The 143748-nt window shown below is 36.0% G+C and overlaps 10 protein-coding genes and 4 long non-coding RNA genes across 33 annotated transcripts; 6 read left to right on the top strand and 8 right to left on the bottom strand.

The window, feature by feature from the left end:
- Nucleotides 1-3463: 3463 nt before the first annotated feature.
- On the top strand, nt 3464-6792 carry LOC113357840 (serine/threonine-protein kinase STY13-like). Its single transcript, XM_026601328.1, has 6 exons — nt 3464-3985; nt 4204-4336; nt 4428-4623; nt 5181-5305; nt 5551-5709; nt 6205-6792. The coding sequence occupies exons 1-6, from the start codon at nt 3792-3794 to the stop codon at nt 6493-6495; spliced, it is 1098 nt and encodes a 365-aa protein (XP_026457113.1). The 5' UTR covers nt 3464-3791; the 3' UTR covers nt 6496-6792.
- An 11341-nt stretch (nt 6793-18133) lies between these two features.
- LOC113361780 lies at nt 18134-18792 on the top strand. The gene is made up of 2 exons (XR_003365320.1): nt 18134-18274; nt 18383-18792. It is a non-coding gene; the product is annotated as an uncharacterized LOC113361780 (long non-coding RNA).
- Nucleotides 18793-25155: 6363 nt separating this feature from the next.
- On the top strand, nt 25156-26321 carry LOC113357839. Its single transcript, XR_003363946.1, has 3 exons — nt 25156-25682; nt 25793-26149; nt 26233-26321. It is a non-coding gene; the product is annotated as an uncharacterized LOC113357839 (long non-coding RNA).
- Nucleotides 26322-26350: 29 nt separating this feature from the next.
- LOC113357838 lies at nt 26351-30237 on the bottom strand. Its single transcript, XM_026601327.1, has 8 exons — nt 29982-30237; nt 29290-29361; nt 28300-29179; nt 28081-28227; nt 27377-27992; nt 26938-27239; nt 26761-26852; nt 26351-26675 (listed from the first exon to the last, which is right to left on the bottom strand). Exons 2-5 carry the CDS (start codon nt 29349-29351, stop codon nt 27450-27452), a joined length of 1632 nt encoding a protein of 543 aa, XP_026457112.1. The 5' UTR covers nt 29352-29361; nt 29982-30237; the 3' UTR covers nt 26351-26675; nt 26761-26852; nt 26938-27239; nt 27377-27449.
- A 19074-nt stretch (nt 30238-49311) lies between these two features.
- LOC113357835 lies at nt 49312-64505 on the bottom strand. 2 transcript variants are annotated; one of them, XM_026601325.1, is made up of 9 exons: nt 54565-54771; nt 54404-54466; nt 54250-54305; nt 51258-51351; nt 51060-51120; nt 50587-50668; nt 50102-50157; nt 49735-49798; nt 49312-49580 (listed from the first exon to the last, which is right to left on the bottom strand). In XM_026601325.1, exons 1-9 carry the CDS (start codon nt 54700-54702, stop codon nt 49517-49519), a joined length of 678 nt encoding a protein of 225 aa, XP_026457110.1. In that variant the 5' UTR covers nt 54703-54771; the 3' UTR covers nt 49312-49516. The 2 variants fall into 2 exon arrangements, with proteins under 2 accessions (XP_026457110.1, XP_026457111.1); XM_026601326.1 differs by lacking the exons at nt 54250-54305; nt 54404-54466; nt 54565-54771 and adding exons at nt 63824-63879; nt 63988-64505.
- LOC113357834 (sister chromatid cohesion 1 protein 1-like) lies at nt 55399-60287 on the bottom strand. 7 transcript variants are annotated; one of them, XM_026601318.1, is made up of 20 exons: nt 60206-60287; nt 59347-59922; nt 59156-59224; nt 59009-59067; nt 58788-58909; nt 58581-58657; nt 58256-58373; nt 57972-58041; nt 57800-57878; nt 57609-57706; nt 57490-57521; nt 57257-57403; nt 56906-57160; nt 56739-56819; nt 56575-56655; nt 56326-56491; nt 56147-56231; nt 55903-56033; nt 55732-55816; nt 55399-55648 (listed from the first exon to the last, which is right to left on the bottom strand). In XM_026601318.1, the coding sequence occupies exons 7-20, from the start codon at nt 58355-58357 to the stop codon at nt 55495-55497; spliced, it is 1566 nt and encodes a 521-aa protein (XP_026457103.1). In that variant the 5' UTR covers nt 58358-58373; nt 58581-58657; nt 58788-58909; nt 59009-59067; nt 59156-59224; nt 59347-59922; nt 60206-60287; the 3' UTR covers nt 55399-55494. The 7 variants fall into 7 exon arrangements, with proteins under 7 accessions (XP_026457103.1, XP_026457104.1, XP_026457109.1 ...); XM_026601319.1 differs by having other exon boundaries at nt 59347-59409; XM_026601324.1 differs by having other exon boundaries at nt 56906-56981; nt 57078-57160; nt 59347-60281.
- Nucleotides 60706-61109, bottom strand: LOC113357837. The gene is made up of 3 exons (XR_003363945.1): nt 60985-61109; nt 60840-60894; nt 60706-60728 (listed from the first exon to the last, which is right to left on the bottom strand). It is a non-coding gene; the product is annotated as an uncharacterized LOC113357837 (long non-coding RNA).
- Nucleotides 64506-65734: 1229 nt separating the features above from the next.
- On the bottom strand, nt 65735-69396 carry LOC113357833 (alpha-galactosidase 3-like). Its single transcript, XM_026601316.1, has 14 exons — nt 69133-69396; nt 68898-69013; nt 68788-68822; nt 68158-68261; nt 67943-68015; nt 67744-67802; nt 67592-67657; nt 67405-67488; nt 67254-67318; nt 67042-67124; nt 66709-66799; nt 66450-66508; nt 66169-66309; nt 65735-66064 (listed from the first exon to the last, which is right to left on the bottom strand). Exons 1-14 carry the CDS (start codon nt 69348-69350, stop codon nt 65954-65956), a joined length of 1305 nt encoding a protein of 434 aa, XP_026457101.1. The 5' UTR covers nt 69351-69396; the 3' UTR covers nt 65735-65953.
- A 14685-nt stretch (nt 69397-84081) lies between these two features.
- LOC113357831 lies at nt 84082-91536 on the bottom strand. 13 transcript variants are annotated; one of them, XR_003363933.1, is made up of 18 exons: nt 91197-91536; nt 90818-90939; nt 90612-90730; nt 90282-90429; nt 90009-90161; nt 88925-88981; nt 88538-88654; nt 88057-88206; nt 87747-87831; nt 87019-87518; nt 86860-86905; nt 86510-86764; nt 86320-86415; nt 85929-86018; nt 85541-85627; nt 85280-85433; nt 84707-84824; nt 84082-84435 (listed from the first exon to the last, which is right to left on the bottom strand). It is a non-coding gene; the product is annotated as an uncharacterized LOC113357831 (long non-coding RNA). The 13 variants fall into 13 exon arrangements; XR_003363943.1 differs by having other exon boundaries at nt 89076-90161; nt 90282-90730; XR_003363936.1 differs by having other exon boundaries at nt 86510-86700; nt 86833-86905; nt 90282-90730.
- A 2201-nt stretch (nt 91537-93737) lies between these two features.
- LOC113357830 (ribosomal protein S7, mitochondrial-like) lies at nt 93738-95971 on the top strand. The gene is made up of 3 exons (XM_026601315.1): nt 93738-93857; nt 93973-94114; nt 95113-95971. The coding sequence occupies exons 2-3, from the start codon at nt 93997-93999 to the stop codon at nt 95706-95708; spliced, it is 714 nt and encodes a 237-aa protein (XP_026457100.1). The 5' UTR covers nt 93738-93857; nt 93973-93996; the 3' UTR covers nt 95709-95971.
- A 4877-nt stretch (nt 95972-100848) lies between these two features.
- LOC113357829 (transcription repressor OFP2-like) lies at nt 100849-102287 on the bottom strand. Its single transcript, XM_026601314.1, has one exon. The coding sequence runs from the start codon at nt 102200-102202 to the stop codon at nt 100892-100894; it is 1311 nt and encodes a 436-aa protein (XP_026457099.1). The 5' UTR covers nt 102203-102287; the 3' UTR covers nt 100849-100891.
- A 16565-nt stretch (nt 102288-118852) lies between these two features.
- Nucleotides 118853-120581, top strand: LOC113360235. Its single transcript, XM_026603767.1, has 5 exons — nt 118853-118966; nt 119086-119172; nt 119786-119839; nt 119970-120116; nt 120198-120581. The coding sequence occupies exons 1-5, from the start codon at nt 118853-118855 to the stop codon at nt 120579-120581; spliced, it is 786 nt and encodes a 261-aa protein (XP_026459552.1).
- Nucleotides 120582-127007: 6426 nt separating this feature from the next.
- Nucleotides 127008-127815, top strand: LOC113360234 (putative F-box protein At4g21240). Its single transcript, XM_026603766.1, has 2 exons — nt 127008-127097; nt 127234-127815. Exons 1-2 carry the CDS (start codon nt 127008-127010, stop codon nt 127813-127815), a joined length of 672 nt encoding a protein of 223 aa, XP_026459551.1.
- A 10094-nt stretch (nt 127816-137909) lies between these two features.
- Nucleotides 137910-142367, bottom strand: LOC113357828 (ribosome biogenesis protein BMS1 homolog). The gene is made up of 10 exons (XM_026601313.1): nt 142240-142367; nt 141933-142140; nt 141761-141857; nt 141569-141687; nt 141293-141483; nt 140929-141145; nt 140035-140295; nt 139563-139793; nt 138450-138773; nt 137910-138357 (listed from the first exon to the last, which is right to left on the bottom strand). Exons 2-10 carry the CDS (start codon nt 142128-142130, stop codon nt 138118-138120), a joined length of 1878 nt encoding a protein of 625 aa, XP_026457098.1. The 5' UTR covers nt 142131-142140; nt 142240-142367; the 3' UTR covers nt 137910-138117.
- Between the last annotated feature and the right edge of the window lie 1381 nt (nt 142368-143748).

The following is a 143748-nucleotide window of genomic DNA, read 5'->3' as shown; positions in this document are numbered from 1 at the left end:
CCCTTTTCTTTCTTGCCAAACCACGGATTTCTTCCCTCTTTTATCACTTCTACGCGTCTTTTGGTTGTATTATTTCCCAAAAATCTATCCACTTTTGATAGAAGCAAATCAGCAGGGACGATATCTTCCCCTGAATAACATGTAACTTCCCGTAATACAAAAATTCCGAGAATATTGTACCTTCCTGTTTTACCGAGATTACGTGCAATCTTCCCGTTTACAAATCTCTTACCACGCCTGTGTTGTCCAAAAACACTTACAAAAACATAAAATAATCAAATTAATACAAAATCGAGTACTATCAATATATACAATCGAGATCAAAATAGACACATAAATGTGTCTATCAGTTAGATATATAGTGGTTGCCGCGACTTTGCACACATATGATCAAGTAGTGGGTTAATTGACAATCTTTCACCACCAAAGAACAAAAACAAACTCATTTTTGTGCTTCTTTTCTTAATATCAATTGCTCAAATTGCTTATCCATGGAATAAGTAGAAGTTGGGTACTAATGGTTGGTGACGCGGAATGCATAGAGCCGCATCCTCCATTCGGTGAGCAGTAAGCATCATTCATCACGATGCACCTTGAAACTTAACAAATAAGAACAAGAAACATGACGTTTATAAAGCATATTTATGGCATATGAAACTGCAACATCAACTCAGAGTAGTACCAGCTAATCAATCTGTCTACATCTTTGACTACTGACTACACTGGACTCAGTCATTCAACAAAGCAGAAGCAGAGCCGCAGAGGCAGCCATAGTAACTTTCTCTTTCGAACTAGTCCCCTCAAATCAATGAGGAGGTCGATGAGTAGTGAGTGAGTGAGAACTCCACCCACCTCCTTTTTCAATCTTAACATAAATGAATGGATATTACGTTGCTTCATCCTCCACTTTTGGTTCAAACAAAAGTTTTGTGGTGTATCTAAATGCAATATCCACGAGGCTAGGTCATTAGGCCAAGTATTATGGTTTGATGACTTCGCTTTCCTAATCTATAGCTTAATTATAGCGAAATGTGACTACCATAAAAAAGATGATTAGATTTGATCCACCCTTAGGCTTAGGGATGAGAATTCTTTTGAGCTATAACAAAATGAAATGCTCAACCATCATGCTTGGCCTTACAGATGGTAACTAGCGAATGGAACCAGTAGTTTATGATGCTAGATAGGTCATTGCAAAGGGTAACTAGCAAATGAAATCACCGGTGTATGCCTAGTATAAACCGGCGAGATTAGGGTATATCCCAATTAGGATACTCTGGGTATACCCAGTAAGATTAATAAGGTCATTTGGAAGTAAAAAATCCAAAACCCCTTAGCCTTATATTTTTGAAAAATAGCTGAATTATCTTTGTTTTATCACTACTGATCAACATTTTTAGTTTAATTAATTAGTTGAATTAAAAGTTATTAAATCTTGTTTTGGTTTGACTTTGATTGAACTATTTGGATTATGTTGGAAGTTTTTTGAGAAAAAAAGTAAATCTGTTTTAAGATTATATTTTTGTAACGGAAATAAAACCACACTAGTCAAACACTTCTAATGAAGGGGATTGTACAACTGTTTAACGGTTTCATTCTCCAAATTACAGAAAAAAATTAACACTTTATCAAAAGTCGGCATGCTCGACTTGAAAAAACCATGCCGACTAAGTACTTTCAGAATTCGGTCCATGAACAATCGGCATGCTCCACGAAACAAAGCATGCTAACCAAACTTAGTCGGCACCCTGGACTGAAATAAAGCATGCCGACCAAACATTATTTTTTCGAATTTATAGCCGTCATGAGAGAAAATCAGTACATTGACGACTGTTTATCACTCGTCATGTTATTTTTAGAAAATTATGACGACCAATAACAAAATTGAACACACGGAAACTTGTTTTTTGAGAGTTATTAATCGTCATGGTTAAGCTTTAAAAATCTTAATAAATATTCATACTACATCACTAGTCATCAAAGTTATGGATAAAAACCATGACGATCCTGTAAATGTTACTTTCAGAAATATAAGTTTTTGGAAGATTATTCATCTTACAACTTTAATGATTGACATTAAATATGAAAAGTCGTCATGCTCGACGAAGAGATACCATGCCTACCGTGTAAGTGCAATTCAACAATTTCAATTTATACGACCTAATATGTCATTCAAAGAACAATACAAAGTACTCGATGGAGTTTTAAAAAGTTAATTGGCGATAAAATATTTTTTAATCAATCAATTCTTTTTTTTTTGCATTTGAAAACGATGAAATATAGAGATGGAAAAAGTAATCAATCACCGGATTGACGACGAAGAAAGGAAAATAATAAGGTGATCTAAAACCAAAAAGGAAATATTTTTAGTTATTATTAGGTGAAGGGTAATTAGGTAATTTTATATCCATGAGACACCCCTCAATATCATGGTTGGGAACAAAATAGGTATACCCAAATTAATATAGGAATACCCGAATCGGACCGGTTAGGATAACTGCTCCGACCAAAATACATAATCACTCTGTTTCCTGAAAATTAATATTTTTATTTTTGTAATTTGTTTGTTTGGGTAAATATAAAAAGTAAAAATATGTTTTTCCTAAAATAAGAGTAACATATTTATATCACCTTTATATATCAAAAATGGCGAGTGAAATCAACTGATTTTAACTAGAAGTACGAGGACAATATTTATGATAACTAGATATTGCTCGGCCATGAAGATAGACAAACCAGAGTTTCCACGGTGGAAAATTAGAATCAAATCGGGACAATTACCTGCACCGTCTACCTAAACCGTATGAAGGGGGCATTTTACATTCAAAAACCACAAATGCTATCCCGCTCAAGCGGACTTCTTTACTGTTAGATCATTAAACCAATGATTGGATTTATATTCAGAAAAGGACCCAGCACATTCAGAAAGGACTAATTATTTTCTAGATTTTAACATGATGTAACGTCAAAGAAGCCGTTTGAACGGGATAGCTACCCGCTAAACATTGCGGGACATTAGTGCTCATCAAAAACTGTAATTGAGCTTTAGATTTGGTATGGCATGGGATATTCCTTTAATCGAGGGAAAGCGTGGGACCACCAAGGTTTGACCGGAAATGATTTGCTTGACTATCTTTTTAGACACGAGGAGTATTTGTGTAAATTTCAAGGAACCATTCCATTCCATTTGATTAATTTTAGCCTAAAAGTAAGTAACTCCATTTTCTTGATTCTTCTTTAATTAATTTGACGTGCACCTTTAGAATGTGAGGTTCCAGTCTTGTTTCGGTTGAAATCCGACAAAAGAAAACTTGCTCCGTCCAAACTTCTGGCGTCATCCCCCTCCGGTCAAACGTCCAAAATCTATGCTCTCCACGTGTCAGCACATTACTGATCAACAAATTCGTCTTCACAGGAACCTACTTTTTTCTTTCTTTCTCTTCCCACTACTAGAAGTTTGAACCACTCCCTACTCCTCCACACACACACACCAGAAGGCCTAGAAAGAAAGAATATCTTCACCAAAACGCTTCTTCCTTCTGATTGAGAAGAAGAAGAAGAAAGTGAAAGCACAAGCAGAAGTTTGGTAGGATCAGAAATCACTTATAGACTTTATTTACTAAAGAGATAGGGGGGATATAGATTGATTTTTCTTTCTAGATGTTTAGTTTAGAGTTACAAAGAAGAAAATTACTACTATTAAATCGAAAAATTCTTGTTTGGTTTGATGCTTGGAGAACATACAGGTGAAATTTATTGTTCAAAATTATTACTAGTTCTGCTAATACAGTATGAGTTGCTTTGAGGATGGAAGCCAAAAAGAATTGAAGAATCAAACAGCAACAACAAATTCAAATTCTTCTTCTTCTACTGTGTTTCCTGCTGACAAGTTTGATATTGATAAGAAATTGCTAATTGATCCCAAATTACTCTTTATTGGAGCTAAGATTGGTGAAGGTGCTCATGGCAAGGTTTATGAAGGAAGGTAAAAATATTTTCTCAATTTCTTACTCATTTTTATTTCAATTGATTGTGTGTAGTTTTAGTGTTTGTTGATATGTCTGTTTGTGTTTTGATTTGCTATTTAACAAATGTTGTTAATGTTTTCGAATTGATTTTGTTGTGGGGAAGATATGTCTATCTGTGTGTTTTGATTTTGTTATTTACAAACAGTTTGTTCTTCTTGTTGTTGTTGGTTTTCAGGTATGGTAACCAAATCATTGCAGTTAAAGTTCTTAGTTGTGGGAGTAATCAAGAAGAACGAGATGTATTGGAAGGACGGTTTGTTCGTGAAGTTAGTATGATGTCTAGAGTAAAACATGCCAATCTTGTTAAGGTAGTTGATTTAAATTGCTGCTAATTTTTGTGTTTCCATTGAATTGAGTTTCATTTGTGTGGGTTATGATATGGGGTTATTGCTATTGCAGTTTATTGGAGCTTGTAAGGATCCCATAATGGTGATAGCTACGGAACTGTTGCCTGGGATGTCACTGAGGAAGTACTTACTCAGCATCCGGCCAAAACGACTTGATATTCGCGTGGCTATAGGTTATGCACTTGATATTGCTCGCGCCATGGAGTGTTTACATGCCAATGGAGTTATACACAGAGATTTAAAACCTGGTACGTTGCGGAAAAGTTGAGTTGTGCAGCAATTACTTTGTATATATCCGTTCTGCGTAGTGTTCGTAATGTTAGGACTTTTGGATGTTGGTTATTCAAGGTGCTTAGTGAGGTCATGGTGGCTAATTGCTAATTTCTTTATTTGATTACTTTTCGGTTATATCATTCTTTTTTGTCTTTTTCGCATTATGTAGTGTAGAAATTCTTAAACATCTAGACTGGTGGCATGTAGGTTCCACCTACCTACAGGCACTGCTCATAGCTCATTGTGGATTGAGGTTATTACTCAGTTGTTGCGATGTGTTATGACCATGAGTTTGGAGGTACACCTTTTAGGTACATCAAATATCTATACCCGAACTCATATGGATGTTGATTCTTTTGCTTTGGTACACTAATTTGTCATTTCAATTTCTTAGTAATACTCATTTGGTGTTTCTCGAATTGAGTCTGAGGTGTGGAATGTGTATTACTGTATATCAGAACATGTAAGAGCAACTTTTTATTTTGTCATGCTTTCACGTGTTAAAGAATAAAAAATAAATGCTATGATGCAGATAATCTCTTACTTACTGCAAATCAGAAGTCTGTGAAGCTTGCTGATTTTGGTCTTGCTAGAGAAGAGTCAGTGACTGAGATGATGACTGCAGAAACTGGAACGTATCGGTGGATGGCTCCTGAGGTTGTTACTCATAGCTAATATTTTCCATGTAGATCATATAAGAAGAATCATAAAGAAAATTACGTGTAACGAAGACTTTTTTTAAACAAAACTAGCAAGAGTCACTTGGGAAAAGTTAATGAGGAAAATTAGGAAAGAAAAATAGAATAGAAATCAAAATTACACGCACATAGATTGTTTTCGTCTGTCTTTATTATTTTCTATTCATAAGCTTGTTTTACCAGCAATTAGCATGTGTTTTGCAGTTGTACAGCACTGTGACATTGCGGCAGGGGGAGAAGAAACATTACAATAACAAGGTTGATGTCTACAGCTTCGGTATCGTTCTATGGGAGTTATTGACTAATCGGATGCCATTTGAGGGCATGTCCAACTTGCAGGCTGCTTATGCTGCTGCATTTAAGGTGAGGCAGTGCCCTTCCCTGCATATGTCCTGCGTTTTCTTACATTCTCTAGTGCATATTTTGTGGAAGTAACTGGCTTTTATATTCCTCAACTTTTATTTCGCGTCAATGTGAATTCTAGAAACTTGTACTAGGTAGATATATAGATCACTTTACAAACTTTTCGCAAAGTACATAAAAGCTAGACAAACTCGTTGAACTTATGTGCTGTACTAACCCAATTTGTGATGCCATTACACAGACCCCAAAAATCTAACTGATTTGGTACCTGAGTGCAACCAGATATGATAGTACTCTAGCCATATTTGTAGTTCATAGAAAAGATTCGTACTTCCTAGAAGATAGGAGCTAGTTAACATATTACAACACCACAGTCGCGTCCTCAGTATTACAATTTTCAATGTTGCGTTTCTTTTTCTGTTTAACAGAAATTTTGAACGAGCTGTTTCTTACTTGTGATATGTTTATTGTGTATTTGTCCTTTTGGGAAACCAGCAAATGAGACCGAGTCTTTCTGAGGATATACCACCTGACCTCGCATTCATAGTTCAGTCGTGTTGGGTTGAAGATGCTAACGTTCGTCCTAGTTTCAGCCAGATCATCCGTATGCTCAATACATACCTCTTCACTCTTTTGCCTCCACCACCTCCTCCGCCAGAACCTGCAGCAACTGTCAAGGAGGCTGTCCCATGTAAGGCGATCATCACCGAATCATCTGCACGTGCGAAAGGGAAGTTTGCGTTCCTTCGCCAGTTTTTTACCATGAAGCGCACAAAGACCATATGATTAAAGGGCACACTGTCTAAGAGATTCTAGTTTCTCCTGCTACAGAAAAAAAAAGAACAAACCATCTGACCCATATAATATACACATCCTGCAAATACTAACCAAGGATGAACAACCCAGAAAGAAACAGAAGTAGGAAAAGTGAATCAAGATAATCTCTGACCTCTTTTTTTACTTATTGTACACAACTTGTGGTTATGTAGCTTCAATAATCGGCTGTTGATATTTTGTACAATCTGTTATCAAAAAACAAATTAGCTTCATTTTACGGTGAATAGTCGACTCTTTCGTGTGTTATTTTGCTTCTTTGCTTTCTTGATCTTTATAATTCCGATTACAAGTACAGTGCAATCACACAAGTGCAAGAGCTCAAATTGCATCGTAACCAGATAAGTCAGAGAAATAACCTCTCAAGCAGCTGGCATATAACAAATGAATGAGCAGGGCTACACATACACTGCACGCCTGGATTATATTTTGATGATACCTGCTCCCAAAGCATTGGGTAAATTGGGAGGCCGTCGAGGGTCAGCTGCTAATCAGTCATTGTTTAGTTATGATTCTGGTCAGAGCACATATCATCTCTCTTCAGATGAGCATCAAGTAGGACACAGTCGTAAACAAGGGCAGTAAGGCTTAGTCTTATGGTTTTCCAATCTAGATGCGCTGAAGTATTACGCGAAAAGTAGAATTTGGTAGTGCTAAATGGAACATCGCAACCATCTCAGCGGTCAGACAAAAAAATAAAAAGATCTCGCTGAACCATTATACGAAAAGTAGAATTTGGTTATGCTGAATGAAACAACAGAACTATCTGGCTACTAGTTAGCATTCGAGATAAGATATGTCTGGAGAGAGAAATAGAGAATTGGCAACACTTTTTGTCTGATTCAGTCAACAGTCCGGTCAGCGGTCCGTGATACGGCGATAGTTCGGGATGGTATACGCACATGTATAATTCAATTTATTGACGTGAGCTCCGCGCCGAAAATGCGTCACATACTAAATCATAAAAGAGATACATTATAGTACAAAGTTAGTGGGTTAACACATTGTAATACCATCTATACATGATATCTTCAAAATAATCAACAAAGATCATTTGGAACAGTGGTCTGGTGCCTATTAATGTGAGGTGGAACCGTGGAGGTCTGGGTACAATTCGTTCGATCCCCAACATGGGTGTGAAAACAACTTCGAGTTCGTTGTGGACATCTGGAAAATGGGCCTGGAAGTTGGCGAATCATTCCCTAACTAGGGTTGAGAGCGTTCAGCCAAAGTGTAAGACCTGAAACCAAAGCATGAAGATTCGAAGCAAAACGGCAAACTATCAGCCGTTGCTTGCCGTCTGGCGCATTCTCGTCTTATTAAAAAGAAGTCACTCTGGGCGGCAGGCAGTCAAAGAGACTATACGGCACATCACCCCTTTTAAAATTAAACGAATCTTAATTTCCCATAGTAAGTTCTTCACTCCATCACCTAACAAATCGTCTCACCAATTTTGAAAGGGAAAGAGTGTTTTAACACTCGTCCCATAACCCTTCCTCTCAGGAGGGAATCAGACTAAAATTTTATGTTCTGGATCCATTAAAACTAGAAACGGATTCGTTAACAAATCGAAACCGGCCGTATAGTATTTAATCAGTTCTAAACACGATGAGCGTTGACACTCCCCCAAGTCCTAATCACGACGAGGGCATATCTTTCTGAAGATTACATGACACTTAAGCTAGCATATGTTCGATCCCCCAAGATTTTGATTTTCTCTTACTTGCCGGCCCGTTGAGGGAGGAACGTCGTGATATGTTATAAGATATATCTTTTTACCTGATCAATCTATAGTTGGCAGATAAATAGAGGTTAGTTCTATTACTTGATCATCAATATCTATCATTAATCATATCATTCCAAAAGTAAAGAAGGATCATATATATATAATATAGCGTATGTATCAAACAAGAAGAAGAAATCATGGGCAAGAATATCAGTATGAACCTTATAAGCTTCTTCTTATTTGTGTTGATTTCCATGCCAACCTCTTCTTCCGGCAGTAAGTCTACTTTCCTCTGTACATATAGTTTAAGATCTTTCCATATGGTTATTGTTCATATATATATATATATATATATATATATATATATATATATATATGAACAATAACCATATGGAAAGATCTTAAACTATATGTACAGAGGAAAGTAGACTTACTGTAATTAATAACAATTATTATTTTTTGAAGTATACAATTTCGTAATTTCTGTTCCTACATGTAATTAATTATCAACTATTTGAATATCAATCAGGGATGATACTTGGTAAGTGTGTTCCTCCTAAACATTGCAGACTGATTTGCCCCAACGGATTCATCAAGGACAACGACGGGTGCAAAACATGTACATGCTCACCCGAGTGCCCTCGTATTCGATGTAGGATGTATTGCCCTGAATACCTCAAGGACGAGAACCTGTGCGAGACATGTGAATGTGTATAATGCTAAATTACCTATCGGACACTGATCGATTGTCCTACTTTCCATACAAATTATTGTTGCATATATGTAGGTACCGTTGTAATTGTTGTGTGTGTGGATGATATTGTGTGTTTCTCCTCTTAATTTGATGTATCACATTGTTTGCCCATGTTTTGTATACTTCTCCATAAATTTGAATTTGCTTGCGTAAGTGATTGTTTGATAAATGAGTTATACTAGGATCTGTTCCAGTTACTAATCCTCAACATCGAGGGAATTGTATTGATCAAAATTATATGATTAGAACCTCAGTACTTGTCGACTTGTACAAAAACCATATGGAAAGGGGGTTAGACTTTTGGGTGCTATATCAAAATTTCCCTGTTTCTTACTTGTGATGTGTTTATTGTGTATTTGTCCTTTCACAAAATTGGTTAAAAAGACCAAAATCAATAATTTCTGGGTGAAATGGATAATTAGATTTTGATACTGTTTAAATGGACAAAAATGTAAAAATAGGCAAGATGTAACCAATTTCATCGTGCCCATTTTCAAATATTTTTTCTTCTTTTTAATTTACAAAGGATGTATCCAGTTTCATCCTTGCTATTTTTTAAATTTAAGCTAGGATGAAACCAATTTCATCCTTATTATTTTTTTTTTGACAATTTCACCCAAACTATTTTTTACTCGTCCATTTAAACCGTGATTTAAAAATATTTGGACAAATGACTCATTTTTCGTTGTCCATTTGGGCAGGGACGGACCCAAGATTTTATCGAGGGTAGGGCTAACTTTCCATATTCGGCCGCAGAAAATTTTCAGACAATAAAAATTGAGGTTGTGATGCGTAGACTTCTTTATCTATTAACTGTGTATTCTCAAAATGAGATTAAGATACAGTAATACCATAATATTTTCAAACTTGTCATCGGATTACATTATAAGCTCCTGCGGCCATTTCAGGTGTAGGAATTGTACCTAACCAAATTTACATATATGGACGGTGCTCTAGGTAAAATATTTTATCCTATAAGGAGTCTTAGACAGGGAGACTCCTTATCTCCTTACTTATTTGTTATTTATATGGAGTGTTTATCTAGAAAACTTTGTGTTGCTGAGAATGATAGATTATTTCAAGGAATTAAAGCTAGTAAAACTTGTCTTCCTGTTAGCCATTTTTTTTTCGCGGACGATTGTCTCTTGTTTGCTAAAGCAACAATTAAGGGTGCTAATACCTTAGATGGCATTATAAAGAACTTTAGTTAATATTCAGGTCAGTCCATTGATCTAAGTAAATCTGGGATGGCTTTTAGCCCAAAAATGGATAGTAGAGTCAAAAATACTATTGTTGGGATACTAAATATTAAAACTCTAGCTTTAAAGGACAAGTATTTGGGTGTTCATTTGTTGATTCAACAAAATAAAATTGAAACTTTCAACCACTTACCAGGTGCTTTTCAAGATAGACTAACTTGCTGGAAAGGTAAGAATCTTAACCAACCTTGTAAAACTGTTATGGTGCAATCTTTTCTTGGTACTCTTGCTTCTCACCATCTTGTCGTGTTTCCTATGTAAAAGAAACTTACACATAGGTTGGATGGCATTCAAAGAAAATTTTGGTGGAGCAAAAAACAGGATGTGAAAGGTTTGTTCTTTAGGAAGTGGGATGTTGTAGCTAAACCTAAAGAACAGGGAGGTATGAACATTAGGAAAACGGTTGTTTTAAATGAGGATCTCCTTGCTAATTTAGCATGGAGAATGCTGACTGAGCTGGATTCTCCTTGGGTTCAGATCATGCATCATAAGTATTTTCTTGATCATAACCCTCTCCATTGTACTGGTGAAAGTGGATCTTGGGTATGGAGGGAATTTGTAGAGGTCTTGACTTAATTAGGGATAATTATTGTCGGGAAGTAGGAGATGGGTCTAAAATTTCAATTTGGAAAGAGAAGTGGGTCCCTTCTTAGGAAAATTTTGTACCAAACACTTTTTCCTCGTCAAGTCTGAAAACTGTTGATCAATTGATCATGCCTAATAATTCTGACTGGAATGTAGATCTATTAAATACGCTTTTTGATAGTGTAACAGTTAGGGAAATTAGGAAAATCAGAATTCCCATTAGAGGGGAAGACAGACTTATTTGTAAGCCTGCCAATAATGGGATTTCCACTGTTAAAGTGCTTACAGAGCTGCTGATAAAGAAGATAATGTTCAGGTGCCTAATGCTGGACTTACTACCGATGAATGGAAACATTTTTGGAAGTTAGACCTTCCACGTAAAATCTCACACTTTTTATGGAAATGTTTGCAAGAATGTCACTCTTTGAGGGATAAACTTTCTAGGCATGTTAGTAGCATAGACTCTAATTGTGTTCTTTGTGATTGTGTACCTAAAACTCAGGATCACCTTCTGCTAAGTTGCAATGTTGCTAAACAGGTTTGGTCTTCCATAAACCCTGTTTTCTTGTCACTTTTTAACATGTCTTCTTTGAATGAATGGATCATAAGTTCAATATCTAATGGAGCGCAAGGTAGTTATAACAATGGAAACATGGATGATATGATTCTAACTGCAGGTTATACTCTCTGGCACATATGGAAGATGAGATGTGCTGTTATTTTTGATAATTCTCAAATATAGGTAGATAATCTTGTGATAATAATAAAGAATGATACTGTGGATTGGAAGGAGAATAGAAGTAAATTAATATCCAACAGAAGTTTGAATAAAACATCTGTGAATGGATCTAATTGGACTATCCCTCAGTCTGGATACCATAAATTTAATTTTGATGCCTCATTTTATAAGTTGACAAAGAAAATGGGTTCTGGACTAGTAATAATTGATGATGCAGGTGGAATTCAAGGGGCATGAAGTATACCAGCAGTAGCTGACGATGAGGAGAAGGCTGAGGCTCTAGTTGCATACGAAGCAATAAAGTTGGCAAGGAAGAAAGGGGTTGTCAACCTTCACCTGGAGAGAGATTGTATTAATATAATCAGTGCTTTGAATGGTTCTCAAGGCTCTATACAATGGACAACAAATCCAATAATAAGAGATTGTCTAGAACTTTTAAAAAAAATAATAAGTGGTATGTTTCTCATGTACCAAGGGAAACAAATAGTGTAGAGCATGAACTGGCTAAACATGCTAGTTCTATTGTTGAGTCTATTGTCTGGGAGAATAATGTCCCAATTCTGTTAGAGTCCCTCGTTAGAGGAAAATTCTGTATTAATTAGTTTTTTGGTTGAATGAAATTTGTTTCCTATTAAAAATATATATATTTAATTCTGTGTATCGTTCCCTTATGTTAGAGTACCGACCCTAAACTCGTCATAAGCCCATGGGTAGAAATCAACTCAAAAACCGGTTGACTAGATGAGGAAATCCATTGACTTATAAACTACCAATTAAGCCCCATCTAACCAATATGGGACTAGGATCCCAACATCCCACCACGCTTCCAAACCCAACGTCCTCGTTGGCTCACTCTATCGATATTGACCCTAAGGTAGCCCTTTTTATTATGGCGGAATCATTCCCCTATCAGTATTTAATGCGGGTGACAACTACGCCCATACATAGGTGCCCCGAGATTTAATCTAGCCTATAGGTCACCCCTTCCGTGGAGCGGGCATGAGTCGTGGTGGTTGGATCTGATACCAAATGTTAGGGTACTAAGCCTAAACTCGTCATAAGCCCATGGGTAGAACTCAACTCGAAAAACGGTTGACTAGATGAGGGAACCCATTTACTTATAAACTACCCAATTAACCCCCATGTAACCAATGTGGGACTAGGGTCCCAACATCCCACCATGCTTCCAGACCCAACGTCCTCGTTGGTCCACTCTATCGACAGTGACCCGATGGTAGCCCTTTCCTTATGGCGGCTCCACTAGACTATCAGTATTCAGTGCGGAGAAATCAATGCCTTTTCATAGGTGTACCTACTCCTTAATCCAGCCTATAGGTCACCCCTTCCGTGGATCGGGCATGGGTCGTTCTGGTTGGATCTGATACCAAATGTTAGTGTACCGAACCTAAACTCGTCATAAGCCCATGAGTAGAACTCAACTAAAAAACGGTTTGACTAGATGAGAGAACCCATTGACTTGTAAACTACCAATTAATCTCCATCTAACCAATGTGGGTCTAGGATCCCAACACCTTATTTCACATGCCTTTCTTCCTTCATTCTTTTCGCTTACTCCTCTGTAAATTGAGTGTCACGGTTCTTTAAAAAAAATCATGCCTTCCTCTTATGTTTGTTTGCGGTTGCTGTTTAAGGCAGAGGCGAGGATTGATGTTCATTCGATGAAGAAAAGGCATCAGAATAGTTGGCCTCTTCATCTAAGTCGTCCATTGAGAAAAAAAGAAACGAACGAGGAAATTTTAGTTAGATAGAAAGTGGTACAGACGGAAATCACGTGTTTGCAAAATTTGAAAGAATTTCATCAAACTTACGCTAACATTTCTGAAGTGGGTTGGCAATGGTAGCCCAGGTTAAATTGGCTGAGTATATCAGTCTATTATGTATACAATTTTTTTTTTGGCCTATATTCAGGGACGGTCTATAGCCAGGGTTATCCCCTTCATAGGCCCGTCCCTGCTTTTGGGAAACCAACAAATGAGACCGAGTCTTTCTGAAAGTTCAGGTCGTGTTGGGTTGAAGATGATAACGTGCGTCCAAGTTTCAGCCAGATCATTCGCATGCTCAACACATACCTCTTCACTGTTTTGCCACCACCAACTCCTCCGCCAGAATCCGCACACTGTCATGTCTCATGTAAGCCAATCATCACCTGAGTCATCTGCGCTTGCGAAAGGGAAGTTTGCATTCCTTCGCCAGTCCTTTTCCAAGAAGAGGACAAAGATCATATGATTAAAGGGTACACTTTGTAAGAGCTTCTAGTTTCGCCAACTATAGAAAAATGATACATTTTTAGATGTTTGAGACAATCATTTTCTATAGAACAATTTGTGGAGATGTACGAGCATTTGTTTAGTGTTTCATGTACAGAGCTCCTAGCTCTCTAGTAGTGTTGGTGAAGCAACTAAAAATATCTGTTTATATTTGTTACACAAACATGATTCAAAACAAATGGATTTGGGTAGGTTACTAATTACCCGTGGAAAACCCAAAATCCCAAGGATCGATTGAATGCTGTTACGAGCCTCTTTGGAATCCTTCTTCGTTCTTCGATTATAGAGAAGCCTTGAATATAATCTACCAGAGACTATACTACTTGTTCACACAACTTACATATATGAAGAATCTACATACCCAGCAGTTGTGGATTGGTTTCTTGACTCAGGTGCTACCTCTCACATGACTAATGATATCACGGTTCTTCAAAACCCAACATCTTATACTGTTTCTGAGAGAGTACTTGTAGGAAGTGGAGAACAATTACCCATTAAAATTATTGGTACATCTACTTTACAAACTGATAAAACATTTATTATCCTTCCAAAAGTCTTATATGTATCAACTTTACATAGAAACTTGATATCAGTTGGGAAGTTTAAAAATAAAAACTGTTGTTCCATTGAATTTCTTCCTTGGGGCTACAAGATCTTGGATCTTCAAACACAAAACCTACTTGTTGAAGGGAATATGTACATGAACCTATATCCAATTGCTTATACTTCTGGTTTTACTATCCAAGCCCATGTATCTCTCAAGGAAACACCAACTACATGGCATAACAGACTTTGACATACTTCTAATACTATTCTACACAAGCTAGCATCATCTTCTCACTATTGCAGGAAGCGAAGATGATTCCTTACGTCATTCTTGTCAATTGGAAAGAGCAAGGGATTACCTTTTCAATCCTCAACCAGGACAACTACATCATCTTGAACTTATTCACCGATATGTATGGGGGCCAGCACCAACTATCTCTAACTTAATATACAAATACTACATACTCTTTGTGGATGATTTCATTAAATTTCACTGTATATGCCCTATTACTACAACAGATGAGAGTGTTATCTGCTTTAAACACTTTAAGAAGCTAAATGAGAATCTATATTCTACAAAAATCAAATATTTTCAGACTGATAATGCTTGTGAGTTAGTAAAAGGGAAGTTGAAAACCATTCTTGATGACTCAGGCATAGCACTTTGTTCCTCATGTCCTAACAGTCCTCAACAGAATGGGGTAGCTAAGATGAAACATGGGCATAAAGTGGAGATGGGAAACACAATGATATTTCAAGCCTGCATGCTAAAACAGTTCTGGTATGATTCTTTCCTTGCTGCAACCTTCATTATCAACAAAATCCCCTCAAATTTTCTTGAGCATAAAATACCTTATATGATCTTGTTTCATAAAGTCCCAGATTTCTCTATTCTCAAGGTGTTTGGGTGCACTTGCTATCCTTTTATTGGGCCAAATAGAAATGATAAGTTAGGTACAAAATCATCCAAGTGCACTTTTATTGGTTACAACCCTGTGCATATAGAGTATATATGTTATGAAAATGCTACTAAGAAGATATTCACCTCCAGACATGTGATTTTTTGAAGAAAATACCTTTCCCTTTTGTCATTGCACATCTACGTCAACTGCAGATGCTGAGGCAACTGACACTTTTCCAATGCCAGACTACCCAATGCCTCATTCTGACTCAACACCACCCTCAGACTCTGAACTCTTAGTGTCCGAGTCACCACAAGACCCAGCTTTACCTGTCTCAGTTTCACCCATTGCTACACCTGAACCTACACACCCACATGTACATCAAATGACTACCAGGTCTAAACTTGGCATTTTCAAACCTACATACCTACCTGACTATGTACGTAACTCATTACAACGTCTCTCATCCTCTACACGTTGCTTTCACCTCCGATATTATCAATACTTCTGAACCCCAAACTTTGAAGACAACTGCTACCAAACCTGAGTGGGTCACAACAATGGAGAATGAGTGTGGGGATTTGGTGCAGAACAACACTTGAGAACTTTTTCCCCATGACCTTTCAATGAATGTATTTGGTAATAAGTGGGTGTAAAAAGTAAAACTCAAGTCAGATGAGACTCTAGAAAGACATAAATCCAGGCGTGTGGAAAAAGGATATCATCAGGTGGATGTCATTGACTATCATGAAACTTTTAGTCCTGTCATCAAGTTTACAACTGTTAGAACCATTCTTACTCTTGCAACGACAAACGGGTGGTATATCAACCAACTTGATGTTTTAAATGCTTTTCTTCCTGGGAAATTAAATGAGGTTGTATATATGCAGCAGCCAAATCGATTTGTAGATGCAGAACATCCTGATTATGTGTGCAAGCTCAAGAAATCCCTATGTGGGTTGAAACAAGCACATATGGCTTGGTTTGAGAAGTTTAGTGGGTTTCTAATCTCATCTGGGTTCATCATGAGTGACTTCGATCATTCTTAATTTGTTCACTTACTTCTCTGGCAGTGATGTTCTACTTTCATCTCTTATATGTTGATAACATCCTTCTTATAGGAAATACAAAGACTTTGATAGCAAACTTCACGTCAAATAGAACCTCATCAGGTTTGATATACCCAAAAGGTAATTTAGGATCACTTTCTTCAACAGAAAATTGGTTAAAAAGACCAAAATCAAAAATTCCTGGGTGAAAAGGACAGTTAGATTTTGATACTGTTTAAATGGACAAAAATATAAAAATAGCTAGGATGTAACTATTTTCATCCTACCCATTTTCAAATATTTTTTTTATTTTTAATTTAAATGAGGATGCATCCAGTTTCATCTTTGCTATTTTTTTAAGTTTAAGTCAAGATGAATCTAGTTTCATCCTTGCTATTTTTTTTTTGTGTCCATTTCACTCAAACTATTTTTTACTCGTCCATTTGAGCCGTGTTTTAAAAATATTTGGACAAATGACCCATTTTCCGTTTCGTCAATCCTCTGAGTTAAAAGCCTCTCAGTATTAGTTCCCTTGATGTCGCTACCTGCCCATCCCCATTCTTGTGCTAGATTTAACATTTCTTTGACATACGCTGTGTCATGAAGGGGTCCAGTCCAAAGAGGGCCTAACACGACCAGTTAAGAGGAGACCTAAAAGTTTTACAGATGTTAAAATATTCTCAAAAAAGCAACAATCGTGTTATTTACAAATCAAACAGAAAAAACAAGAAAAATTGTGAAGTTTTGAGGACATCTTCTGACCTCTCCGTTGTTGCAAGGGCAGGATACCCTCCCAACAGAGGCGAATCTAAGGGGGAGCCAGTGGGGTCACTGGCCCCCTAAAATTTCTGAAACTTTACAGACACCCATATATATTTATATGTTTTTAGTCGTAAGATTATTTTTAGCCCTCATAAAATGTAGAAATTATAAAGATATTCCAATGGTTTTTGTGTATCTTTTGCGCAGTCTTGAAACCGACTCCTTGTATCTCATTATATTCGTGAAAATTGAAAATTTATCTAAAATTAAGGAGATCCAATATGCCACAAATTCTATTTTTATAGGAAAGGCGACAAAATTTCTTGTGTGTATGTGACTGTTTCGGGTTATGATATGGTAGGTATGATTTCTAATGATCATGAATGCTCCTATTGAATAGTCGTTCTGGATTCGCCACTGCCTCCCAAGGCCGTGCCATGAAATTTCTTGGTAGTTCCCACATTAAGTGCAGCAGCTAATGAAACCATAATTCCTGTATTTTTCTTGGTAGTTCCCACATTAGTCTAGACAACATTTTCACGGCTGAAATTTATCCGCATTCCTCACTTAGATAAATCTCTGGTTCCATCCTTGGCCAATCACCTTAAAAAGTCAAGGATCTTCCTCAAGATATGGTAACATGCAGGCTCAGCTGTCGCAGATCTCGATCCCTCGAGATTTTGTTTTCTCCAACGAAACCGTTGACATTCGAAAAGTGGCGGATCTTGGCTAAGATTGTTAATTACATGATACCTCAGCTGTGGTGGATCCAGATACGTACCCTGAAATTTTGTTTTCTCTTACCCGCCCGTTGAGGGAGGAAAGTCGTGATATTACGCGCATTAAAACATGCTATCATGCTCTTGATTTTCTTCTTATATAATATTCACTCGATTGCATCAACATGATTCTCTTCTTCAACACTAGTAGTGCCTATAAATAGATGTTAGTTTTAGTACTTGATCATCAATATCTTAATCAATCATTCTAAAAGTACTAAGGGTCATAGTCAACTAGTATCAAAAAGATCGTTCTACTAACAAAAATCATGGCCAAGATCAGCATGTTCCTCGGCTTCTTTTTATTTGTCCTGATTGCCATGCCAAACTCTTCTTCGAGCAGTAAGTCTACTTTCCTATATATATATTCCAAGCCTTTCAATAACTAGTAATACAATTTCAGAGTTTCTGTTCGTCTGCCTAATTATCAACTATTTGAATTTTAATCAGGGATGATGCTCGGGGTGAGTGTGGGACCTGTGGATGTGGAAGTAGGAACTACTAAGTCGTGCCCAGCAGAAGACTGCAGCCAAATTAGTGGTTGCCCACCAACTGGTGGTGATTGCCCACCGCTTGTATGCACAAATGGTGTCCGCCAAACGTGTTGTGACTGCGGAGAAGAATGCTGTCCTGTTTAAAATACCTATCTGAGACTGATCGTCCTGCGTTTCATACATTTTATTGTTATGTGACCGTCGTGTGTGGATGGTATTGTGTTTACTTTTATCCGAATAATTTGATCATCATATTTTTATGTACCCATGTTTCTCTTTCGACCATAAATTTGAAGTGGCTTGTTTGTTTTGTTGTGTCTGATTACAGTTAATATCATAGATCGTATCTTGTGTTTTGTTGCGTGATATTGTATTTTGTGTCGCTCAATAAGGTAATTCGATTACAGCTAGTTCAAAATGCATCTTAACTGGAAAAGATAGAGAAACCAAAGTACATAACCAACCTTGCATTTTTTTTTAGGGCCACTCAAAAGGAATTAGGGCCACTAATAAGATAAAATAAGGTCACCCAAACCTAAACTGAAGCTAGCCCTTATCTCGTATATTTTGTAATGGTAAAATTGTCCTTCCACAATAGGTAGTAAATTTTTTTACTTTAACCTCCGAATATATTCAATTTTCGAATTTTAGTACTACCATAATCGGTAATAAATTTAACTTCCGAATGTATATCGGCCCTAAAATGAGATTTTAAAAAAAAAAACCTTTAATTTTTCGAAATCTTGGTACTACCATAATCGGTAGTAAATTGTGTTGCTTTAACCTCCAAATATATTCAATTTTTGAATTTCAGTACTACCATAATCGGTAGTAAATTTAACTTCCGAATATATATTGGCCCCAAAATGGGTTTTTGAAAAAAAAACCATTAATTTTTCGAAATTTGGTACTACCATAATCGGTAGTAAATTGTGTTGCTTTAACCTCCGAATATATTCAATTTTTTAATTTTTGTACTACCATAGTCGGTAGTAAATTTAACTTCTGAATGTATCTTGGCTCGAAAATGAGTTTTTGGAAGAAAAAAAAACCTTTAATTTTTCGAAATTTGGTACTACCATAATCAGTATGCAATTTTATTACTTTAACCTCCGAATGTATTCAATTTTCAAATTGTGATACTACCATAATCGGTAGTAAATTTAACTTCCGAATGTATCTTGGCCCCAAAATGAGTTTTTGAAAAAAAAATTTTAATTTTTCGAAATTTGGTATTACTATAATCGGTAGCCAATTTTATTACTTTAACCTCCGAATGTATTCAATTTTCGAATTTGTGGTACTACCATAATCGGTAGTAAATTGTGTTAATTTAACTTCCGAATATATCTTGGCCCCAAAATGAGATTTTTCCTAAATTCTTTAATTTTCTTATTTTGGTACTACCATAATCGGTAGTAAATTCTCTATATAATAACAAAGTTTTTTAAAGCTTTCTCATTCACCGGAGCTTCATGTTGGTTCTGACTTATAGCTTTTGGTTGATTCTGGCCCCACCATTTACTTTTTTTGGTAATAAAATATTAAATTTAAACTAATAAAATATTATTTTTCTAAAAATTAAATAACTAAAATCTTGAAAAATCTTCTTACCTCAGATAACAAAGTCTTGTAAATCTCAAAACATTTCAAGAATATATGATTTCATCATGATAATCAACAAAATAAAAAACAACATCCACGATTAAATCGAATGATCATCATGTGATGATAAAATAACTTCAAGTGTCCATTGTCCGTTTACATTCTTAAAAAATGTAAGTTTCCTAATTACATCCCAAAATCAATTAAATCGGGAAAAAAAAGAATTTAAAAAAAAAACCTGATTAGCCCGGTCATGAATCTCTTTTCCGCAAAACCTGATTAACCCGATTCTCTTTTCCGCCAAATCTTTATTGGTGGTCCTGCACAACAATTGGATTTTTGTTAGTATTTTGTATGAATAATTTGTACAAAGATTATGATTTGAATGGAGCTAATACAAAACAAACAATGGAGCTAATACAAAACAAGCATTGAAAAATCTATGATTTGCAAAGATTATTTTTATTAATCTGTTTTTTTTCTAGAATTTAAAGTTAAAAAAAAAAGAAGGAGAAGATATCTTTAGATATCATTTTCCTTATTGGAAAAATATTATTTCATGGTTACTAACTAATTGCGATTATTTTGTATGAGATTTTATTACCTTAATCGGCAGTTTTTTACTATTTACTCATTCTATATAATTGCAAAATTTGATAATATGCTCTCTATATAAAGTGCTGCAACAAGGGTTGAATCTCATCGTTTCCCCCATAGTTTCTTTTTTTTCCATACACGATTAGGGTTTATTGTTTTTGAACATTAGGGTTATTATTTTTTCCATTATCATGCAGGCCTTTTTGATATTAAGTTTCACTTATTGATGGTGGTTTTGGATTTGCAGGTAATACAACCGAAAAAGTCAGGACTTTTTGGCTTTGCTGCAAACTAATACTGGGCTAATCAGAAATATTTTCAAGGTGATTTTTTTTTACACGATATTATTAAAAACTAATTGACATGTTTGTTTACGTTTTTAGAATCCTTTTTTTCGTTGGTATTTGGATTATTCGATTGATAAAACCCTGGGCAGAAGGATTAGTTGAGGAAACTTTATACATCATCCTATGAAACACACAAAAAAAAATAAAAAAATAAAATCAAAAGCATTAGAATAACAAAAACACACAATATCGTTTAGGGAAGAGCAAAATATTAGTGGAAAGAGAACACGAAAAAATTTAGTGTAGTATCTGATACAATTTTTCTTAACAATTAATATTATTCATTATTTAGGAAAAAAAATAAAAATAAAAATAGATAATTTCTATTATTAGACTGTACAAAAGAAGCTTAAAATTTTTTGGACGCAAATACGTCCGCTAATACCAAAATATATTGCCTATCCAAAATTATGTAAATTCTCTATATATATAAAGCACTCGAGATGAGGCAATTCATTGTTTGCATGTTACTTTGTTTTTTCGAAAAATGGGTCATTTGTCCAAATATTTTTAAAACATGGTTCAAATGGACGAGTAAAAATTAATATGGGTGAAATGGACAAAATAAAATAGCAAGGATGAAACTGGATTCAACCTGGCTTAAACTTAAAAAATAGCAAGGATGAAACTGGATGCATCCTATGTAAATTAAAAATAAGAAAAAGTATTTGAAAATTGACAGGATGAAATTGGTTACATCCTGGCTATTTTTAAATTTTGGCCATTTAAACAGTATCTTTTTAATTTTTGTCCATTTAAACAGTATCAAAATGTACAAGTCTTTTTCACCCAGGAATTGTTGATTTTGGTCTTTTTAACCAATTTTATGTTGTTTTTTCCTTGGGTTTTGTTTTTTCTTTGTTCTTTTGTGTATTCCCTTTTAGGGTTTTGTTCCCTAATCTTTTCATTATTTTGTTTTGCATAAACCTCTCTAATATTTTCATTGATTTGTTTTGCATAAACCTCGAAGGTGTGATTTTGCATAAACCTGGAAGTTGCGACCAATGGCTGAGGATTGTTTTGTTTTGCATAAACCCCAAAGGTGTGATTTTTCATAAACTTAGAAGGTGCGATCAATGGATGCAGTAATGAGAGCTCAGCAGTATTGATATCGGTTATTCTGGAACTTTGCGGCGGCAATAATAAACTCATGCAAGGTATAAAATGGTGAAACACTGTACTTTTTATTTTATTTATTTTTCAGATGTTGGTGATACCTCTGGTTTTATTATTTGGATGTGCGCTTGAAAATGTACTCGGTTGCGATTGGTGATAATGGTTGCGGCGGTAGGAGCTCATGAGTGTTGATACGAGGTAATATGTTTTCTTATTCTTTCCATGATCTATTTTTGTATATATGATTTGTTGAAATACAATTTATTTGAAGATCTTTGATTTAAGAAGATTTCAAGTTGTGTTGCAATTGGCAATGGAAAAAAATAGGTTTTCTGTTTGTTTTAATATCTTCTTTTTGAGTTTGTATCTGTACTGCACTGCTAGCATACGAAGCCAAAAACTTCTGTAGGAAGTTGTTTTGTCCATTTCTTATAACCCATTTTAATGTGTGTGTAATTTTGTCACCTTTCCATTAAATTTTTGGAAAATTATAATTTGTGGAACTGTCCATTGGTTATTTCTGATGCAGAATGATCAATATCAATATAATTCAAGCATCCAAATTTTATGATTTTTTTGATGTAGTATCAAAAACTCATGTAAAAATTCGAAAGAAATGATTAGTAATAATAGATCTTTCTGCTGAAGATTTATATCCAAGGTTATATTGTTTTCCGAGATGGGAGGCCAATTCACTCCTCGAATATTTATTCAACTCTGGTGCTAATGTCATAAATGTTGTACTTATCTATCTATTATCACTATATCGGGTTTGTTGTGTTGTGATACTTTCCATTGTCCCCTAATGAAATCCATGCAATTGCAATCATACAACTGAGAGTACCAATATATAGTAAACTCTAAATGTTGTGGTTCCTTGATCTTATGATTCTGCATATAACTTTGTAAAAAAAGCACAAATACCATATAAACCTACGGTGAAACAAAAGCAGGTAAAGTAGAACAAAATGGGTCTTCATAGAGCTTCCATGACGGCCTAATTTACAAAAATATGACGTTTTTGGGTGTATCTTTCAAAAATATCGGAAATAATACACGAATATGGTTTTGTGTACCATTTTTATCCCTAATAAATAACTTTATTATATTTTTGTCCTAAAAATTATTGGACCTTTCATGTTCTTTGTTATTATTTTCAAATATTATCATGCGTAAATAAATTGGTTAACGCGAATGCCTGCGTAAGTAAGGAAGGTAAAGCGAATGAGACCAAATCTACAATTAGAAATACAAAGCGAACGTTTAAACTAAATTTTATTTTGTGGAAAAGGTATTTATTCATTTATCTTTTTCATTTTTTGCTTGTTGTATAATTTTTGGTTTTTGTGTAGCTACATGTGTAAAAAGTGATTGTGTTGTATCAAACTTTATTTTATACTTTTAATCAAATCATAATTTTTTTAGTCAAAAAGATATAATTAAAATAAATAAGATATTTTATTTATTGTTAAGGTCCACAATTTAAAATCCGGACCTCTAACCGGATCTTATGAGATTATTCAAAAATATTATAATTGGAATTTGTTTTGAAAAAAAGTCAAAAGGGTCCGGACTTCTTTTTACTAGAGTCTGGACCTTTTAAAAATCCCAAATATGAATTGCCACATAGGAGCCACATATGTTCAGGAAGATCTGGACCATTAGGCTTGGTGTCCGGACCTTAGGTGCCAGATAAGCACCACGTGGGCTAAGGAAGGTCCTTATTTTTGAAACTAAGGTCCGGACCACACCATCTACGTCATCATCCCAATAGTGTTATTTAATTTTTTAACCTTACACATCTTTAAAGGTCCTTGCTATGGATGCTTTGATAGCTAGTAAAATAGTTGGAACTTGAAATCGATGGTCTGAATATATACATTACGCAATGTAAATAATGTAAGCCTTAGCCGGGATTGGGTCTTTATTTATCACTGTGATATGTAACAAAATGCAACCTTTATCTGCAATCGATTACTCCTCCGAGTACTAGTAAGATGTCCCCTTTTTGACTATTTGTTTGATTAGGTTAGAAAACGTAAAGATTAAAATTATAATTAATCTTCTCAGCTCCCAATTGTTTTGTTTCTTTCTTTTTTTGGGATTTGTATCTCTTCTTTCACGTTTTTAGACCTTCTCTTTTGATCAATTATGATTTTTCTGTTAAACGAAAAGAAAACATTATTGCTCATTTACTGTTTGATAAAATGCTTCAAGGAAGTATTTGTGTTTGCCGACTTCCACGGGTTTTTTTATTTAAGGTTTTAGTAATGGGTCTTCATAAGAGTTAAAAAAGATTGAGTATAATTATATGGAACTAACAATGAGATAATAATTTTTGGTCCTAAACTAATAATCCTCATTCTTCGATTGTGCTAACTAATTACAGTCATGGTCTATATTTGGTGTTTATAAAGTCTATATTAGACTATTGTGCTAATCAATTACAGTTATTGTCTCATCATTTCTATTCTCATTACTTATTTAGTCAAACTTATTTCTATATATTCTCATTATTTAGTTTGATCTCAAACTTCAGTACTCTTACGTTCCTGCCTTAATTATATTCTTTCATTTTTTCCTCTTATTATTATTTCTCATTTAGGCATTTTGTCAGAGATATGCAGAATTTTAGGTATAATAGAGAAATAAATGGAGATACGCGGAATTTTAGGTATAATAGAAAATAATAGAGAAGAACATGGAAATTGAATATAGGAGTAATTAGGATTGGGTTAGGAAGTTAACTAATATAAGTTGTATTATTAATTGAAAAAGATTTTAATTTAATTTTTGGAGAAAGATAAGAACATGTGTATATGTTAGGTTGAATCAGTATAAAAAGAAGTCATGAATTAGGCACAACATTTATTCTTTCTTCTGCTGTATCGATTTGCATTTAACTCTGCATTCAATATGCACAAACGCAAAGTAATAACGTAAGTATGATCTGATTTTTTTTATTGCTGGTGGTAATTTTTTGTGTTCTAAGTATTACAATTTAGATTTTGTTATTTATGTGGTGATCAAAGATTGTTTTACTGTTAGCAGGATTGTCCCTACACACAGTGGTGATGATGAGGCTGCATACGAAAGTGCTGAAAGAAGCCCATTTAGCAGTCCAAAATTACCTTGGGGAGCTGAACAATACCTGGATTATAATTACTACTCCTCTTAGTGAAGGTGCTGACTCTGATGATGATGATAGTAGGAGGGAACAATATAGGCAGTTCGCTGATTGGAATAAATGTGAAGATAACAATTATTTCAGCGAAGGATATACTAGTTCAGAAAACTCAGCTATACCTAATGACGCTGAAGAAGAAGAAGACATCCCAGGCCTACTGCGTAGAAGACAAATGTAGTTGCAGGTGAAAACGTCAACGCTGCGGGTAAGGATATGGTTGTTGCATGGGTTACTAGTATCGTATTGACTTACATGAAAGAACGACTTCACACTAAGCCCCCAACAATACGAAAGATGGTTTTAAAAAAGAAAAAGGTCCAGATATCATATTGGACTGCTCTTCGTGCAAGGCATATGTGCCTTGAGAAGATACATGGGTTGGGCTCATATGAAAGAAGTTTTAGGTAACTTTATTAACTTTTGTGTATTAGAAGTGTCGATTTCATTAATTATAGTTCTCGGGATATGTATGCCTTTAACATAATTGTTTTGATATGCATTTGTTTGATCTTAGGTTAGTACCTGAGCTGTGCCACCAGATTAAGGCTATCAACCCGAGCAACATAGCAGTTTGGTCCAAAGACAATACGACCAATGAGTGGACTGTGTATCGCTTATAAGGCGTCTTTGGAGGGATTTAAGAATGGATGTAGACCTTTGATAGATTTGGACGGATTTCCGTTCAAGAGCAAGTATAGGGGCGTAGTCTTGACTGCCTCTTCAGTTGATGGGAACAATGGCATGTTTCCCATTGCCATCTAGGTTTGTTTGACTGAAACCCAAGAAACATGGAGTCCGTTCCTTTGCATTCTCAAACCTTTTCTGATGGAATTGAACAGGACAATTACGTTTTTTTCGGATCATGAGAAAGGTGAAACATTGTTTTATTATATCATTACTATGGTGTAAGAGTGTTTTGTGTGTGTAATGATGTTTGAATGTTGTCCTTAACAGTCATCGATGTTGCGGTTACTGAAAATTTTGAGGGTATTCAACATAATCAAAGGTCATGCTTTAGACATATCGACCACAGAATGATCCAAAAGTTTCCAGCCTTGATGAAGTGGCATGGAAACTATCAGAAGCCTACAATCTGAACTCCTTCAATGCTGCTATGGAAGAGTTGGGAATTACTAATATGGAGGCTAAGCTTTGGATGGAAAAGCATGAAACTAGTACTTGGGCTAGACATGCTTTCGACCATTCTGTCAGATGTCCACTCAGTTTTAATATACAAAAAGCATGAAACTAGTACTTGGGCTAGACATACAAAAAGTAAGAAATACATCCGGCGGAGACTATTTCACAAAGCCATACAAGCATATACGTCTCGAAGTATGATTTGCCCCGGTGAAGTACTTTGACTTTCGCAACAGGTACAATGTTTTGTTAATAACCTGCAGGTGGACCCTAAAGAGATAAGTTCAACATACCTGAAAATTTTCTCCATATCTAAATGATGTAATTGACTTATCTCATCACCTAGCCACCCAGATGGATCCAGTAGTCTAGATAAGTCTCCACAGTTCACTAATGACATACCATTATCATTATAGAGTTCTCCATGTATTTTACTGTGGCATAGACACACCGAAACAAGGCATTAATGAATTCGTTTTGATATGCAAAAGAAGACACAAAAAAACTAGGGAGACTAACCTTTGGTCTAAGAAACAGATTAGATCATTTATATCTTCTTCGTTTTGCCAGTCAGTTATATGAGTTTTCATATTATTCCTGATAACAGACTCCTTGCTTTCCACCTTTTTTCGAGGCTTCTTTTGGTTCCGACCATCATATGTAAATGGAGGCCTTCTAAATTTGGAAGGGATTATTTCCCTCTTAACCTTGGCCACTTTCCTTGGTATTTGTACGTCATCATCATCATTGGAGTTGCTGGATACTTCCAGTTCGCGATGCGTTCTTTTTCTTCCTATTGGGCTATTTGAAATGTTAGTTTCCTACATATCCATCACAATGAAAATGATATTTATTAACCAATTAATAAAGAGTAGGACAGAATCACACTGAACACATCCTTTATGAACTTGTATAAAAAAATAAATAGAAAAACACTAGTTACAAGAGGTTTACTCACATCGTTGGAGGCAACATCAGCACCATGTTGTTTTGTTCCTTCTTCATCGTTTTCCGCTCCCATATTATTATCATCAAGTATGAAATTCCACATCTTCTTTACTAAATTCTGTCTCTACGCACAGGTTGCGACTCACACTACAGTGAGACATTTCCTCATCATGGTAATCACCCTCGAACGGAGGTTCCTCATCATTTCTTTGCTTTAAGCACGCAACATCATTCTCCAATAAGGTAATCTTCGCCATCACTGTCTTTTGCGATTCAATCAGGTCATCAACCTTATCCATCAGTTTTTTTGAGACATCAGCTGCCTCCCTCTGCGTCTGAAAGATGTCAGCCAAAAGTTTGACTACCTCCTGCAAACGATCATCATCAAATCGTGCCCCATAAGGTGCATTTTTGTTACTACTATCCTTGGGATTCGACTCTGGAACATGGTCATCCGGTTGCTTCTGTGGTGAAGAAGATTTCGTCTCCGAATCCTCGTTGTCCTGTTCTACAACAAACTTATCTTCCTCAAGATCCGATATCACATAATTGAGTGGACCTAAACATTCCCCGAGCATTTCTTCCAAAGAATCATATGTATGCCCCGTAATGCTTTCACGGATAACCTAGAATTCATTGCGTCAGTTGAGTAAGCACACAATTTTACAAAATATTAGTACTAATTTTCAAGCAGATATAGTTTCTGGGACTTACTGGTACCGAATTCAACGTTTTAACGATGCTTTGGTGGTGGACAAGCTCGTTGCATAACACAGTAAGGATATGTGGCTGCCACGTTATACTATCTTTTCTATCTCCAAACTTCTGAAGCAGTCCCGGGAAAATTTCAAGGGCCCAAACCTACAACGCACACAGCTTCGATTATTATATTAGACACATAATGCATTATTATATCAAGAAAATTCATCTTACCACCAGCACATGCGGCAATCCTTGAGACTTAAAAGTCGGTAGTCCTTCCTTCTTGTAATTGTTGGTTTGATAGAGCAACGCAGACCTACTCTTGGTAATGGTCCTGTCATACACTAATTCCCCCCAAGGGTACTTGTTAAACTCTGTAAGGTTGTCGACAAGGTGCCAGAACTCATCCTCGACATTAGCATGATTTCCATGCCCCAGAAGGAAGAAGTGAACAAAATACAATAAAGCCACTTTGACCCTTTCTTCACTAGAACAATCAACCCTTTTCTCGGTTATTATAACTCTGTTTTTACTTTCAAGTTTAACCTTTTTGTTTTTAGGTTCTTTGTTTTTTGAACTAGATTCAACCTCTTTGCCAAAAATAAAAGCTCTCAGATGAGAACCCTTTACGCTGTCAATGTTGGAAAAATACCTTGTCTTAAGGGTAGATGGTCCCTCTGGACAGATAAAGGCTTGATCTGGCTTCCTAAAACTAAGACCATAAATCAAAGTAAACTCGAGCTTCCCAAAGCAGATATCTTTCTCAAAAGGGTTGTCGCAAATCTCTATAGAACCTGAATTCTTGTCATAAACCTTCCCGAAGCCAAATTCCTCGTCACAAACCCTGAACCATGTTTCTACGACTTTTTCTTCAGCCTTTTCTCCGGGAACAACAGGGTAGGCAACCTCCCTAGACAATAAGTAATTAACTAACGCGCCAGACCACGATTGTTCTTCTGGCATGTCAAGAAGATGCCAAATTGCAGTTTTTCGGAAAATGACTTGCTCATCGTCTTCCAAATTTTCGCGTAGTTCTTTTAAAGACGAGAAGCTGGAGTAAGTCGTAATATTTCTGTAGCCATCCCTGTATTTCTGGGGGTGGATATACGTCCTACAAAACACAAGTCATTACACTCATTACTACACGAGGATAAAACAAGATAGTGTAGCCTTAATCAAACAAAACTTCCATAATAGTGTTTCCATTTGGCACCTACTAACCTTTTATTCACCACTGGCATTGAATCTTTATGTTTTGTTGGAACCTCTTCAGGAATACACATAACTTGGCACCTATGACAATAGTTTTGGGTTAGTAATGATCTGAAGAACTTAGCTAAATCCATTTCACACCCATGAATACTGAAATTATACTATCAGCTATTGAAGTATGCATCAAACATAAAAGTAATTTGTAATCAATTGAAATCAACCTAAGTAAAACCAAAAGATCAATCAGCAACAAAAATGGCCAAATCAATTGAAACAAATGAATACCCAACTTGGTACTATCACTTACCAACACATGCATCAAACAGAAAAGTAATTCTATAATCATTTAAAAACTGAAATCATCAAAAGCAAAACTAAAAGATCAATCAACAACAACAATGGCAAAATCAATTGAAACAAAAATAGAAAAACGGTAAAAATGAAATCAGTGGGACATTTTCTCAAACACTGGAGTTTCAAATACAGAGTTCACTGGGACATTTTCTCAAACAGCTAGCAGACCTAGGTTTCAAACACCTGATGGTAAATCCATCTTCGTAACTCAAAAACCCTAGATTTCGAACACCAAAAAATATTTTAAACCCTAGTTTCAAAATACAAAGAAATCAACAAACCCTAGTATAAAACCATACAAATCAGTAAACCCTAGTTTTGAAACAACAAGTATTAAAGAATCGTACCTTAAATTGGGTTAGAAGCACTGAGAGAAACTTGATAATTGTACACAAATTACTTGAGATTTTGATCTCCTTTTTCTTCCCTGAACCAAGCAATTAAAAGTTTGGAAACGGCTGGGGATTCTGGAATTTTTGATTTGGTGAAGGAGAAAGCAACGGAGATTTTGATCTCCTTTCTTCCCCTGGAAAAAAGCGACGGAGATTTTGATCTCCTTTTTCTTCCCTGAAAAAACTGAATAAAGCAATGGCTGGGCTTCTGTGTTGATTTGGTGAAGCAAACAAGGGAAAATTAGACTTGATTTGGTGAAGTAAACAAGGCAGCTGATTGTGATATTTTTTTATCCAACGTGGCAGCTGATCGTGATATTTTTTATCCAACGTCGCAGCTGACTGTAATATATACCCTAAACATGACTGGGCACCCCCAAACGTGACAATGCACAAAAAGTCTGGACATTAATGGTATAATGGTATAAGACTTAACGAGGAAGATCCGTAGTTTAAGTTCATTAGTTGATCTTAGTATTTTGACGAAATTAAGATATCATTAGTGGATCATAGTATTTCGACGAAATTCAGGTACAGATGGGTGAAAGCATGTTAATTCAAACTGAAATGAAATTTCAGTTTCATATATATATATATATATATATATATGCTAACTAAAAATGAAATTTCGAAAATCATTTGATTCATTTTCATTACTATGGTTTATGTACGGCAATAGAAATTTCTTAACGAAAATTTCCCAATTTCTTTAGGTATTTTTCTGACATGTTCCATCCTCCTCTAAAAAGCTCTTAGCCTTACATATTGTAATAGGGAGGTCTTGAGCATACGGGCACTATCCATATTTGTGCTGGTGCTGAAAAGTATGATGTATATAGGCAATTGGTAATGTTTATGGAAATGTGGGACGGGGATTTGTGCTCGACTTGGGGTACTGTCTATGAGTATGAGTCGAAATTTGTATCCAATTTATGTGAAGATACACAAAGGACTTAACATTGGAACTTTGCTAATAATTTTGCTTTTTTTCCTTTTATATTATTCTGCTAATGTGTCTTCTTTAACAGTGGAGTATCCTTGAGCAGTCCTTGATCAAAATACTTCACCTTTTTGGTCTTTCAGTTTTATGTGTTGGTTCTCAGTGGAAACTTACTGTTTAACCTAGAACTTCTATTCCAGAACCTCAAAGAAAGTAAGAATACTGAGAGCATGGGAGTCAAGACAAATAAACAAGGACGAGTATTTCCACTCTGACATGATTTTTCTTGATAAGTAACTGTGTTTTACACATCTTACTGGTTTTTGGAAACAACTAATTAGACAAACGACAGGGAATACAAATGCATCTCGCGTCATTTGAAGTGATCAATGCAAAAATCACAAACTTAGAGAGCATAATTTAACAATAATGCCACACTTTGTGATTTTAACATTCTTTGGTAGGTGGAGACCTGTTCGGGGAAATCGTAGCTTATAATTCACTGATCAAAGGGATGTTGTCGTAGAGACTGGAAGCAATGGAAAGATATATCCGATCTTTTTGCTGGAGATATTTTGACTGCTGCTGGCAATGACAATCTTAATCGTGCTTTTAAAATGATTTCCAAGATCTTTGATGCCCCTACTTTGGATGATCCATCTCTTTGCGGGGCTTGATCTTCGATAAGTCCAAATCTCCAGTTTACTCTTAGCTCTTTGGTGATATTTTCGACCTTTTCTTTTGTATTTCCTTTAGTTTTACTTTACTTCTAACTATAATATTTTCTTTCTTCTTCACAGGGCGCTCATTTGGCTTATGTAATCTCTCTATATTACCAAAGTAAAATCGCTAAACTTGATCGAGAAAGTGCCAAGCTTGAGGATGAAAACTCTGAACTTAAAGACGAGAATTCCAAGCTTAAGGATGAGAATTCCAGGCTTAAAGATGAAAACTCAATTAATCAAGAACTGGTTCGCAAAGCTCGAGAAAGGAATAATGAAATTATTGATATGTATTCCTTATCCTCATACTCGTATGTGATAATTTGCATTTCTTATTTTATTATATTCGCAGACCTTTACAATCTTTCTGATGAAGCTGTCGATCTCCCTGCTGATGAAATCCTCCTTGAACATCTTAATTCTTTTTTAAATAATTACCTTGATCAAGGATCGAAAGATCCGAGCTTGGAAGATTTAAGATCAAGATATAGTACTCTTGAAGAAATCATAGATTCACATTAAGTTCGTTTAATAACTTTAAACAACGCCTTCACAAAAGTCAAGAGGCAATTCAACTTTTAAAAGCGAAGAAGAATAAACTTATCTCTGAAAAAGATGACATAGTTCTTAAGGGTGCGAAAGCACTAGAAAAATTCCAAGAATCCATTCTTGAGGTTCAAAAAGAGCGCGATTTAGCCTTAAACGAGAAGAGTGCACTTGTCAAAGAAAGAAACTTAATTCGCTCTCAACTTCTCATAGAGAGCGAAGCTGAATTTAGCTGGGCTGCTAAGGTTTTGGATTATGAAGATGGCCTCCCCCTATCCAGTTCTGGTGTCCCCTTAGCAGCTGCCTGGAAATGGGTTACCCCTTATCCATAGTGAGAGTCCGAATAACACTTGCTCCTTGGGTGCCAATAGTAATTTTTCTGCGATATTTTCAACACTTTTTCAGGGTTCCTTCGGGGTGCCGTCAGCGTATTTCTGGGATGCTTATGGTACGTTATCTACAGAGGTTCAAATGCCACATCTTGAGTCAATTTCGCCGCAAAAGCTTATTTTCCAAAAAACACCTACAAATACATAAAATAACCAAATAAGTACAAAATCGAGCACCAATAATATATACAATTGATATTAAATAAGTGTCTATCACTTTATCACTACCTTCTCGTTTTTGGGACTGCTTCTCTCTACGTTCCTTTTCAAATTATGCTTGGTCTGCACTTCCCATTTCTACTTGCTTTTGTTCCATTTCTACATTGTTTCGTCCTTGATTTCCTTGCGAAACATTCACATCCGAATTTCGCATTCTTGGTAGTAAACTGGCATTTCCCCCTTTTGCATCTGCTGCCGCCATTGGATAAGACTCCATATCCCTTTGCTTTTCTTCAAGCGCTATGTATTTTTCTTGAAATTCGCGCAACTCCGTCATTGTTGTAGTATCCTTTATTCTTAATATTTGTGTGTACAATAAATCTGTAGGGAAAAGAGCATTAATAAATGCCAGAATCAAGTATCGTTCATCTACGCGTCTTGCTATTTCACTACACATTGTTCTCCAACGCGTTGTCAGATGCCGCAAACTTTTATTGACCCTTATGCAAAGTCCAAATACTTTTTCAATTCCTGGTCTTGACATATTATTGCTTATACATTGTCCTAAGAAGATGTTCTGCAGCTGATGAAATGAATCAATGGTGTCTACTGGTAATCCTTCAAACCATTTCAAAGCTTCTCCTGCCAAACTAGCAACAAAATATTTACACATCACTGCATCATACTTTTCCCACTGCAATAAGGATCGAGTGTAATCTTTCACATGTTGTATCGTACAGGCACTCCCATCGAATATGTTAGTAAACACGGGTAAATTACACTTTGGTGGTATGGATGTCATTTGAATTCTCCTTTTAAATGGAGTTTTTCCCTCTTCTTCCGCCTCTTCTTCTAATTGTTTCCTACCACCATTTTTTCTCGTAGTCATCATTTCCCTCAACTCCGCAGTTTCTTTAAGAAGTTCTGCATTCAAAGTTTGTTCTGGGTAACCTCGCATATACCTCTCTAATCTGGCTTGCCTCAACCTATTCGCATGATTATTCTGACGGATTGCCTCTTGTATTTCATATTCTTCAGCTTCTTTTCTTCTTCTCCTACCCTTTCAATGTTCGCACCTGTATGTGCATCATCATATTTTTCCAGAAGTAACAATTTCAGAGAAAGTGCTGGGAGTATAATTGCGCTCAGAGTGAGAGATGTTAAGAAATTAAAAGGGTGGCCAGTGAAACTTCAAACATTTTCTGGTGATCGAATGTGCCTTAGAGATGATTGGAGTGAATTTGTAGTTTCAAATCAATTGAAGTTGGGAGATGTATGCTTAATGGAGTTGGATCAAACCGCAAGAATGGAGCAAGAACGTATTATCCTAAACGTTCGAATTTCACGAAATGCCACCAGCAGTTGGTGAAATTCTCATCTTCAGTATTCAAATGAATGATCATCATCAGCATGTCACTAGTTGAGTTTATATTAGCAGATCACATTCATATTACACATGTTATTTCTATTTCATTAAAATGTCTTAATTTCTATGTTATGATTTTATGTTTTTAATGATAGAAATATATAAATTTTCTATTAAATTAAAGAGCTAATTATCTTAGCCTTATTTCATTGTTTTTTCATGTGTATTTAGTGTGGTTCATACAAACCACAATTGGATACTTGGGGTTTAGCGACTTCTATGTATAACATATTTTAATAAAAATTAACAATCTAAAACTTCCCTCTATATTGAATGCACAAATTGTGGAAGTGTGATGGTCTTAAAGTTGTTGGGAATACAGTGAACTGAAATTGTGGAAGTGTGATGGTCTTAAACTTCCCTCTATAATGACTGCTTTTAAGGTTAGTGTTGAGTAAGTTTAGACCCAATTTCAAGCGGCAATACAGTGAACTGAAAGATATTGCAGTTGGTTAGAGCATCCACATTGGTGCGACAAAAATCAAAGACTAAAGAGTAAAATCGGCGACTAAACTTTAGTTTAGTCTGTGGTGTGACGTAGTGGGCGACGACTATATTTAATCGGGCGGGGTTATAATCAACGTTTCGTCATGGAGCGGTGGTATAAAGTGCGCCCCATTCAGGCGTTGATAAAGATAACACTCGGTGTGGGGCGTTGGTAAAGTTTACGCACGCCCAATGTGGGGCGTAATTAAAGTTTACGCTCGACGAACGGGCGTTGGTATATATCAACGCACCATGGGGCGTGCATAAAGTCACCGCAAGAAGGCATGCGGATGTAAAATCAACGCCCCATGGGACGCACGTAAAGAATCCGCCCGAAGCCGGGAGGATGTATAATCAATGCCTAAATGATGGTTGGACTTGGGTTAACTGACTTAGAGCTCATTGATTTACTGTTATGGCTAAAGTCAACGCAAAAGGACTTGGACTTGATCGAATTATGAGGCAAATTATATGGATTTGAGATTTTCAGTGACAACTTCCAGGCAACTTACTTTTCTTGTGTGTGTGGTAGTAGTTGTTGGTGATTTATGTGTAAGGTACATTTTGTGTGTGAGGGTTGTTAGTTGGCTTTCCTAATATTTGCATGCCATTTTTGAAGCAATGGTCATGCTAAAATGTTTTGATTAACGAGCGGAAGCTTTAACCAACACCTGATTTGGGCGTACACTTTATCTCCGCTTGACGCCAGGCGTACACTTTATCTTCGTCTGTTGCGGGGCGTATACTATATCAACGCATGTTGTTGAGCGTAAACTTTACCTCCGTTTGAATGGGGCGGTTGGTATATCAACGCCTGATTCCAGGCGAACAACTCAGCAAACGCTCCATCGGGCGTACAGTTTATCAACGTTTCGTTGGGGTGTAGTTTATATGGCCGCCTAGTCGTGGGACGAACTCTATACAAGCGCCCGTTGAGAAACGGAGATTATATCAACGCCCGTTGAGAAACGGAGATTATATCAACGCCCGTTGAGAAACGGAGATTATATCAACACTCGATTATATTTGGGTTTGGTCTTGGTCCCGGAACAAATATACTCTGGGATTTAATCGATGGTCTGGATTTAGTCGATACTCCGTTCCACTGTGTCTGGATTTTTTACTTTAAATTTGGGTTTAGTCGTCCACTGCAGTTGCTCTTAGGGGACACTATTTCCAATTAATAGGAACTTTTAGTAACCTCAAGACCATTTTAAACTGCAGAAACATTGATGGGCCAAGGGAGTTGGCAAAAAAATATACATCCCTAGATCGTAGTCGGATTCAATTCTTTATTCCTATTCGGCGGGATATGGATTTATTTAAGGATTCTATTTTGGATATGTGTATGTAATTTTTATTTCCTTTTGCTAACGGTATAATATTTGGGTTGCGTAGGGGGTCAGAGTTAAAACATAATTAAAGATGGAAATTTTACTCTCAATGTAATTGAGTATGCTTTGCCCATTAGCCAAATTTACATCCTATGATAACAGTGTTTATGTCCTTCCTTTTTTATTGGCCAAATTTTATTATTTTATGTTCTATGCAATGGATAATTTAGTGTTTACAATCTACGCTCTCTGGATAAAAGGTGTTCGAAAAGTACCAATTTGATCTCGTGATAATTCCTGAATTAAACAAGAAATAGCAGAGGCTACCATGAAATTTGGGCTATCTGGAGGTAGTGATCATGTAGAGTGTGATAGACGCATTTATGTGTCTAATATAGCCCAATTGTATATTGTGTTAGTACCCATTTTTTGTACTTATTATGGCTTTTTATGTCCCTGTAGGTATTTCTGGAGAAATAAGCTTTTGCGGCGAAATTGGCTAAAAAAGTGGTTTTTGCGCTCGTGGGAGAAAATTACTATACGGACTCTCACTTTGGATAAGAGGTAACCTAAGGGGTGACCCATTTCCAGGCATCTGCTAAAGGGACACCAGAACTGGATAGGGGGAGATCACATTTCTTCACGTTTTCAAATTAATGTTTTGGCGGGAAACTTCATGCATGTTTGCTGGCAGAGTTAGATTCGATTAATGGACGGTTTCTAAAGAGATTCAACCCCCAAAATCAGTTGGGATGGATGTGAATGGACTAAACAGAGCTGGTACATGTGTTTTGATCGATCACATTGGGCTGGAATAGCCGGGAGAAGAAATCAGAGTCCAAATAGGAAACGTATGGTTCTGTTTACGTTTCAAAGATTTTTTGAGGAGATTCTGGGAGAGTTTTACGCTAAAGAAAACTCTACTTGGTCCTGTTCAAGTCTTGGGAGAGTTTTGGGGCAATATAATAGCTCATAAACGCGTATAGGGAGATCAGAGAGAGATATTCTCTCAACAGCGCAGAGAAGAAAAAGAAAAGAAAAAAAGTCGGATTCAGTAGAGATTTTTTGGGATTAAAAGACTATATAAGAGTTGGTTCAAGTCAGAGAAGGGTTAGAAACCCTTAGGAGAGAGTTTGGAGTCCAGGAGAGCCGAAACAAAGAAGTTACAGAGAATTGGTGCTGCTGCTGCCATTGAAGAACCTGAAGAACACGAAGAACAGACTCGCAGAGTCCGTCGTTCTTCAGCAGTCTTAATTTCAACACCCAACTGTCGTTGTTTTACAACAGCAGAGGCTTGTATCGTTTATTTTCAGCCTTTTCCACTTTGTAACAGTGACGCTGTAACATTTATACAACGTTGCAAACTTTTTTTTACACCATTTTCATCAATAAAAACACATTATTAAGCCATGGATACATCTTATGATTATGTTTTTGGGATGAGGAGCTAAACTCATTAGCCAAGGCGACGGAGGAAGCCATTGTTCCACATTAATTGGTATAATTCTAATTTTACTATTTATTTGCAATATTATTATTTGATTATTTGCATGGGATTGAATTGAAATATTAGTTCTTATTGAATAGTTGTGAATTAATTTGATGAAGCATGTTGGGTTTTAAATACTTTTGATGTTTTATACTCTTTGATTACAACTATTACTTCAAGAATATATTTGAGGCAAATATTAGAATTATTTTTAAAGATAGAATTGCATGAATATTATTTAGAGTTTACTATTTATTTGGTCAATGGTGGAATCCTAGTCTTGGTAGTTTTCTCCAAAACTTTGAATTATTTTATTTAGTTGCATGTTTAATTTAAATCTATAAAAATTGTTTTCTTCACAAGTCTGAAAAGACCCAGTTTTTACCACTACTACAATCACTATTTGAAAAACCATCAAATTTTTGGCGCCGCCGACGCGGACCTGTGTTTAGTTAGCATTTTTTTATTATTTTTTTTATTTTTGTTCTTCTTTACGTTTTTGGGTTTTTTTTGTTTCCTTGCAGATTTTTGAAGATTGGAGCGAAAGACAATTTTGCCAAAGCTTGTGGTTATTTACTTAAAGTTTGGGAGCGAAAAGCAAAGCTAAAGGAGCGAAAGAAGAAGATTTTCTTTATTTTGTAAAAGAGAGAAAAAAAAAAGAGAGACATTTTTATTTTTGTAATTTTTTTTTATGGACTTTGGACATTAATTTTTGGACATTTTTATTTTTATTTTTAAACCCTACGGAAGGGTATCCTTAAATATAAACGGTGTGCAGGGAAGGACGACGATTACGATATCGTCTCGGCCCCTCGGGTTCGCACACGGCATAGGAGTCGTGGTCCGAGTCGACTTCAGCGGTTCTTCGCCCGTCTGGTACGGGAGGTAAAATTCTAAACACCCGCGAATCTCCTGCAAGCGGGTTACTGGACTCCTTAAGGTGAATATATGATGAGGACTTGAATATGGACTGTTTTTAAATTCCTAGTAAAGGGCAAGGACTGGACCATATAAGATAAGGGTTCGGATTTCATCACCGCTCCCTTCTTGCCCGCCTTAGGAAAACGAAACCTAAAGCGAACCTAAGCCTAAAATTTGGACTAGAAAGAGACTTATAGGGTATCGAGCTTAACAGGACAATCATTCGAAAAATATTGGTTACTCTTTTAAGCACACCGCGAAGTTCTTGACGGTTTCTGCGAGTTGAATGCGTGACTGCGCCGCATTGGATCGGTGAGGTTTTGTGTATCAAAGCTCCACTGAGCTTCCCTCGCCTCGATTCAACTTGCTTTAACTCGGATTGATTCCAGAGGGGTTTGCTTAAATTGTAACGAATTCCCTTTCGAAGGATTAGAAGCTGGTCTAGAAACAATCTAAATGGAGCCATCATGCTTGTTGTTTGCTAGAAATCTTTAGGTTCGCTGTGGTAAAGTCGAGTCAGCCTGCTGTGTGATTGCTAGAACCTTCCTGTTAGGATTTTTTTATTTCTTTTTGAATTCTTTTTAGTGTATGCCCGATTTTGTTAGGGCTTGGAAAAGAGATACTCTAGGTCGATTGATTAGCGAAAAACCTAGTAGTTCTTCTGATTTAAGCAGGGAGCTCGAAGACTCTTCTTTTGAGAGCCCTGTTTTTGGAAACTTCAGTTTTGAGAATTTATCTCTGAGTGATAAAAATACCCCTAGTACTTCTGTTGTGCTAGCGATGGCAACTTTGAAAGATTACATGTTCCCAACTAGGACCAATCGAGCTTCATGCATTAAATTGCCAGCCACTACGGCTAATTTTGAGATAAAACCTAGTATTCTTCAGATGATCCCTATATTCTTAGGAAAAGATGATGAGAACCCTTATTTCCATATTAGGGACTTTGAGGAAATCTGTGGGACAATTAGAATAAAAGACCTTACTGATGAAGTCTTGAAACTTAAAATGTTTCCCTTTTCCTTGAGAGATAAAGCCAAGACCTGGCTTAACAACCTACCGTATGAATCCATAGAAACATGGCAGGAACTTATCGCTGCCTTCTATATGAAATTCTACCCTAAGCATAAAACTGTAGCTGTTAGGCAGAAAATTAGTGCTAGTGTGCAACAAGAGGGAGAGTCTCTTTATAGGTTTTTAGAGCGATTCAATGATCTCCTATCTCAGTGTCCTCACCATGGATTTGATAATATGAAACTTGTACAGATTATTTATGATGGCTTAGACTATTCGACCAAAGCTATGGGTTGAGTCTATGTGCGCTGGTGAATTCACTAGTAAAAATGCTGATGATGCTTTTACCTTCTTAGGAGCTATCGCTGAAAAATCCCAACAGTGGGAATCTTGTGTTGAACCCCCTAAAAGACTCTTGGTCAATAGAAGTAGCACCAATATGGTAGATACGAGTTTTGCGTCAGATGCTAAGTTTGCTGCTTTGTCCAGAAGGTTAGAAGCTTTAGAAATGGGTCAGTCTAAAAATAGGTCCCTTGTTGAACCTAATAGAGCTTCTCAAGTCTCTAGTTGTGGAATAGAGCCCGATAATTCATTTTGGGAAGGTCAAGTTAGTGAAGAACAAGCCCATGCTGTCTATAACAACTCTAGGTTTGAGAACCGTCAGAAGTTTGACCCATACTCAGAAACCTACAACCCTGGTTGGAGAAACCATCCTAATTTCTCTTGGTCTAAGGGCCAGAATCAAGGCCAGTCTAGTAATTCTCAGCCTCCCCCAGGTTTTGGTTATACTAAGAACTCTTCAGGTCAGACCCAGAACCCATCTGAGAATAGAATAGCTAGCTTAGAGGAAACCCTTAGTATATTAAGGAAGAGCCAGGAGATGCTATCACAAAGCCAGGAAATGTTAGTAAAAAGCCAGGGTAATTTTCAAGAGGAAACCAAACAGAATTTTAAGAATAGTGCCCAGTCTTTTGCTAAATTAGAGCTTCAAGTCGGCCAAATAGCTAAGTTTATCAATGAGAGAGAAGAAGGAAGGTTCCCTAGTCATACTGATCCTAACCCCAAAGGAGAGAAATCGTACAATCATGTGAATGCTGTCACAACCCTAAGGAGTGGAAAGAAAGTTGACAACAAGGTCGACATGCCTGATAATGAACATGCTGTAGTTCACCCTGCTGAGCCAGAAAATGAGGAGACTAATAGAGTCTCCAAAGAGACCAATGAGGGTCATGTTAAGCACGGATTTGTTCCCAGAGCCCCGTTTCCCCAGCTGCTAGTTCCGACTAAGAGGGAGTCCAACTTTAATGATATATTGGAGGTTTTTAAGCAGGTTAATATCAACCTTCCATTATTAGATGCAATTAGGCAGATTCCCTCTTATGCCAAGTTCCTTAAGGACTTGTGTACGCGAAAGCGTAAGCTCAGTGTCCAGAAGAAAGCCTTCATAGCTAGTCATGTGAATTCTATTATTCAGAATACCACTACTCCTAAGTATAAAGACCCAGGGTCCCCTACCATTGCTTGTACAATAGGTAAGTACCGTGTTGAGAAAGATTTGCTTGACTTAGGAGCCAGTGTGAATTTACTTCCATATCATGTGTACCTTAAGCTAGGACTTGGTGAGATGAAACCTACCCAGATGACACTTCAGTTAGATGATAGGTCCGTTAAAATTCCTCGTGGTGTGATCGAGGATGTTCTCATAGAGGTTGACAAGTTTATTTATCCAGTGGATTTTGTTATCCTAGATACCCAACCTGTCCCTGACCCAGAGAACCAAATACCAGTGATTTTAGGTCGCCCGTTTTTAGCTACATCCAATGCGATCATTAACTGTCGAAATGGTATTATGGATTTGTCTTTTGGTAATATGACTATTGAGCTGAACATTTTTAATATTAGTAAGCTACCCTCTGAACTAGAATATAGAAGAGGTGAACATGATAGGAACATTAGTCGAGGAGTCATTACCAAACACTTTGTTAGAAGATCCATTAGAAAAATGCCTAGCTCACTTTGGGATTGATTTTGATGATGATAATGTAATTAATGAGGTGAATGCTTTGTTAGACTCAACCCCTTTGTTAGATACTAGTAATGGATGGAAACCTAAGTTCGAACCACTACCAGTTTCTAAGTCTACCCTAGTTCCTTCTTCAGAAGAGCCTCCTAAGTTGGACCTAAAACAATTGCCAGATACCCTGAAGTATATGTTTTTAGGCCCTTCTGAGACTTTACCTGTGATTGTTTCTTCCGACTTGGATATAGATCAGGAAAGTAGGCTAGTAACTGTCCTTCAAAACAACAAGGAAGCTTTAGGGTGGACCATAGCAGACATTAAGGTTATAAGTCCTACTGTTTGTATGCATCAGATCTATTTAGAGGAAGACACCAAACCTTCTAGGGAGATGCAAAGTCGACTAAACCCTAATATGAAAGAAGTAGTTCGAACTGAGGTTCTTAAGCTATTAGATGCAGGCATCATCTACCCTATTTCAGACAGTAAGTGGGTCAGCCCCGTTCAGGTTGTTCCCAAGAAATCTGGTATTACTGTAGTCCAGAATAATAACAATGAGTTAATCCCGACCCGAATGACCACGGGTTGGCGTGTTTGTATTGACTATAGGAAATTGGACAAGGTCACTAGGAAGGACCACTTTCCCCTTCCCTTCATCGACTAGATGCTAGAGAGATTAGCTGGACATAGTCACTACTGCTTTTTAGATGGCTACTCTGGATATAATCAGATCGTTATTGCCCCAGAAGACCAGGAGAAAACCACTTTTACATGTCCCTTTGGTACCTTTGCGTATAGACGCATGCCTTTCAGGCTATGTAATGCCCCTGCGACTTTTCAGCGTTGCATGATGAGCATATTTTCTGACATGGTAGAACGGTTCTTAAAGGTATTTATGGATGATTTTTCAGTGTTTGGTTCGTCTTTCGATGAGTGCTTGCATCATTTGTCATTAGTTTTGACTAGGTGTAAGGAAAAGAATTTAGTGCTTAATTGGGAGAAATGTCACTTTATGGTTCGTTCAGGAATTGTTCTAGGGCATATTGTATCTTCAAAGGGTATAGAGGTGGATAGAGCAAAAGTTGACCTTATTAAAACTTTACCGGTCCCAAAAACCGTAAGTGATATTAGGTCATTCTTAGGACATGCTGGTTTTTATCGTCGTTTCATTAAGGATTTTAGCTTGATGTCTAGACCTATTTGCAATTTGCTTGCAAAAGATGTTAAGTTTGTTTTTGATGATGCTTGTTTAGAGGCTTTTGAGAAGCTTAAGTCATTACTCACTACCGCCCCCATAGTCCAGGCACCCAACTGGAACCTACCCTTTGAGATCATGTGTGATGCTTCAGATTATGCTATTGGTGTTGTGCTAGGTCAGCGAGAAAATAAGTTACTTCATGTGATTTACTATGCTAGCAAAACTCTGAATGATGCCCAGTTGAACTATACCATTACCGAGAAGGAACTATTAGCCATTGTGTTTGCCTTAGACAAGTTTAGATCCTATCTCTTAGGTTCTAAGATCATCATATATACTGATCATGTTGCTTTAAAATATCTTTTGTCTAAGAAGGATACTAAACCTAGATTGATTAGGTGGATTCTGTTGTTGCAAGAGTTTTCTCCAGACATTAGAGACAAAAAGGGTTCCGAAAATGTTGTAGCAGATCACTTGTCTAGGCTAGTTGTTAGTTCCCCAGATGATTCCCTTCCTATAAGGGATAGCTTTCTTGATGAACAATTGTTCTTTGTTACCCAATTACCTTGGTATGCGAATACAGTGAACTATCTTGTTACTGGTCGAATGCCCCAACATTGGGGTAAACAAGATCGTTCTAGATTTTTAGCTGAGGTTAAGCACTTCTTTTGGGATGATCCTTATTTGTTTAAGCATTGCCCAGACCAGATTATTAGGAGATGTATACCTGAGAGTGACCAGTCCAGTATTATTTCCTTTTGTCATGATCATGCTTGTGGGGGTCACTTTAGTGCTAAGAAAACTGCTGCTAAGATATTGCAGTGTGGATTCTATTGGCCTTCGTTGTTTAAAGACTCCCACAGTTACTGCGTTACTTGTGAACGATGCCAGAAATTAGGAACCATTTCCCGTAGGAACATGATGCCCTTGAACCCTATTTTAATTGTTGAGGTCTTTGATGTGTGGGGTATTGACTTTATGGGTCCGTTTCCTAATTCTTTTGGTAACCTATACATCCTTGTCGCCGTAGACTATGTCTCTAAGTGGATTGAGGCGGTTGCGTGTAAAACCAATGACCATAGAGTTGTGATTGAGTTCTTGAAAAATAATATACTTACACGTTTTGGTACACCGCGAGCTATAATTAGTGATGGAGGGTCGCACTTTTGTAATGGGACTTTTAGACTTCTGATGAAGAAATATGGTATTACACATAAGGTAGCTACCCCGTATCATCCACAGACTAGTGGTCAGGTAGAGGTTTCCAATAGGGAGATAAAACGTATATTAGAGAAAACAGTTAATCCTAATCGGAAAGACTGGTCGTCTAGGCTTACTGATGCCTTATGGGCTTACCGTACTGCGTTTAAGACACCCATTGGAATGTCGCCTTATCGGCTTGTTTATGGCAAGGCATGTCACTTACCTGTTGAGTTAGAACACAGAGCTTATTGGGCTGTTAAGCAGCTAAATTTTTCACTTGACAAGGCAGGAGCCCATAGGAAACTCCAGCTCAATGAGTTGGACGAGATTCGTATAGATGCTTACGATAGTGCGAAGGAGTATAAGAACAAAATGAAACTTGTGCATGATAGAAACATATTACGGAAGTCATTTTCTCCAGGTCAAAAAGTTCTTCTGTATGACACTCGTTTGCATCTATTCCCCCGGGAAACTGCGCTCTCGGTGGACCGGTCCTTTTGTGGTCCGTACTGTTTTTCCTCATGGAGCTGTTGAGATCGAGACACTGGATGGTAGTAGTTCTTCAAAGGTTAACGGTCAGCGATTGAAGCCCTTTTTAGAGCCTTTTCCTACAGGTGATGTTGAGGAGGTCCCTCTGGAGGACCCTGTTTACCCTTGATTGACCATCGAGGCGATTTGTATGTTGTATAATTTTTGTATTCAGTTTTTGGTTTCACTTCACTCAGGTACTATCTTTCCGAACTCTCTCTTTACTATTTCCTCATGTTACTTATATTCTTGGTACTGTTCTTTCATGAGAAACATTGAGGACAATGTTAGATTTAAGTTTGGGGGTGGGGAAGAAACTTTTTGTTAGCTTTTAGTTGCAATAAATAAACTCCAGAGCCTAGAAATTTATGCCTATTGAGGATTGCACTAACTAATCTAAGTGGATGGAAGCATTTTGATTGTAGGAGTTTGAGGAACCAATCTGATTAGATGGAAACATCTAAAGAGTCTATTCATAAAAGCACAGAGCTCAGGTGTTAGAAATAACATGATAGTTTCACCATATCTCGTTGAGTCCTTTTCACTTCTATTTTTATTTATTTTGTTTTTAAACTATGTTTCTCTAAGTGATAGGTGGGGCCCACGATTCAAGTTGTTACCAATGCTAGGGTGAATTAGAGTGATTGAGATACCATGAAAAAAAAAAAAAAAAAAGTTGAAAAAGAAAAAGAGATGAAAAAAAAATGGTAGTTACCAAAAAAAAAAAAAAAAAATTGAGACCAGACCATTTGACCAAAAGGAATAAATTCAATAAAGTCGACCACTGGTACCCTTGTATATGCCAGTTGTGTTGACCTAGAGGTAGGTTATCGACCACTGGTACCCTTGTATATGCCAGTGTGTTGATATTAGTCAGACTAGTATCTCAATCCATTAGGATAGGTTCATTTTGGCGGAGGCCTTCAGACAGATATGGGAAACGCCGTTCACTTAGTAAACATCAAAACCATACATGTTTTTCTATATCCATCTTCTTGATCTATCCATGTGATTAGTTTTGACTCCGAATATGATGTCCATAGTGCAACTATCTGAGTAGAGCTCTGTCACTTTATATGAATTTTAGTATGCTTGAGTGCAAACTCGTGTACAACAATTGGAATTTCGCATCAGGGTACTTCTTCCTGTAGTCAATAAGTATGCCAACCAAGGAGATTCTTTAGTGCCTTCCAAGGTTCTGCATAGATAACTAAGGTCTGGAGTACAGGTTTTGTGGGTATATCTCTGATAAGCCCTCCCGAGACTATAACTCGGCCACTAGGGCCACCAGTGTTCCTCGGATGTCGAGTTTCGCCGCTATAGAAAGCTAGAATTTCCTAACGAAGAAAATGACAAATGACATTACCCTTGCCATTGTTGTTTTATGGCTCAAACAGGGAATTTTTTTTCCAGTTACTACTAATCTTTTGTTTTATATTAACCATTTCGTCTTATTCGTTACAGTTGTTGAGATTATTAGACCCACATTGTCTGAGCAATCTAAGATCGGTTTATAATCCTTAGGGCTTCTCCACTCATTGCCAATTGGTTTTGAGTTGGATGCCTGTATTCTAACATGGTATCAGAGCAGGCTATTTGCGACGAGTCATTATACCGCGTTAGACCCAAAAGGACTACACGTGAGGGGACGTGTTGAGATTATTAGTCCCACAATGTCTAGGCAATCTAAGATCATGCGGTTTATAATTCTTAGAACCTCTCCACTCGTAGCCAGTTCGTTTTGAGTTGGATGTCTGTATTCTAACAGCAGTGACCTATATTGTAAAAGGCACTCAAGGTGCCAAAAGAAAGTGTATTATGACACCACGAACTCCAGAGGATTTTTTTTTGTGATTGTTACGAATGTTGCAGAGAGTTTGCATATTTTACGATAGATTAAAGATGGTATGAAATTGTGCAGAGAAGGTGTGATTTAAATAAATAAAAAATAAGTATTTGCACAAACTTCAAAGAGAGTTGTTGGATTCCGCCGTTCAGATATATATCCGTTAGCGGGCCAAAGATTCGTGCGGTTGGAAGTGCAGCGCCAGCGACCTAGCTAGACACGCGGTTAAGTTGAAGCCGCTGGCGATCAGTAAGGTATCGCGCGGCTTACAAAAGAGGCACGCGGATTTTGGCAATAATGTATCATATTTTTATGTACCCTATGTATTGTATCCTCTTCCAACTTCTAGACTTGATAGGAAACCCACAAATCATCTCAACTCTGCAAGATACAAGATCTTGGATTTCATCGTCTTCCGGAAAGTTCTCCACAAAATCATGCTACGACATACAAATTGCAGATCCAAGTATGGAAAGGTCAGATTTTACGAAACCTAAGCTTATCTGGAACAAAACAATCCCAACCAAGGTATCGTTTTTCATTTGGGCTGTCTTATGGGATGCTTGTCCAACCTTAGACAACTTGAGGAGGAGGCATCTAGTTCAAAACTCCGGCAATTTCCAATGTAGGTTTTGCAACCAACAGGAAGAGACCACAAACCATATTCTACTTCATTGCAGTTATGTGTATTCCATCTGGAACTATTTTCTACAGGTGTGGCCTCAAACTACAAAGGTGTGTCTTGATGGATGGAAAGGGATATTAAACAATGAGAGACAACAATTCATATTGGCTAGAAAGGAATAGAAGGGTGTTCCGCAACAAGGCACAAGATGAAGCTAAAACAATTTTAGCGGTAAAAGTTTTGCTATATCAATGGGGTTTGCCTAGTAATGAGTTTAGGGTCTATTTTTCGATGATTTAGCTTCCTGTTGTCCTCTCCTTTGTTTTCTGTGAGAGTATTCTAGCCTGCAACTTTGGAATTCTTTACTCTTTCGGTCTTTATTTATTGCAATTGTATCCTTTGTGCCTCCTCGGCACCTTATTAATCTATCTTAATCTTCATTAAAAAAGATAGATTTGTATTCTTTTCCATAAATTTGAAGGGGCTTGTGTGCTGTATTAATTTGGGTTCGACAACATCTAATTACATGGACGTAATGTCTGGGATCTTGTATTTTGTGTCGTTTTTTTTTTTAATTTGAAACAGAAAATTACATTAGGCTAATACTGAGTGTTTGCATGTGATAATAGTTGAGGGCGGACGAATTTTTCTTCATTTGGAACAAGTTGATTACAACTGGTCAACTACCATTGGATACTCGAAACCAAGAGTTCAAAATGCACCTTAACTGCGAAACAGGGGCACTAAATTAGGTGGGGTGTACCAAATCCAATATAAGACAAAACAAATTTTCATATAGGACAAAACAGGTTTTGCCCTGGCTTAGTACATTCCCACCAAACCTGATAACCCCATTAGCAGCCTTGTTGAACATTGCCGCGTCTTATCTAGAGGTTTCGGTTGACATACACAACCCTATCAAGTAAGTGTATAAAATCTTCCAGGCCGGACCTGACTGGACAGGCCCGGAGGGTATGGAAATAGGGTGGGCTAGATCATAAAGACTTAATTCCTCGTTTAATTCTCCTAGAGGCGAAATACTATCATGATTCAAACCCTTTTGAACCGACCAGAAATTATGAACTCTCATGGATATGGACTAGCATTCAAGAGGGCCTCAATATCATAAAAGGAAACTTTATTTGGCAAGTGAAAGATGGAGCTAATACGAAGATATGGGAAGATAGTTGGATCCCTAATACGGATACAGTGAATACTCCAAGTGATAGAGATGATCCTTTGCCCCAAAAAGTCCAAGAGCTATTTAAAGCCGATGGTTCCTAGGATATTGAAAAAATTGATGATTACTTTCGGCCGGAGATTAAGGAAATTTTTTTAGCTATTACACCGAATAAAAATAAGAAGGATCGGATTAGATGGAAACATCATATTTCGGGGGTTTTCTCGGCGAAAAATATTTACAACTATCTCATCAAGCAACATAATATCAATGAGGAGGATATAGTTTTTCCACGGAAATACCTTTGAAAGTTGCAAACAATCCCACGGATAAGACTATTTATATGGAAACTGGTTCAAAAGGCGCTTCCGACCAATTGTAGACTCACGGCTCACAACGTAGAAATGTCATCTGAGTGTCCTTTATGTGACACTCAATCACCAGAAACAGAAGACCACCTTTTTAGAAAATGTCATTTCGCTAGATCAATCTGGTTTGGCTGCGATCTGAATTCTGCTATTTTGCAACCAAACTCGAAGTCAATTGTTAAGTGGGTGAAAACTTGGTTGTCTGATCCTAATTTATCAAATTTTTGGGATCAAATCGCAACAATCATCCGGTTCATTTGGAAGTATAGATTTGAAGTGATTTTTAGGAAGACCAACCCAGATCATTTCTCCTTGATTCAACAGATTAAGAACTTCTTACAGGCACAGCCTCTCAAAAAGAAGACAACAAAAAAAGATATTTCGGAAAAGAAAGCTATTAAAGCTGCTTGGAATGATCTCAAAGTGGATTGGCTAATATTTAGAGATGCGTCTTTTAACAAGGAAAACTTGTCCATGGGTTACGCCTTCATTGTATATTCGGTAGACCAAAAAACCTTCATGCATCTTTCTGCAGGTTCGGATTGGGCGTCCTCGGCTCTACATGCATAAGCAAAATCTCTCTTAATTGCTTTAAAATGGCTTCAAGACAATATTTTTTCCAGCGTTTTTATTGCTACAGATGGTAAAATTCTGGCGGATACCACTAATACAAAAGGAACAGACGTTCCATGGGAAGCAGAGAATACCATAGAAGAATCTACTACTATTTTAGACAGATTACCGCAAGCAAAGGTAAAATCCATAAACAAGGATCACAATGCAGCAGCGGACACATTGGCAAAAGAAGCAAGAATCAGAAGACTACAACACATGACGAAACATATGCAATAACAAGTGCAAAAAGAAAATATCCTTACTAATTTTTGAAAAAAATGAATTGTAAACCTTCTGTATTATATTGCTTAATTAATATATTCATCGTTTCTATCAAAAAAAAATATTCCTCGTCTAATTCTTGTTACATTTTTTTTGTTACAAAATTATGGCACCAAATTCAAACCCACACGCTCTACCTTCCCAAGAATAAGAATAGACAGTAGACTACGAATCCTATTTCTCTATTCACCCTCTATCTTGTCTATTCGACCTTGGCCACTCCACCACCAGGCATGCTGCTTTCAACAACAGTCTCCCTAACAAACCTGAGAAGAGAAAAATATACATTTATCAATTACAAAAAGTTATTTTGTAAGAGCAATAACCTCAAGCACAGGCTCTAGCATACATGTCCTTTTACTATCTTTAAGGTGGAAACTTAATAGCGGTACTGGCTAAAAAGAACGATAGGAACTATACCTTGCGAGTTTGTCCTGAGAGGACTGCAACACGTATATTGCAAGGATAAATGACATCGCAAGCCCTGTTTCGTGTACAAAGAAGAAAAATTAGCATCTGTACACAGGATGAAAACCAGTTTCTGTAGAATTAACTTTAAATGTGTTTATCATGCCACAGCATGAGATCTTGGCTAAAGTACATGATTCTGACTATGCTTGATTAAGTTAATTTCCCGGGAGAATGAAACTATCACCATAGGATGCACAAAATCATTTTTAGATCTGGTACAAAGCTATTGTGGAAGTTGATGTGGATCTTAGATAAGACATCAGAAAACTAAAAAATTGAGGAACATAAGGTAGAAGCTTGAGCATGATTCTATTACCTGATCCAAACAATACGTAGAAACCAGCTGGAACATCTATCTCCGAGTGCTCCTCCCTGAAACCAGTATCAAAACCAAAATTCAATCAAAAATTACAAAATTTAAAAGAATGAAACTGTTATGCGGTACCCATACTTCTTTCAACCCCAACAATGAGCAACGGAAACATCAATAGAAAAAGTAGAAGAATAATTACACGAAAAAGAGTATAACAAACTCCTCAGAAACAAATGCCATATAAAGAAATAGAACAATGATGCGTAACTCAGAAAAAGAGACCTAAACTTTTCATTCATGTAATGGTAAAACTACCTACACATTTATTAGTCTAAGTTTCTGATCATTGAATGATCCTTGAGATGAGATATACATACTTATCCAGAAATAGTAGGAACAACTTTTTGACAAACACCAATCTCAAGTATATCATCTAAGAGTTACAGAAATCAAAGTATGGTGTCATAAATGGATCAGAAGGTGCTAACCATGTGTATCTGACAAGAACATGTTTTGGCCAGTGCTCTGGACTCCAAAACTGATCACGTATGTTTGGATGAACTTCAACATCTGCATAAAACAAGAACAAAAGTTGTTTTTTGTAACTAGCTCGATCCACATTAAGCAAAGTTTTCTTGGACCAGGAAATGTAAACAATCTATTATGCTACCAATAAGGTGCACTGACAACTAATGAACTCCGCGGAACCTAAATTGATGACTCGCTTTCACACAAAATACCAAAATATAAGCTGAAGAAATGAACAACTGCGGTCAAGGTAATAGCGGTACAGTTTGAAGCAAAATAAAGAACAACGGTGTGATGAATCAAGGAGAAGAAGCTGAAATAAGCTATGGCTTATCGGCAGTAGTTATTGAAGAGCACGCGGTTTAGAAATGAAGTATACATCGTTAGGCCACCTAAATCACTTTAAGAGATGAAAAGCATATATGTGACGTACAATGACGAGGCATGTCTACGACTTTAGCCGTGATACCATGTAAATCATTTCCTGAATACCTCTGTGTGACATAAAATAAAAATTCATTAATAAGATAAACAGGTTGAAACTCATAAGTACTAATTATAGTAACCTTTAAAAGCTACACGTTAAGGAAAGGAAAGAATACATCTTAGCTCAATGAAATGCAAGCCCTACCAAGTTGACGTCAATCATAGGGACTTCAGGCCCCTTCCGATTTATCACAAGAAGCCAAGGAATAAGAAACTTCTCTTTCCCAACTTGAAATGATCTGCATGAACATTAATCACAATAAATTTCAGACCTAAGAGTCATGTTTTTCATGTGTCACAGGCTTATATAAACAATAAACAAAGATGTTCAACAATTAGATTGCTTGGAAACAACGGAGAGTATAAACAAGACAGAGAAACAACAGATAGTTGTGGAAAGAGGGGTAAAATAACAGTCTCGGGTTGCAATCATAACTAGGCATCAAAATCCGATAAGAACCTAGATTAATGAAGCCTATTCAAGGCATACGTTTTGACTTTCGTTTCTGTAACTCTATTCCTCATCCTGCAACTGAATCCATCTAATACCATAACGATAACTGTCTAACAGCAATCACTTCTGACAGAAGAACACTAATTTCACAGAAAACTCCCAGATGCAGGAAGAAGAATTTTTCCTGTAGAGATGGTACCAGTACTTTTTCTTACCAACTATGCATGCGACATGTTCCAGATAAAAAAGAAGGGCATGCCATATAGGTCAAATTAAAAATCTTGAATTGAGAGGAATTGTAAAATTTATCTGAAGATGACAAATTTGGTCATCATTTTCACAAAGGTTCAGATCTATTAGAAGATGCAGGAACCAGGAAGAATGTAAAGACACAAAGGATTTAAGTGTTTCAGCCATTAACGAAACCTACATCCATGGATCTTTGGTTTCACTATTAATCTGAACTTTCTGAAGGTGAAGATCGAATTGTCATCTTGATGCGTCTGATCTTAGCACTAAAAAGAAAGAGATATACATTAATTTAGATGCAATTACATACTAAACGAGGGAGTAGAATACACACACTTTTTGAGTTGGCATGAGATATGTATGTATGGTCAGCTAAGTTAGGTGATAGACTGTTTGCATAAGCCTATCTCAACCCCTTGGTAATCTTCTCAACTTTTGGAGCTAGTTTCTGGTCGAACACCCTAATTGTAGTGACACTCATGTTTCAACCTGAACCTACCACAACATAACTATAACCTAGTTACTACACAGTACAAGACTACCAATAATCATAAAATTCACATAATCACAGTTTAAGTCCGATAGCTTGTTGAAAAAGTCTTATTATCTGAACCTCTTGGTAGTCTCCTTCACTTTTGGAGCTAGTCTATAGCCGACTACCCTAATTGTAGTGACACACTCATCATGCTTCAACCTGAATCTACCATAATTAACTATAAACTACTTAATACACAGTACAAAACTTCCAATAATGATTAAAAAGAATAAAAATTCACATAATCATAGTGTACAAGTCTGCAGATAGCATGTCTCAACCCCTTGGTACTCTCTCCTTCACTTTTGGAGCTAGTCTCTAGTCGAATTCTCTAATTGGACTGACACACTCATCATGCTTCAAAGTTCAAACTGAATCTACCACAACTTTACTATAACCAAGTCCCTACCCGGTACAAGACTAGCACAAATTCACTCAATCATAGTACAAGTCTTTACACTACTCCAATCATACATATAATCTACAAAAAGATATAATGTCGTAATCCGTACAGCCATATAGCATTCAATTTTTCTTTCTCAATTTAGGAAACTTAGACAGTATCAATTAAGTCGATTTTGTTAACGATAAGTTGAAGAATTGAACTGACATTAAGTAAGAATCAGTTCCAGTACGCAGAACTTACATTTTTCTTATCAACTAAGTACGCAGAACGTTCCAGATGAGACTGAAGGGCATACCATATAGGTGGAACGAAAAGTCTTGACATTAGAGGAATTGAAAAAAACTGTCTGAATATGACAGATTTGGTCATCATCTTCAAAAAGGTTCAGATCTATTAGAAGATGCAGGAAGAATGTGAAGATAATGACCAAATTTGTCATGTTCATTATCGAACCTCACAAGTTCATGCATGTAATCATAGCACCAAAAAGAAAGACATACACATTGATCTGGATGCAACTACATACTAAAACGAGGGAGTACAACACACACACTTTGGAGTTGGCATAGATATGTAGAGTCAGCTAACTTAGGTTATAGCCTGCTGGTATATAGGCATGTCCCTACCCCTGCAATCTTCTTGAGTTGTGTAGCTAGTCTCATGTGGAGACCCTAATTGTAGGGACACTCATGCTTTGACCTGATGTTACCACAACTTAACTACAACAGTACAAGGATACGGATAATGATAAATAAATAAAACTCACACAATCATATTGTATAAAGCCTGTTGGAATAGGCATGTCTCAACCCCTTGGTACTCTCCTTCACTTTCAGGGCTAGTCTCTAGTCGAATTCGCTAATTGTAATGACACACTCGTCATGCTTTAAACTGAATCTACCACAAATTGACCATAACCTACTCCATTTGTACAAGAATAGCACAAATGACCACAATCACAGTACAAGTCTTTACACTACTCCATTCGTACATATAATGTACAAAAATCTATAATGTCGTAACTCGTATAGCCATATAGTGTTCAAATTTTTGTTTCTCTATTTAGGATACTTCGAACTGAATCTACCTCAAATTGACTATAACCTAGTTACTACGGTACAAGACTAGCAAAAATTCACTCAACCACACAGTATAAGTCTGATATCCTGTAGGAGTTGGCCTATTTCAACCCCTTGGTACTCTCCTTCACTTTTGGAGCCAGGCTCTAGTCGAAAACATTAATTATAGAGACAAGCAAACAGGTTCAACCTGAATCTACCACAAATTGACTATAACCTAGTTACTACACGGTACAACACTACCACAAATTCACAGTCCAACACTTTACACTACTCCAATCATACGAGTAATGTACAAAATTCTCTAATGTCGTAACTCAATATGTGTAGTGTTCTTTTTCATATCTCAATTTAGGATACTTAGAAAGTAATAAATCGCGTTTTGTTAATAATAAGTTGAAGAATTGAACTTACATTTTATAAGGATCAGCTCCAGTATATCCAGTTGGTTTAGCTAAAGGTACCAAAACCTACACACGAAGAACAAATTACAAATTCACCCAAAAAAATATCAAGAATCAACAATTCCCAAGGTTACATGAACTGAATCGAATCAAAGAAGAATCACCTCACGATTAACACCGAATATAGGACACTGACGACCAATCATATCATGCCAAACAGTTCTTTGCTACAAATCACACAAAATTAAAATCAACAGAAATTTCAATTTTAGTTTGAATCAGCAAGAGATTTTGTTTAGGTTTAGGGTTCGTTTGAGATACTTACGGAATGATATTGGCCCATTTTGCTCATGGGAACTATGTCTCCAGGTCTGTAAGCAACTGAAATCGAAGCTAAACAAAAGAATGAACAGAGTAAGATGCATAATAAAGTAGGGATCCGAACCCTGAAATTCGTCGCCATGATTTGGGAATTTTCTTCAGAAAATCGATTCTATCAGAGTCAAGAAAAAGTTCTCTACTAGGCAGCTAAAGAGTGAGAAAATTTTATTAAGAGCACCCAAAATTGTGTTAAGTTTTAACCACGTGAGTCAGATCTTGCCCAAAAACACGCCCAACGAGTCAAAATCCGGCACCACATTACTTGCCCTTGAGTTTAGGCGATACTACTTTCGTTTCAGAAAATGTGTTACTTTTATTTTAATTTTACTTTTATTTTAATTTTAATTTTTAATTTTTTTTCATTTTTGTTAGAAAAGATAGGTCAAATTGAAAGTGAAAGTATGATTCTTGCCGAAGCACGAAGGAGTATTTTTGAATTGTTCATCAAAACTATTGAAAAAGTAAAAGTATCATTTTTCCTGAAATGGAGGGAGTGTTCCTGAACGGACCGTCGTCGGATCTATTGAAAAAATAAAAGTATCATTTTTCCAGAAACAGAGTGAGTATTCGTGAACAGACCGTTGGAACTATAGTTTGCACAATGCAAATTTGCTCATTTATGGATCAAAGATCTTGATGTTATTTGTTGTGATCAAGTTCACTGGATTCTGGTCTCATACCTCGGTTCCCTACTCTGGAAGATGAGAGCTAGCAGTTGTTAAGGCCGCGCCGCTGCGACTCTAATAACCCAAAAGAGAGGATTTGGGTTCTAGCAAACTTATAGAGATCAAATTTCATATGTTATCAACTGATAGAGTATTTTTAGCAAACTTTCTGTCTTACAGTTGGATGCACAAGAAACAATCATCCAAGTTCACCATTCCTCTTCAAAATTCTGTTTGAAAATTAAATTAAATTCTGTTTGGTAGAATAGCTGGGAAGCTTTACTCCGGTTTGCTCCTTCAGCTAGATCATTTAGGGACTCTACTTGAAATGCTCCTGGTGCTTCAAAATGTGTCTTTAGGTGCCTACATGTTTTAAGGATTCCATCAAATCAATGTTACTAAATAGTAAGATCTGAAAAACTGTTCAAGGAAGAAATGTAGGTTACTTTCGGATTGCATCAGCAGTCTTGCCCATTGGTTGCTCGTGGTACGCAGGTGGATCTTGGGTTGGAGTGGATCCAACCAGCGTTTCTTAAAAAAAAAAGGTATTGATAGAATTATTTAATAACGACCAAATCCTGAAAGGTGTGCATAGATAAGTTTGATAAGGTATATACCGCTCTCACGTAAGACCTCATTCTCTGAGATTCTTCTGAACTTGAAATCAGGTTCAGGTGAATCCCGTATTAGATCCTCGTCTACTGGAGCAAGGTTTGCTCCACTGTGCCTTGACGAATGCCTTTTTCTGCTGGATTCAGAAATCAATGATTAACAGATGCATATGGTGACATATGTTGTTGTGTTTTCTACGATGCTTAAAGTTATAGAACTTGGCTCATGATAATTCTGGTTTCCTCTAACCTTCCTGAAGATAACTGGACTTCTGGTTCCACTGGCAGGAAGACATTTCCGAGTTCAGAGCTTGGAGAGGATCTCTCACTGTCCCCTGTTAACTCACAAACAAGTTATCGCGGCTATATATCTTAGAAGTACAAATTTCTAATGGTGTCTCTGCTATAAAGAAAGGATGAAGAGTATACCAGAATGTCCAGGAGTGAAAATCATGTTGGCCTCAGGAGATATTGATATTGACATTTTCATTGGCTTCTCAATGGATGGTTGCTTGGAAAGAGAAACTTCAACCTCCTTCTCAGAAGATGCTCGCATGGAACGAGTCCTAACACCGGTGTGCACATCTTCAACGGGCTTTATATCCAGAAAATTCGCATGTCAGGCACAGAGTATGTTTTTACTATGAAACATTTCAGTAATGGGTGGATTTAACTTACAACAGAATGTTTTGGCATTTGCTTTTCAGCAGATGATCGCATGGAACGAGTCCTAACACCGGTGTGCACATCTTCAACGGGCTTCATATCCAGAAAATTCGCATGTCAGGCACGGAGTATGATTTTACTATGAAACATACCAGTAATGGGTGGATTCCACTTACAACAGAATGTTTTGGCATTTGCTTTTCAGCAGATGCTCGCATGGAATGAGTCCTAACACCGCTGTGCACATCTTCAACGGGCTTCGTATCCAGAAAATTCGCATGTCAGGCACAAAGTCTATGTTTTTAATACGAAACAAGTACAGAAATGGATGGATTTGGCTTACCAGATCTGCTGGATTTGTATCAACTCTCTTGTTCACAATTGGTGTGATTGGTTCCGTTGATTGGGGCTCTGGAGTACTTCCTGAAAATTGACCAGAAGGGGAATCGCGAATATGGATTCTTCTAGTATTAAAATCAAGCAGAGGTTTCGGATAATAGATCTCTGTGCTATACTTTCCTGCCAACCCCATTACAAGAGCCACGGGAGGGATGTCCATGAGCTGTGCTGTGTTCATTCTACGGATAGATGTTGCTCGCTGCAAAAACATCGAGTACAAAATGATTTTTAGCATAAAGACAATACCAGAGTTTCATGTTCTTAGTCATAGATTTTGTGGCAAAAACAGTAGAACCTTCCTTCTTTGTACAAGGTCGGAGGCGTCTGTAAGCCAGCTCTGCAATTCTTCATTGCTGATGACAAGATTGAAATCTATAGCAAGCTGTTTGTTTCTTTTTCTTCCCATATTCCCTTTTGGCTTAACCTCGTCTTCTTGTACCTCCTGTCATAGAGTTCCACACATACGCGCTTAATTTCACAAATAATGCAAGTAATTAGATTGGTTCACAGTGCTTAATACTTACTCGCCTGCTGGTTCATGTCATCAGCTTCCACAGGGCCTAGAAGTAAGTTGAGGAGAAATCATCAGCTACGACATTCCAGAACAAATGAAATAGGCAGTTGTTTCAATTGTTTAAACTGTTAACCTTGAATTTTTGGTGGTGGCGTAGGAGCAAGTGTAATGGGTATCTCATGAAAACTGAAATTTGTATATACGTCTTTGTCATCCCCGTCAACATCAAACCTGTATGAGACTAGGCAGTCACTGAATGAAATTCTGAAATAAAGCAGTGATTTTTCTTCACAACTGCAGGAGGGATAGTAGATTTCTTGTTACCTCTCAAAGCGATTGAATTGATGTTGCTCTGGTGGAGTGGTTTCAACAGGTTCAAGCAATGTAATTTTTTCTCTATTAGCTGAATAAGAAAAATGAGTTTAGTTAATTACATCAGTACTCTCATTCTACGGGAGACTCGTACTTGGAAATTAAAGGGGAAATTACAAGGTACCTTGGTGGTGGTTTTTATCCTCTGGGTCTTTCCCCTCGCTAGTAAAACACTCCTCCATTAAGTCCAGTTCCTGCAACAAAAATTAAACAGGCTTTGAGTTGCAGCCATATACATATTCCATTGAAATTAAACAAAGAGACAAAAACAAAATAAGGATTTGGGGCAAATTTTCTGGCGCAAATATTCTCCATACCAAGTTTCCAAACTGACCCCATGAATTACAAAGTGAAAGGGCAAAGTATCAAAAAAGAACAGAGATGTGTATTTTTAGGTCATTATCATACCACAGGGAAATAAGCAGGCTTATCGTGATTGTACTTGTAGTTGTTGTTATCACGTGATTGTTCGATCTCAGCTGTATCATCCATTGGATCGTTCTCAGCCATTGTTACTTCATCAAACCTTGAAATCACAGATTAAAATTAATATCACAGAAGAAAATAATAACATAACTATTGAAGACATGGTGCAGTGTAGGTTAACAGAAGAAGTGGTGAAGGTTAAGACATGACAGGGCCTTAAACTGTGACAGTAAACCGGTGCTAACATGCGCCTCTCTCCATGAAAAAACAGAAGGAAAGTGATGATGACGATGATTAGTTTACTGACTTGGCTTGATTCTTCCCCTTTGGGAGTACAGTTTGATCTCGAACTGCTTTCAACTTCCACGTGTCATCGAATTGAACCTAATTTTCGATATCAAAGTAATTCAAAAATCCAAATAAAGTAAAATTGAGATTCAAAATTAAATTAGTTAACTAATAATAACAATTCAGAAAATTCGAAGTAAGTAGGAATTAATGAAGTGTTGTTTACCAGTAATCGAGACGCATCATCTGCAACTAATCACATGATTTGAATCGGCAATTTCAGAGTGAGTTTAAGTTGATTACCAAGCAGAAGCTTCACTTTCATCTCATAGACTATCACAACCCCACCTGTAAAATCCCGTTGAAAGAATCAGAGAGAGGGATAAGTGAAAAAAATAACAGAGTGTGAGAGGAAATTCTACAGACAATGAACCAGAAAACCTTTACCCATTAAAATTCCCGACAATCTCAAAGCCATAGGAACAGAAGGATTCATAATCTCGTGGCTAGAAAAAAACCCATTTCACAAGAGAACCAAATCAGTAATCCAACAAGATTAAACGGAAAATAAAAGATTCATGTTGACATTTTCACCAGATTTTCACTATATCAAGCTTATCCAGTTCCCTCCTCTTCAGTTTCTTATGCAGAGTGGCCGCCATCCTTTGATGATTATCAAAACAAACAACCAAACCAGAGGAAATTAAGAACCCAATTATCATATCTTTTGAGTAATCAACAAATAACAGCGACAAGAAATTATCAGAGAAATTAAAATGAATCACCAGATTTGGCCTAATGGTGCTTTCCTGGCGAGTAGTTGATGAGAGTAAAACATCTTCTTCTACCTTTCAATTCTCAGATAAATTCAGTAATGAAGAATTCATCAGTAAAACCAGACGAAGAAGAATCTCGCTCTCTCTTTTTTACAGAATTATTATACTAGTTCAGTTCTGTTCTGTGAAAAGCAAACGAAAATAAGATTGCTTTTTCTAGTAGTCCCCACAGGCTTTTCATGCCGTTTTCTCGTGTGGATTTCTAGTGGACCCTTATATGTATCAGGATTTGATCAACAGCTTGGATTTTCTAGATACAAAATATTAGTTGATGCCCACGTGGTTTAATCATTGAGCAAGTGTTAAACTAAAGTACTAGACCTAATGTTGAACATTATTACACGTGCATCAACTATCGCCATTGGTGTATCCAATTGGCCACCAGTATTAAAATGAAATTTTAGTCACTAATTTTCCAAATTTAACTCAGCTCTCTTTTCAGCATTTGTGTGATCCGCTGAGTTGCTGAGGGGGGCTGTTTACCAATACCAGCATGATATGCTCCGCTTTTGCCAAGGTTATGCACTACATGAGCAAGCCAATAACCTGATTATAACTGAGGAACTAATGAAATTCAACCAGTTAGTAGGAATACGGTCATAGTACAGTGGTTCCTACAGCTCCCCCTACGGGAGAGGTCTGAAGTTTGAGTATCTTTGAATCTCACCAGAACAACTCCTTGAGGATGGTTAACATGAAAACTGTTTAACTTCTTGTATTGTATTCTCTGTCAATAGTCTACAGTGATATATTTCAAATAGAAAAATTAGGAGAAAAACATCATTGATCATCCAGGATCTCTGAATACCTTAACTAGCTCCACTGGTCCAAGTTTCACGCATTCCTCCTCAACATCTCACAGCAACTCGGTCTTTAAATTAGCATCAGACTGCAAACGTAAAAAACAGCTCACATACTCCACAACTGCCCAACAGAATACAAAACGAATAACTATAGATACCATGGCTACATTTTCTTGCGAAATGTTTACTTACCCTCATTCAGCAGGCCTGAACATAAACTGAAGAATAAGGAATCAACACCTTGCTATCATCACGACCCCCTGCACATGAAAGAAAGTTGAGTTATGGACTTATGAGCCATACGAAATACATTTGGGTGCTAGACCAGCACTCTTTATCTCTCTACTTTTGACTGAAGCGTTAAATGCTGGCAACTCATAGAGTATACAGAAGAGACGCGATTGCGAGATTATTTTTTTTTGAAGCATATTGCAAGATGAGACTTACCCCATCCAAGTATCTTGTCGTCGACTTTCTTTAATTTCTTTTTCTTTTTTTTATCTACTTGCTTGGCTGTAAACCTATGACCTGTAAAACAAGTTAGAGCTTGCTGTTAAGAAAGTCACCGCCATACTTGAACTGGCATAGAAAATTTGTGCTACAATTTTGCTTGGCTGACAGTCATAAGAGGAGTTCCACCAGGGCGGAAAGGTGCTCCGTCCAATATATTGATCGCTAGCTCAAAAGAAGGTTCCTAATGAAAGAAACACATCCCAAAATGTAAACATCTTGTACAATTTTAGAATTCCTTGTACCAACTATAGGTTAGCAGATGAAAAACTACCTTAATGTATGACACTGGTGCATCTCCTTTCTTCCTCCCCGTCTCTCTATCAACGTAGATCTTAACACGAGGCTTTTTTTGTTTCAGGGTCCCGAATTGTTTAATCATAAGCGTCAGTTACAACTGAAACATGATAGAATTTAAGCGAAATTGTCTCTAATTCCATCCAACAATGAGGATTACAATCAGCCAAGAAAGATCAATTTGAAGAATTACAGGGTCCCGGTATTCATTCATAGTGATAAAAGAAGTATAAACAGGGTTCTCACCTCTTTAATAACACCGCATCTGGAGAACACTTCAACCACCTGAAGAAAAACAAATTCAACAGAACAACAACTTCTTCTTATAGTTACTTGAACAACTATCCCATAGAGAACAGCTACCATTGGCTGTATCATGGAACAAAAAAAGTAAGAACAAGATTAACAGCACTTACCTCCTCAGCAGTAACATCATCGGGCAATCCTGTAATGTAAACAAGTGTATTGACTTTCAAGTCAAACCAACTATTAGGAGGTTTGTTTGATTCCTGCAAAAGATAGAACCCAATAAGGTCGGTACAAGAAAAACACTTAAACTGACCCAGAATTTGTTTTAACATCGTATGACACCAAAAGAATATGGCTTTTGAAGCAGACTACCGCGGAAGGAACCACAAAGCGAAACTATATGACAGAAGAAAAATAGCTAAACCTAGAAGTACCACATAACTTGATGACTGTCAGCATAACTAGTACTGCTGAAACATAGGATCAAAAGATTACCTTCTTTTCTTCCTTCTCAGGCGCTTTATGTTTCGCATCAGGTTTTGCTTCTTTTGTTTTGGTGTTATCATCAGCCTCTCTTTTTAAAGAGATGTCAACGCCCACAACTGATGGGAACAGTTCTTTTTCTTGTTGATAAGTCATCTCGCTTTTCGAAACCAAGTTTTCCTGAAACATTATTCAGATACATGTTAATAAATATCCCATTAATCATTCGGAGACGAGGAAAATAGACATAACCAAAAAACTTACTTGGGGAACCCAAGCTCTAAGACCTCTGTCCCACTTGTAGACAGTTCCGTCATCATCAGTGAATTCTTCCTCGCCATCAGGAGGTGTAGAAGGCCTCTCATCAATCAGACCTAAGAGTCATATGTTTTTCATGTGTCACAGGCTTATATAAACAATAAACAAAGACATTCAACAACTAGATTACTTGAAAACAACGGAGAGCATAAACAAGACAGAGAAACAACAGATAGTTGTGGAAAAAAGGGTAAAATACGAGTCTCGTGTTGCGATCATAACGAAGCAACAAAATCAAATAAGAACCCAGATTATGGAAGCCTGTTTGAGGAATACTTTTTTGTAACTCTATTCCTCATCCTGCAACTGAATCCATCCAATACCATAACGATAACAGTCTAACAGCAAACACTTCTGAGAGCAAAACACCAACTTCACAGAAAACATCAAAATACTAGATGGCGAAAGAAAACTTTTTCTTGTAGAGGTGCTACCAGGGCATACCATACCATATAGGTCAAATGAAAAATATTGACTTGAGAAGAATTGAGAAAAGTATCTCAAGATTACAAATACGATAATCATCTTCACAAAGGTCTGGGTCTATTAAAAGATGCAGGAAGAATGTGAAGATAATCACCATATTTGTCATCTTCATTATCGAACCTCATTTGATCCATGCGATTGTAGCACTATACAGAAACGGATATACTCATATACATTGATTTGGATGCAACTCTATACTAAAATGAGAGAGTACAACACATCCACTTTAGAGTTGGCATAAGATGTGTACGGTCAGCTAAGCTAGGCGATAGCCTGTTTGGAATAGGCTCATCTCAACCCCTAGTAATCTACTTAACTTTCAGAGCTAGTCTGTAGTCGAACACCCTAACTGTAGTGGCCCTCATGTTTCAACTGGAACCTACCAGAACGCAACGATAACCTAGTTGCTCCACAGTACAAGATTATCAATAATCATAAAATTCACATAATCAGATTAAGTCTGACAGCCTGTTGGAAAAGGCTTATTATCTCAACCCCTTGGTACCTTCACTTTTGGAGCCAGTGTATAGTCAACTACCCTAATTGCAGTGACACATCATGTCTCAACCCCCTAGCAATCTACTTAACTTTCAGAGCTGGTCTCTAGTCGAATACCCTAACTGTAGCGGCACTCATGTTTCAACTGGAACCTACCAGAACGTAACCATAACCTAGTTACTATGCAGTACAAGACTACCAATAACCATAAAATTCACATAATCACAGTTTAAGTCAGATAGCCTATTGGAACAAACTTATCTCAACCCCTTGATACTCTCCTTCAATTTTGGAGCTAGTCTCTAGTCGAATTCCCTAATTGTACTTACACACTCATCATGCTTCTAAGTTCAAACTAACAACTTGAGTGTGACCTAGTTACTACACGGTACAAAACTCGCACAAATTCACTCAACCACAATATAAGTCTGATAACCTGTAGGAGTTGACCTATCTCAACCCCTTGGTACTCTCCTTCACTTTTGGAGCTAGACCATAGTCAAATATCCTGATTCCAGTGACACACTCATCATGCCGCAAAGTGAATCCACCACAACTTGACTAGAACCTAGTTACCACACTGTACAAGACTAGCACAAATTCACACCATCACAGTACAAGTCTTTACACTCCAATCATACATATAATGTACAAAAATCTATAATGCCGCAATTCGTACAGCTGTATAGTGTTTAATTTTTCATTCCTCAGATTCAGGATACTTAGACAGTATTAAGTCGGGATTCTTTTTATTGATAAGTTGAAGAATTGAACACACTTACATTTTGTAAGGATCAGCTCCAGTATACCCAGTTGGTTTAGCTAAAGGTACCAAAACCTATACAGAAAATATGAAATCACAAATTCAATCAAAAAAACCAATTCACTACATTATAGATATATGAATCGAATCGAATCAAATGGAATCAAGGAAGAATTACAATACCTCGCGATTTACGCCGAATATAGGACATTGACGACCAATCATATCATGCCAAACAGTTATTTGCCACAAATTACACATAAAATTAAAATCAACAGAAATTTCAATTTAAGAATAAATCAACAAGAGATTTTGTTTAGGTTTTAGGGTTCGTTTGAAATACTTACGTAATGATATTGACCCATTTTGTTTGGGTCGTGGCAGACTAGTTTGAAAATATTACCGAAGTGACCTTTTGGAATCCTTAAATGACATTGTATTCTAACACCGCTTTAAAACTTAACTAGTTTCGTTGAGAAATGTTATCAAACACATATCGTGCATTATTTACATGTCAAAAAGTTCTCTACTTATGATACAATTCCGTTACAAAAATCCATAGCTCTCGAATCAAAACTAGATTCGTCCTTCAAAACCTCAAGATCCGTAACTCTTGAATCACCTCAACATTCCTTCCTTAAAACTTAACTGGTAGTTTTTTAATTGTAATCACCTCCAAAGTGATCGGTCCAGAAAAACATGATCCCTTTTAATTATGCAACCCAAATAGAAATTTCTTTTTCTTTGAGCTTTTGACAATTTCAAACAGTCAGCCTTAGTCTACTGGAAGTCAGGGTGTTAGGCCAAATATAAAAATCGATATCGGTTTCTTTCGTTAGTCTACGACCCAAATGCATCAACCGCATGTTTTACAACCGAGACCCTAATTATATGATACCCATTTACAAAAAAACTCTAATGCAAACTGGCTCATTTCATGATGCTATCTGTTGTGGTCAAGTTTATTATATCTCGGCTCCCTGCTCTAGATGATCAGAGCTATCAGCTGTTGAGGCCGCAGAGAAGAAAGAGAGGTTCTAGCATACCATGTCGGGGCAATTGTGGGTTGCCTGTTCAACAATCCAGTGCTCAAATCCGAGATCGTGGGGGACAAGTAGAAAGTCGACATGTGTCGACAGTATAATAAACTTTCTATTTGATTCATCAGTGTCCAGAAAAACAATTGTAAGGCGAGATAAGCCAACACATCGGCAAAGAGACATAAGAACCCCGTTTATGCAGAGATATCTAATCAGGTCAGGTGTTAGATATAGTGAATCTTCAATTCTTCCTTGAGACAAAGTTGAGCATAGATGAAGACATGCTAATGATTCACCTGGCTGAGAAGAATAAGTGGAGAAAATGTCCAGGTTGCAAGAAAAGACAAAGTTGAGCATAGATGAATACACCATCTACCCAATATAGTGTGCTCCATTGACAAAGACACCAGGACTAGTCCAAGTAGAGCTACTGAATTCCGAATTGACCTTCCCAAGGTTTCTCCATCCAGTGCCACTGCCTAGGGTGAATATACGGACCCGGTCGTCTTCGAGGGATATATTCCCACAACTTTGTATTCATTGGTTGAAGAAACATAAACAAAGCCATACCTGTTACTGTTACTCTTACCCTTACTATCTGGAAGCATCGCATATCATAGACACTTCATTTCTCTACGGTATGGTTGTCCCTTTAGTTAGACTTGCATTTCTACAATAATCATATGAAAATATCATTTTTCTTGAAACGGAAGGAGTGTTTGTGAACGGTAGTACTATTGTTGAGTCTGATGACCGGAAAGAGAGGATTGGGGTTCTAGCCTCAGATACCGGGGCAATTGGGGTTGCCTGTTTCAACTATCTGGTGCTCAAACCAACTCTACAAGACATGCTGCTTGAGCAGCATACATTAATGGTTGAAAATGATCACGGAGAATCCATACACTGGAATTTGAATCTTCATTTACTGCAACTTATCACTCGTGTGATACTGGACTTTTTCGTTTTTAATTTTGACTGACAGACATTATCATACATTACAATACGTGTTGTTTATAGAAGAACCACCACATATACAGATATCTACATCTACACTTGCATTATTACACTCTTACACACTGACGTACCCAGAAAAATGATGGGTAATAATACTAAATGAGAGAATGAGTGACTGTGAAGGGAGTGAAGATGTACATCTTACAGTCATGGGACTCGACTTCAACGCTGAATTTCGACACTGCGTTCCCTGGTATATCTTCATGCTGTCAATAAGTTTACAACGGAGTAAGTGTAAGTTGCAAATGGCATATAGTGAAAGCAATTTGTATGGTTTAAGGAAATGTTAATCTGGAAAGGAGTTACTTACCTTCCACAAATCTCTTATGGAAACACTGGATCTCGAGTCAAGGCCTAGTGCTTCCCATTTGGCCGTGATGGTAACAGTTTCTGAGCATCGGTTCCAAAGCGCAACTGCCAATCTTTTTCCAGATAAAGGACCTGCCCAGACCTGGAGCAAGAGGAACATAGTCTGTTATAAATGTGCAGTGGGTTGGTGACCCAAGAATGTCATATCTGAATGTTAGGATCCAAGGTTGAAAAAAACTATGGACGATGCTGGATTCAGTGAGAGAGAGAGCGCGCAAGGACCTGATTGCATTTCCCTGGTCCTTCAACGGACACTTTCCTACCCTGAACACCGAGATGGTCTGCACAAACAAAATGAAAAATTGAACAAGAATAAGAACTGCAGAAATATCTAAGAAAAAAGAAAAGAAAAAGACTATTATAACTTCAGTGGAATATCTGTCTGTGATGTGGAGATTTTAAGGTTCATAGAACTGAATTATCAATCTGGCCACATAATAGCAAAATTGGATAAATGAAAGTGCACTCTGAAGGATCTTACCTTGATTTACTGCAATAACCTCCGCATTACTTAGAAGCTCAAATGTTTCTGCAGTCATGTTTCTTACATCACAACCTACCAGAAGAGGAGCCTACAGAATGCACAACCATAAAGTTCAGTAGAAAAAAAACAGCGGACAACTGTTCCACACATTTTACTACCCTTAACAGGTAGTTTTTCTTGCCTCATACTCATAGGCTTATTCTCATTAGTTGTCATTTTCCTCATTAGATACGAATGTGAACAATACTTAAAGACAGCTGATGAGACTGAAGAGTTTCAAGTGTAAAAGAGCAAAAAAGAAAAACTGTACTCGGGTTTGTGCTAGCGAACCTTCATCAAAGCCCATATACTAAAATGTGCACGATATTCCTGGTAAGTCATGCCTCCATTACCAACTTCCAACATATCCGGATCTTCCAAAAGGTTGCCAAACGATACATGATAGTCAGACAAAGATCAGTATAACTCTCTGAAAGGAACATTACTAGGGAAGTAAGAACAATCCATCAGTTGGCATTGGATATAGTGATTTAAGCTCTAACCATTCCATCCACCAGGTCCAGCATAAGCAGCCCACTTGTCATTCAGATCAGCAATAGTGGTCATACTACGTATCAAGAAACAAGCTTCATAAGTACGATATAAGACATTGCTAAGCTAGTTAAATTTAAATTTCAAGTTTAAACTTCAAACCTTTCCCATGAATCTTTAATGTCCTCTGTTGTTCTCCAACTATTTCCAACTTTGCCAGCCCAGAGTGCGGGGTCATTCACTCCCCTATCAAAAAAGAACAACATAATCAGAATCACCAAGGTCGTGCTTGAAGGGGTAAGAACAAACTTGAGAAAACTGGTGCAAATAACGGTGAGCATATTAATACCATTCACAAAGTGAGTAGAAAATTCTGCGACCTGTGTCATTTAAGGCTTCACGCATTGGGGGGTAACTGTAAATGGAAGAAATTTATCAATTACGGAGTTACTAAAACTTCCTATAACAACACTTAAAAATTTACATAGATGAGGAACCAACCGTTCCTGTGGTTCGATCCCAAGATTGAAACAGTTGTCATACTTCAAATAGTCGACACCCTGAAAAGATTCAAATATTGAACATAAAGTCAAAATCCAGCATCAAATTCTGAGTCTAATATTCATAAACTGCGAAATCCAAGTAACACTAAGTACTCCATATCGAAAAATACATCTGTTAAAGAAGCCAGAATTCTTACCCACGATGCAAAAAGTGACGCGTCATCATTTTCATGGTATAGTGATCCAGGTCTAACTTCGCATGTAAAAACCCTGGTAGTTTATCTTGGGTCAGACTAGAGTGAAAAGAAAAAGAGTATAGGAGCAAAACAACCACGGCGAACTGAGCATCAATCACATCCTTGAAAAAAAAAACAATCAAATCTTAAATTGGTATTACAGAAGCTGAATTTACCCAGCATCAGAATAGATACCCAGCTTAAGGCCCTTCCCATGTATGTAGTCCGCAAGAGCTTTGATCCCAGACGGAAAATTCTTCGGATCAGGGACTAATTCACCCTGTATAACCAACTCATATATTTCAAAATGACAAAAAAGGATAAAACAGCAAAAAGCACTAATCATTCGCTTATTTTGTTATGAAGATGAATTGAACGAGCACAATAGACTGGCAAGAAGGTGTGCCTGCTCTGACTTTCATAGGAATTGGTTCAGACTTCAGACACTTGTCTGGCGATAGTCAGAATACGAGAACCGAAATATCCAGCACCCACAAGTCAAAAAACGGAGTTAGATCAACAAGAAAATGGCTGTAATCTACCACGAACGATTTTGAGGCATCAATATGCACATAATAGACTTACATGGTATGATCTTTGCACACTAATTGCGATACATGCGGAAAAAATCTAAATGAAGTACAAAATTCACATCATCTTAGGAGCACTAAAAAGACGTTTCAAGAGATATCCCCAATGTATCAAATGAACACTACTTGGGATACTCAATACACATAAATACAAAAGAATCAGCAAAATGATGACTTTTCGGCAATACGAAAAATGACTAGATATCAACAACATACCTTTGAACTCCTTGAGAGGTCAGACCAGCAATCATCTGTGCTACAAAAAATCAAACATTTAGTCCACACCTAATGCAACAAATTTACAGTCTTTGCAAGAACATCATTACCTATATTAACATAAGTATAACCCAATTTAGCTAATCCAGTATCAACAAGTGCATCAGCTGTTTCCTTTATAAGCGTTTCGTTTATATTACAAGCAAAGAAATTCCAACTATTCCACCTGCAATTCATAACAACAAACCAATTTTTCAATTCCATTCAATCCAGTACCAAATCATATGAAAAACACATGCAATCTCTAAATTAAAGAAATTAGAAGGTGGGTTTTGGATTACTAACCCCATCTGAGGTGTTTGAGCTAATCCATTGTTGAGTTGAAGTTTTCCATATAGAGATGTATCAAAGATGTTGTTGTTTTTGGTGGATGGTGTAGAGATTGGTAATACACGAAGAGATGCAGAGAGTGTGATCGAAGAGAGTAGAGTGAGAACTGTTAGATGGAGAGTAATGGGGGAGAAGATGATTAGTTCGATTTCAGCCATTTTTTTGGGTTCCATTTTTCCCCTTCAGCTGAAAGTCTGAGACAGAAGAAAGAAAGAAGAGGAAGGTTAGACTTGGATAATATATAATATTAGGATTTATTTACTTTAACTAATCCTGTTTAAACACATAATCTCTCTCACTTATCCAAAACTATTTTATGCATCTTTTGTGTCCCCACAAGTGAAATTCAACCGGTGTCATGACTTGATCTACGTTGTAAATGTTACAGTTTATTGAGCTCAAGAATAATACATAAACATGGTATAGGATTTTCATGGTGGGAACACCACATATCTAAAAGGTTTTTCAAAATTGGTAGGATTTTCTTATATCAACGTGGGGAAATATAAGAAAAATTGTTGGTTCGAGAAAATAAGGGCTTTTTCAAAAATAAAATATCTTTTGGTAAGGTTGATGTTCGAACATGAGGGTCAATTAGGTTACAACTTACAAGTCTTATTTCTAATTCGATCAAAACCTGGATCGTTAAAAACTTTATAGACTTATGAGGCTCTCGTTTATTCCAGGATATTCTCCTTTGATATAAATCCATTCAAGAATAGTTAAGAAAAATTATAACCATAAACCTGAGAGTCCAATGACATAGCTCAGTGGTATTCCATCAACTCCAGTAAGGAACAAGTCAAGGATTCATCCTCCACCGTAAAGATTTGTATTTAAATTAATTAGTTGTATAGAGGGTTTGGTGAGGTTGGTATGGATGTGGGGCCAGTCCAACTGCTTAGATTCGATTAGGGTCCTGGGTCTGTCTTTAGCCTAGAATAAAAGTACCCGAAAAGCCTTTGGAGAGTTTCAATAAGTTATATCTAGAAAGATCTAGTTTAACTTGTAAGAGGGAATCAACAAGCTGTCTACTCACCGTATTGAGTATAACAATATTGATTATTGAACTAAGGTATTTCACATTCTTAGGATCTTGACCTAGTTTTATTACAGTATTTCCTAGTTGTTTTGGTACTAATCAGTTTTATTACAGTATTTCCTAGTTGTTTTGGTACTAATCAAAAAGGAAATCTAGGCATCCGGTAGGAAAGATTGGTAGATAATCTTCTCGGGGGATGAGAGAAACTTATATCAAGTACAACACTTGGTTAGGGGAATCATGGCGTATGCCCAAAGTGGTTTTCTGCTAAGGGAACTGCTGAAGTGGGTTACCTGGAAGGTATTACTCTGCCTCGACAATAGATCAAGGAATATTCAGAGCTATACGAGGTTTTTCTTCCATTAGTGTTTTCCTTAATAAAAATCTTGTGTGTCGCTTTTATTTTTTGTTTCCCCGTTGTATAATTTTAAATATTTAAAATTAAAAGCAAATGCATGGACATTAAAACACCTCGTTTATTATGTTATCTTCCCATTTCCCATAAGATCATTTAAGGTGTGTCTATATTAGTAAAAAGAAAAAGTTTTTCTGAGTGCTCGGTACATTTGACTTTCCAAATCCAATATAGGGAATATCTACTAGAGAGCTCCTGCATCAAATTTTTGTTGAAACGCTTTACATGAGCTCGTCAAATTCTTTATATTTATGATTTGTTTCCTTTATGCATCCTACTCATGAGGTTCTAAATTTTTCCCATCATATTTATGTTTTTTTTTTCTTTTCTTTTATTAATATATTTTCCTAGTAAGTTTAGATTAAAAATAAATAAATAACACACCATAAGTTCTGAAAAGGGTTCTTCTTCGTCAAATATAACTCTTGAACACTTCTAAATGTGCTTCAAGATCTGAAAAATAATAAACTTATTAGACATCGGACGACAATCATCTCTTATGAGGTTGATTGCAACTTTCTCCATCAAGTCACCATGTCATTCCGAATAAATTTGATACCTTCTAGCTAGGATAATTGCATTTGTGAAAGAAAACCAAAGTTTTTGTGGAGTTGTTATTTTGATTCGATCAATTCTTCGTATACGGCTCCGACTGCCATTGCCTGCAAAAAAAAAGAATCAAAGTTAGTTTGAGAAATATCTAATTGCTATAACCTAATAAATCCAGAACAACAAGGTTACATACTAATTTCTCATTCAAAGAGTCAAGAACCATTGTATCAATAAAGTTACATCCCAAATTAAATACTCACTAAAGTCTTAGGCTCAAAAGTTCTCAAGTGTGTATACAAAAGTATATTTACCGTCATAGGAATTTTTCTAAAGAGTGAGCACTTTGTTTTGATAGATTAGAGAGGTATAATAAACAAGAGTTCCAAAAATAAACCAATCTCTACATACCTTTTTTGATGAAGTCTTCGTTGATGTCTTCGTTGTCCTTTAGTCTTCATTATTCAATAGTGTTCAATGATTTTTGATACTCAACTATCTAATCTAACTAGTTCGAGAGTGACTTTATTACGTACACTATAATCAAGATATAAATTTATCAACTATATTTGACAACAATATAAACATATATACCAACATTTGTGAGTTTGACCGAGTACTGCTTTTACATAATCAAATGTGGACGTTTTATCTTTAATTTGTACCTAATTAAACATAATAACATTTAACATATTATGTAAAATCAAATGTCCACAAAGCAAGAAAATTTTAAAGGAAATCATATCTTAGGTTCGCAAGGACTGAAGCCAATGCAATTTATACAACCTGATATGAGACTTTTATCTTAGCCGATAGTTACTGAAGAGCTTCATGAACTAAAAACTCGTATATATGTGAAGCAATTGTAATTGGTAAGGTATGAAATCTTGACGGTTTCCATGAGTTCGACCGTGAGTTCTAAATCCGAACCTCGAGCCTAATCGAGTCTCCGGAAGATGCCACATTTTAATCAACTTGTAACCTTCAATATTACAATTAAAAAAAAATCATAACCCGAATACTTTACTATATAAAAAAACATTTGGTGGACTGGATAATCTCTTTCATTTTCTAATAATCGGATTCTAAAAACAAGTAATCTCTTTATGAGTATTCTAACCAATAATTTTTCTCTTGTTTTTTTCGCAAGAGATCCTAATGGAAACTATGTTTTCCTTCCAAGAATGTATTTCTATTTTTTTTATCTCTTTTGAATTGCATTGTTTTAGTTTATCATTAATATTTAAGATAAATTATTAGTTAATGTGTTTTTTTTACATCAACTGGAAGTGATGATACCAATTTCCTTCGCCTTTGCGGTTGCGGTCGATAAGGATATGAAATATAGAGGCCCAAAGATAAGTTTTGGATTCACATGTTGCTTTGCCAACAACAAAAAGGCGTGCAAGATGAATGTAATCATGGAAAGACTAATATGTGATAGATAAACAACTTTTAGTGTTGTGTTGTAGAACTTCAAAAGAAAGAATAATGATTCAAGCACAAATTTAATAGGAAAAAGGGTAACTAAATTTCTTGCTCCAAAGATGAGGTATTTCTTTTTCTTTTGGGAAAAAAACACTTGTTTTAAGATATTTAATTTTATTAACGTATTGAACTATATCCAATGAACTAATCCAATTAAGCAAAAAATTCGACGTACACAATTGATGTTTATTTTAATTGTAATCAAAATCAAGGAAATGTTTACTCTGATGATTTTGTTGATTTGTCCTTTTAACAAGCGACGGTGAATTGAGAAAAGAAGTAATTTAAGCTACCTTAATTCATATTATATTTTTCATATTGTTCTCGCACATTTTTTTTTTCACTTTTTCTAGTAATTCCACCTTGGTGACGTTTCTCTTTATACCTTTTTTTTAATCAATACAAAAAAAGTTATCAATCAATTTTTTTTAACATACTATGCTTATGTGTAAGTCAACGAGTGGAAAATAGTATCTTAATGTGCCTTTGGTGACATCTTCTTTAATATGGTAACATGTTCCTCCTGACTGACTACTTGATGTTTTGATACTCTTTTTTGGAATTGTAATTAAAAAAAAATAACACAACCATTAATAAAATTGAAGCACTGTCAACTATCTATTTATCAGTAATTGCTATGATCTTAACAGTTTGTCTCATTGAATCTTCTGCTAGGGTTTAGCCTAGATGGGTATTACAAAAAGTGTTAAAGTTGCTCTGCATGTTATACCATTGATTAAAAAAGAAGTCTTATTAGATCGTATTTTTTTGATTCCTTCTGAATCCAAGGTACGTATTTTTTTTCTTAAAATAATTTAAAGAACATTAATATATTTAATTAGGTGCAAGTGAAAGGAAAAACATACCCATTTGATCACATATATGAAAGTAGTGCGTCGATATTGAGCACATTTTATGTTGATCGTGTAGATATACTTGTGGATGCCCTGTTTCACGGTTATATAGTCATGTCATATGGGGAGATTTTCCTTTGCTTTTCTACATTTACATGTTTTGTCGAAAGTCCTGGTAATGATATTTAAAGTGATGAAATTATTAGTGGTGTTCGCTAATGTATTTGTCTACGTCGAGTAGACGGGCGTGGGCAAGGCATTTTCCATGGATACCGACAAATAAACATACGTAAAAATTAATGGGATAATCCCTCAAGTGATGGATTCCTTTTTAAAAACAAAAGAGATAGATGAAACATAATTCTTCATTAGAGTATCATTCATCGAGGTTATTTTCTCTTAAAATTTATATATCTTTCAAGTTTTTTATATATAATATGTGACATTTTTCTATTTTTTGTTTCAATTTTTATCGCAGATTTATCTAGGTAAACTTTATGATTTGTTAGACTCATATGTATCATTATCATCTAAAGGTAAAGGGTACAAAGGTAATAGATATTGCCAATCAATGAAACATGAAGCGATCACTCATGTCAGGAAGATGTGACGTCATGTTCAGTTCGAGAATTCTCCAAATACTCTGACCTAATTATAAAAACACAACAACAAGGTTACATACAAACTTCCTAGTAAAAGAGTGCAAGAACCAGTGTCTCAATAAATTTACACCCCTGATTAAATTCTTCTAACATAATTTTTTTTCGCAAAATTAGGTGAACAGCTAAATAATGAGTTGTGTATGAAATTTTTTACTGATTAAAAAACGGCTTAAATAAACATGTTTCAATTGTCGACCAATTGATACATATATTTTCTGTATTTGAGATCCGTAAGAGGCTATTTATTTGAGAAAATAAAGATCAAATGCCGAGTTCTTATACGTTTATTTTATGTGCATGTTAATTCATTGTATTACATGATCATGACTATATTTTTTCAACACCGAATGAAGCTACCATGAGAAAATTTCTAGTAGAAAAAGTGTATCCGGTACTTCAGGAGAGAAATGTATATTATGAATATCAAGAAGTAAACAGTGATGAACCTTATTTGACTATCTCTAGATGCGTCCAACATGAGCTTATTGATTTCAGGATAATTTGATAAACTATGTTTAGATTTTTCATAATAATGTGACCAATTTTGTTTAAAGTTATATATCAATCCTAACTTTACTATAATTACAACATTACTTAGGAAAAAGATTAACTGATTATGACATTCTGTCTATTGCTGCGACTTGCTTCTTGACACGACCAAGAATGATCCACCCATATGTTATTTCATAAATTTTTATTGGCTCTCTTGGGTCTAGCAAATCATAAACTTTTTATTGATATATTTGGGAGAAAATAACAACAATTAGAATTTTTTTCGCATATATAAGCTGATCCCGAATCTAGAAAGCCTTGCGCGAGTTTAATTATATAGATTTTTATATGGTTAAATTTTTTCCCGAAATATCGTGATGATAATAAATAAGAATTTCTTGTTGTCGACTAAGAAGAACAAAAGTATAATACCACAATCGTCTCACCATTAGATTCTTCTGCACAATGAAGATTTGAAAAGGTATAATACAACTAAAAAAATATATTAACTTGACATAAAAAGAACTATTTGCATATTATAAAGATTTTAATAATTTAAGAGAAATCCGGTTTGAATACGCAACATAGTTTATATAAATAAAACATTTTTCTCACTAGCTCCTTTTTGTTTGTTTATAATTTTGGGAAACAAAATGGCCTGAATGGGCTTTGATTAGGGAATTTTGGTTTAGAATAGAAAAAGATCCTACATGTACGATAAAAAGGCTTAGACAGAACTTCATCCATGTGTGTGGCACATGTTGCACTGCCTCAGACCAATATATGGATATATTTAAAGATATATAAACTTTGAGAGTAGTTAACCTCAACAAAATACACCTTAGTAAAGAATTTTGTTTCTTTTTATCTTTCACTTTTCAAAAATATGGAATCCATCACTTAGAGGAAATCCCACGGATGTTTTCGTATCTTGATGTGTTTGAGCTACACAATCGACATACATTGTGCTTGAAGTCAACGCATTGCTTCGATAGGTGTGGTCAAACATGAACGTTTTATCTTTCATTTGCACCTAACTAAACATAGTACATAACAATATTAACATGTTTTGTAAAAATATATGTCCACAAAGTGCAAATAATCTAACAAAAATCATAGCTTAAGTTCACTAGGAATAGGAATGAAACAATACAATTTGTAAAACTTAATAAGTCGTTTGTCTTAACCAATGGTCAACGAAAAGCTCCATGGACTAAGACACCCGTATGTATATGAAGTAATTGTAACATGTGAGGTATGAAATCTTTGCATTTTTTCCATGAGTTTGACAGTAAATTATAAATCTGAAAAATCCGAGCCTACTCGAGTCTCCTGAAATTGCTACACATTAATTAATTAACTTGTAATCATCAATGTTACAATCATAATAAATCCATAATCGGAATTATCAAATGCATAAAAACTTATTGGTGGATTCGGTAATCTCTTAGATTGTCTGGTAATCGGGTTCAAAAACAGGTGGTCTCTTCTCTTATTTACTATCGCAAGCGTTCCTTATGGCTTTTATTTTTTCCTTTCATGAACCTATATGGAGGCATCAAATCGAAACAATTGATGGGTTTTATACTCAAAAACCTACATTGCAATTAACTTAATGCATGTACTTTTATAGAAATTTTATTACCAAAGAGAATCAAAAAGAGTTACATAAAGACACTCAAAGAAACAGGAAAAAAACACCAAAAAAGGAGAAATCCCAGTTATATAAAAAAGAAAAAGAAAAATCCCATTATATTTACTTTAGGCCCATCTCCTAACAGAAAATTCTCTAGTAGATTTTCTATTCTAGTCATGAAATCTTGCCTGCTAATTTTTTTTTAACTTCACCTCTTCTCAATCTAGTACCTTTTTTTGCCAGAGAGTCAGCAGTAAAATTTATTTCCCTTACACTACGGAAAAAGTTTACTCTCTATATAAATTATCTTATTTTTCCCCATCTTTCCTGTACAAACCAAGGAAGTCTCTCTGATATGAAAGCTTTCGTTGCAGTGGTTGAATCTGTGTTGATAATAATATCAGATGCATTACATTATTCTTCATTTTCCACTCTCCTGTTCGATGATTGCCATTATTTCTGCAATAAAATTTGTGGCCACTCCTAGACCTCTTATTTCTACATATAAAAATTCTCTTGTATTGTTCCTAAAAACAAATCCACACCCCGCATTTCCTGGATTGCCTCTGGAAGCTCCATCACAGCATATGAGTATTTGATTTAGAGCAGACAGATAAAATTTTAGATCCACAATTCTCTGCATTTTTACTGGTCTTCTTCCAATATCAAAACTCTTTTAAAACTTGATAGCCATAACTGCAATCCCGCATATAAACTTTCATTCTAATAGAGCAATTTTTAGTAAATTGTAATATTCAACTTCTTGAATTTATTGATTTCAGGCTTCAAAAATAATTATGTTCCTTAAAAACCAGATTTCCATCATTGTAACAGATGTTGTTATTATCCACACTTCCCTAACTGCAATGCTTTAATGTTTGCGAATTTCATTATGTCCACATATGTTTCTGGAGTCATGAATAAGAAGTTGTCTCCAAGCCATTTCCATATCAGCTGGCTGAAATTACATTTCCACAGTATATGCTCTATACTCTCATTATCATTACTGCACAAATAGCATTTAGAAGCCAGATTAAAACCTCTCACCTGCATGTTGTCATCTTGTAATGACCCGTTCCTCCACCGATATTGTCCCCACTTAGCCACTGCGGTTATCCGAAAGTACGGGGTTTTCAACGGGCGTCCATGCAGTCATCCAGCAGCAAATTCCCAGGAGGTCACCCATCCTTGGATTGCTCCCACCCGAGCATGCTTAACTACAAAATTTTCTGCGAACTATGGAGCCAATTGTGCTAAAAAGGTCTCGGTGATAGGAAAGGACAAACTGTTACTTATATTCCATTCGGCAAATCACTGACGAATATCAGGATATTACAATACCACCACCTTAAATTGGAGTCGTCCTAGGATCCAGAATATATATATACACGTCCATATCTCCGACGTTCTCTACCCCTCATGAGAAGAATCTGGACCAACCATGTCCAGCGTACCTTCCCACCCTCGGCAGGTGACTCGTCGTCGGAGATCTGGGCTTGTATATATATATTCCGGAGTCGAGGACGACTCCAATTTAAGGTGGTGGTATTGTAATACCCCGATACTCGGCAGTGGTTGGCCAAATGGAATATAAGTAATGGTTTGTCCTTTCGTATCACCGAGGCCTTTTCAGCACAATTGGCTCCAGAGTTAGAAGAAAACTTTGCATTTAAGCAAGCTCGGGCGGGAGAAATCTAGGGATGGGTGACCTCCCGGGAATTTCCTGCTGGATGACCGCATCGACTCCCGTTGAAAACCCCGCACTGCCGGATAACTGCAGTGGCTAAGTGGAGACAATATCGGTGGAGGTACGGGTCATTGCAAATGGTATCAGAGCCGACGACAGGTCACCCTGCCGAGGGTGAGAAGGTACACTGGACGGGGTTGGTCCATATGCTTTTCATGAGGGGTAGAGAACGTCGGATATCTGGGCTTGAACATATTCAGGAGCCAGGGATGGCTCCAATTTAAGGTGGTAGTATTGTAATATCCCGATATTCGGCAGTGGTTGGCCGAATGGAATATAAGTAATGATTTGTCCTTTCCTAACACCGAGGCCTTTTCAGCACAATTGACTTCAGAGTTGTCAGAAAACTCTGCAGTTAAGCGTGCTCGGGCAGGAGTAATCCAGGGATGGGTGACCTCCCGGGAAGTTTCTGCTGGATAATCACAACGATGCCCATTGAAAACCCACACTTCTGGATAACCGCAGCGGCTAAGTGGGGACAGTATAGGTGGAGGGACGGGTCATTACACATATGTAGCACACACACCTCTTATTAGCTTCCAAACATTGGTTGATGTTTTATACAACTATTTATTTGGAATTTGATATTTGATTGAGTGGAATTGGTTTTATATTCCGACATTATTTATACTCACAACCAAATATTACGATTCTTCAACGATGAACTGACCTTTTGTGAAGGAATATACAATATGATTTTCCATAAGGTTGAGATTCGACCTACTTGGAAAGTTCCGACTTCTCAAGACACCATATGCAGTATTAGAGGATTTTTGTTTTATATGGGACGACTCGACTTCTGTAAACCTCGTTATTTCTGGGTTTTATTTTGAATTTCGTGAAAAATTTCTCTTTTGATGGTAATGGTGTAATACCCTGAACTTTGTCGGGTTTAATTAAGGGTGTTTGATAACATTAACCATATGTGTTGGTGCCTAATAAATAGTTGTATGCATCCATCATTATCCATATGTCATTTAAGGATACGTCAAAAGTAATTAATCATTTTGTTTGACCAAAGGCGTGTATCAAGGACAAATAATAACCGAGTTTCTCTTTAGGTTAGCTTATGCTCAGGCCCGATTACATCTAAACTTATCCTAAAAATTAAGATAACCTTAAGAGCGGATGAGATTTATTTAGATTGGAATACATAGATTATATCATGGCCTGACTATATTTAATCTTAATCCAACCACTTAACCAAACCTTAACTTAATTACACCGGAGCTACATGCCTTAACTAACCCTAAAAGTTGAAGAAGCTTAACTTTTTATCTTAAACTAATTTTAACTGGATGAAATTTTGTTTATGTTGAACGACATAGATTATGATCTAATCACTTCCCTGAAAGTTAGCCTAATTTAAACTTTTTATCTTAATACATAGTGAAATAAAGGAGCAACGTCCTTATCACTTTCCTTCATGAACCATTAATCTCCATATTATATAAAAAAGATAAATGGTTATTATGTAATACGAGACTGTAGACATTTTTTAGATTAGTTTTATGTTTCGTGTATCCAGTTCCATTTGAATTTTCAAGATATTATTAATCCTGAGTACCAGAGCTTATCCAATATTTGTATAATGATCAGCTTGACATGTGACATTGTAGAAAAACATTTTTTATCTCATATGACAATGGTATAAGAGATAAATCATATAAAATCATCTAGTGAATGGTTTAAGGAGTCCAACAAAGAGAAAATTTTCTTTATATCGGATAAGCTCTCTTTGATAAATGCTGTGAATGATGAAATTTCTTTTATCAACTGGATGCTTTTTTCCTTAGTTACGGATTGTGAAAACATATTTACTTTCTTTTCCCAATCTCTTTGTAAATATGTTAATTGTTCTCTTAATAGGGTGGCGATAGTCTAGCAAGTTAGCCAAAAAGAACACTTTTGATAAGCTCTGGATTAATCTGCCTCTTCCTTGTATTTCTAGAAAACTTCTTCCCTGTAATTTTTAGTTGTGGTTATAAAATCTTTACTTTCAAAAAAAAAAAAAAAATAAAAAAAAAAATCATAAATCCAACCTTAGAGTCTTGTGAATAGAAGACGGAGAACAATACACACTAAGTAGAGGGGAAGAAGAAGGGAGAAATTTTATTCATTAGTACAATAGATAAACATTAGAGCCTCTATTTATAGGGCTAGATACAAGGGCATCCCAGTAATAAACGAGATTTACCCTAGATATTCTTAACATAATTACACGTTAACACTCTCCCTGATGACGTTGTGTCTAAGCTAATTGCCTCGTTAAAACCTTGTCAGGAAATTCCAAAAGGAAAAAACCTAATCGAAGGGAAAAAATTACAATTGAGAAAACTTAGAAAAGATTTGGACACATAAATGTTGCCTCATTAAAACCTTGACATGGAAAACCCAATGGGACAAAACTTTGATGAAGGAAAAAGAGTACAACATGATAAGTCCAATAAAATGCACCTTATGTGATGGTGCTCCCCCTGACGAGTACTTCACTAAACTCTTGGCTTGGAAATATTTAATTCGATCCTTCCTAATTTCGGTGAACGAATTTCTAGGATGTAGAAGATTATTGTGCCTTCATGAAGATGTTAGATAGTTGATGAAGTCTTCTTTTGTGTTGAACAAGAAGTATTGTCTTCTAATAGTAGTGCACTCGAATCTTCAAGCTTCTCTAAATTCATTGAGAACTTGTGTCTTAGTTTTCTATCTTCAGAGATGATTTGCAGATGTAGTTGATGTAGTTTCTTCAACAAGGTGCCAATATGTAGTTATGGTACCATAGGCGAACAAAATTTACAGTCATACTATGGATCAGAATGATATCCAAACTCATGGAAGATGGTTATGTTGATGTGGTCTAACAAAATTACCTAGTTAATGGTGGGAATCCACCAAATAACAAAAATCCATACAACTTCCCCTTGGATGACCACCATGTTGAATGAGTTTGCCTCACTAAAACCTTGCCAGTAAAACCCGATGGGAAAAAATTTGGACGAAGGAAAAAAGAGCATAAATATCAACATTTTTAAAGAAAAAAATCCAACGTCAGCAAGATGTTTCCTCGTTAAAACCTTGTCAGGAAAACCACATGGAACAAAACCTGAAACGAAGGGAAAAGAGTACAACTTTTGACGTAAATATGGATGCTAACTCAACTACATGATTATTATTAAAAGCACCAAAATTATAACTATAGTCTATATTATAGACAAGTTTAAGCAAGAACAATATTTTACTGCAGATTTAAATAAATCAATATTTATGCTACCAAAACGTGGATTTTTGTGTTTTTAATGACTCATCAAAAGACCTATATTGTTAATATAATCAACTAATTAATCCGTATTTTTGGTTTTGTACCGAATTTCTAAAAACACATTAAGGATGGTTAAACCTGATGTAATAGAGTCAGGTGGTTGCCTGAATATAATTTGAATCCTCAAAGGATTACAAATTCGAATATGTTCTCTTACCACATTTCGTGTATGAATGCAATAAGAATCTTTAAAGAACTACCACGCCAAATGCATTATAAATAGAAGAACAAAATATTATTGAACCAATCCTAAGGTCTGAGGAAATATAAAACCCTTAAATCGTTTCTTCAACGATTACTTTTCTCATATAACGCATTATAACGACTACACCAATCTGAAGTAAATAAGCTTGAAATCTTTAAGGTGTCAAGTCTTGGATCCAAAATTTCGTCGATCGAGAAATTAATCCAACCTGATTGGATTATATGACAACCAATCACATACGCTGATATTCCTCTGCAAAGGGGTTCACAACCACCATCATTTATTTTCAATAGCTACTGTAAATGAATATTCGACCATATTTAGATTTTCACGATCCCACAGATTTTTTCAGTGTACGCATATCTTGAAACAAATTCAATCAACTGGTACCAGCGCCCGCGAACTTTATAATCTCATAATTATCAAGTGAGAAGAAATTAAATTCGAGAACGTGAATCATAATTTGGTAGACTCAATTGGAGCACTACTTGTATCCTCTTATGAAACGCTACTTATCTGCTAGATGTGACTGGATTAGAGCTGGCAAACAAGCCGAAACCCGCGGATAAACCCGTACCCGGCCCGTGAAAACCCTAACCCGGCTTGGCTGGTTTATAAACAAGCCGGGTTAGGGTTGGAAAAATGTTGGCTTGTAGGGAAACGGGTTAACCCGGACCGACCCGTGAAACCCGCAAGCTCACCCGTTAACCCGTAATTTCATTCCCTACAGTATATTTATTATGCCGCGTGTCCCATACTCCCACTCCCATTAATATAACGTGTGTCCCTCATATGTAATTGAGAAACCCTAGTGGTAGCAGCGTCTTCTTTTCTTTCTTTTTCTTCTTTTCTTCTTCTTCATTCTTCCCTGATGGACAAAACAGTAGGCTCCTCTTTATTTTCTTCTTAATTTTAATTGAAAAGAAAAAGTTCTTAATCATCTTATCAATTGATGAAAAGAATTAACACGGATTTAAATATGGAGATAGAAATAGGTGGTGATTCGAGAAAAAGATGGAATTGAAAGTGAATCGGAAAAACAGAGAAGTTTCTGAAGAAGCTAGGGTTTGAATTTTCGCTGCTGTTGTGACAAACGAGAATTGATTTTGGTTTAAATCTGAATCTATGTTGCAATTCAGAAGATGGGTTAGTGGCAGAAATTGAGATAGGGGTTTGACTAAATTTATGCATCTGAGCCGTGAGAGAAGATGAAGAACAGCTAGTCGGTGTCATGATTGAATCTGAAATGGTAAATTAAGATATTGATTTTTTTTTTGTAATCATGTTTGATTGGTTAAATCAATCTTCTGAAAAATTAATTTTTAATTTTGGGGTTTTGGAGATAACTTTGAGCAAGCTTCAGCCAAGAAAGGGGATCTGAGATGTTGAATGAATGGGTTTCTGGTGGAATTACAGAAGATCGAGAGGTGTTTGAATTTGGTGTTGTTTCAAGAAGGAATTGAAGGAATTTGACGGGGTTTTTAAAGACATCGATTAACATAAAAAGGGGAGTATTGGAGCTGATGTTGTGCACTGCTATAGCTGGATTTGGTGGTGCTGGACGTGTTAGCTTCTTGTGATGATCCTGCTATGGGATTTCAGAGAATAAGGTGTTGGTGGTTTGCTTGTGGAGATAGAATTGCAATTTTGAGCTGAGCATTGAATTGGTTTTCTTCCATTGGTACTTTGTCAAGGATGTTTCATAAGGGTTTGAACATGTTGAATCTGTTGATTGAATTAAATCGAAATATGAAATGAAATAGATGAATATTAGGTTGCAGGGAAGGAGCTTAAGCTTTAGATGGCCTGAATGTGGCCTGAAATACGCCAGAAATCAGAGGAAACTCGGTTTCTGGCAAGTTCTAACTAGAAACACGGGCTAACCCGTGAACCCGCAAGCTTTACCCGTTACGGGCGCGGGTTGAGAAAATGACCACCCGTGAAGAATATCAACCCGCAGGTTTTGGCCCGTGTTAACCCGAACCCGTATAACCCGTAACAAGCCAGCCCCGGCCCGCCCGTTTGCCAGCTCTAGACTGGATTTCCTTTTAAGAGGAAAAATCTTTTATAAAAGCAAAATGCGAAATTTCACGCCAATCATATAATGACAGCCTTAATCGATTTTATCGTGATGGAAGAGAAACTGATATAACTTTAAAGTTAATGAACACCAATTTCTAGTGGTGTATACACTACACCAAATTTAGCGTTTAGCAACGGTAACGGCAGTTGGAAAATGGGGTCGCAACAGTTAAACTCTATTACGAAAGTCGATGTTGCAATTTTTCGCAACGCCTAAACTTGCGTTGCCAATTTTTCAGTTGCAAGAGTTTGAAACTATTGCAGCGTCAAAAGTTCGCAACTATTGAAACTGTTACGAATTAGAAGGACGCAACTGTTTTCTGCTACTTGAAAGATCGCAACAGATAAAAAATTGCGAATTTTTTGCAACCCCAAAAAAAGAGTGGTTTTGACCAGTCAAAATCAGAGTACCCAGTAACAAAATCAAGTCACCCCTGTTTATTTAGATATCAAATTAATCCAAAAAAAGTATTATTTCTTAATGTTAATTCATCATAATATACCATGATGAACCCATACACCCAAAAAGTAAGAAACACATTTAAGTACAGCTAAAAACATTTCTTGTCCCAATGACATATAAATTCTGTGTGCAGTATCAAAAGAATGACATCAATAAGATGATGAACATAGAGAAGAACCTTGAACTTTTCCAAAGAGATTCATTAAACTTCCTGCCTAGTCTCTGACATCAAGCATGCGAGACCACTCATTATTTACCAAGTTTATCCTTGGCTTTCTTTAGGTGCACCAATTTCTCTTGCACCCTGTAAAACATTGAGCTGATAAAACACTAATTCACACCACATGTGCCTATTGTAATAAGAAAAATTATGAGCATCCAAACGCCCCAACCACACATGATCTGAAATATGGATAGTACTTGGAACACTAGGATAATCTTTATTCATAAATATGTGCAACTGACACCAAGTACTTCAAACTATAAAATTTATGGAGGATCATGAGATAGGAGACCTAGTTTACAGTCGTTAAAAAAATCCTAACATACCGTAACGAAAAGTTTTAAGAAATTACCAGTCCTGGCTATGTCCACAGTAAGAAGCCCAAACTCTAAGCTCCAGGAATGTCAAAATTTTCAGTGTCTAAACAATTTCATGTCGACCTATGCGAACCAGAAAGTTCTTCGATGCATCTGCAATCAACAGGTAAATTCAACATTACGAGTTGAAATAACGGGGCATATTTTGGTATACAAATATGATATAGGTCAGATCATACCAAATAGATAGGTATGATTAGATTTCTGGAACATAAAAAAAAGTATGAAAACAGTAGATATGCAGAACAGAAATGAAATCCCCATTCGATCTACTCAATAGTACCAGCCACTATTACATCAATTGGTAAGGTTGCATACATTACTTCACAATGGCAAAAGCTATTAGAATCAGTGTTGGAGCCATGTGAGATAAAACATGACCAAATCCAACAAAACAGGTAATCCAAATAATCTATTAAGAAAATGTAACTTGTATCAGCTGGCGTACATGAAATGTATAAATGTCAAATTAATTATCTGTACTACTAATTCACAGATGCGCACACAAGAGAACTTTAAACAATCAATCATTGGCAGAAGAGACATACCTCTTTTAATGTCATTATCCACGTCCATTAATTCATGCACTATAATGTAGTAGTCGAGATCGATTACAGAATCCTAAGATAAAATGTTGGCACCTTTACTCTCCCATCCTTGTATCTTGACATCCTCCTAAAGATCTTCAAATTCAGTTTCTACCTGCACTAAGTCAATCATACATCAGTAAAAAAAGTATATTACAAAGAGATTTCAAAGATAATGAACATGTAAAGGAGAGTAACATTGAATCCAGTTGATCCCCTTACCATCCAAAAATTTACATAATTACAGGACAACCAACTTCTAGGAAAGGTGGTTGGAGAATAATCTGAAAAATACCATCCATGACCTTCCTGGAAAGCACATTCTCAAAGAAGATTCATAAGACAACACTGAAAACAACAGAAAATGTGCATCAAAACCTATTATAAACAACTGTCTAGTTCTTCAGGGTTAGGTTGCAGATGCAGAGCTAGATTCACAAAAAATTTACACATTCAATATCTAAGCATCTAGAGTTGTAATTGAACTCTAAACAACTAAACAAACAATTGTCTAAGTCTACGGCTTAGCATCTAGAGTTGTAAATAGTAGAGTTATTTGTAGGAATTCAACACCAAGGGGGGATGGGCTGTGTCCAAAAAAATTAAGTACCTTCTCAATTCCAAAAAAAAAATGAAGGGATTTTCTTGCTAGCCTCTGTTAGAAGTAATCCACCAGCAGTCCCTTCCCGGCCTCCTCAACCTGGAATCACGAGCATGTGTTAAAGCCACTTTTAATAAAGAATTACTAGCTAGTACAGAACAAGTCAAGGAAACAAATTTCCACTCTAAAATATTGCCTGCTTCACTCAACAGAATCTGTATAAAACTAGTCACTCAAGCGGATGCATACTACCATTGTGTCTCGTAATAGAAGGACCAACTGATCCTTGTAAAATGACCATACAGTTCTTTATGCAATTTATTATTCTCCCAAGCCACTTTTTTATTCCTATCAACACCTCAACATTGTGAAAAATCTAACAAGTAAAGTTGAAACAGACCTTAATTAACACACAATCGCTCATGGGCTTAAGATCTTTAACATCCTCAGTCTCCTCTAATAAGATGGCATCTTACATTAAAGTCAACTTCAGTCTCTGCCAAAAAATCAGCTTACTATCGTTAATGCCAATTCAAAACCATAGATACACAGAAAAAACAAGAACACCATAGCTGAGTAAAAAGGTCAACCATTGTCCAATATTACTCCATTCTGCAGCTTGACATTCATACATTCTTCTCAACCATCCGTCTCAGCTCAATCCACCACCACCAACTCTCTAATATCAGCCTCTTATTCTCACTCATTGATATACCAACATAACCTTCATCTTCTCAGCCATTAAACAAACAACTAACCATGTCATTTCCTTGAAGCAGCACTAGTATCCATGTCACAACCATACAAACTCATCAGAAGCATAACTCAGCCATACCATGTTCATTCTCCATATTGTTGTTCAAGGAAACAAAACAAAAACATCAGAAATCAAATAGCATTGTAAGAACATAACTGTATTTGCTGTTCGAAATCAAAGTACCTCTTCTGGATCCATAAGTTCCGAGAATACACTCTAACTGTCTTTCCTGCATAAAAGTAGAAAGAAAACCATTAACAATCAATTAAGATCCTATACATAATTAAGTGGAAAAATTAAAAACAAAAGTAAAGCGAAATCTTCATGCATCACATTAGATACCACCAATTCCTGCTCCTATAACTCTAGATCAACTCCATTATCTCCACATCCCTGTAAACCTAACTGTGTACTGAAATCGGGTAAAACCCAATCTCCTTAACCTATTAGAACTTCCATTCATACTTCAATCACCCCCACTGATCTACAAACCAACACCAGCAAGGTTGTAATTCTTTTCTGTTTGCATCAGAACTTCCCCTCCATCTTGATTTCTTGGCATCACAACAAACCCATCTACGATTCCATCATAACATCTCCTTTTCTCTCTTTTTAAAAATCGAACCAGAACAGAACCCTAGTTCTTGGCTTTCAATTTTTACCCAAAACCCATTTGATTCATCCAACGTGTTGTAGATATAAAACTCGAATCGAACCAAATCTTCTCCACGGCGACCATTAGGTTTTGAGTTTATGGATTTTGCACCAAATTTTGACCATGTCAATGCTGACCGGCAGTTCATTTTATGCCGGAAATAAGTCGGAATCCTAAATTCAATACCCTGCATACACCTTTCAATACATTCATCATCGACACTCAACAATAATTTCTTCAATCTATTCATATCACATATATTCAATTCATATCAGATTCACATAACAAAAGAACTGAAACTTCTCTAAGTGCCAAACTTTTTTTTGTCAAGTATCAAATTTCTAAGGGAATACATGGAAGGTTCCAAATTTCTAAGGGAACACATACAAACTTACTAACTTCCTACAAAACTTACAAAACTTGTATACATGAAACTTATAAAACTTGAAGTTGTTTTGTTCTCAACCCATTCTGATCAAATAAAGCATCATTCAAATAACCTGCAAACATAAAAAATCTGTATACTTAGATGTTGGATGTAAGCAATATATAGAGCAAGTTATCCCATATGAAAAGGGAGAAGTTATGAAGTTATTGCTGCAGGAAAGTAAGAGAACTAAAGTACGGCTAGGGAAAACATCATGGTAAGAAGTAAAAAATGTGTGATGAGATTGGTGCCGTCTCTGAAAAACGAGGAAAATTCACTTAGAGAATAAAAACATTACCTGCTTGTGGTAACTGATTTGGCTCCATGAATGTGTCTGTAGTGAAGAATGCTGAAGTTGCAACTGCATGTGAAGCTGATGTTGTTGCGGTGCAAGAATTTGTTGTTACTGTTGTTGCTCCTTATTCAGCCATTCACCCGAATGAATCAACTAACAAAAAAAGAATACATAAGAAACTGTAGTAATTAGGCTAAAGGACCAAAATGCATCCCCCAAGAGACTAAGGCACACAATTTCTCTGCGGGAAAAACACCACAGGATGCAAGTTATTGTATTATATGTTTCTTACTATGAAATTCTTTAGGAAAATATGTAAAGCTAAGAAGGCCCCTAACAAGGCTTGAATACACCTACAAAAACAACATTTCTTCATTCATCTTACAAGCATCACAACACCCACATCATAAAATCTTCAAACCCAAGTCCTTAAATTCACAAAAGATGTTAAATTGCAGTAATAAGGACAATAATAACAGCTGACCTCCATAGAGCCACAGAAGGTGAACAACATCATTTTTCCTAGTGTAATCCACCCACGTTGCATTGAGCAATGGATGCAAAATTGTTCATTATAACATTGGCAGGAGCTGCTCTGAATCTGATGCAAAAAAACAAACCTGGTAAGGAAGCTGACAAGAAACTGTTAAACTACGACGATGATAGCTTGAACCTAGAATTAATATCAGTACAATACACTTCTTCTTTCTTCAAAAGTTGTAAGACAAATAACCGTCCACATTCTCACTCGAATAATTCATTTTTTATGACCAACTTGGAATCAAACAAGCACATTACCAAATTACTAATAGTCGGAGACATAAAATGAACATGAATCTAAAACACCTCAATTTAGTGTATGGAAACTTACGAACAGTCACCAGGATAACCATTGATCTTCTTGCAGCTTCCCAGGGGATAAAGATACCTGCGGTAAGAAAATGGAGGAACTGCAAAGAGTTAATAGCTGGACCAAGAAAAACAACTATGTATCCACAATGAATTAACAAAAAGTGACACACATGAAGTCACTGATGTGCTTAGTCGAAGATGTCTGGTTATTTGGTAGATGAGGTCCACAAATACATCAAACAGATAATAAACTGCCGGCCCAAACATAAAGTTTCAACATACATGTGGAAAAGCAACTGTAACTACCTGGGACTATTAGAGTTTCAAGTGAATGACAACATTGAGAATGTGAGTTGAAACAATAGAAGAAGAAAAAAGAAAACAGACCAACAAAATCGCAAAATCGAACAGTTTATGGAATCTCTCCAGCAGTACAAACAAGCTCTACATCAATAAATGTTTAGGCATGAGCGATCCAGATAAATGAGGACTGAGGAGAAACAAGCTGGTTATCAGCATTTTTCTCTTCCCCATCCGATTCTCTTCACATACAACAGAAACTTACAGCCATGGATAACTACTGAGGTGGATCATCGGAATGGAATGAGCTTAATTATTCCTCCATCACTTTACAGGTCCTGAGAAACCTAAGTTATCTCAACTAGGATGGAAAGCGACACTATAACATGAGATCTTCAAAACATAACAAACACTGCACACAAAATCTGAATCCAGTTCATCATCTTTATATCCAAGATGATTGTGCCATGGTAACAATGAGATGGCTCCTAAAAGAACATGCTCAAACTAATTAACTTGACGAAGTTATTCAATCGTCTTTATCTTTTGAAGATTCGACCAAGACGGTACAGACTGATAGAAAAACGTAACAGTTCTAACAAGTTTGACATAATCTCTCTAGACTAAGACTCAAAAACACAAAGAAGAAGATCCGAACAAGGAAAAAAGAGAAGCAACAATAACAACTAAGGGAAAATGAATTTGTCTAAATGCATAACTCAAGACTAATGCCTGAAGTTTCCCAACGGTCCAACAAAAGAAGCATAAAAGGTAAATCGTGTAACTACACACTAAAAAGTTACCACAATTATCTAATTGAGTAACATAACCCAAACAGTGTGACAACTTCCAGTCATGCCCTCTCTGTACTGTGATGCGAATATGGCCATAACAGCAAGAGAACCAGAACCCATTGTGACATAAGGAAGACCATCAGTTGAACCATGTGGGTAGATCTACAAAAAACAACTTCCAGTTACAATAACAACACCATCCTACAGTTGCAATGAAGGAAAAAATGAGAACAAATACCATAAACTACCACAAAGACTGAAACCATGAAGCCGCAACTTTACCATGATTACTTATAACGTGATTGGTTTCATCATCTATATTGCCGTAAGCTAAATCAATTACACTTAACGAACTTTCTTGTCCTCCCCTCTTCAATAGTAAATGTTTCCGTCTTTGACGGTGATCTGGATGTTGCAGTGACAGAGGCCCCTTGTCCAGTACAAGATGAAAACTGTTTAGTGAAGGCACGAAACTGATATTCCGATCGATTTACCCTCCATTATTGTAACAGAGAGTGGTTGCATGATCTCAAACATCTCCAACATAACTAAGGAGTACAGAAAAAGTTTGAAAATGAAGTAGTATTAAATTTTGATCGATGACTATCTTACTCCGAAGGTTTCCCAATCAATGGCTTTTTCTTGGTCCACAAAGACACCTGAACCTCCTCCATTTTTTGCACTTATATACTTATTTAACTTCAGAGATCTGAAACGAACCTTTGCTCCATCTTGCATTATAAACTTTGGTAAATACACAACAACCAAAAATTACAGAACTTAACCAAAAACAAATTCATTCCATAAATAATACTTACGAGCATATCTGGATTGGAAATGCCATCAAATAGTTCAGGTTTCATCCATATCTCAACAACCAAACAATTACCCAAGTTCACACCCCTTACTTTCCCACCCTTCACGCTTAAGAATGACCCAACTGCACTCAACAGAAAACATAATTGCTCATCAAAATGCAAACAATTCTGAAATCAATGAAAATTAACTAAACAGGGGACATCCAATCAGTTAGTTATGATGTAGAACACTTGCACAGTTCTTCAAAGTTCTAATTTTGATGAGAAACAAAAACCCTAAAATCATTAAAAAAAACCCTAAAATCAGTTCATATTTCCAAACCCTAAAATAGAAATTAACATAAAACCCTAAAAACAGTTCATATGTTGAAACTTATACCTTTTAAGTTGGATTAACAATCAGTTCTTCAGTTCTTCAAACCCTCACATGAAATCAGAAAAAAAAATCGAATTAAATTTAATTGAAGAAGATTAACAAATCGAAACTAAGACGAAACAAATCGTATCAGATTCACGGATCAACAAAATCGTATTTGAAACAAATCGAAACCCTAAAAACCAGACGATTGAAAAACTTAGAAACCCTATAAATCGAAAAGATCGATGAACTTACACAGGTTAACGATTGAAGATATTTCTGTGATTATTTCATCGACTCATCGTTTGAGAGGAAGGGAATAGAGGAAGGAGTTGAAAGGAAGGGAAGAGAGGCAGGAGCCGAAGAGGGAAAAAAAAGAGAAATGAAAACTCGATCTCGATCTCGATTTCACCAAGGTATATCCTCTAAATCACGCATGTGAATCGCACACGCGTGGTAGGAAATATCCTCAGGTATAACTCATCGTGGGTGGAAATATAATGCCACGCATGTGAATGGCACACGCACATTTTAAAGGTATTACTACCCTGGTGTGACCAAGCGTGTAACTAGCACGCCTATACAAAAAATCGTAACGGATTACCCCTGTTAGGAATGTTTTTAAAAAACTTTAGCAACGGCTACAGTGTGTTACGAAGCTTTTGTAACGGCCATTTGTATCGGGAAATTCGTAACGGCCCACAAGCCGTTACGAATTGTTTTTGCGATTCCGGAAATTTGGTGTAGTGCTAGGGATTTGAAAGAAAAGAGGGAAAGGATTGGGGGTTTATAATGTTGATGATGATGATGGTGGTAGCAGAAAGGGGAGGAACAAACTTCAATTATTAGGGTTTCATCAGGGTTTCTCAGAGGGGGCGAGAAAGAGGAGAAAGAGGTAGAGAAAGAATGAATGAATGAATGGATCAATAATAATAACAGTAGAGACAAGATAACCGATTCAGACTTTCCAGTATCTGAATGAGCTGAATAGTGAGTCAGTTTTAAAGTGTAGACAACCACACCAGTTTCTCGCACGCGTACAAGTGAGTTTAGTTGCGAGTTTCATAACTGTTTCAAACTGTTGCGAATTTTTTGGAACTAAAATTAGCAACAGAAAATTCACAACAGCTGATAAGTTGTTGCTAATCTGAGTTGCTAATCGCTAAATTTGGTGTAGTGATAGTGTCCCCTGATTATGGTGGAAATATTTTCGTCTCGTATACGAAAACAATCGTAAAGTATTATCCGATTCACTCAAGGACATATACTCATAATAATTTCTGGATGATTGATATTAACTTCAAGAGCCATAAAAAATAACCCTAAAATTATAGTCTACTTGACATACAAATTGAACATCAACCATGGGTTTTACTGGTTACAACCAAGAGTATTGAAATGATGCAATTAAATGTCCAATACTTTCGTCACTTGCAAGGAGGACGAGATAATTATTCACTTTATTATAAATCATGGACACTTTTTTAATCAAAAGAAAATTAAATCAATATAGTCACCACAAGGACTAGTGATATTGGCTAATCAAGTCGGGTGGGCACCCTTTAATTTTTAGTGTCCAGTTCCAACTACAAGTGGAACGGTTTCAAATTTTGAAGATTTACCATAAAGAGATTTTTTTTGCTCAATATCCCTCAAGAATGCAGCAATTCCTCTTTTAGTTGGTGTTTGCAATAAAATCACAATAACGATACTTTATCCTTTTAGGATTTATAGGAAAAACCAATTCAATGGGATTAATATCCACATTGCGGTGATGAATATTTTCTTGGAGAAACAGAAACCAATGATTTATTATTTGATAAAACCATACATACAATTTCGTTTTCGAAATCACACCATAATGGAAAAATGTTAGAAAATATGCCAATATATTTTTCCCAGATTAGAAAATAATGGTTCTTAAGATTTACCAAAATCGTGTCGATAAAAGAATATTTTTTTTGGTCGTTCTAGTCATCGACAAGGGATAATCCATTTTGTGGTTAAAACAGATGGTTTATTGAAAAGGAATAGAAAATGTTAGGCGTTTTGATTTCTCTTCCCAGTGACGCGCACTGTTTGAGATAACATAGATGGTGATCCAACTGAATCTACAAAATATTAAAATAATGTTAGTACCCGTATCAAACGTAAAATACTAACTAGTGGCACAATCTTTGTAAAATAAACTTGATACGAAAGGTTAAGAAATCTCTCAGTATATTGGATGCAGTCTCTCTGTATTCCCTAATAATTTTCTTTGATGGTTCGATGTAGAGCGTGACGTTAGCTAGTAGAGCAACTTGCATGATAATGTCTTGTGAATAGAAGACGGAGAACAATAGATAAACATTAGAGCCTCTATTTATAGGACTAGATATCCAATAATAAACGGGATTTATCCTAAATATTCTTAATATAATTACACATTTATAACGTAGACGAACTTTTGGAGTCAATTTATAAATGGGGCAACTGAGCCACTTACCTTTCCCTGGTCCTCTTTGGAATTTAAAATCGGACCAGACTGGACTGGACTGGGCTTATAATTAGTCAATTACAGTATAAGGCTCGCATGAGTAAGGCAGCCTTTTAAGTGAGAATAACTACATAAAGAATTTCTCTGTTTCTGGATCTCACTCCAATTCGATTTGGGGGAATTGACGCCAGTTTAATTATTAAGTAAGTCATCAAAACCCTAGTTCCATTTCTAATTCTATATACTTTGCTTAGCAACTGAAATTGAGAGAAGAATTCCATAAATTTGAACAAATGTTTCGATAATGGTTTGTCTCAGTTGGCTTTCAAGGTGTTTGTCAAAATGGCTAGGAGAATATTGAATGAAGCAATGTGTAAAATGGTGAATGGGCAGAGGAGAATTGGAGCTACAGTCACTTTGCAACCTGTATCTGGTCTAATGTCATCATTTTTCAACCGAGGTAAACTCACTCGCAAGCTTATTATCTCCATTGACATTGTATAACTGGTTGGTTTAGACTTCTCGTAAAGTTGCTGAATAGTTAAGTTATAAGCATCTTTGAAATGCATTCAATTCAAAACTTTCGGATAGAAAAAGAGATGCTTATTGCAAAATCATTTGTTATGTGATACAACTAAAGGACCTGACCTGTAACTAAACTTGAGAATCGATGCAAAAGTAGGTGATTTCACATGGGGAGTCGCCTGTATTTTGAATCCAGTAAGGATTAATAATATTCTAGTTTCATTTATGAGTGAAATGAATCCACACCGTTTACACCAGAATGTACTGACGTAGCTCTCAAGGTTGAACACTTAAACATCGTTTTTGCGTTAGGTGACTGTGATGTCTTTTGACTCGATCGATAATTCTGTAGGCACAAGACCTGTTGCCACTAGATTTTTAAATCAAAGAAGGTTATTTCCTGCTGTTACTAGTCCATACATTAATCTGGGCGGTTTTTGTGTATAACCTGAGCTTCATGCCTACCTAATCCTGCCTATTGTACCTCTTAGATGCATTATCTATTTGTTCTCATGAACTTTTTTGTGTTTGGCTACTTGACATGAAAAGTTTAAAATCAATACATATCTGTTAACACCAAAATGGACACTGTTAACACCAGAATGTACTGGTTTAGCTGCCGAGGTTGAAATCCTAAACATCAATTTTGTGTTAGGTTACTGTGATGTCTTTTGATTCAATTCGATAATTGTGTAGGCACAAAACCAGTTTCCACTAGATTTGAATCTCAATGAAGGTTATTTCCTGCTGTTACTTGTCCATACGTTAAATCTGGGCGGTTTTTGTGTACCAACATGGGCTACGTGCCCACCTAATCCTGCCTATTGTGCATCTTCGATGCATTGTTTATTTATTTTTGTGAACATCATTGTGTCTGGCTACTTTGACATGAGCAGTTTAAAGTCAATACATATCTGTGGTTATTCACTGCAGGAAGATCTTTCGTTTCTACTCCAATTGACGTTTTGGATCAGGAGGAAGCCATAGAACCAGGATTGTTGGCAGGGAAGGATGGACATTCAGGGTTGCCCAATAAAAAGAAATCGGCCTCGTCGTCCAAGTGCTCGGAAATTCTTAGCTATATGGGAGGTTTGGATGGTGACCAGAACCAATTGATCAAGAAGTTGGTTAACTTTAGGATGAAAGAGGGTCAAAGAACAAAATCTCGTGCTGTTCTTTATCAAACTTTCCGTCGCCTAGCTCGAACGGAACGCGATGCAATCAAACTGCTGGTTGACGCCGTAGAGAATGTCAAGCCTATATGCGAAGTCAAGAAAGTTGGGGTAGCAGGTAGTCTTTATGATGTCCCAGGGATTGTATCTAGGGATCGTCAGCAAACTTTAGCCATTCGCTGGATTCTTGGAGAAGCAGGTTCCAAGAAAGGAAGCAAGAAGGCTAGCACCGAGGAATCTCTTTCTGCTGAGATACTGAATGCTTACCGAAAGAGGGGAGGTGCACGTAAGAAAAGGGAGACACTTCATGGACTTGCTTCAAGCCACCGAGGTTTCGCACATTTCAGATGGTGGTAAAACATCAAATTCCCCAGTTTTTCGTTGGTCGTTTTTGTGAGTTTTGTTCTTCAACTGTTCAATCTAGTTTTCGTGAGTGCTTCAATTAGTGTTCCATTGACGTGAGGATGATCACTGTGAGTTCAACAATAAAACTGCAGCGCTTGATCTTTTGAACTCTGTGCTTTCCTTTTCCCATTTGAGGTAAAAATGGGTTTTACATTTATATTGGTTTTGTATAACTCCTAATATTCAACTGCTTTTCTTGTAGTTCTGTTTTTCTAGCCTTTTCTCCAAGTTTTTGCTGTTTTTAGCTTCAAAATGCATGAAATCTGAAAAACATGGTGCTTTTATTCATGCACACTCCACAGACACTGAAAACATCAAATAAAGCCCATTAACGTTTAGTTCCTTTTCACATTCAAACCCTGCTTTGTAGTTTGTATATGATTCATTGAGTTTTGCCTTGCCTTTTTTTTGAAACCTGTTTTGAGGCAGACATCTGTCTAAGTTCGGCTGAAAAGTTATCAGCCGAAACTTGAGTTATCAGCCGAAACTTGAGTATGCCTCAAAATATGTTTCTTTTTTTTTACCTTGGCTAGTAAGTATAGGACCAAATTTACTGTAATACAAAGGATGATATAGTGATCCAAGTCCGAAACTCGTCAACTCCCCGTACGCAAGCCCATTTGTTTGCCAAGTTCTTCGGCAAAATATTACACATTGCCCCCGTAGAATTGAGGTTTCTTACTTTTTCATGAGATTTGTTTCTGGATCCACCCCTGTTCCTTAATTAAGACTACCCTAGAATCCTCCTCCCTCCTCAAACCATGTGGAATTGAAGAAACTTCTACTAGACCGGAATGAAATTTCCTCGCTCTCGTGTTTTAGTTTGGAAATGAATAGACAGAATCCATATGGTACGCACAAAATATCAAAATTTGTTTAGATTAGTTGAGATGTCGTCAAGACTATTAAGGAATAGTTGATATAATAGTAAGGGTTAGGCCCCCCCTGGAAATTAAAGTCTACACTACCAACTAATCTTTGTCTTCTCAAATCTCTCCCTATTCATCATGACTAGACCCTACGTCCCTACCCCCTACCCCAATACACTGTTCAGTATTGACACAATAATAGTGAGTCTACTTATTGTACATATGCATGTACCAACAGTGCCGATTTCATTGACCAAAATTTTGTGCGCACGACGGTGCAGTTTTAGATAAGAATAGATCTACATTCACAGATTCACAGAATAGATCTAAATTGTGAATGTCATGGGTCTTTAAGATTCAGATAGACAAATCAATGTTTAAAAGGATAATTTTTTGATTGAGCACATGAAATAAGACAGATAGATAAGTTCTGTTTACTGATCTTATTATCTGCATGTTTAAAACTTCTTTGTATGTAACTATTAATTTCTAAATCGGTTTAGTGTTCTTGGGTCTATCTATCTATGTACATATAGCATTATTCATAACAACTATATAGGTAGACTTTTCTCTAGTGAACTAACAAGTTGATTGTTGAATGAGACTAATCGAAGGATCTTGATCAATTAATTATCATACAGATAGAGTTACCAACAAGACATACTTTTCTCTGTTTTTTTGTTGTAATGGCCCTTTCAATCCTTCCATTTACTATAACACACTCGCACGTATACAATGACCATTCGTCTTAATTAATTTTGTGATCATATCATCTGTTCCATCTCTATCGTACAGGGTTATTTTTCTGTCTCACTGTGTGAACCACAAACTAACACATCCCTCCTTCTCATTCACTCTTAGCTACACACGCAGGGATCGTGATGGATAATGATCATTCATTCATGTACATTTGACCATTGAAAAGCTATCTTTTAAGTATAATACTCATTCTCGATCTGGTCGGCTCATCCATATGACAATGGAGGAGACAGTAACGAGCACGTCTACACTGAAAACTACGCAAAGGGATGTCTGCGTTTGTTGTGTTAACACAGTAGAGACCAATTCATCAGGATGTGCATCCTGATTTTAAATACTGTTCCATCTATTGTGATTTTACCACTGTACTACAGCGACACGGGCTTGACTGTGAAATCGGTTTTCGCATAAGGCTGTACGAATCAAATGACACTATATGAAATTAATTAACTACGTTAAAATGTGCAGTAGTACTTGTTGCTGGTGGTCACCGGTATCCCCACCATTTACTGTTTGTCATCTGACTCCGACCAAGAGTAGTTAGTTTCCATTAGGATATTGTGGAAAGATATGCACAATACATAGTATACGTACAACACAAAAGTTAATGTAAGATTTCCTCTTATCCATTTACAACCTTGACTCTACTACAGATCCATGACTGTGATTCTCACATTCGAGAGTCTATTATTCATATTCTTTAACTCTTAGGTTAAGTGTGAAAAATGTCGTGGAAAATCCGTTACTAAAAACCGGGAGTTCAAAATTTCACTGAATTTGATTAATAAACACTTGTTAAAAAATGGTTCATCAGATTTTTCATCAGGGTTTTCCCGGCAGGTGTAGCAGAGTATCAGGATCACCACCTGTTGCAGCACACAATATAACGTTACTATTAGAATAACCATTAACCTCAGAAATGAACCTGTTCTGAGCAAGTGGCATCAATCGACTCCGCTCTGAAAAAATGAATCCTTAATTAATTAATTTACCTTCCTTAGTTTTGTATACGAGGTCTTAAATTAATCATCGTTACATTAACCACTATTGTTGTTGTTTGTTTACTTTTTTGACACCCCAAAGAATGGTAGGTACAACTTGGGATCTAGCGAACAAACAGTCTACCAACCCCTTAAACAATAGTTTATCAATTCACATGCATTTTGATCTTTTACATGGCCGTTGAGGCAAGTAAAAAAGATGTGTTTGAGCATTGATGAGATCAAGATCACCTGAAAGAATGAGACCCTCTGCTCATTAACTTTCTCTTGAGTCAAAGCAGTGTGCTCGAGTATATACGTATTTATGTTTACCTTTTGTTTTTCTTCTGAAAAAAGTTGAATGTTGGTGGATGATCATTTCTCTCTTTATCATCAGATCAATACAAATAAACAAGATATGACTCGAATCTTTCTTTGTAGAACCAAAAAAAGCAAGTTTGGAATTGCTTTTTCGAAAAGACAAACATATAAATGTCAATCTCAAAATAAAGAGAGAATTTTGATGAGTTTTAACTAAGTACGAAATTTGATCAGATTGGAGGAATTATTATTGATGGATTTAATGAGAATCATTAAGATTGAAAATTTTATTTCGATTTTAGGAAATTAACTATCATCGGATAATACAAATTAGAGTTACCAGTGGTGGTTTGAATAATTACTTTCTCGATAACTTGAAAACTTGCTTTTACTACCACTTGATAAGCTTTAGAGCTCATGCGAGTATAATTCCTCTGGTACTCTTATGAACTTGTCCACGCTTTAAACATTGCATTTATGGGCGAAAATGTTTAAAAAATGCGCCACTTGATTGTTATTCGGTTGCGGGTGAGATGCATGTGTTACGGTTAACTCACATTTAGTTTGACAAATTTTTTTGCTTATGAGATAATTAGGGTATCCACACGGAGACGTATACATGGATGAACAAAAAAAAAAGAATTACACTCTATCAGACTGTCACGGCTGATCTACGAACAGTGAATCTCTTGTGTTTAGCTTTGAATTATCCATAAACATCAATTTTCCAGCATTCTCATTATTTTGCTTTAGCTCAAATCTCAATTATACATTTGAATAGTGAACAATGAGATTAGTAACCGTTAAAACAACAATTTTCAAGAGATTGGATTGTGCACAAAATACTAATCACCCTTGTTAAATTTACAACTTTTGAAGTTCAAATTGCTTGTGAAAAAACTCACTTTAACTTTTCCAACTTAGAAAAATGAATTAAATCATATCACCTTTAGACAAGATTTGAAATGTTCTAAACATTTTTGGGCTCATCAACAAAAAAAAAGTAAAAAATGACACTCCTTTTCTCTTTTTTCAATTCTTTTACCAGAATGTTTCAATTTCTACTTTTCTTTTCTCGTATATTATTTAGAGCAGTGCTATCTCGCAAAAACGGTTTCTTTACCGTTAGATCATGCTAAAATTCAGATCTAACAGCCTTGAACCCTTTAGGGAAAATGGTGAGTCATATCCTAAAAATGGTGGGTCCTTTCCTGAGTGTTAATCTAATCGTTGATTTGATGATCTAACGATAAAGAAATCGTTTTTGCGGGAAGCCATCCCACAAAATCGTTTGGGATAGCATTTGTCTATTATTTATAGCAAAACTCAACTTCCCATCTCAAAGTTTTCTCCTTCTGTGCATAAAAATGAGTCGTTTTTGTACCTTATAGCTGTAAAAAATTCTGTCAGTGTACCCATGAATGAATCTTTTATTGTCTTTAGTTTGAATGAATCTCATCTTTTTCACAATTGGGGTCACTCTTCAGACAACAGACATTTATTCACTTTGTCAGATAGCAACAATCGAGGCATGACAAATTGACCGAACAAAAAGCCCGAAATAAAAACGGTGGAACTCTTTCCAGAGACATGGTTTCGTTATTATGTAATGGATAACCAGAGTCCACGTTTTCAAATCAATGGTACAAATTTTTGGTGCATTTCAGGGGAATAAATGTAACATTTTGTTGGAAACCTGACTTGATATAAACTGTAAATGTCATGGATTATTAAGTTTTATGTTTTTGAATAAATGATACAAAAATCTCTACATTTTTACAAAATATATGTTGAAATTTTTGGGAGACGTGGTTTGAACAACAGATTTCATATTTTCAGATCAGTACTACAAATTTCATTCTTAATTCACAAAATATACCTTAAATTTTTCTAGAAACGCGACTTGATCTAAAATGTGGGTGTCATGATTTAGTAAATTCTACGTTTTCATATAAGTGGTGCAAATCTCTTCTGAAAAACGTGGCTTGATCTAGGACGTGAGTCTCATGAATTAGTAAATTCCCCGTTTGAGAACATTGGTGCAAATCTCCCTCACAATTCCACTGAATGCACCCGTTATTGAAAATGAATTGTATAGAATAAAACAAATTACAAGAATAAAGAAATTGAGCCACTAAATACTGCTCTGTTTCGATCTTTGTTTTGAGAGAAATTAAGAACTTCTTTATTGAATCCAATAGGACTATTATTGTACAATTGAGATACTACTATTACTAACATAATGAATGTCAGTAAGATCAAACCAAATTTGTTGAAATACTTTAACAATGATATCATGATATTCATTTGAATTTAATGAAAGATAACAAGCTAATAATTCTTCTAATTCACCTGATTTCCTTAAATCATTCTCAACAATCATCTCCACCATTGATTCTCTAAAATCTCTTTGAGGATCAAATGAAGATTTTATGACTGCAAAACTATCCGACACATTCGACGACACCACCGGTATTAGTTTCGACGATGAGATTGTTGTCGGCTTCTTGGTTCCGGTGGTGGTGGTACGTTGCTTATTTGGCTTTGCTCCAAGGAACGTCATCGTCATGTCTTTGGAGTGGACTTTACGTGACAGAATTCTTGGAGAATTTGATCGAAGCTTAAGTCCCGGAGATCGAACAAAAGGACTAGATTTTTGTTCTTTCGTAGAAAGTGACCCATGAACATTTTTTTCCTCCTTATCTCTACTACTAGTTGAGTTTCTTCTTCTGGATGATTTTTGTTCTTTCGTCTTGTTTTGGATGAATTCTTTTGGAAGCTTTGTTATAATCGGAGGAAGTTCAAGCTCCGTAATGGGATCGAATCCATCATCGAATTTCTCAGCAGAAGATCTTTTACTATCAATAATATCTATAATAATATCAGTAGTCGAAGCACTTACTCTGCAACTACAAGATGTGGTACTACTAGACATCGACATAGACACTGAGTTAGCGTCAACTGTTATTGATTCAGCACATTCTTGATCATTGTCTAGTTCAGGAGAAGCAGCAGCTGTAGAATCAGACTTGCTAGCAGAACTCCTTGTGGATGATGATGATTCTCGAGTATCTCGACAATTGCAAGACGATGAAACTGAAGAAACGGATTTATTGTTAACTGTACTTGTTCTTCGACTGTTCTTTGGCCTTGATCTTTTGGATGATTTTCTTGGTGGCTCTGCTGCTGCTGCAATGTAATGAAGGTCGGAAACTTTTGTGTTTTTTGGTGATGAATTCTGAATGGCCTTATGAATATCAAGAAGTACTTGATCATTGGCTTCAGGTTTAATGTGAATTTCTCTAGTGAAGTAATAAGAATGCCTAGGATGAGAAATTTTCTCTGTTTGATGATGATACGATGGTGTTGAACTAGTTGGTGGTGGTGTTTGTATCAGATAATGGTGTTGGTGGAGATTTTTTTGCTTGTTCTTAACTGGATGAGGATGACCATTTTTGAGCTTGTAAAACCATGCATTTGGCATCATATCTGATAATCTAAACTTGTAATTCCCCATTCTTTTTGAAATTTTTTGAGTTCACTCTGAGTGTTTTTGCAGTTACTAGTGCAGGAGTATGTTATTATAGAGGTGGTGGTAGTGGAAAGAAAAGAGGTTCTGAGAGATGAGATTGTAGGGACCATGAAAGCCTCAAAAAAGTCATATGACTAATAATATATTGAAAATGGGTCCATAATAAACAGTCCAAATATGTAGAAAACTAAATAGAAATAATAAACGGTGTGCGTAATTAATTTTTTAGACGTATTTCTGTTCATCGAAAGGTATTGCTAATCAAACACCAAATCATGTATAGTTTAATCAGGCAGTTAGAAAACACCATCAGTGATTTAAATTTTAACAGGAGTACCACAAATTTAAATTTTAACAGGAGTTTCGATGAAATGGAATATTAAGATTTTTCTAGGAAGAGCTTGTGATGATTCCAGAGTTAGGTGTACGGTATAATATTTGATTGCGGTGATGATGTAAAAGGCGAATCATATTTATGAGAGACAATAATTAATGGTAAATCTCATGACGCGACCATAGACATATTCGACTATTGAGGGTGGGCAGAAGTAGATTAGATTCTATGAACAACAATGGAAGACGTTGTTCTTTTCTTGTAGGTTTAATAAAGCCTATTATAGCTTAGCTCTAACCAAATCTTGATTTTGTCTAAAGTATAAAGATCATGACAAAACAAAATTGTTAACTTGTTCGAAAGATCTTCAAACCACTTGTTTAAATATTTGGTTAAATTTCCTTGTTCGTTACTTTAATTAATCACGATGAACTAGTGGTAATCCTGTTTCGTTTTGTTTTTCAAATTCAGAACTATTTAATCACGAAACCAATAATGAACATACAATAGAAGAACCATCGTCAAATATACAGTGGATATTCGTACACCCTCCTTTTTCCAAGTCTGCTGCATGGGATTACCAAATTTCATTACCAATTTAGTGAAGATTGTTTTGCTTTGTGTGATTTGGTAACCCCAGTACCTAACAGTTCTTCCTTCACCAAAACAACAACTACAAAAGAAAAACCATTTGCAAGAATGCATTTGGAAGCTTGTTGGTAGATATATATATATAGAATGCATTTCATTTGTATGTATTCAGAAAATGTGGCAAACATAAAGATAAAATGTATTAGAAAATGTTGCGAGGCAATTCCTTTTGGTAGGAGAATTCTAATAATAGATCATGCCATATCTTTGGATGTTTTGGTGAAACCACACCATATATTGTTGTAAACAAACTGCATGTCCACTTTTTACGTTAACAAAAGGCAAACTTCACACTTTCTTTAAAACTGCAACACCAACAGGTACTACACACAGTTCTCCTTTTCATTACGTTTCGCTTTCTTTTCGAAAAAAATCTTTTTGCACGTAAAAGATTTGTGGGGATCATAGAACACTACACAGTGAAGAAGTTTTTATTTTTTATTTCGAAATTGAGTAGCTAATCATGCATAAAAAGATTGTACGTTTAAGTGGGGCTGTTGGCGGTACTTGTCTAGATTGTTTCGATCTTTCATTGCGTGGTTCACGGTGTCGCAGAACGCACAAACACATCGTTGATTGGTGTATGATTTTGGGATGATGATGGTGAAGGGAAACAAAACCTGCAAACATAAAAGCTTTAAAGTATGAACAGTAAGCTTCCAGTGGCAGTGCTGTAGTGGGCTGTGAATATGGTGGTACGTACGTTTTATGGGTGGGGGTAAAATTGAAGTGGTGGTTGTGGGAAGAAGACTGAAGACTAGAAAAGACGAGAATTGGGGACCAAAATCACTATCGTCCTATTTCACGTGTAATCGATCTGGATTACTCAGATGAGTCCAACAACCACCAACACGTGCTGTGGAGGCCCATCATTGTGAAGGAGTCTACTGTTTAGTAGAGAGGCCCATTAGTGTCTGCTATGAAGATGGAGATCACCTATGTTACCACTGTGTGTACGTATGCTAGGCAGGTTTGGCATTACTTCATTTGAGCCTTCAAAATATCCTGCCGTTTTCAATGCAGCTTGTATTTTAACTTTGAAGCTTTATACGAACATGCTTACCTAACAGGAAACTGAGGATCCAAAAGAAAATTGTCCTATCTTGAGAAAATGTCACCTTAGTATAGCGGTAAAGTCATTAGGCTATAACAGTAATGACCTAGTCCGAAACTTCGAATATGTGTTATACGGAGGCCATCAAGGACATAATCATGATTTCTCCTTGAGTAGGACTGGATTATCAGTAATTTCCGTGGCGGTTGGAGGCCGCGACAAACTTTTTGCTACAATTGCGGTAAGTTTTTTGCGACAAATCTCGTAGCTGGTAGATAGTTTATATCCACAAATGAAATACTAAGTAGATAGATACTAAAAATTAAAAAGTACAAAATCATTAACAAGAAATGACCACGACCGAAAAGTGACAATAATATCAAGAGAAAGCTATTCTTTTTACTGATAAATTAAAACTTCTATCAAATGGATAAATATTATCTCATCAGGTTGCTAAAGCCTAAAAGTACATCTAAGAAATTAAAATACCTTACGCTGGTCGGCTAAAACAAAATTTTCAACAAATTTCAGTACAAGTTTTTTGTTGGGCCAGATTTAGGGACGGGCTATGGCCCAGACTAGCCCCTTTCTAGGCACGTCCCTGAGGCCACCAGTTTGAAGTTGTTTACCAAATAGGGGATTAAAAAGGGGTGGAATTATGATATTTGCTATTCCTTATTAAAAATTTCAAAAACAACATTTTTATACATGTTTTTACCCACAATAGATTTTTCACAGTGTTCTTTTAAACGAGTCCTCGTAAAATTCAGTTGACTGATCAAAAAAAATCGTCCTTACTAGTTAAATGAGTCCAGTTGACCAGTCAAGGACGGGAGTCCACCCTTATTGTCCTAATATTGCACACTCGAATACATTGTTGTTACCTCTAACAAATCTTAGAGATAGGAATTTATCTAATCCTTAACAAAAGGAATAAACCAATACCTTTTTATTATATGCATAAAATATATAACATTCATATAAAATTCCTAATATTCTTAATAGTATCTTAATATAATCTTAATAAAAAAATTCATAAATTATAACTAAAAGAATATGTAATTATTTTTTCTCTTTTTTTAGAAAAAATATGAGACAAGATAAAAACGATAAGTTTGTAATAAGAGCATAATATGTCTCTAGCATATTGTAATGGAATCGAAATAACTGAAAATAGGACTCCACTCGATGAACCTTGAAACAAAATGACCTACAGCAAAAAACAGGGGAGTTCAATCAAAATTCATTGGTATTTTGACTAAACAGTTATAGCTTAATTCAAATTCCAGATTGAATCAAAAAAATCCAATATATATTTTTTCCACATTCATAGGAGTGCGTCTATATTTCTACTTTACAAATATGAAATTTTCTGGGCATTTCTAATAATATCAAGTCTTATTCCTATTTTGGCTTTTTTCATTTCCGGGGTTTTAGCCCCGACTCGTGAAGGACCGGAGAAGCTTTCTAGTTATGAATCAGGCATGGCACCAATGGGCGACGCTTAGTTACAATTCCGAATTCGCTATTATATGTTTTCTATGGTTTTTGTTGTTTTTGCTGTTTGCAAATTGTGTGGGACGAAAAATAAATAAATGGAGATCAGTTATTCTACCACTTCAACCAGAGATCAAATAGAGGAACAAGGAGCCGCGACAGCTTTCAATTGGGCTATGGAGCGGAGTGAGCACATCATCACATTCAACGGTGATTCCAAACCTACTATTTTGTTGCTTATAAACAAGTAAGCAAACACAAAAGATCAGAGATACAAAATCGATGGAGACTTCCACAACAACTCTAATTTTTATATTAAATTGTTAGCTAAATCATGTACTTTAGTAATAAGATCAAATATAATTTGGGCCGCCAAGTTATCTGTTTTTTATAACAAGTATGTTATTAAACATGCCTGATCTGAAAATGCTCTTTGCTCAATACTAACTTATTCGAACATACAGACCTGGAATCAAGATGTAATGATTTATCGAACCTCAAACTATGGACGTTATGGTCCGGTTGTATCTATAATATGAAGATATGAGGGAAACCTCTTGATGTGATTTGTAGATAGTGGTAAAAGTGGTTCGATTCTCAGACTTGTGAAGGATATTAATTAGACTTAAATTCTAATAGTAAAATATAAAACTCACTAAACATTATAGCAAACTCAATCAAAGATGATATCAATACTAAAAGAAACACTGAGGCTAAGATTCCACTATTTTCCAAATTCAAAGTGATTAAATCAATACTTATATTTGTGCAATTTTCTTGTTTAATTTGATTCTAAAATATTGCAACAAGTAGATTTTCAAAAGTAATAATTGTAAATACCAAGTATGAAGCGTCAAAAGTCTTAAAACTAAACATACTCCATCAAAATAGATCACAATCACTCAAATAAAAATCATATTCAATAATAGTTCAAGGCAAATAATCATATAATTATTGCAAATAAAAAGATAAAATAGAATATACCACTTTTTGTTGGAAAAATAGCTTCCTCTATCGCCTCAGCAATGGGGTTTAACTCCTCATATTAATCATGATCTCAAAATATGTGTTTGTTGCTCAAAAGATGATTAAAAGAGTGAAAAGTAATAACACAGACTGTTTGCAACAGTGTATTGGTGTTGCAAAACAGCTGTTACAGAAAAACTGTTGCTTTGTCGCTGATTTTAAGACCCTAGAATAAGACTTCCCTGAACAGCTTAATGTTCTTCAGCTGTTAAACAACGACACTTTTTTGCGACTGTCTACCGAGCGTCAATGTTCTTCGCGTTCTTCTTCTTCTTCAGCAGCAGCAGCAGAAACATAGTTTGGTAAAGCTCTGATTTCTTCTTCTCTGGATCTCCTTAGGTTCCCAAACTCTTGACACCTCTTCTATATGACCCAAGACATCTATTTATATCAAAAATACCGATTAAATCTCTCCCAAATCTTCCAAAATCTCTTTCCTTCTCTTCACGGCCAAGTTACGACAATTTCTTGTTTAAGGATTTCTACTCGTTTCTGAGCTTTCCTTTTTATTCTAAACTCTTCCTTAGATAGATACAAATCTTTGGGAAGGTTTACAGCGCTTTAATCTCTCTAAAATTCCCTAAAACAGGTCACACACGTGACTTTCCATATTTTCTTGTTGTGAGAAAAATCCGTCGATTGAGCCCATTCTAATCGATTTAAACACTCATATCAGATTCCTAGACCCATAAGAGTCTATCCTATGAAAATCAGAGGTTTAATCGACCTCAAACTCCTTCAAATCACGATTGCCAAAACTGCTCTTTAACTGCATTTTTTTCCCGCGAAAAACCTGATTTTTGAATGTTGAAGATGGTTTCCCCTTATCTAGAGTAGGGGTGCGATTAGAAACTTCCTGGAAATGGGATGCCCCTTAGTAATTAGGTTACCCCGTATCCAAAGTGAGAGTCCGGATAGCAAATGTCCTCTGGATGCTTTCCGACAACTTTTCGAGCCAATTTTTTCCAAAAATGTTTATTGGCCAAAAATACCTACAAATAAATAAAACACCATAATAAATACAAAAATGAGCCCTAACAATATATAGAATCGAGACAAATCGGACACAAAAATGTGTCTATCACCTCTTTTCCTAAAAAAAAATAGAAGGCTATGGAATAAGTATTAAATACACTCAGTCACTTTCAAATCCAGTTAGAGACTGGGTAAATGAGTGTTTTCGCACGGTGGAGAGAAATTAATCACACCTAGACTAATGCAAATATGCTTCTCAAGTATTTTCTGGTTATTTCAATAATAAAACTTGAATGGGCCGCGTTAAAGAGTTTTAAAGTATATTAAAAAAAACTGAAAAATATGGTTGAGAGGAAGATCTTCATCCGCTCAAGCAATTGTTTTTCCAAGAGGATGATGTTTAGTCTGGCAATCTCTACTTTCACTCACTCTTTCATACGAAGGAGTATGAAAGCCTTTGGGTGAATGAGAGAGTGTTCCCATTTTATAATAGCACCCAATTTGATCTTTTTTAATATCTTTCACTTTAAATAAGTATGCTCATCCCATAGTCCAATCTCTTAAAGCCTTTAAAATAATTTGGTATTTCTAATTCAAGTTGTATTTGAACTTTGAAGCGTAATAACAATTCATATGATTTACCTGACAAGAAGTTAAGGGTCCAAAATATTTTTTCTTATGAGATAATATGGTTGGTGTGGAAATAAAGAAATACAGAAAGCTTTTAGCAACAAGTTGAATCATGTGTAGACATTATTTTAGAGGTTAAAGAATTGATATAGTTTTAAGGGATTCCGCTTCTAATTCATTAATTTAAATCAATTATTCTTTTAAACGGCAACTTGTACAATTGACAAATTGTTATTTATTAGGGTGTGCATGGCCCTGATTGAACCGGATTTAGTCTTATCCGTATCCAATCCTACACATGCCGGATTCTAAGTCTAATATCCGCATTCATGTACGGATTGGACACCCATCCACATAGAAAACAGATGGGACCGAAACCGCAGATCTGGTCCCATATGTGCACCCTTAGTTATTCCTTAGTTTATTGTAATGAAGTGATGGAAAAAAAGAAACTGATCCTTGAGAAGTTTAAAGGTGTATGGGCCTACTGGGTGTTACCCGGTAAGAGATGGCTAGTTAGGACTCCAATTTTGGGCACTCCGTCCCTAAGGACTACTCGGGTGATCGCACCTCAATTTTGTCATTTGATTTAAGTAGAAATTAACGTTTAATCCCATTTTTTCTGGGCTTTAGACACTCTAGTCCTCCCCTCCAAAGCCTAGTACTAGTTAGTCCAAATATTCCCCGTGTTTAGAGTTCGGTCCAAAATATGGACGAGTTAGTCCAAACACAACGATTCCGATTTTCAAAGTACCCAAATTACCCCTTCATAGTTTCCATATACGAACTATTTTTTTCAAATGTAATTTGGATCTAAGATTTCAAATCAGAAGAGATTGAGAAAGACAGGGAGAAAGGGAGAGATAGACAAAGATATAGAGAGATTTTGGAGGATTAACTCGTTCCTTCATTAAATTTTGATCTCAGGTTAGTTTTTCATCGTTAATATTTTGTTTTATATCTTCGATTTTGTGATTATGCTTCTTTTTTTAATGCATGATATGAAATTGATTCGATCTGTTATTTTTTGTTAGATATTTTTGATTTTCAGTTTTTAATTTTGATTTTTGTTATGCTTAAGTTTTGAATTTTTATGCAATGCTGATTTTGTTTTCGTTTCTTCTTCATAAATTTCTTGCTCTGTGTTAGTTGTTTCAATTTTGAGAGATACATATATCCATTAAGATGTTTTTATTTTCTTCATATGTGTGTTTTTATAACACGATGAAAGTTATTGAGGGTGATTAATTGATAAATTGATTGATTTCTTCTGTTTTTGATTATACAGAATGTGTACTTTCTTGTATACTGTTTCATTTTATGGTTATTTTAAGCTTGAATCAAAGAATAACTTCTCTATATATTCAAATGTGATTTGATTTAAATATTTTTTCTTTTAAGTCTCTGTGTTAGTTGGTTCGATTTTAAGAATTTTTAGATGTGATTTAGATTTTTCTTGAGCCACCTTCTGTTATTATATGTGATTTCTTGTAGATCTTTTGATGTCTTCATTTGTATGTCTTTATAACACGTTTAATTTTACTTCATGATATTTAATTGATAGAGTATCTGATATCTTTTTATGGTGATATAACATGTGTACTTTATACACCATATATGTTCTCTATATGTGTATTTTATAATATGCAGGGTATCTACCATGTCTGAGAAGGTTGAATACATATTGTACATTGAAATTCTCTTTGATGAATGCATTGGTTTTTTGTTTGGATCAACGCTCTATTTTTTTATATTTTTCTGTAGATGTGTATATACTTGTACACTAGTATGCTTTCGATGAATGCATGGCATGTTTGGTGGTTATGGATGCTAAATTTTGTCATTTTTCAGTGATGTATACACTGAAATGCTCTATGATGAATATATAACATGTCATTTGGGTATGGGTGATAAATTTTGTTAGGTTTTTGTATAGGTGTACATGTATATGCATGCTAGTATGCTCTTTGATGAAGGGATGGCATGTCCTATGGGTATGATGCTAGAATTTATTAGTTTTGTGTAGAGGTGTACATGTTTGTACACTAGTATGTGTTTCAGTTTATATAGCATGTGCATGGATTTTAATGTACACCATATATGTTTTTTGTAATAACAACCAAGTTTGAGAAGGTTGTGTATGTTTTTTTTTTGAATCATGGTGAGCGTTATGCCCTATTTTTGTAACCTGTACATATTTTGCACACTGAAGTTCTTTGTGATGAATGCATGAATTATTTTGTTTGAATAAATGCTCTAATTTTGTTACTTTTCTGTAAACGTATACATAGTTGTACACCAGTATGCACTCTCACATTTTGTTTTTGTGGATATAGATGTTGGATTACTTGGATTTTTGAAGGTGTATACGTAGTTGTACATCTTTGTGCTGTCTCAATAGTATATGGCATGTTTTATGGGCATGAATGTTGTATTTTTGTAGGTGTGTACGTATTTGTGCACCACTGTGCTCTTATTTGATTTTATGGTCTGTTTTGTGGTACATGTATATACGCTAGTATGCTCTGTGATCAATGGATGTCATGTCATGTGGGTATGAGTGCTAGTTAGGTATCCATAGATTCGTACATATTTATACAATAATATGCTATGTAATGATTATTTTGAAATCTATTTTTGCTTTTAAAATTGTGGGAATCATGTTTTGGATGTACATAGTTGTACACACGTTATTTTTAATGTGCACATAGTTGTACACATGCTGACTATAAATAGTACAAAACTATATTACTGTTATCGACTTTGACATTAATCTTTTTTTTTAGTAAAGGATGCATGATTCATTTGGTCGCAATTAATGAACATTGTTGGAAATAGATATGCCGCAAACTTGATTACCTCTTTGATATTATATTTATAAGTGGTGGATATCACTAGGGTAAATTTCTTTATCTTCGGTATCTTTATTGTTTGATTTATACTAGGGAATTCAGTTAAGAGAAATTATTTGGTGCTCAAGTGAATTTCACAAAAAATCCGTCACAACGAACTTAAAACCTTATTTTGAGTATAGTTTCCCTAGTAATGATGCCGATGATATCTGGGTTGATGATATGTGACACTTCAGACTCATTAGATATTATTTGGTTTTATATGTATTAAAGAACTCATAAACTCAAAATAGTTTTAATCAATATGGGTAGCATTATTGGTGCTTAACTACAAGATTCAGGCTGTATGAGTGTATAAAAAGGTTCACGTTGCCTTGTCTCATTGATATATGACATGTTTTATGGGTGTGGATGTACACAAGTTTAATGTTTTGAAGATGCGCATATTTCTGCAACTAAGTGTACATAGTTGTACAAATGCTTTTTTTTTAATGTCTACATGTTTATTATTTTCACATCTACGCATAGTTCTGAAATTTTATGTTACTTTGTTTTTTCTGGATCATTTGATTGATTTTTTATGTTTTATTTTTCAGTTTGAAGATTGTGAAGTTGACATCTAAGAGATGGGCAAAATCTCTTATGGATATGATCATTAGTCTCATCTCTAGGACTCCACCTGGAAAACGAAGAACTTAACGCATTAAAATTTCTAGGAAATAGTAAAGAAAAACTTTGATGTGCATTAAGTGCTTCACTTGAGCCTCCCTTGATGATTTACTATCCTTCTTTCTTAAGACTTGGTAGTTTCGTTTTTATAAACTATGTTCTTTTTTTTTGCTTTCCTGTAGCTTGTTACCATCATGTAAACTTTAATTTTCTAACCTATCAGTAGATGTGCACCATTATGTACACCTTCATTTTTATAATGGATGATCCTTAGTTTTTACTTTGATTTTGTAATTTCAATTTGGGTCTTTGTATGGGTACAAGTTTGTTTTAGGGGATTTTATATGGGTGGTTTGTTTTCAGGGATTATGGTGTTCTGGTGACTGAAAGTTGTAGGTTGTGGGCGGTGGTTCTTGCAATTGGTGGTTGTGGGTGGAGGTGCTGGTGGTTGACAGTTGTGAGTGATTGTTCAGTTTGGTGTTGGTGTTTTTGGTGGATGTTGTTGGTCTACTGGAAACAACTTTATTTTTTTCTTTTTTATTTGGTCTCGTTCCATGAATTTCTTAATAAGTTTGAATCTTTGATTTTGTTTGTAGGTCTCATTAAATTTGGAGCTTTGAATATGTATTTAGGGTTTGCTATGTTAGCGTATCAAACAATTTTTTGTTGATGTTGAACAGAAAGAATGGAAGTTCAATCTTTATGATACTCTTCAAATCAATCTCTTGGGTGTCATCTTCTACTTGTAACTTTTTGGATAAACTTGGTTTACAAAGATGATGGCACATATTTTATTTATATATATAGATTTGTTGCGGATTCTGTATGATCCTTCTGCATTTAGAAGTATTTGTCCGAGCAAAAGTTTGTTCATTTGCTAACAGGTTAATGCACGTGATTTGAAAAAAGAATAAAGGTCAGTTCAGGTCCAAGAACTCTTTCATTAGAATATTCCTCTCAGCCCCAAGATCACAGTTGTTGTTGCTCGAGGAGAAACCTGAATCTTGAATCCTGATATCTAAGCATTTGGTGGCAAATTAATTAGTTCCATACCTTATTCAGGTACATATGCCACTATTTGGCTTGGTGAATCATTCTTTAGAGTCATAACTTTATAACTCCGAGCTCAATTGTTTCAGTTATTTTCTTATCTCTTTTCATGTATTTTCTTGACTGTTTTCTGTTCCAAATTCTTTTTATTCCTCGCGATATAATGTTAGTTAGTGATTCATATTGGACCAACTAGCTATTTCATTTCTGCGAGGAAGATTAACCATGGGTCAGTTGTTCGAGTCCATTCCCTTTGGTTATTTGATGTTTTGGTTTTGTTCTTGGTTCACGCATTAGAGCTTTTCTATCCTCAATTTATTTTCCTGATATGCACTAGACCACATATTCTTTTCATTTCCGCCGCTAGTTAGACTACATTTTGTATGAACTAGTTAGACTACATTTTATATGAACTAACTAAAGATGTATTACACCAGGTGCATCTTGCGGGTATTGGTGATTTCCATTCAGCTGGTGTTATTAGAGTCGCTGATCTTTGCCGTTTATCTCTTCTTCATGGCCATAATCTAGAGGTACTCACTCTAGATTTTAATATCTGCTTGAATAGTAATTCATTTCTACCTCTTAGACTCTACAAAGGTGATAGTCACTCATTAAGTTACGACTTTAGGGTTTAAATCTATTTGTGTGTTTCTCAGTAATAATAGCTGGTAAATTGACTTATCTACTTCAGGTTCTAGAGTTTCTGAAGGAAATGTTAACTTCAAATATCTACTCGACAATTAGTGTCAAAATGTCAGGGAGATGTTAAATTTTGAAATTTGATTACTTAGGTGTTTAAATATTTGTTTTTTGAGAAATGTGTTTCAACCAGTTATGTTTTCTTCCTTCAATTTGAATTTTGAATTGGGTTTTGTTCATTTTGACTTATTTGTGTAGAGGGGACAATTGGGACATGGTGATAAGGCATGATAAGCCGACAATTGTATGTGGACTATTGGAATAAGTTTATATCTGTTTTGAATTGTGATATTACTTCAACTTATTTGACTGTGCCCCTGCATCACTGAGACATCCCAGATGTTTCCTTATTGTTTGTGGATTTATGTAGAAATATTATGTGAACCCTTTCCATAGATTTGTTGGCCATTACGAACCTTCACCTCTAAAATGGATATAACATTTTCATTGGGTTGTTTATACTCGGTTTCACATTGTGGAAATTACTTCTGATGGACGGGTGGTTAATAATCCTCTACCATATGTTCTTTTATCAACAACTAACGTACATTATCGTTGGCTGCAGACGCAAAATAATCGAAGCAGGCACCGGTAGAGATCATACAGTGGTGGTGGATAATGACGAGCTTTGGCTGGAATATTGCAACATCGACTTTCGTAACAGAGATGAACTGTTGCAACCCTACTTTGCAACTTCCACTTACCGTTGCTAATCACTAAATTTGGTGTAGTGTTTTGCTACTTGAATAAATGTTGAATCTTCTTCTTTTTGTTGTTGTTTTTTCTTTCTTTATTTCTCTTCAATCGCTGATTTCCTTTTAGATGATGACGATTTTATACTTTTTGCTACTTGATTAGATGTTGAATCTAATGCTTGTTGTCGTGTTGTTCTATTTGAATCTCGATTTGTTTTCAATCATTGGTTTTAATTTAGATGATGATTTTTTGACTCTTTTGTTATTGCGTCTTCTTCACCATGATGTTACTACTAATGCGTTCATCAATGGATTTTGATGATAAAGATTTTCTGATGATGATTTCGGTTTTCTCTCCGCTATGGGTTTGATTTGAATCTTCGCTATTTTTTGTTTCTTCTTCTCTCGGTTAAATGATTTTTATTTTATTTATTTTCGATTTTTTCCAGTTTCCAGGTATTAAGATGAGTAACGGTTTTAATTCACAGCATGTGTGCATTACAAAATCGTGCGAAGGATATTAATGTCTTTGCATCTGTTTTGGACAAATCTGTACCTAGTCGATTCGAGTTGGGCGAAACAGTACTTTTGGACTAAACCGTATTTTTTCCTTGATTTAATTTTGGTACACTAAGATCCGTTGATAACTACTTAATCAATTAAATGAGAATGTGCCATAAACTCTTTTTTAAGGAGTGTGCACGCAACTGAATTATCCACACTGTGCGTGTTGCGGTCGTTTTGTGTATTTGTAAAGGTTTTCTATTGGAGATTAAGGATCTTTAATTCTTTAACACATTAACTTTTTATGGGATGTTTGGATAGTAGGAAGAGAAACCCATCCCAAAATCATGATATATAGGAAACCATCATATCCCACCCTCCATGGTCTTGATTTCCTTTACTTTAGAGAAGTGTTATCGGCATTTTTCCTCCATTATTATCTACCAAACATGGAAATGTTATTTGCATGCAAGAAAGAACAGAAAAAAAACAGACAATATTTGGGCATATAAAGCAAACTTTCAACTAGTTCAAAAATGAAGTCAAGAAATTGTTAAAATTATGATGGCAAAAAACACGTCTCTTGCTCGACATTTACACACTTTGGTCGTTAACTTGCATTCAATTCTGACAGATATTTCCAAAGATGCTTAGGGTGTCCATGGGACGTGCACCCCATCACGACTCTAGATGGAAGTCAAAAAAGCCTTGTTTCAAATTTAACAACAAAGTCTTAGCGGCATGGCCGCATGGCCCTATTCAGGTGGCCAGCTGATTGACATTATGTACCATACATCACCAGTAACGACTTTGAATAATGCTACCCCTTTATCCTCTTTAAATTTGAACTTAGTTGGAGCAGTTGAATAGATAGAATCGTAGAAATGTATTTTGAATATGAGGAGGTAGCTAGTGATTAAAATAAGCACCTTATCATTAACTAAAGGAACTATAACACACCTTTTGAGTTTAATTATCTTAATTAATTACTCCCACTAACCTTAAAGTACTTCTCTAACTACACAAAAACAAGTCAATCCTGTCAAAGAAAATGAACGTCAAAAGAAGTCAGTGGTCAAGCATGCTTCAGTTGAAAATTGAAATCCAACGTTATGGTATTGGATTTATGAATCAATATCCCTAAGGCTAAGGCCCAATCAAGTAAAATGACTATATGATGATCTCCATTACAAAGCATTAGAACTAATCAAGCTGATAAGAGTTAATCATGACCTCAATAATAAGAGATTTATACTGCAAAATGTTCTATTAATTAATCACCTCAAAACTTAATTAAGGTTTCATATATTTACATGTTTGATCGATCAAAATAAGTAATTGTAGCAAACAAAGAAAAAAGAAAAGAAAAATCTTAACAAAGTATTTGTATAAATTTTATATATAGATATATATTGATCAAAACAATTCCTAGCTAGCTGGCTACAGCTAGTTATTCATGTCATTGGTTCCTTTGCTTGGCCCGGAAGGCCGGTAAGTTCCTCTCGGAAGAACGTTCAGCACCAGACTTCCATACCTTCCGGCGAGGTTCTCTTTGAACATCGTCGGTGCTGCCAAGATATTCTGAGTCGAAACCGCTTCTGAGTGATCTGTAGATGAATTCATGATATTTTCTTCATTTTGGAGAACAATATTAAGACTTGGATCAACAGAAGCTTGCAGGTTGGATCTCCAAGATTCAATCTCATATCTGCGAGTTAATAATCGGCTTGCAGTGGACGAAGACATGTTACCCGAAGACGCGATAACCAGTAGAAGAAAAGCAGTAACGTAATGAAGCTTAAGTGCAGACATATTTTAGAGATGATTAACTAGAGAAGAAGTAGATGAGGGACTAGAAAAGAGAATGTTTGCAATAAGTAGAAATGTGTAGGTTGAAGATATTGTTAATGAGATCCAAGGACAGCCTTTTTATGCAGTACCATTTATAGGGGTTGTGACTTTGCGAGGAAGGTATAGCCAAGGTGTCTGTATTTCCTCTTTTTGTATTAAATTGTTTGTTTTTACGTGTACATGTCAATGTTCAAAAGTTCCACGAAGCCTCATTGGGTGCTCATCGTAGGTGTCTTGCATTTGAAGTGGGTTGAGAATACCCCCATTGTGTCCTTGCTGATGGAGGTATGATGAAATGAGAATATCCCCACTGTGTCATTCATGAGCTGGATTCTGAGTTGTATGTTTTGCATAGAAAATCATGCGAAGTAGCAGGATGCATGAGCCTTTGTTTACCCACGTTAAACGTGAATCGGTGCATTGGGCAAGTTTGACTTGGAAGGTAGGTACATACATATGTGCACTTGTTTTGTTAGAATCCAGCTCATGAATGAGTGCCTCCTCATCGTGAAGTAAGGAATACGTTAAGGGTGTTGGTGATTGAGCCACTTATTGGGGGATGGCAGTGGCACGTTAGTATATGCGTTGCTCACTCAAAATCTTTTGTACATCTAGAGACGCACTGTGCTACGTACTGATTATTATGATCATCAAGAAATGTGACCTGTTCATTATAAATCAACCCTCCAGATCTACGATGAACGGTTGAATCATTTTTAAGATCAGTTGCCCAAAATGATTTCTTAAGTTTGAAACTCTATTTTTATTTGCAGATCTTGCTTCTTCAATTGCCAAATTACATAGATAACTTTCTTTATTTCTTGAAATTTTTATAACAAAAATGATGGCTAACGCATATGCCACATAACTGCTCTTACCTGCTACTGCCGACGGTGCATGTTTTGATTATTCATTCCCTTACTCAATCTGCATTCTGCAAGTTGGATTTTCAACTCAATGAATAAGGTGACCGTATAGAGATGTGCACCAAAAAGGGCATGTAAGCCATAACATATTTTTACATAACCAGCCATGCAAGGTACTCAAGTTATCAAATGTCTTGCTTTGCGTCTATATCGTTCTGTTAATTAAGCCTTGATTTTAGGCATGTCTGTGTTCTTGGTACATGTTCTTGATTAACCAAAGTACAAGAGAGAAATAGTTCCAATGAGTTGACATTGTTATTAGGTCATGAAATAGCTAAATGTGGTGACATGACATGACATGACATACTCCTTTATGGATGGTGTCTCTTCTTTTTATTTCATTCCGTACAATTACAGCTCATAACTTAGTAATTCTTTGACAAATGCAAGGAAAGGGGACACACAATTTTGTTGATGACAATGACAAAGGAAGTTGCCAAGGCAAGACTAATTAAATCAGCAGAAAATCCCATTTTTGTGCACAATTATCATCCGGATTTTGGGATACTCATTTTGATAACTCAAACTTGGGGTTTTCGCATTCATTTAGTTGATGAAATCCTGAAAACTTCAGACCAATTTTTTTTTTTTTCTATTTTTTTCTCCAAGAGCATGATGAATAATGATGCCTCAAGAAGATGAATCACGTACCTCAAACCACTTCTTCTTTATTCTGGAATCCACTGAGCTTTAGGTTTCAGCTGAATTTTTCCGGCCCAGCATCCGAAACTGGAGATTTGGTTGGGCTTTTTTCCCGACCCATTCCATTTGAAGTTGGAATTATCTTTTGGTTGGGGTACGTTTGTTCTCACCGCAGTCACCCATCCAGCGGGCTGTTTTTCCCTTGTAAATTTGTGACATATCATGCACGCCCTCAATTCTGACAACTTCTCCTTCAGGAACAGAAATGAAAGTTTTCAGAACGCAATGGTGGCTGCGGTGTTGATGATCTGTAATGATTCTCTTTCCAGAACGCAAGTATTTTCAACTCCATACAATATATAAAAATATACACACTAGGAATTTGTTAGCATATTTAGCAAACATGTCGACATTATTGTATTTAATTTGTTAGCATATCCTTTTATAGTAAAATATCTCAATATAGACGTATTAATATCTCCGATATCCTTCTTCCTTCTTGATATATGGTAACAATCTTTCTTCCTTCTCCATCAACTTTTGGATCGCGCCGTGTATTTATCATTGGTTAATAATAATGGCGAAATTTATCGACTTAACTCATTGGCTTCTCTTGTTAATGATCCTCTTTAATGAGGAATTAGTCGAAGGAAGAAAGATTGTGAACAGTGCAATAGTCAAAACCATTGAGGTGAAATATATTTATATCATTTTTCATCAACACTATATACAGTCAATATTATGTATCTACATGTATTCATTAATTTATCCATATGTACTTTATCTTATTGATCGATTCTTACTTTATAGGTTGATGATCATGAGATCATTGATTATTATGATATTTATAGACAACCAAGCCTTAATCATTCTTTGCTTCGTAATCATACAATACAGGTTTAATACTAATAGGTCCTTTTTTTTTACATACTTTTTCTATATGATTTCAAACTTCTAAAAAATTACTTATTTTTATGAAATAGATGACACCAATTTCGTACCCAAGACAAATAAAATTAGATAATCTTGGTATACTTCAACTTACACAAATTTGGCACAAGTATGGATCATGTCCCGAAGACTATCCCTATTCGGAGGAAAGGAAAAAGTTATGATCTCGTATCTTCACGTAAACATTACGACGTGGTTAACCAAGTCCATGAGGTGCATATAGTCACATATCATTGTTATTATTAATTCATCTTTTATTCGTATGTGTACATATGGTAACAATAATCGAAATATTTTTTTTCCACTACGCCTATGTTCGGGTTTATGGAAAATTTCTAGGAGCACGAGCAAAGATAAATCTTTGGAAACCAGTTACTGAAATACTTGAGGAAATAAGTGTATCCCAAATCTGGATTATCACTGGTGAGAATAGAAATAAAAATACTATTGAAGCCGGATGGGAAGTAAGTTGTTTACGGTTTAAATATATATGTCTAAACCAATTTATGTCCTCTTTCTGGGCACCACTAAATAATTTTCATTTTTGTTCTTTAATTAGGTGTTTGAAGATCTATACGGTGATGCCCATACCAGATTTTTCATATTCTGGACGGTAAGTATTATAACTTGTTTTTGTTGACGGAAGAGGACGATGATGCCTTAAAATGACTATCTATTATTGTCTGGTGTTATTATTTTCAAGAAAGGAAACCATTTAATTATGTTTTATTTCTTTCTTTTAGACGGATGGATACCAGGACACCGGTTGCTACAACCTCATGTGTGAAGGTTTTGTGCACACATCATCAGATATCGCCCTTGGTTGCGCATTCAGTGAGGTGTCTACTTTTAATGGTAGTCTAAAAGATGCCTCCTTCAACATTTATAAGGTAAGAAAATAGAATTGATCAAATTCTCATACCCCATTATAAAACTTTGATCCAAAAGTAAACATTGATAATATTTTCCAGGACCAAAATACTGGAAACTGGTGGGTACAACTACAAGGTATTGCGGTCGGTTATTATCCAAGTTCTCTCTTCACAGAATTATCAAAGATGGCAACAAGGGTAAGCTGGGGCGGAGACGTCACTAATTATGAAAGTAAAGACCGACATACTTCGACTCAAATGGGTAGTGGTCATTTTCCTTCCGAAGGTGGTTTGAAGACATCAAGTTATTTTAATTGGATTCAAGTAGTTGATGAAAATAATATGTCCAAAGACCCAGAAAATATTGATATATTTGTTACCAATCCATCCTGCTATGATTTGAAGATTGATGACAACCATCGTGATACAAATGGCTTTGGTTTTTACTTTGGAGGTCCCGGTTATAACGATAAATATCAATGATAATATATTCACATTTTTTATAATTTCATACATTTAATTAGAATGGATGAGGGTTGATAGAAATATATTCAGATGGTCCATTAACATTAGTGTAGTCTGGTCCAGTCAACCAAGAGGTTTTGGGTTTTTAACTACACCTTATTTGATTTTTTACTTTTGTCAAATTAAAATTTTCTTTTTTTCTTTTTTGAAAAAGGAAGGATATATTAAAAGAAAAAAGTATATGCACAAGTTATTTACAAGGTCCAAAGGCCATCACAAAGAAGAGAAATACTATAACTACACGCTGAATATATCCTTCCATTGATTCAGAATTTGATTACCAGAGTAGTTTTTAAAAACCTCCGTAGTTGAGCTCCACAAATGGATCCATTGCTTAGTGGCAATCTGAAGTTCATAACTTGACTTTGCTCTACCTCCATGAACCCTCCTATTTCTCTCATTCCAAACCTCCCACCAAATAGCATATGACAACAGCTGCCACACCAACTTCACTCTGGAAGAAACTTTATCCAATCTCCAGCTTAGAATCATCGTTTTGAAGTGAAGCGCCATCACCTATTTAACCCTCAAAAAAGCTAAGAAAAACTCCCATAACTGCACAATCACTCTGCAATGAATGAATAAGTGATCCATTATTGCAATCCCCGTGTTACAATAGAGACACAGATTTGATTGAATGTCTACTCCCCTATGCTGCAACATATGTCTTGTTGGAATGGAATTATGTAAAGAAGCCCAGCATAAAAAAAAGAACTTTAGGCGGCACCAATTTACTTGAAATAATATTCTGCCCATCCCAGTCCGGATCCGTGTCAGATAACTTAGTATATATAGATTTCGCAGAAGTATCTCCTTCCAGGAAGTTATCTTCTCCCTGAGTCAAAGTTACCATCCTGATATCAAACCTTAACTTTAAAAGATCAATACTTTCCGCAGGGTCCAAAACTCTACTAAATTGAAAATTCCAACTGTTGTTGAAAATTGCACCTACAGCTTCCATCTTTTGGGTACTTATCCTGTATAACCTAGGATATTTATCTTTGAAAGATTTCTTTTCGCACCAACAGTCATGCCAGAATATGATAGTTAATCTATCCTTTACCTGCACATTCATAGAGTCAATAAAAACTTTATGCTCTCTCAATATATCAAAACACATACTTCTCCCAACTGGTTCCTTAACTTGCAGTGGAAGCAAACAATCCTCATCTGTTTTTGACTTTTCACAAAAAATTCTTCTCCAAAATGCCGTCTTCTCCTTACAGTAACGGATATGCCATTTAGCTAACAAAGATTTGTTCACCAGCCTCAAACTGCTAATTCCTAAACCTCATTTTCTTTTTGGTTTACATATTCGTTTAAAGGAAACCCAATTCATCTTCTTCCTTTCATCGTCTTCTCCCCATAAAAACTTCTTCATTATTGTATTCAATTTCTTTTCGACTGAGGCAGGAATATGGTGCAAGGACATAAAATATACTGCTAAGCTGTCCAGAGAACTTCTTATTAAAACAACCCTACCAGCTTTATTCAAATGCCTTCTTTTCCACGGTGCAAGCTTTTTATGTATTCTTTGAATAATAACTTCCCAGATTAACTCACTTATTCTATTGGAGCCAATGGGCATGCCCAAATACGTCAGAAGAATGGATTCAACTCTGCACCCCAGTTCCATAGCAAGGCCATTCACCAACTGATCTGCACCGATGCCGAAGACCAGTTAAAATCTCAAACAAAACTAGAATAACCAGCAATCTTCTCACCTCCACCGTTGTTGCATCCAAGAAGATAATGGTGTCATATGCAAATTGCAGATGAGACACAACAATACCACCATCCTTTACCCAAAAACCACTGAGTTTTCCTTGTGCCACAGCCTTTTTGATAAGTAAAGATAAAACCTCCACTACCAGCAGGAAAAGGAAAGGCGACAAAGGATCACCCCGTCGAATTCCTTTAGAGGATTTGATTAACTTTGTGGCTTCCCCATTTACTAGAACTGAAAACTGCGCCTCAGTCACACACCATCTCATCCACTGAATCCATCTCCTCCCAAAGCCATTCTTTGCTAAAATAGAGAAAAGCGAGGGCCAACTTACGTTATCGAAGGCCTTCTGCATATCAATCTTGCACATGACTCCCGGTAATTATTGTCTCAATCTGCTATCAATTAGATCATTAGAAACCAAAATACCATCTAGGATTTTCCGACTCTTAATAAAAGCTCCCTGTGCATTAGATATTAATCCTGGCATTACCACTTTCATTCTCTCCGCTAATAGTTTACAAAGGATTTTATAAAAACCACTAATCAATCTCAGTGGTCGAAAGTCTTTTACCGTGGATGAGTCTTGTTTTTTGGGAATTAGCTTCAAGAAAGAAACGTTCAATCTCCAATCTAGCTTCCCTGTTTGATGGAATTCGTTAATAGCTGCCAAAACGTCTTTCTTCAAAACTTCCCAACAAGCTTTATAAAATTCCAGGTTATACCCATTCGAACCTGGAGCCTTATTAGCACAGCACATCTTAATTGCTCTAAGAACATCATCTTCTTCAAAAGCCCTTCCCAACCAGCACTGCTACACCGAATCAGTAGTTCTGAACTCCATATTGTTAAAAGAAGGACTTACTGGAGAATCAGTTGTAAACAAGTCTGTATAGTAGCTGTGTATTTCTTCTTTAATGACTTCATGATTAAAAACGTCCAATCCATTAACCTCCAGTTTCGTTATACAATTCCTTCTTCTCTTGCCACTAGCAATCTTGTGGAAGTAATTTGTATTCTTATCTCCATCTTTGAATCCCTTAACCGTCGCCCTTTGATACTCCATTTTAGCTCTATTACACTTTACATTATGCAAAGTGGTCAATAAGTCAGCTCTTTCAACAAGTTGAGAAGGAGATAAAGCCATGCTCTCCTCCTCAATATTCAATACACTTATCTTCTTCTTAAGCTTATCCTCCTCCTTTCTTACATTCCCAAAAGTACTCCTGCTCCAATTTTTGATAAAAATTTTTAGATTCTGTAATTTCCTAAAAAGTACATACCCTGAAGTACCCACAAAGTCCAATGAGTTCCACCAAACCTTCACCAATTTCACAAAATCCGGATGTTCCATCCAGAAGTTCTCAATCTTAAAACAAGAATGATTTTTGATTAAAGGTTTTAAATACAGAAGTATAGCGTTGTGATCTGAGATAGTACGCACCAGTACTGTTTGTGTAGCATGTTAAACTTAGCATCAAAGGTAGTACATACTAAGCATTTGTCCAGCCTACAAAGCAAAGGATCACTTTCCTTATTGCTCCAAGTGTAAGCGCCACCATGTAATGGCAAATCGATTAATGCTTGATCTGAAATAAAATCATTAAGAAACTTCATGTTTCTTACTTCTCCTCCAGGCTTGTTCCTCTCCGAATCATTCCTCACCGCATTCACATCTCCAACAAAACACCAGGCTTCAGAAGACCAAGCTCTTATATCTGCTAAATCATTCCAAAATATCTTTCTTCTGTTATGATCACAAGGAGAGTACGCGTTCGTCAGCAAGAATTTAAAACCCGTATTTCTAAAACGGAAGAGACAAGTAATTGAGTTCAATCCCGTTTTCTTATCCAACAACTCCAACTGTGTATTGTCCCAAATCGTTATTAGGCCACCACTATTGCCTACAGATCCTTGAGAAGGTAAAAATTCCATCCCAAAATCTGAGTCATACCATAACTGACGAACGAACCAATGAGACATAGTCGACATCTTTGTCTCTTGAATGCAAAAAATAATGCATTTGTGATCAGCAACCATATCTTTCACCGCAATTTGTTTGCCATAATCATTAAGACCCCTTATGTTCCAAGAAATAATCTTAGAGCCCATCAGATACATTTTCATCCCGTGAATTTACCTCCTCATTCTCATTCTCATCATTGGAGGATTTAGAGGCATTGGAGTCGCAGCTATCCACTATTCTTTGGCCTTCAGCAATGGCTTTGTACTTGAACAATATCTCGTCTATGACTGCTTTAGCTTGCACCTCATCCTTATAATAAATACCTTCCATCCTGCAACATAGTTACACTACTAGTTTTGAAGTGGAAATAATGACTTCATTTGAATCAATATTTTCCCCCTGAATATCACCTCGCTTGATGACTATTTGATCATCTACCACATTAAATAGTTCCAAATGTTGGTCTGTTGGTGAATTCTTCACTAGTAGTGGTGTTTCCAGCATATCCTCCAAATGACTAGAGTGTAACACCAATTTAAGGTCGTCGTTCAGATCTAAGGACTCAAACCTTCTGGATGTACCCACGTCCAAAGATGGTTCATTAACACCTGAAACGGTGGGAAAAACACCCACACCACCACCACTTCCTTTAGTTAATGCTCAAAAACTGACTGAGTCATTTGGTGTCACAGGAGTGTTGGGTACACCACCTTCCATTCCAAACACACACTACGTACCAAGTGCCTCAGCAGAAAAAGTACAGTCAATAATTTCCAGTCTATTTGAGGTGGGAACTTCGCCTTCACTTCCACACTCATTTAGAGCTTGAAACTTATTAACAGTAGTGATTAAGAAATCCCTCTGATAAATAACCCCTACTCCATTATTTTCAAGAGAAGAATTCGAAACCACCCTCATAGCAAGTTGGGTAATACCACCATTACATCCACCTCTGGATCTAGAGAAAGAGCGATCACCTACCTGACCATTTTCTCTAGATAAAGGGACACCAATTAAACCAAGGTTGTGTACTGATGCTGTTGGCTTAGTGCCCAAGCCAATATCCGTACCACCAAAAGCCTGACTTGGCTCACCTTCGTCAGCAACTGAGTCATCATTAGAAACTGATTTAGATACCAAAATAACAGGAGAAAAATCTTCTAATTTTGAAGTTCTGTTATCAAAGTCATTAACTAGCCGAATATACTCCTCCATTGGTTCCCTGATTTTTGAATCAAAATTGAAGTCCCATTCAATTGAGACCGCACATTTTTGGTCTTCATCTTCTACCATGAGTACCACCGGGATCATAGCAAATTCGCCTCTGACTTTTATTTTGAAGAAATTTTAGTTCCCCATTCTTAACGAACTTGTAGCGATCTCTATGAGGTATACCTCTGATTTTTAGCCATTTTCCGTATTTTTCCAAGGCCTGTAAAGGGATTACCTTATCTTTGACAGATTTGATCACCTGCATTTCCTTAGATGCCTTACTAGTTTCCTTGATATTCCACTCCTGGATCACAACCTTCCCTTTGTCTTGTGAAATGTGTACCACAACCATATCGACATAGATCTTCTGAGGCTTCCAAAGATCCAGCCAATAGTCTTTATCTAATACTATTCTCATTGCATTCATCCAAAATCTCCATATCTATGAATGAGTCCCATTCCATTTGCCTTCTAATCTCCCTCGCCACCCTCTGCCATCGAACAAAACCTTCCACATGGACAATACCTTCATAAGACTGTCGAATAGTGTCTCTCCTTGGCAGGGAAGCTGCAAATTCTGACTTTGAAGGTATTAGTTGAACCGACTTCTTGATCAAATTATTCTCCTTCAATAGTCTGGTGATCTCCTTGCCAAGAACTTCCCACTAATACCCACTCTCTCCGCAAGGAATACATAGCGCATAAGATCTGTCAGCATCCCCTCTTCTTATCCTTGAGAATCTTAAGTATTTGCCTGCATTGTTCTCCCTTATCTCACACAGGAAAGATGATTCTCCCTCCCTTCTTGGCCATCTTTTCTTCATACTTCCTGTATCTCTCGCTTCCTCTAAAACTGCATCCAACCATGTAGCGGTATCAGCTCAAAAATCCATCCATGATTTGAATCCTCCTCTTTTCTTTTCCACCAATCTCAGACCTTGAGAACCCACCGAAACATAGAAAGTCTTCCTAACGGTTTTTCCGCTCCTTCTCTCTGCATGATTCTGATTTCTTATGGACATTCAAAAATATTTATTTATTTGGGCATAATTTTCTTTTTTACCAATTCGGTATACAAATAGGATAAGAGATTTTATTCGCTTCTAATTTCTTTCTAAGATTAATTTCTGGTTTTATTTATTTAACTTTTGTTTCTAGGGGAATCCGAACATCCTTATTTTTGCGTCCAACTCCAAAGATTAATTTCTCACTGGTATCTAAAAACAAACTCTTCTGTTTATGGAGAGGCAGAAACTCTCCTACTTCTGATATTCAAACGCTCTTTTAAGTCATTGTATCAGTGGTATTATGGTATATTATAGTCAAGTACAGTCAATAGTCAACCAACTACTAATCCATAAGCTTTACTCCTCCACACCCCAAATCCCCAATTCCTATAAACCCTGGATTGATTTTCTGAAATCTCTCTTCTTCCCCAATCTACTTCCATCATCTATAAAAACGGTTTCGTCATTCATCCATGGATTATTTCAACAGTCGGCTCCCTGTGGAGATTACAGTAGACATTTTATCTAAACTACCCACAGAATCAGTTCTGGATTCCAAATTGGTATGCACCAGATGGAGAAATGTTGTTTCTAATCATCCTTCATTCTCCAATGTGCACTTCCATCATCATCAGCTGGCTCAAGATTCTTCAGTGATAACAGGGATAATTTTTTTACTATATTGAATATAATGAAAAGAATCATGATGATGGTGATGAGGAATCGACAACACCCATTAAAAGAATTAAGTTCACCTCGCCGGTTAGGAATAGGGGAAATATAATTGCTGGTTCATGTAATGGCTTGGTCTGTCTTGTTTGCAACCAAGATGTTTGTGTTTTTAACCCTATCACTAGAGAATTTGTAATTCTTCCAAAAGTTAAAACAGGTTGTGGTGATGTTTATAGATATAACTTCGGATTTGGTTATGCTTCTTCAACAAATGAATACAAAGTGTTAGTAATACTTGTGAAGAAGACCAAGGCAGAAGAAATTTACGTCTACACTTTAGGCAGTCGCCGTGAATGGAGAAACCTTGGAAACTTGGATTTTGAATTCGAAGCCTGTAATTGGAGTGAACCTGGTGTCTTTGCTAATGGAGCAATATATTGGATGATGGGTGACAAATGTAAAATGATCGTTACCTTTGATTTGGTTGCGGAGAAATTTTGTAAACATCTCTCGCCACCTCCTTTGCCACCAGAAAGTATTTGGCGTTACAACTCGATAGCGGCTTTTCAATGGTCTTTTGCTGTTTTCTGCTTATCCATCTGCTTATGAATTTGTCCGAGGAGGAATATCTTATGTCATATGGTTATTAGAAAAGAAGAATCATAATCATGACAAGGAAGAGGGAGAGGAGAATCAGTCATTAGGTTGGAGGAAAGAGTTAGGATTGACATTACGAAGTCAATGAACTTTTTAGCCTTTACGAAGAGCGATGATGTTTTAACCACCTCTGCTAACTATCTCACCATTTACAACACAAAAACTTCAACCGAGCAAAGGCTTGTGAAGTTTAAGAATTGGATTGACCGAGTATTCCCTCACGAGAACACCTTAGTTTCATTGAAAGAATTAGGGGAAGAAGATACAAAAGTAATGGAGTCAGTGGAGGAGACAAAAAGCCATTATCAGCTACAGGAGGATGCGGACCCTGAATATATATACTTATAAACTGGTAATCCTTGTCAAGTTTGATTTATTTAGTCTGGATAACAAGTAGCATTTGTGTTAACCTGAATGCTGACATTGTCTTAGTGAGTAATATATCCAGACTACTGCTAGTTTGTATCTGTCCAGCTTTATGGGATTGATTTTTACTTTCTAATTTTAAGCTATATTGCTTCAGTTCTTTGTTAACTATATGCATTTTGTTAGTGACTCGATCTTATCTGAATGGGGGAGTATAATTGATCTATACTATAGTGACTTATTTTCTTCATTTATGGGAGTTGAATAAGTAATTGCGGCCACGATTGTGGAAAGTAAGAGTTTCCCAGTAACACGAGGGTTATAGTTTTTCATGCTACCTCTTAACATTATTTGGTAGATACAAGGATCCAGTTTATAGATTGCATTTATTCCAGCGTTTTGGTACTGCAATAACACATGGTAGTTTGAATAGGTAATGAAGTTTTCCATCATACATTAGCAAGAGCAGTAGTTTACTAGGAAGAGTTCTCTGTGATGACTAACATCGATTTAGCAAGGGACCTTGCAGACCACAGCCGGGATTCACAGAGTTCTCTATGATGATTTCGTTTGCAGATTACTAGCAAAATACACAATTCATGCCTACTTCCTCAGTTGTATAAATATTTCAATTGCTTAACTTTAAATCAGTTAGATCTCAAGCTGCATCATTAACCTCTACATGCTCAGATAGATTCTTATTCATGACTTCAAATTTTATGCTGCGGACTACTTGTCGTTATATCGTTAACTACTAGGTCCACAACCATCAATCAATGTGGCTAGTGACAACTAGAACTTAACGCATTCTAGACCATTCTAGTTCTGGGAATTGAATGCCGCATACTTGTCCTAGTTCCGAATTTGTCCTCTATGACCTTTTGCGAATACTTTGAAGAACAAAACTGGTTTATTGCGCCAAATGGTCCCATGCTCATAGTTCCCTCTATAGAGCCAACGATATTTGTCTCTAAGACCTGTCACTGAAATTGATGTTGCCGCAGTAAAACTTCAGAAAGCTTATAAGAGTTACCGGACTCTTAAAAATCTTGCAGATTGTGCAGTTATGATGAAGGAGCTTTGGTAAGCAATAAGCATCATATTTCCTAATCTATTTTTTTAAGATTCTAGTTTTGCAGTTTTGTGTTTCCTGATTTTATTTTGTTTCCTCTCCAATGTTGCAGGTAGAGAGTTGGACTTTCCTGCTCTCGAGCAGAGTGGTGTATCCTTCTTCAACATTGAGAAACCAAAAACAGCTGTTTCTGACGGGTACAGGCAGGGTTAAGTGTTGCCAAGGTACTTCTCACCTGACTAAGGATATGTAGTTGCGAAGAGTTTTCTTTGGAGTTGCTTAGTGTCCTTACTGATACTTTGAGAGACGGTGTGGTTTGAATTCAATAACTAAGCATGTCAAGTCTCAGTTAGTATAGTTGGAGTTATTCGAGTTTCTTACTTCAATTGGTAAAGCTTTTAGATTTGTTCATGTTTTTCTTGCTTGTATATTAGTGGATACTGAAATGCACTGGTATCATTCTGCTGTTTGACTAGTATAGCAGACTATCTCACAGTTCAGTATGGCATTTACGTTCATAATGTTTAAGAGAATGGTACCTTTAATGTAGATCCTGGAACCAGTTGGGCATATGAGTGAATCTCATTGTCATGGTTTTCTCTTGTAGTACATAAGTAATTTTGTAAAAGTTTGATATGCGACGCAAGCCTTTACAAGTTGATGAAGGTAACAGGCAAGTGATTAATAGCTTAACGTAACAATGAAAACACTCAATGCTGTTATTTTAGCAAAGGCTGCAGCAGATTAAGCTTGTGCAAATACATTGAGTATTAAACAGTTGGGCTGGAGAATATAGAAACGTCGGAGAATTATTCCTTTCTCTCCTTTCCTTTCCTGTGGTTCAGTGGTTGTACCAAAATTATTACCGAAGATGATGCACTCTTATCATTATTGGGCCTCATAGTATCGTTTTTTCACCCTTATGGTGCAGGTATTAAAGCACATCTTTCAGGATCATTTAAACTAAAGCCAAGAAACCAAGGAGCAGGTGTACTTGGACATAGTTAGAGAGACTTCTGAAATTTTAAAAGAACCTCCTTGTGATGCCTGATGCATCACAAGCTTTATCAACAAAAGAAGACATACTGTCTCTCAGACTGAGAAAATCCGACATTGTTATTCATCCTTTAGATCTCAACAGTGAAGCCAAGATAGCTGACCACTCAGCAGCTGGTATGGTTGCTGGTCATTTGGATCCTATTAGCCAGCATCCGGTGTACATAAAGTACTGTTGCCACCTTGTGAGATATGGGTTTGGATCTTAATGTTCAGTAAAGCAAAATATTGTTTATCTTTACAAATGTCTGATTTTGTGAAATCTAAGGATGCTTCAGAAATTTTTGATTTTGCATTGTTTTTATATAATTTTTGCCGTTACGAGTGCAATAAGCACATGGCTCAAACCAATACGGACACACTTTTAAGAAATGAAGAATATTTTTCTTCAAAATACCGGCCTACAGTGTCAGGAATTTGCAGAATACAAACTGCAGTAAAAACAACTACTGCATTATTCAGCAATGTAACAAAGCCCAAGTGTGACAACAAAGGGACGACAGGAAACTTTTCTAAGTTCCATATATACGATATATATAACACCTAATTCAGGAATTTGTTACCCTATTTAGGATGCGTTGTATTTTAGGAAATCAATTAAGTATATAGTATGATGTTATATTAATCAAAAAGGAAGAAAAAAAGAAAAAAAACGAATCAATCTCTTCTCAGTCAACCTGCCGTGTTGCATCTAGTTGTGTATTTTTTCTGGTTCATAATGATGCTGAAATTGGTCGACGTAACTCGTTGGCTTCTTATATTGACAATCCTCATTAACGAAGAATTAGTTGAAGGAAGAAGGATTCCGAATGCGGCAAACAATGCAATAATCAAAACCATTAAGGTAAAGTGTATTAATAGTTTTTACATTAAGCTGTATATATACGGTTAGTTTTATCCTTCTAAACATGTTCATTAATTTACACCTATGTACTGATTTCGTTGATATTTATCTTATAGGTTGACATTGATGAAATCATCGATTGTTATGATATTTATAGACAACCTAGTCTTAATCATCCGTTGCTTTATAATCATACAATACAGATTTAATGCTTTGAACACTCAACCTAATTTTATTTTATCTTATTGATTTTTTTTCTTTTTTACATACTTCTCTTGATAATAATACATATCTTTCCATACGTCGAAAAATTATTTATTTTTGTTCTTTGAAACAGATGACACCAAGTTCGTATCCAAAAACACTAAAATCAAATAATATTAAGACACTTCAACTTACACAAACTTGGCATAAATATGGATCATGTCCTGAGGGAACCATCCCTATTAGGAGGAAAGGAAAAAACTACGATCTTATGTCTTTCCCTAAACATTATGACGTTACAGGCGGCCATGAGGTAGATTAATTATTGGTTTTTTTTTCTCTGTACATGTGTATATACAGAGATCCATATATAGTAACTAAACTAAATATTTTTGCAGTATGCGATAGTTGGGGTGGAAGGCAAGTTTCTAGGAGCACAAGCAAAAATAAATCTTTGAAAACCGATTACTGAAGCAACTGAATTAAGTATATCTCAGATGTGGGTGATAGTCGGTGAAAATAATAACAAAAATACTGTTGAAGCCGGATGGATAGTAAGTTCTTTAACGACCAAAATTATACTCCCTCTGTTCCACTTTAGATGATGTTTTTGGAGTTTTCACGCAGATTAAGAAATGAAGAGAGATATAAAAAAATTCTACTTATTCCCTCGAGAAAAGTCTTCAAACATTAAATGCTATTTGTCTGTTTAAAAATAGACCTATGGTTCCAAGATAAAATGTGAGGGTATTGATGGTAGTTTTGTGGGAAAAATATGAAAACTATCAAGTAATATGGAACAAAAAAATAATCCTAAACACTCATCTAAAATGGAACGGAGGGAGTATGTCTAAACCAATTTATGTCCTCTTACTGGGTACTATTAAATTTTCGTCTTTGTTCTTAATTAGGTGGATAAAGAGATATACGGCGACTCCCATACCAGATTTTTCATATATTGGACGGTAAGTATTATTACTCGTTTTGTTGATGGAATGGGCTGGTGACAATGATCTCTTAGAATGGCTATTTATTATCGTGTCGTGTTATTATTTTTTCAAGAAAATCAAACCATTTAATTATGTTTGTTTTAGACGGATGGATATGAAAGCACGGGCTGTTACAACCTCTTATGTGACGGTTTTGTTCACACATCATCAAATGTCGCTCTTGGTTTCCCATTCAGCGAAGTGTCTACTTTCAATGGTATCCAAAAAGATGCCGCATTCGGTATTCACAAGGTAAGAAATAGAAGAAATCAAATTTTGATATATTATCATCAACTTTTGATCAAACAATAAACATTAATAATTTGGCAGGACCAAAAAAGTGGAAACTGGTGGATAAAAATACAAGGTATTCCAGTCGGTTATTATCTAACTTCTCTCTTCACAGAACTATCAAAGATGGCAACAACAATAAACTGGGGTGGGGAAGTCACTAATTCGAAAATTAAAGGTCGACATACCTCGACTCAGATGGGAAGCGGTCATTTCCCTTCGGAAGGTGGCTTAAGAATATCGAGTTATTTGAATTGGATTCAAGTAATTGATGAAAATAATATGACCAAAGACCCTGAAAATATTGAGACGTTTGTTAGCAACCCAAATTGCTATAATTTGAAGTTAGACAATAGCCATCATGATACAAATGGATTTGGTTTTTATTATGGAGGTCCCGGTTGTCAATGATTAAATAGAATCTAAAAAAGGAACTTTAATATTTTTGAAAACTCCATGTATCATGAATGATTGTTGATGGAAATATATTCGGATAAAGCTATTATGTCTTCATTTTGAGAATTTTTTAACAACTTAATTCGAAGATAAATATTAATCTTTCTCCGTGATTTAGTTTGCATTGTACAAACTACGCATATATTCCTCTGATTCCCCAGATATATTGCGTAAAAGAATCAAAACAAAGACCATGACACAAATGTTCTGTCAATCTCCCTCTTCTAAGAACAATAGGTAAATAGGTGATGCAGTACTTGTATAAATGAATACAACACGGAGGTTGTAAGGGATGCATAGAAGAATAGGATGCGAAAGAGACGAAGTAACGAGTGCAGGTTTGAGAGAAAGAAAAGGTTAAGATATGTTCCCTGTAAAAGAAATGTTTCATAAATTGATAATAATAATTGTGTGTCTTAAACAAACGAAAGAAGCCTGTATATATAGGCGTAAACAAAAGACTTAAAACAGGAAAACTCTAAAATAAGAAATAATCAAAGGACTAAAACAGGAAGTGTCTAACTTGATAAACAAGTTGAGAAGATTCTAGAAGAACTAGTGAAGAGATGTGCTACATCAGTCCCTCCCTCTTGAAAGAGCTCGTCCACGAGTTGTTCAAACGTCTCCATGAAAAGTAAAAATCTATTGAACATTGAAAATGTTAGAGATATTCCAATCTTTAGGAAGATCAATTGTATAAGCATTATCACTTATTTTTTTCAAAATCTTGAAAGGACTATATTTTTTCATCTTAGTCTTGTTGTATGTACCTGTAGGAAAACTTTCCTTTCGAAGATGAATCATAACTAAATCTCCCTCTTGAAAAAGTTTAAGTCTTCTGTGGTGATCTGCTGCTTCTTTATATTTGGCATTGGAAACTTCAAGTCTAGTCTTCACTTCTTGATGAAATTGAGCATCTTTGTCTATCATCTTATCAGCTTTATCATTATTCTTTGAAATCTTTGGTAGAACCATTAAATCAAGTACATGATTTGGTACTTTTGAATAAACAACCTTAAATGGTGTTTTTCCAGTGGATCTATTAACTGAAGTATAAAATGCAAATTCCATGTGTGGCAATAAAATATCCTATTGTTTTTCCTTATTCTCAGCTATCTTTGCTCTTATTAGATTCCCAAGTGAACGATTAACAACCTCAGTTTGTCCATCAGTTTGTGGATGAGCAGTTGTACTATACTACAACTTAGTTCTAAGTCTCATCCAAAGAGATTTACAAAAGTAACTCAAGAACTTAGTGTCTCTATCAGAAGTTATGGTTTTTGGTACACCATGTAAACGTACAACTTCCTTGAAAAACAAATAATCCACGTTAGAAGCATCTGTTGTCTTCTTATAAGCAACAAAATGAGCCATTTTGGAATACCTATCTACGATAACCATTACAGAATCATGGCCTCTAGCTGTACGAGGTAAACCCAAAATGAAGTCCATGTTAACATCAACCCGAGGAACTTCAGGAATTGGTAAAGGAGTATATAGGCCAGTGTTTTGAATCGTACCTTTAGAACATTGACAAACCATGCACTTCTGAACAAATTCTGCACATCTCGCTTTAAAGAAGGCCAAAAAAATATTTCTTCAACCAAAGAAATTGTCTTATCCTTACCAAAATCTCCACCTAGACCACTTCCATGCAATTCTTGCATTAAATGAAGACGCAATGAACCCTGGGGAATACATAGTCAGTTTTAAAAATAAAACCATCTTGTATTAAAAATCCATCTACTCCACCATTTTGTGTTCCACAAGTTTTCCAAATATCCTTAAAGTCTTCATCTTCTGAATAAACTTCTTTGATAAAATCAAAAGTTATACTTTCATTATGAAGAGTAACAAGGAGATGAGTACGTCGACTTAGAGCATCAACGACAATATTTAACTTCCCACTTTTATGTCGAATAGAGAATGTGTATTGGTTGATAGTTGATAGCCATCTATTATGCATTCTATTCACTTTTGCTGAAGCTTGAAGATACTTTAAAGCTTGATGGTCTGTATTGACTATAAATTCTTTATGAACAAAATAAGGATGCCACTGCTTCAAAGCTTGAACTAATGCAATCAATTCAAGTTCATATGTAGACCATTTCTTTCTTTGTCAGAATTTTTCTCACTATGATAGGCACCCGGATGTCCTTCTTGAGATAAAACAGCGCCAATTCCAATCACCGAGGCATCACAATCAATATCAAAAGTTTTGTTAAAATCAGGCATAGCAAGTACAGGTGTACCGCATAACTTCTCTTTGAGAATATTGAAACTCTTGTCTGCTTCTTCTGTCCAACAAAATTTCTCTCCTTTTGAACAATCTGTAAGTCCGACAGCAATTGAACTAAAGTTCTTTACAAAACGCCTATAAAATGATGCTAGTCCATGAAAGCTTCTAACATCTTTAATACATGTTGGAGTAGGCCATTCTTTAATTGCTTTCACCTTTGTGTCATCCACTGCAATTCCAGCATCAGAAATAACGTAGCCTAAGAAAGTCACCTTGTTTGAAGAAAATGTACACTTCTTTAGATTTACATATAACAAATTCTCAGCAAGTACTTCGAGAACGTTAGAAAGATGTTCAATATGTTCATCTTCACTACGACTATAGATCAATATATCATCGAAATAGACAATAACAAAATGTCCCAGAAATGGATGTAGTATTTGGTTCATTAGTCGCATGAAGGTACTAGGAGCATTTGGCAAGACGAAAGGCATTACGAGCCATTCATACAGACCTTCTCGAGTCTTAAAAGTTGTCTTGCATTCGTCACCTATACGTATACGTATCTGATGATATCCACTTCTTAAATCTAGTTTAGTGAAAACTTTTGCACCAACTAACATATCAATCATATCATCAAGCCGAGGTATAGGAAATATATATGAAATAGTAATCTTATTAATTGCCCTGCAGTCGATGCACATTCTCCAACCCCCATCTTTCTTGCTTACTAAAAATGCTGGACTTGAACAAGGGATCTTACTTAGCCTGATTAGACCCTTGTACAATAATTCATTTACCTGTCCTTGAAGAATTTCATGCTTAGTAGGACTTAAACGATAATGAGCAATATTTGGTAATGAAGATCCTGAGACTAAATCTATTTGATGTTGTAGATCTCTTAATGGAGGTAATGAAGTGGGTAATTCATCAGGAAATAAAACCTTGTATTGACGAAGTAATGGTTGTACCTTTTTTGGAATGTTCACCTCAGGCTTAAGGGATTCATGAGAATTGAGCGCATGATTGTGCAAAGACTTGACAATGGAAGCTACCAAAGCACTAGTTTTTCCATCACTGTGTTCTTTATAAACAACTGCAGATTTGTAAGGAATCAAAATCTTCTTCCCATCTTGATAAAACGTATAAGTGTTTTCAAAACAGTTGTGAACAACTCGTATAATATTTATTATTATTATTTCTTGTATTTTCTAAATCTCAGATCAACTTTTCTTCCTGTTCTACTTGATTGAAACAATTACAAACCCTATCTCCATCTCAGAACACATCTCAGATCCATCTTCTCAATCATAATACTAATTATAAAAAAAAACCATTCATACATCTTTCGGAAATAACAAACATCAAGATCTCGATTCATCTCAGAAAATCACCTCAAACCCTAACTTTCGATTTCGTTCATCTATTGTTTCCAATCTTCATGTGATTATATTGTCTATCAATATTACTGATCGTAAGTCACAGTTGGGAGGAAGAAAAGAAAAATAATTGAAGAAGAAATTCCGGTGAAGAAGAAGAAAAGATACGAAGAAACCAAATTTTATAAATTGTGGGTTTGGGAGAAATTTTCTCACGAAAATTGGGTGCGCGCGTGAACTTTTCCGCCCGTGGATTTCACGGTGTAGAAAATCTGTAGAATGGGTCTCCATGTAGTTTTCACTTACACTTATTGTGCAGGTATTGAAGCACATCTTTCAGAATCTTTTGTAATCAAAGAAACGAAAGAGCCGGTGCACTTGGACATAGTTAGAGAGACTTCTGAAAATTTAAGAGAACCTCCTGCGATGGTGCGTGATGCATCACAAGCTTTATCAACAGTAAAAAAATACGACACCGTTATTCATCCTACAGATCTCAACAGTGAAGCCAAGATAGCTGACTACTCGGCTGCTAATAAGGTTGCTGGTCATTTAGATCCTTATAGCCAGCATCCTCTGCCACCTCTAGAAAATACGCGTTATCCTTACGAAATGTCTGATTATGTGAAATCTAAGGATGTATCAGAATGTGGGAGTTGTACTGGTCCCTTGGAGGAAAATGACTCGTTTAGAGCGTAGAAAGCAATGAAACAATACACTTACCCCTTGTGGCCTCGTTTATACACGGAGGCATAACAAATGTTCAACTGTTTCCTCTAGAAAAAAAAATGGGGATTGCAAGTGAACGGGTTTGCGGAGAGAAGAATTTGTGGTTGCAGCTAAAGCTGCATGGATGAAATGTCCTAAAATGAATCATCTACCACAATAATGGGTCAGAGTCTGAAAACCATTCAAGTTAATTTTCCCTGTTTAAAAATAAGAAGAAGAAAAAAAAAACAGCTAAAGACATAAAAGGACATTTTGCAGGAGATGATCTACTCTTTTGAATCTCACTGCAGTTGGCTGAAAGAATACAGGACCACCACAAGCGTGAAAAAGTGATATGTTATTAGTCATTTTTGTTTTCTATAACATCATTATGATTGAGATGAGAAGTTTAAGATTAAGATTAACACAGAAACTTCTCATCTTATTTCAAATACATATGAAAATATCAATTTATATAAGGAGGTTATAATTTATGTTGACTACTAAACACGCTGTGCTCTTGTACATACAACGACAAACTGAAAGGAACTTTAATTAAGAGGACAAGACTAATAAATCAAATCCCATGGTTCCATATTCACTTGTAAGAGCTTGTTAAATTCGTTGATCATTCTTTAAACTTGAGACCGTTAACAAGTTAATACATAAACACCACCAAAGAACTTCTCTTCTGCTCTCTCATACTTCTCTGTCTGCTGTTTTTTGACCAATTCTGCTCGTTTTTCCTCCGACATGATCACCACAGTTTCCTTCGCTTTGTCTTCATCCATGCTATTACCGAGCAACATAAAATAACTTGAACATGGATATGAGGAAGGTGCCTCATCGCTAATCTCCACACGACGTCGCTGTCTCGGAGCAGGGTCTTCCTGGGATTTTGAACCAAAGAGATGTCAGAAATAGGCATGGAGTTGTATATAATCAGTAAACTTTAACCATCTGGTTCAGATTAGGAAATAACCTTTCCGAGCAAATCTTCGTTAACAGGAGCAGTAGCAATCCGCTTTCTTTTTTTCACCTTCCCCAGAATTCCACTCCTAGTCCAGATAGGTGAACCTTTAAATTCAGCAACATCACTGTTCTCTGATTCAAACTTCGTAGGAGCAGTCCTCCTCTTAAGGATTCTATGGAGAATAGTCCTCCCATAAAGGATTTTCTGGGGTTTTCCTTTCTGCTTGCTGTCCTTCATTATCTTTGAGTGGTGATTAGGGTCAAGGCTCGGTTGTTGTTGTTGTTGATGCTTAGGGTCAAGAATGACTGCCTTTGCTGCTATCCGAAACAAGTCCTGATTCAAAATGCAAAAATTCCCACAAACAATAAGAATACAAGGTATGAGCAATTCCACAATAGTTGAGCAGTACCTCACTTCGCATCCTTGTATTTACCAAGGAAAAAAAAATCAAATAACATGCTTGTTGCGGTCATCAAAATACCACAGATGGCAGCAGCAAAAAAAAAAAAAAAAAAAAAAAAATCCAATAAGGGTAGATACAATACTACAATTAAACGGGACTCCTATCCATTTAAATTTTAAATCCTAAAATAGACAAAGTCTCAATAAATAAATTGTTAATATTTCTGGTATTCCCACACAATTTAATAGTGAAAGTGATAAGCTCTCCTGGCAAGCGTTTATGACCCGCTCCTTTGCTAGAAATATAATATAAATTAGTAAATACTTGTAAATCTATATGAATAACTTAGAAGTTTTCAACATAATTAAATCTCTTTGGTACTTGTAAATCTCTTTGGTACGCTTATTAGCTTGGCTAGACATTATCAAAGAACATCACAGAAGAAAACAGAGGAACAAGGAAGAACAAACGTCTAAAACAAGTGGCTGAATGAGATAATAAAAAGTTATAAAAAGTGCTATACCAAAGCCAAAGCCTGCTTTTGGGCTTTACATCCCAAAAAAATAAAATGACGGAAGAAACCTATATAAGAGCGGATTTTAGGCATTTTGGAGGGGAAGCGCAAAAAAGGGTATCAAAGCGCAAGACAAGACGAGTATTAAAACCATAGTTGCAACACAAATTAAATAATTATTAAGTATAAGTGGAATACAGCAGACCTTATTACTCTGCACAACAGCAATTCTGGTACCGGTAGGTGCAACAGGGCCACTAAACATCGCAAGGCAGTGCTCATGCTCCTCATTGAAATCGAGAAATTCATGCCGTCCATGGTGGACTTCTGTGGCATAAATAGGTGTGGTCTGGTAACGTCTCCAACCAGCTGACACGGTGACTGTGTCTGCTGACTTCAACAGTTTCATATGCCACTTATGTCGCTTAAGTCTCGCCTGGAACAAGAACACATATACAAAATCAAAAGGCTAGCTGAGACAGTTCAGTTGATAGAAAACATGTATAAATGTCTTCCTAATAACTCATAATCAAATACCCGATAATGGCAATTTCATTTAACTATATGATAATGAGTGAAAATTATCAAAAGTGGTATTTGACTATATGATAATGAGTGAGAATTTTCAAAACGGTGAAATAATAATTAGAGTAACTACACAAAATAGGGATAATTACCTGCATATCACAAACATTTTCTTCTTCAGGATTGATACCTCCAACGAGAATCGGACGACAAGGATCAAGATTTTCAACCATCTTGAAAGGAACGCTATGAACGTCCAACCTTAAATAGGTCCCTGCTCTGAAACTCTCATGCTCCATGTGGTTTAGCTCAACAAGATCATTTTGCTTTTCCAACTCAGACGACGAAGGGGCAGGATCAGTTATGCATCTAACACCAGCTAAATGAAAATCACCAACACCAGCAATATGCACCTGTACCGAAACACCTATGAGTCAATTTGGTGGATAAAAGGGAAAGTGAAGTTTGTGGTAGAAGAACTAAAAATAATGAGTAAGCTGTTTTCCGTACAAGAGTTCTGTTATACACAACCTGGATTTTCCACAAATGATACGGGAAACCGACATTTTAATTTTAGGCTTAGCTAATTCTTTTATACACAACCTGGAAGATACGGGAACCGTCAATTTAGGCTCAACTAAATGATAACCTAGAAGAACATATTAAGCATCCAACATTTACAGAACCAACTCTACAGAATAAACTACAAGGTAGATAATCTAATCTAAAGCAGAAACAACACAGTGGAACACATGCAGTGAAGTTCGGGTTAGTTTCTAACATCAAACGCCACAAACGGAAGTTTTACTGTAATTTTTGTGTCTCATTCTTTGATTCTTTACTACACAAGTTTTATATGAAAGCTAAAAAATGTGCAACGTATATAATTGTCAGATATGGTCTTGCTAAAAAATTGACAGCAAAATTCAATAATAAAATCATAATCTTGTCTGACAAGATCACAGAACAAGAATAGGAAATCTCTAGCTCCGAAAAATAATATATTACGATTTGGAAACTCGCATTAACCTAGTTAAAGGAAGTACCTTAGCTCCGCCCTTAAGACAACAACCTCGAAGATAACCATACAGGCTTAAATTTCTATTGCAATTTGCATCCTTATGCAGTTCCTCTGGAGGAGTAACATCTTCAAAACGGTCTACAAGCATATAAGGACTTCCCGCTCTCCATGGCCATGACGAGGAATTAAATTGGAGCATCACTATGTCATTTGCCAGCTTTTGTACTTCACACACTTTGTACCTGCCATCCAATGGATAAGAAACTAAGGTGGTGAGTGCGCCAGATTCAAAGTAAGAGAAAACACTATCAGCAAATGAGTAAATGTTTACAAGATAGGCAGAGGAATTACATGAAGCAACTTTGCGTTACTGATCAACAGAAACTTACAAGTCATGTTCAAGTCCAGATAGGTACGATACTGTTGCTTGTTGACATATTTCAGTTCTGAAATGATCCTGGAGACGGTCTATGATTCCCTTCATTTCTTTTTCATCTTCGAACTTGTCAAGACGTGTAAGAACACCCATAACATTTGAAACTCCATGCACTTGTAAAAGGTTAAGAAACTCGAATGTTTCCTGAAACCAACAAAATCAATTATGATCAAAATAAATCCCATGCTTTTATACACATACATAAACATAAAAAAACTAAGTGACCCACCGCTTCAAACCCATAACTTGCATCAACCATTAACAATACCAGATCAGCATATTTTGCCACATCGATCATGGCATTAATATCATCAGGGCATTCCACAAACTGTAGCCTTCTGCAGTAGCCTAAAGAAACAAACAAGATTTTAGCAAGCAAAGCCAAAAATTATATACCAGTAATATTAACTAGAGCACGAACCATCTGTTATGAAGTTGATGGGGCCTCGGGTATCATCCTTAGGTTCCATACCAGTAATATACTTGAATAGAGATTTAATCAGCAAGGACTTCCCAACCTAGAACAGCAATTAGCAATTTTAATTGAAACAAAAAATCTGACTAAACCACACAAAATCATAGCAAATTCTTACATTGGGAGGTCCTTGAACGAGAACAATAAAAGGTGGCGGTGGTTGATCATCAAAATCATGGGCATGTACTGGAAATTGGATAGGATATATCTCTCCATCCCAATCTTCTTCACACTTGTCTTTGTAATTTCTATATATTTTGAAAGCTGGTGCTGGTTCTGGAAGATCATCTTGAGAACCGGAAGAAGAATAAGACATTTCTAAATCCCTAGAAAGAAGAAAAAAACCCAAATATTATGAACATATACAAAATCCAATTGACACCAGCTAATCAGTAATATAAACAAAAGAGAGGAAAGGGAGTCACCTTGATTAGACTGGAGTGAAATTTCTTCTCCGTTTTTGGTTGATTTAAGCGAAGGTTAGGTTTTCACAGACGGCGGAGAGAGAAAGAAACCGGGAGTATTATATATACACTCGGTCCTCCTCGTCCACACCAAGCCACACATATTATTCACACGCTTAAAAACCCTCAAGAGAAAATTACGTAGCAGAAAGCATTTGGCAAAGCTAAAAGTGCTAAGATAATGACTTAGGAGAGAATAAGTCATTTCGATGGGGGGCTTATCCGTGGTAAAGATGAACACAACCTAAATCTCAGCTTTTATAAGCGACGAAATATGTATGAGAGGAGAAATCATTATGCTAAAACTGATTCATTAGTGTTGTTGTATGTGAATTTTCATTCTCGTGACTCAGAACCAATATCACATCTATCTCTTCTATTATCATTTTGCAAAGAAAAAAAAACCCCTCAATTTTGGTTCGGGAGTGTATGTATATATTCGGTCTTCCTCACTCACACCCAAGCCCATACATACGTTATTCACACGCTTACATCATTTGTTAATTTTCACTTTTGTGATAAGGAGGGTGAATAAGGAAGTGAAAATTTTTATTCTATCTATTATATTTTCCTATAACTCAGACAAAAGTACTCGCATAAAATATCAATTCATTCCAAAAATAAGGACTGGCCTTCATTCTTCTCCTGATTAACTACAATAGAAACTCTATAAATTAATAATGTTGTTGGGACCAAAAAAAAATTTAATGAGATATTAATTAACTAATAAATTAATAATAATTTATTTATTTATTAATTCATATCTTATTAACTTATAAAGAAATTTATTGGTATCAAATAATTATTTTCTAAATATCGTAGAATGTTAATTTCTTCAAAGCACCCTTCAATATCCCATTTTGCTTAATTATAAACTTTGATCAACATATAACACAAGTTTACACAAGTCAAATCAATAAATAGACGGTGAAATCACTTAAGACTAGCAAAATTTGATCGAAAAGATGGGTTATCGCAATTCAATGAATGTCAACATGTTCTAAATATCTGGAAGAAAATGCAGTTACACAGCTGTTAACTGATGAAAAATAATTCAGAATGGTGTGGAACTGATTAAGATGGGAAAGAAGATGGTGAGGGGTCTACAGGAGCTCCCCCTTCACAAGACGAGGTTGTTAAAGCGGCAAGCACATTAAATAATTTCTTGTCGAGTGGTGTGAAAACAACACCAGAAATTCTTACAATGATAACATAACTTAGGGGTAAAATTCAATGTGATATTGATTTTAACAAAAAGCAGAAGACATTTGAATCATTAAAAAAAAAAATCTTCATAATTCATTAATGTGTTGAAAATATATAATGAATTATTAATTTTTATTTCATACGGGGACTACATCGGTAATCAAAAAAGTATCATTTAATAATTTTAACGAATTATTGGTTAGGCACGTCGTCCCCGACTCGGGACCGACTAAAAATATTAATTAAAATAGTTTATTAAATAAT

This window comes from Papaver somniferum, chromosome 3, assembly GCF_003573695.1.
Source record: "Papaver somniferum cultivar HN1 chromosome 3, ASM357369v1, whole genome shotgun sequence".
In the NCBI taxonomy this organism is placed as follows: domain Eukaryota; kingdom Viridiplantae; phylum Streptophyta; class Magnoliopsida; order Ranunculales; family Papaveraceae; genus Papaver; species Papaver somniferum.
Note: the sequence above shows the minus strand (reverse complement) of the source record. Positions and strands in the feature narration are given on the sequence as shown.

Bases quoted from the DNA above. Each gene is read 5' to 3' on its own strand.
- LOC113357840 (XM_026601328.1), top strand. From the start codon at position 3,792: ATGAGTTGCTTTGAGGATGGAAGCCAAAAAGAATTGAAGAATCAAACA. The intron at 4,337-4,427 runs GTAGTTGATTTA...TTGCTATTGCAG, and splicing joins AACATGCCAATCTTGTTAAG to TTTATTGGAGCTTGTAAGGA. The intron at 5,306-5,550 runs GTTGTTACTCAT...TGTGTTTTGCAG, and splicing joins ATCGGTGGATGGCTCCTGAG to TTGTACAGCACTGTGACATT.
- LOC113357838 (XM_026601327.1), bottom strand. From the start codon at position 29,351: ATGTGTATTCCTGAAGAGGTTCCAACAAAACATAAAGATTCAATGCCA. The intron at 28,228-28,299 runs GTAAGATGAATT...TGTGCGTTGTAG, and splicing joins GATTGCCGCATGTGCTGGTG to GTTTGGGCCCTTGAAATTTT. The intron at 27,993-28,080 runs GTAAGTCCCAGA...AATGAATTCTAG, and splicing joins AAACGTTGAATTCGGTACCA to GTTATCCGTGAAAGCATTAC.
- LOC113357835 (XM_026601325.1), bottom strand. From the start codon at position 54,702: ATGGCGACGAATTTCAGGGTTCGGATCCCTACTTTATTATGCATCTTA. The intron at 54,467-54,564 runs GTAAGTATCTCA...TGTGATTTGTAG, and splicing joins AAATGGGCCAATATCATTCC to CAAAGAACTGTTTGGCATGA. The intron at 50,158-50,586 runs GTTAGCACCTTC...TACTGGTTTCAG, and splicing joins GTTCTTGTCAGATACACATG to GGAGGAGCACTCGGAGATAG.
- LOC113357834 (XM_026601318.1), bottom strand. From the start codon at position 58,357: ATGGCTGAGAACGATCCAATGGATGATACAGCTGAGATCGAACAATCA. The intron at 57,879-57,971 runs GTACCTTGTAAT...TTTCTTATTCAG, and splicing joins GGATAAAAACCACCACCAAG to CTAATAGAGAAAAAATTACA. The intron at 56,492-56,574 runs GTAAGTTAAATC...CTGGATATAAAG, and splicing joins AAATGCCAAAACATTCTGTT to CCCGTTGAAGATGTGCACAC.
- LOC113357833 (XM_026601316.1), bottom strand. From the start codon at position 69,350: ATGGAACCCAAAAAAATGGCTGAAATCGAACTAATCATCTTCTCCCCC. The intron at 67,803-67,942 runs GTAAGAATTCTG...GAATCTTTTCAG, and splicing joins CGTCACTTTTTGCATCGTGG to GGTGTCGACTATTTGAAGTA. The intron at 67,489-67,591 runs GTATTAATATGC...CTTTTTTGATAG, and splicing joins TTCTACTCACTTTGTGAATG to GGGAGTGAATGACCCCGCAC.
- LOC113357830 (XM_026601315.1), top strand. From the start codon at position 93,997: ATGGCTAGGAGAATATTGAATGAAGCAATGTGTAAAATGGTGAATGGG. The intron at 94,115-95,112 runs GTAAACTCACTC...TATTCACTGCAG, and splicing joins GTCATCATTTTTCAACCGAG to GAAGATCTTTCGTTTCTACT.
- LOC113357829 (XM_026601314.1), bottom strand. From the start codon at position 102,202: ATGGGGAATTACAAGTTTAGATTATCAGATATGATGCCAAATGCATGG.
- LOC113360235 (XM_026603767.1), top strand. From the start codon at position 118,853: ATGGCGAAATTTATCGACTTAACTCATTGGCTTCTCTTGTTAATGATC. The intron at 119,173-119,785 runs GTTTAATACTAA...TTCTTTAATTAG, and splicing joins TTCGTAATCATACAATACAG to GTGTTTGAAGATCTATACGG. The intron at 120,117-120,197 runs GTAAGAAAATAG...AATATTTTCCAG, and splicing joins CCTCCTTCAACATTTATAAG to GACCAAAATACTGGAAACTG.
- LOC113360234 (XM_026603766.1), top strand. From the start codon at position 127,008: ATGGATTATTTCAACAGTCGGCTCCCTGTGGAGATTACAGTAGACATT. The intron at 127,098-127,233 runs GTATGCACCAGA...TATAATGAAAAG, and splicing joins CAGTTCTGGATTCCAAATTG to AATCATGATGATGGTGATGA.
- LOC113357828 (XM_026601313.1), bottom strand. From the start codon at position 142,130: ATGTCTTATTCTTCTTCCGGTTCTCAAGATGATCTTCCAGAACCAGCA. The intron at 141,688-141,760 runs GTTCGTGCTCTA...TTGTTTCTTTAG, and splicing joins CATCAACTTCATAACAGATG to GCTACTGCAGAAGGCTACAG. The intron at 139,794-140,034 runs GTAATTATCCCT...TTCTTGTTCCAG, and splicing joins AAAATGTTTGTGATATGCAG to GCGAGACTTAAGCGACATAA.